Source organism: Erythrolamprus reginae, chromosome 3, assembly GCF_031021105.1.
Source record: "Erythrolamprus reginae isolate rEryReg1 chromosome 3, rEryReg1.hap1, whole genome shotgun sequence".
NCBI lineage: Eukaryota > Metazoa > Chordata > Lepidosauria > Squamata > Dipsadidae > Erythrolamprus > Erythrolamprus reginae.
In genome coordinates, this window is record NC_091952.1 from 22,329,220 (window position 1) to 22,473,398 (window position 144,179).

The 144,179-nt window shown below is 41.4% G+C and overlaps 1 protein-coding gene across 5 annotated transcripts; it reads left to right on the forward strand.

Moving 5' to 3' along the window:
- The first annotated feature begins 27,114 nt into the window (after window positions 1–27,114).
- On the forward strand, window positions 27,115–88,622 carry ZNF217 (zinc finger protein 217). Of its 5 annotated transcripts, none has more exons than XM_070744596.1 (6): window positions 27,115–27,154; window positions 72,183–73,952; window positions 80,116–80,241; window positions 81,359–82,840; window positions 84,603–84,729; window positions 85,918–88,622. In XM_070744596.1, the coding sequence occupies exons 2-5, from the start codon at window positions 72,554–72,556 to the stop codon at window positions 84,710–84,712; spliced, it is 3,117 nt and encodes a 1,038-aa protein (XP_070600697.1). In that variant the 5' UTR covers window positions 27,115–27,154; window positions 72,183–72,553; the 3' UTR covers window positions 84,713–84,729; window positions 85,918–88,622. The 5 variants fall into 5 exon arrangements, with proteins under 5 accessions (XP_070600697.1, XP_070600693.1, XP_070600698.1 ...); XM_070744592.1 differs by lacking the exon at window positions 27,115–27,154 and adding an exon at window positions 44,123–44,344; XM_070744597.1 differs by lacking the exon at window positions 27,115–27,154 and adding an exon at window positions 45,802–45,823.
- Window positions 88,623–144,179: the final 55,557 nt, after the last annotated feature.

The window sequence follows — 144,179 nt, forward strand, 5'->3', positions numbered from 1 at the left end:
CTTTGTTGTTTCCTGCTCCTCACCTTTTGTAGAGTGCAGGGATTTATTTATTCTACCATTGCACAACCACACATCTACCTTTTGAGTGAAGGCTTTCCCATTCTCTTTACCTCTATGATTATTCTTTGTTTAGTAATGCTTATTACTAAAGAGGAAACTATTTCCTCATTTTTTTTCTTATTTTCTCTAAATCTCTGAAAGGAAGTACAGTACAGTACTGCATTCCTTTAATAATGGGATATATATATATATTCACATGGTTTTTCTTGCTGATTTTGAAAATTAAGGGAGACTAGGAGAGATCTATTTCGGCTTTATTTTGGCCTCATCAGCTAGCCTTACCCACTGGGACTTGAACCTGCAACCTTTGCCTTGTAAGGCAGAGAATAGCCTAGAGGATAATTCTCTGACTTACAAGGCAAAGGTTGCAGGTTCAAGTCCCAGTGGGTAAGGCTAGCTGATGAGGCCAAAATAAGGCCGAAAAAATCTATCCTAGTCTCCCTTAATTTTCAAATTCAGCAAAAAAACATGTCACACACACACACACACACACATATATATATATATATATTCACATGGGTTTTTTTGCTGAATTTGAAAATTAAGGAAGACTAGGATAGGTCTATTTTGGCCTTATTTTGGCCTCATCAGCTAGCCATACCCACTGGGACTTGAACCTATATATATATATATATATGTATACGTATATGTATAAGTATGTGTGTATGTATATGTGTGTATATATATATATATATATATATATATATATATATATATATATATATATATATAGAGAGAGAGAGAGAGAGAGAGAGAGACAGAGACAGAGACAGAGAGAGAGAGAGAGACAGAGACAGAGACAGAGACAGAGACAGACAGACAGACAGACAGACAGACAGACAGACAGACAGAGAGGCAACATATTAAAAATTATTAAAAACTACTAAAATTAACTTAAATAATTTTAAAACGTTCCAGATATCACAATGGATGTTGCCTCGTCATTTATAATTCTGCAAGATTACAGCACTGGTAGCTGAAGCTTTTCTGCATTTGTTTTTCTTACAATTTTATAAAATTGAGATGCAAAACCCTTAACCTACAGACCCATAGTTCAAGTAATTATATGTGGATTAATCTAGGATAAAGAATGATTTCAGCGGCAAAGGTCAACTTTCTTCATGTAGAGGGATTTTTTCTTTCTACTTTTAAATTTATGAGTTATGTGTCTTGAGGAAGCTCTCAGCAACTAAGTTTCCTTCTGTTGCTTGTTCACCCAGCTGTTAAGAGAAATTTCAGTTATACTTTCAAGGTGACTCATTGGGTTTAAAGTATAAGTCACGCAATTCCCTGTGTTGTTATTTTCCCCAGTGCAAATGCAGACATCTCCTTTATCTTCAGTAATAATACCTGGCATCAAATCGTGGCGATAAAAAGGCAGAAATCATCCCAACAAGTTTGAAATTTGCAGAAGTCTGGTATTGACTTGTTTCCTGGTTCTGTTTCTTAGAACGCCAAAAACTCCCAAGACAGATTTGTAAGATAAACTTCCTTGAAATGCAAAATTTTGAGAACATAGGAAGCTACTTCCCATTTCAGAAAAAATTGGTCATTAATTTACATATAAGTTACACGTAGCAGCTGCTTCAGGTTTTAAACCTTTTTTAGGTCTTTCTCAGCCCTACCTGAAGATGCCGTCCTCAATCTGGGATGTTTAGTGTGTGGAAACCTGCTAAACTATAGCAAATTATATTGTTCTGTATTTATTTGTTTTTAATACCACTAGTCCTCCAAATAGAGCCTAGAGCAGTGTAGATAAAACTAGATGCTGTAAACCTCTTCCATTAAGAATGGAATAGAATAGAATTCTTCATTGGCCAAGTGTAATTGCACACACAAGGAATTTGTCTTTGATGCATATGCTCTCAGTTTAAATAAAAGAAGAAGATACATTTGTCAAGAATCATGAGGTACAACACTTAATGATTGTCATGGGGGTCAAATAAGCAATAAGGAAACTATCAATATTAATAGAAATCTTAAGGATACAAGCAACAAGTTATAGTCATACAGTCATAAAAACTGTTGGTGCCTCTTCTGAATTTGTTATTTTTAAATAATTTCTATACATACAATTATTTATTTTGGATATATGCTATTTAATGGTGCCTCTTCAGAACCTAACTTTGTCATCTGCCATTCATTCTCCATTTTCTTCTTTTATAATCATTCTAGTTTAATTTATGTGTGTATTCATTTTCTATCCAATCATAAAATTTCACCAGTACATTATAATATTCCATGTCTTCCTTGTCTTTAATTTTCAGTGTCAACCTATTCATCGATAATCAGAATGTAAACATCAGCTGTCTGGATAAACACAAGAGGCGTGAGGAAAACATACCAAGATATCTTCATCTTGATTCACTTCAGTATAAGAGGGGATAGACAGGCCCTGGCCTATAATGATAAAGAGGAGGTCCAAGAATTCTTGTCATATATTTTGATTTATTTATTTTATTTTATTGGCCAAGTGCGATTGGACACACAAGGAGTTTGTCTTGGCGCATATGCTCTCAGTGTACATAAAAGAAAATATAGATTTGTCAAGAATCATGTGGTATAACACTTAATGATTGTGATAGGGGTCAAATAAGCAATGAAGAAACAATATTAATAAAAATCTTAAGGATGCAAGCAATAAGTTACAGTCACACAGTCATAAGTGGGAGGAAATGGGTGATAGGAATGATGAGAAAAAAATTAGTAGTAATAGTAGTGCAGACTTAGTAGATTGACAGTGTTGAGGAGATTATTTGTTTAGTAGAGTGAGGGCATTTGTGGAAAAAAACCTGTTCTTCTGTCTAGTTGTCTTGGTGTGCAGTGCTCTATAGTGATGTTTTGAGGGTAGGAGTTGAAACAATTTATGTCCAGGATGTGAGAGGTCAGTAAATATTTTCACCGCCCTCTTTTTGACTCGTGCAGTTTACAGGTCCTCAATGGAAGGCAGGTTTATTTATTTTATTTATTTATTTTTTCCAATACACAATGAGGGTTTTAGTGGGTATATATCCATATACACAGAGTAAATACATGATGAAGGTTATAGAGGAGATAGTCATAGTAAAATATATCTAAGAAATAATAGAAAAGAAGGTATATTACGGTAATAGAAGATATCAATGATAGAAGAGATATAGGAATAGAAGAAAGGTATAGGAGATATAGGAGAGTAGTAGGACAGGGGACGGAAGGCACTCTAGTGTAATTGGACTCGCCCCTTACTGACCTCTTAGGAATCTGGATAGGTCAACCGTAGATAATCTAAGGGTAAAGTGTCGGGGGTTTGGGGATGACACTATGGAGTCCGGTAATGAGTTCCACAATTCGACAACTCGGTTACTGAAGTCATGTTTTTTACAGTCAAGTTTGGAGTGGTTAATATTAAGTTTAAATCTGTTGTGTGCTCTTGTGTTGTTGTGGTTGAAGCTGAAGTAGTCGCCGACAGGCAGGACGTTGCAGCATGTGGCATCAAGAAAATAAATAAAGAAAACTGGCCTTCTCAATATGTTGATAAACCCTCAATTCAGGTCTTTGAATTAGTTGCCCCATATGTTTTGCAGATGGTCTTTTAAAAAAAGGTGACCTCAAGGAGTTTCCTTAAAGCTCCTTTGGGTGAAGAGTTTGCAATGTTCCTGTTTTCAGGAGTCCTTGGTGCCTTCTGAACTTGGTTGCTTTCTGTGCATTAACTAGTAGTAGCAGTGGTGCAGACTTAGTAAATACAGTAGTTTGACAGTGTTGATGGATTTAAAAAAAAAACACCATAGTTTTTTTTAAAAAATCACTCGAAATAGAATACCCTATGAGACTAGACTTTCAATCCTGGGCCTAGAAAGTTTAGAACTAAGACGCCTTAAACAAGATCTAAGTATTGCCCACAAGATCCTATGCTGCAACGTCCTGCCTGTCGGCGACTACTTCAGCTTCAACCACAACAACAAAAGAGCACACAACAGATTTAAACTTAATATTAACCACTCCAAACTTGACTGTAAAAAATATGACTTCAGTAACCGAGTTGTTGAAGCGTGGAACTCATTACCGGACTCCATAGTGTCATCCCCAAACCCCCAACACTTTACCCTTAGATTATCTACAGTTGACCTATCCAGATTCCTAAGAGGTCAGTAAGGGGCGAGTACAAGTGCACTAGAGTGCCTTCCGTCCCCTGTCCTATTGCTCTCCTATATCTCCTATTCCTTTCTTCTATTCCTTTATCTCTTCTTCTATTCTTTCATTGATATGTTATATTACTATATCTTCTTTTCTATTATTTCTTAGATATATTTTACTATGAGTATCTCCTCTATAACCTTCATCATGTATTTTACTCTGTGTATATAGATATATACCCACTAAAACCCTCATTGTGTACTGGACAAAATAAATAAATAAATGAAGGAAGGAAGGAAGGAAGAAAGGAAGAAAGAAAGAAAGAAAGAAAGAAAGAAAGAAAGAAAGTAAGTAAGTAAGTAAGTTTGGTTAAAACAGTCAACCACAAAATAGTGAAGGTAATCAAACATGCAAGGCAGTACGGAATGTAAAGAATTTCATATAAAAGGCAGAGCTTACACTACAGATGCCTCAATTCCTTACAAATGAAATCAAGTTGATCTTTGAAGCAAGAGGTTGTGAGGTTTACCATTCTGTACCAAGAGAATGTCCCAGTATGGGGGCACTGCCATGGAGAAGACTTGTTTCTTGTGAAATGTTGGGACGGTGAGTGGGGCCCTCCCCAGCTAATCTCAACACAGTGACAAATTGAGAGGAAGGGTGACTGGCAGAACTCTTTCCCCCCCCCCCCAAAGTTTTGTAAGTAATTTGTAAGTCGTAATTCCATTGATGAAGTTCAAGCTTTGCCTTTCTAGGTTTCGTAGGTGTTTTTGCTTGAGCCCAGTTCTAGGAAAATAGAAAGGAGGAAGGTAATTTGCATCTTCCTGCTAAAAGCTAGGAATGTAACAAAACGTGTGCAAATGGCATGGGGGGGTGGCGACAGAATAGCTGTGCAATCATGCAGTCTTGCATATTGGGAAGTCTTTAATGGGAAAATCTCTTCTTCAACCAACCGAACCCAAATCCTAGATTTAAAAAAAGGACTAAGAGAGAAGACAACAATTTATTTATTTATTATTTGGATAAATAAATTGTTGTCTTCTCTCTTAGTCCTGGGGAATTATTATTATTATTATTATTATTATTATTATTATTATTATTATTATTATTATTATTTATTAGATTTGTATGCCGCCCCTCTCCGTAGACTCGGGGCGGCTCACAACAATAACAAAGACAATGTAAGAACAAATCTAATAATTTAAAAAACACTAAAAAACCCATTATTAAAAGCAAGCATACACACAAACATACCATGTATAAACTGTATAGGCCCGGGGGAGATGTCTCAGTTCCCCCATGCCTGACTGCAGAGATGGGTCTTAAGAACTTTACGAAAGGCAAGGAGGGTGGGGGCAGTTCTAATCTCCTTGGGGAGCTGGTTCCAGAGAGTCGGAGCCGCCACAGAGAAAGCTCTTCTCCTGGGTCCCGTCAAACGACATTGTTTAGTCAACAGGACCTGGAGAAGGCCAACTCTGTGGGACCTAACCGGTCGCTGGGATTCGTGCGGCAGAAGGCGGTCCCGGAGATATTCTGGTCCGATGCCATGAAGGGCTTTATAGGTCATAACCAACACTTTGAATTGTGACCAGAAATTGATCAGCAACCAATACAGACTGCGGAGTGTTGGTGTAACATGGGCATACCTTGGGAAGCCCACGATTGCTCTTGCGGCTGCATTCTGCACGATCTGAAGTTTCTGAACACTTTTCAAAGGTACAAATATAATAAAGACCATCAACTTAACTAAACCAGTTACTAATTATTGCTTGTGCAACAGGTCAGTTTCAGCACAATATTCAAAATTCACCAGGGAGGGAATAATTTGAGTCTCCTCTTAAATGTTAACAGGCAGGCCCTTATTACAAATGCAAACAAATTTTCTCTCTCATTATTCACTGTTTTATAGAATGTGGAGCATAAGTGAAAAATATTGAAGTTCCACACATCTTCAAGTTGTTGAGATTCAGAAACACTGGTTTAGAATCAGGCAAGGGCTCCATATGATTCAGGGCCAGATATTACAACTTACAAAAGTTTAGTTTTTAAACCACATGTCTAAAATGGTATAGAGGACAGGCAGTCATGGGCTCCTCGCTCCATGTGGGGGGACTCCGTCCGGCCAGTGGAAATGGCCCAGGAACGGCACGCCAATAGAATTTGGCCCGGGAATGGCACAACAGACAGATTCCTGGGCTGAAATTCACTTGTTTTTTGCTTCTGCGCATGCGTGGAAGCAAAAATATAGACAAAAATAGCTGAAATCTCGTGAGATTTGGCTTGCCGTGCATGCACAGAAGCCAAACCTCACGCGAGATTAGATTTAGATTAGATTAGATTTATTGGATTTATATGCCGCCCCTCTCCGCAAACTCGGGGCGGCTCACAACAATAATAAAAAACAGTACATAATAACAAATCCAGTGCCCACCAATCTAATTACAATTTAAAATTAATAAATTCATAAAAGAGTCCCAATATATATAAAAAACAGGCACACAGTCAATCAATCAAATGGCAAAACAACATGGGCAAGGGGGAGATGTTTTAGTTCCCCCATGCCTGACGGCAGAGGTGGGTCTTAAGGAGTTTACGAAAGGCAGGGAGGGTGGGGGCAATCCTAATCTCAGAGGGGAGCTGGTTCCAGAGGGTCGGGCCCCCCACAGAGAAGGCTCTTCCCCTGGGTCCCGCCATGAGACAGGCACATGCAGGTGTTGAGAGTGTGTGTGCATGCGCCAGCCACCAAGGACTGTCCGGTTAGTGTGTTAAGTAGCTGCCCAATACTGGGCACAGGTATCAAACTCGATCACATCACATGATGTTATGATGTTTTTTTGCCTTTGTGTGGAGCCAGGATGGGCATGGCCTGGACATGATGCATCCGGCCCGTAGGCCACCAGTTTCATAGGCCTAGTATAGGGACTCCTGCTTGAGCATGGGGTTGGGCTAAAAGACCTCCAAGGTTCCTTCCAGCTTTACTTTGATTATTATTAAGTGTTGAGTTTGGCATTTGGAAGCGGAGGATATATAGTTGGGATCAGGAATATTCCCTTTACCACTGCTGCCAGTGCACTGCGCGCACACCTTCGGTTCTCTTCCGTGTGCGTGCGCATCCCAGTGTCTTTTTGCTTCTGCAGAAGCAAACATGCGCTGAAATCTTGCAAGGGGATGCATGTGAGATTTTGGTGATCTTTTTGCTTCCGTGCAAAGCAAAAAAATCACCGAAATCTCTCGCGTGCGTGTGTCCCCTCATGAGATTTTGCTTCTGCGCATGCGCATGAAGCAAAAGTATGCTGGGATGCATGGGCACACACGAGAACTGAAGCTGTGCTCATAGCGCACTGTTTGTTACCAAGGTGCAGTGCACCGGTAGCAATCCACTACTGGTTGGGATCAGTGGTGGGTTCTGAATTAGTTTGCTACTAGTTCACACATATGCGCAGATGTCTCCTGGGCTGTTGGGCAGAGCCTCCCACTGCCACCCCTACCGGTTCTAAGAACTGGTCCGAACCGGAAACAACCTTCAGAACCATCTTCTGCTGCACGAATCCCAGCGACCGATAAGGTCCCACAGAGTTGGCCTTCTCCGGGTCCCATCGACTAAACAATGTCATCTGGCGGATCTCAGGGGAAGAGCCTTCTCTGTGGTGGCCCCGGCCCTCTGGAATCAACTCCCTCCAGAGATCAGAACTGCCCCCTTCCTCCTTGCCTTTCGTAAGCAATTGAAGACCCATCTATGTCGTCAGGCACGGGGAAATTAAAATACCCCTGGGCTTATATTTACATACATATAATCTACAGTGATCCCTCGATTTTCGCGATCTCGATCATCGCGAAACGCTATATCGCGAGTTTTCAACCCGGAAGTAAACTCCACCATCTGCGCATGCGTGCCCTTCCACGCATGCGTAGATGGTGGAGTTTCCCCGCCGGGCAGAGGCTTCCCTGGGTCGGCGGCGCAAGCAACGGCGTGGGCGGGCGGCACGCGCGCAGGGAAACCCCAGCTCCGCTTCCCAGCTGGGAAGCGGCCCCAGCAAAGGCGTGGGCGGGCGGGCGACGCGCGCGCACTTGGGGACACCCCAGCTTCGTTTCCCAGCTGGGAAGCGGAGGTGGGGTGTCCCCAAGCCCGCGCGCGTTGCTGGGGCAGCTTCCCAGCTGGGAAGCGGAGCTGGCAACAGCGTGGGCGGGCGGGGTGTCACTTCGCCGCTCGTGTCCTGGCTAAACCGGGCGGCAGGAGACAGACTTTGAGTTTTTGGCTGCGGGGGGAGAAGTACGTAGGACTTTCCTAACTCCCTCCCCCCGCAGCCAAAACTCAAAGCCTGTCTCTTTTTTTTCTTGCGGCGAGCCCAAGCCGTTCCTCTCTCGACCGCAGCCGAGCTTCCCTCGGCCACCTTTGGCCCCGTTGCCTCCTCCCCGCCTGCCTTTCCTCGCCAAGCGCACAAAAAAAAAGAGAGAAGGCTTCTACCAGAAGCCGGGGACGGCGGGCAGGGGCATGAAGGATCTCCCCGCCGGCCTCGGGAGCGCGTGGGAGGGTGGCGAGCCTAGGAAGACCAGGCGACACCGGCCGCCGTCGAGATAGAGGAGGAAGCGGATCGGCGCTCCGCCCCGCCAGGGTTCCTCTCCATGAGGGCGTTCGCCGAGCTGCCCGTCTTCAATTCGCCGTCTCACCCGGGCTCCCGATCCTGCTAGGCGGCGGGGAGACTCGGCGGGGAGCACGCGCGTCAGGGACCCAGAGCGCCCTTGTGGCCGCCCATTCATGCCGCTCCGTCGCTCGCCATGCCGGTTTCCCCTCAGGAGACGCGCCTGAGTGGCCTTTTTGCTGTTCCTCTCAAGAGTTCTTGCGGGGGAAAAGCCGCTAGCCGGCTTTCGGAGCTCCTCCGCCATCACCCGGCTTCTGGTAGAAGCCTTCTCTCTTTTTTTTCTACCAGAAGCCGGGTGATGGCGGAGGAGCTCCGAAAGCCGGCTAGCGGCTTTTCCCCCGCAAGAACTCTTGAGAGGAACAGCAAAAAGGCCACTCAGGCGCGTCTCCTGAGGGGAAACCGGCATGGCGAGCGACGGAGCAGCATGAATGGGCGGCCACAAGGGCGCTCTGGGTCCCTGACGCGCGCGCTCCCCGCCGAGTCTCCCCGCCGCCTAGCAGGATCGGGAGCCCGGGTGAGACGGCGAATTGAAGACGGGCAGCTCGGCGAACACCCTCATGGAGAGGAACCCTGGCGGGGCGGAGCGCCGATCCGCTTCCTCCTCTATCTCGACGGCGGCCGGTGTCGCCTCGTCTTCCTAGGCTTCCTATGCAATACAGTACTGTATGTATGTAGCACGTTCACGCGACCCCCGTGAGGCGGTGGGGAGAGGTGGTGGGTAGAACCTCTCTCTCCCTCTTCCCCCACCCACGGAAAAAATAAAGCAGCCCCAGCCAAAGACGCCCAGCGAGAAAGAGGCCTCCGAGCTGGACTTGTTGCTTCTGCCTGCCAAGAGAGCCGGGCGTGGGCAGCAGCCGAGAAAAGTCGGCGCGGAGGTCTCTTTCTCGCTGGGCGTCTTTGGCTGGGGCTGCTTTATTTTTTCCGGGGGGGGGGGAGGGAGAGAGAGCTTCTCCCCGCCACCTCTCCTCCGCCGGAGCTCTGCCGCGTGCGCCCCTTCGCAGCCCCCTCGCTCCTTGTCCTGACAGCCCCACCCCACCCCAGCACTTTGAATCATTGTTCTCCGGACCCCTCCCGCTCAGCCCGGCTGCTGGATTCAAAGTGCTGGGGTGGGGTGGGGCTGTCAGGACAAGGAGCGAGGGGGCTGCGAAGGGGCGCACGCGGCAGAGCTCCGGCGGAGGAGAGGTGGCGGGGAGAAGCTCTCTCTCCCTCCCCCCCCCGGAAAAAATAAAGCAGCCCCAGCCAAAGACGCCCAGCGAGAAAGAGACCTCCGCGCCGACTTTTCTCGGCTGCTGCCCACGCCCGGCTCTCTTGGCAGGCAGAAGCAACAAGTCCGGCTCGGAGGTCTCTTTCTCGCTGGGCGTCTTTGGCTGGGGCTGCTTTATTTTTTCCGGGGGGGGGGGGGAGGGAGAGAGAGCTTCTCCCCGCCACCTCTCCTCCGCCGGAGCTCTGCCGCGTGCGCCCCTTCGCAGCCCCCTCGCTCCTTGTCCTGACAGCCCCACCCCACCCCAGCACTTTGAATCCAGCAGCCGGGCTGAGCGGGCGGGGTCCGGAGAACAATGCCTGGCGCCGCGCTCCGATGCCCGAGCTCCTTTCGCCTGCGGCTCCTAGCCCACCGCCTCGCTGGTTGGCTTCTCCTGCTCAGCCTCGCCTCGGCCTTTGTGCACGGCTTGTCCCGAAAGCCGCCCCCACCGCAGCACTTTGAATCCCGCCGCTTCTGCTGGATACGGGCGGTGGGTGGGACCAGCGGCGCGGAAGCCAGGGCTGTGGCAGCTCGCCCCCCCATCGCCCGTATCCAGCAGAAGCGGCGGGATTCAAAGTACTGGGGTGGGGGGTGTCCCGACAGCGGCGGGTGAACGGGGCGAGCGAACGAGGCGGGCAAACGAGGCGAGCGGGGGGGGGCGAACGAGGCGGGCAAACGAGGCGAGCGGGGGGTGAACGAGGCGAGTGGCGAACGAGGCGGGCAAACGAGGCGAGCGGGGGTGTGAACGAGGCGAGTGGCGAACGAGGCGGGCAAACGAGGCGAGCGGGGGGGTGAACGAGGCGAGTGGCGAACGAGGCGGGCAAACGAGGCGAGCGGGGGGGTGAACGAGGCGAGTGGCGAACGAGGCGGGCAAACGAGGCGAGCGGGGGGTGAACGAGGCGAGTGGCGAACGAGGCGGGCAAACGAGGCGAGCGGGGGGGGTGAACGAGGCGAGTGGCGAACGAGGCGGGCAAACGAGGCGAGCGGGGGGTGAACGAGGCGAGTGGCGAACGAGGCGGGCGAACGAGGCGAGCGGGGGGGTGAACGAGGCGAGTGGCGAACGAGGCGGGTGAACGAGGCGAGCGGGGGGGTGAACGAGGCGGGCAAACGAGGCGAGCGGGGGGGGGCGAACGAGGCGGGCAAACGAGGCGAGCGGGGGGGTGAACGAGGCGAGTGGCGAACGAGGCGGGCAAACGAGGCGAGCGGGGGGGTGAACGAGGCGAGTGGCGAACGAGGCGGGCAAACGAGGCGAGCGGGGGGGGTGAACGAGGCGAGTGGCGAACGAGGCGGGCAAACGAGGCGAGCGGGGGGGTGAACGAGGCGAGTGGCGAACGAGGCGGGCGAACGAGGCGAGCGGGGGGGGTGAACGAGGCGAGTGGCGAACGAGGCGGGTGAACGAGGCGAGCGGGGGGGTGAACGAGGCGGGCGAACGAGGCGAGCGGGGGGGTGAACGAGGCGAGCGGGGGGTGAATGAGGCGGGTGAACGAGGCGAGCGGCGAACGAGGCGAGCGGCGAACGAGGCGAGCGGCAAACGGCGGGCGGGCATCAGCGAGGATCCGAGGCCACGGGGAAGACCCAGGGAAGGTTCCTTCGGCCGCCTAGCAGCTGATCTGCTCGGTAGCTCAAGGAGCCGAAGATGGGGTTTCCCCTTTGCGTGGGCGGCTGGGAAACTCCAATCTTCGGCTCCTCGCTGCTGCTGCGCTACCGAGCAGATCAGCTGCTAGGCGGCCGAAGGAACCTTCCCAGGGTCTTCCCCACCTCCCACACGCAAACCCCACCATCTGCACAGTGCGGCCATGAAAAAAAATGGCGCGCATGCGCAGATGATGTTTTTACTTCCGCGCCGCTACTTCGCGAAAAATCGATTATCGCGAGGGGTCCTGGAACGGAACCCTCGCGATAATCGAGGGACCACTGTATTTATGGTATGTTTGTGTGTATGTCTTGTTTTTAAATAAGGGTTTTTTAGATATTTTTAAATATTAGATTTGTTATTGTACATTGTTTTTATTATTGCTGTGAGCTGCCCCAAGTCTACGGAGAGGGGCGGCATACAAATCTAATAAATGAAATGAATGAAAATATTGTTTATGTATGGTATGATTGTGTTGCACGGTTTTAATAATGGGTTTTTAGAAGTCTTTAAATATATTGTGTTTGTCACATTGTTGTTTTTGTTGTGAGTCGCTCCGAGTCTCCGGAGAGGGGCGGTATACAAATCTAATTAATAATAATAATAATAATAATAATAATAATAATAATAATAATAATAACAACAACAACAACCTACCGCTGGTTGGTATAGGGAATCAAGTAAAGCAATATTGGAAGGACCACAGGTCCCCTCCCTACGCAAATTATAAGAGAAGACTGAAGCACACTATTCAGACTACTTTACAGTGTTCCCTCAATTTTCGCGGGGGATGCGTTCCGAGACCACCCGCGAAAGTCGAATTTCCGCGAAGTAGAGATGCGGAAGTAAATACACTGTTTTTGGCTATGAACAGTATCACAAGCCTTCCATTAACACTTTAAACCCCTAAATTGCAATTTTCCATTCCCTTAGCAACCATTTAGATTATTACTCACCATGTTTATTTATTAAAGTTTATTTTAAAAAATATTTATTAAAGGCAGACGAAAGTTTGGCGATGACATATGACGTCATCGGGTGGGAAAAACCGTGGTATAGGGAAAAAACCCGTGAAGTATTTTTTAATTAATATTTTTGAAAAACCGTGGTATAGACATTCCGCGAAGTTCGAAGCCGCAAAAATCGAAGGAACACTGTATTTATTTATTCTCCATGCTGCCTACCCACCAGCTTGCAGCTCATGATGGGAGAAAAAGTCAAGAAAAGGAGTTCCTTTTCGTGGAATCTTTTCTATTCTAGCCCACTGTCTGCTTCATACATATATTTTCCAAACAGTGCCCCAACAGATGGGCAAAAGATCAGAAGCTACTTGAAGATCTAACCAAGGTAGATTGTTTCAACAAATAGGACCCTGAAGAGATACTCTTAGCATAGACATTTCCGTCCCAATTAGGTCGTAAATCAAAGAATATCAGACAGTTAAAATTGTTGGATTAAAACTGGAAACTCAGATTCAAAATTTCACTCATTCAATAAACATCCTTATGAACTGAAAGAGACACTTTGGTTTAGTGGTTAAGACATCAGGCTAGAAACCAGGTGACTCGAGTTCCAGTTTTGCATGAAAGTCAGCTGGGTGATTTTGGCCCAGACTCTCAGTCACAGGATTCTTATTATAGGGGAAATAAGGAGGCAGAAGCATTAGGTATGCTGCCCTGAGTAAACCATTAATAAAGGCAGAATAAACAATAAAATCAATAATTAAACCATTGATTGCCCACCTATAGCAGTGGTTCTCAACCTTTCTAATGCTGCGACCCCATAATACAGTTCCTCATGTTGTGGTGACTCCCAACCATAAGTCTAGCACCAATTATCCCAACAGAGCTTTAAGCTGATTGGCAGGAAGGTCATAGGGATACACCCCCCCCCCAATGTAAACACCTGATTGGTCTGATTATAAAAATATGTTCCAAGGGGCCAGAATAGAAGTTTTAGTTCCTAACTCCATGAGAAATTTGTCTTTTCCCATGGCGTTAGGCAACCCCTTTGAAACAGTTGTTCGACCCCTAAAGGGGTCTTGACCTCCAGGTTGAGAACCACTGACCTATAGACACATTGACCAACTGCAGGTATTCTAATGTCGCCTATGGAAATGCTCTCTCTCTCTCTCTCTCTCTCTCTCTCTCTCTCTCTCTCTCTCTTTTGCTTCAAAACAGTAAGAATATGAGAAATATCAGTGAAATATTAAGAAAAAGTATGATTTAGTCATTCTAGAGGGATGAAAGGAGGTGAATAATATCACCTACATTATTAGTGGTATCAAATATGCAGTCCACAGGCAGGATGCATCATGTACTGGCCCTCTGTTTTAGCAAAGGGGGAAAAGTTATGATATGTCACATGATGATGTGACAATACAAATTTGACAACCCTGTGCTTTATGATACAATCAAACTGATGCAATATATAATCTGCATCAATTCCACAATGATGTCGTAGTATGCATAATGTCTTAGGTTTGTGTGTGTATGTTGAAGGGGGGGCGGAGAAGTCTTCATTAAAAAAATAATAATTTTATCTCTATTTTACAGTGTGCATTCTGCCCTAAAATTTTCAGGTTTTGGAGCAGGGGCTGACTGACTGAATAAACTTGTTAAAGTCTAATCATGTTCTTATTGTAAGAGTTTAAACTGTTTAGAATTGGTATTATCACCATATAGATTCACATGTGTTTACTGCAGAACTGGGGCAAGCCAAAACACATCTCCAATCTAGAAAGGAATTCGTAAGAAGGGGGTACGGTATAATCTTTACTTTTATAAAAGCATAAAATCCAGGTATACAAGGACAACTTAGGGGGAATATCCTATCAAGTAGAAGATTCAGAATGTATCATGTTTCTGCAATGTTATTACGTATTATTTATTTATTTATTTATTTATTTATTTAATTATTTATTAGATTTGTATGCCGCCCCTTTCAAGAGACTCGGGGCGGCTAACAGCAACAATAAAACAGTGTACAATAGTAAGTTGGTATTGATGATTAAAAATCAATTAATATAAAAACCAAACATACATACATACCATGCATAGAATTGTAAAGGCCTAGGGGGAAAGAGGATCTCAATTCCCCCATGCCTGGCGGCAGAGGTGGGTTTTAAGTTGTTTACGAAAGGCAAGGAGGGTGGGGGCAGTTCTAATCTCTGGGGGGAGTTGGTTCCAGAGGGCCGGGGCCGCCACAGAGAAGGCTCTTCCCCTGGGTCCCGCCAGGCGACATTGCTTAGTTGACGGGACCCGGATAAGATCCACTCTGTGGGACCTAACTGGTCGCTGGGATTCGTGCAGCAGAAGGCGGTCCCTGAGGTAATCTGGTCCGGTGCCATGAAGGGCTTTATAGGTCATAACCAACACTTTGAATTGTGACCGGAAACTGATTATATTTCTCAGAATGTTTTTGAGACTGGTTCATGGGTTTCTCCATACTGTATATAACCTAAGAGTAGAAATTTAACCATACAGACCTGATTCTGCAACACTCAAGATGATGTGCATATGGAAACAGGTTTCTGTAGTCCTTGGAACCACCTGAAAGTTATTTACACCTACTGCAATCTGAAGTAATTAGCTGCGATTGACATCTAATCTAATTACCACTCCTGTAATTGCTCTATCCCAGTTCCCAAAATTGACATTTTACATTCAGGAAACAAGTAGTGACTCTTAGTTCTGATGAAAAGTAAACTGCTTTTTTGAATACAGTGCATGTATTCAAAAATTGGAACACAAACAGAACAAAAACATACCCCAAACCACCCACAGAGCCCTTGTTTTCTTCCTTTCTCCCTCTTCATTTAGTTCATTTAATGTACATCAACTTTTACTTTAAGAACTAGGAAACGTGTGTGTTTATACACTGCTCTGCAACCGTTTAGTTAATCATAATGAAATGTATTTTCCTGTCACATGAGGGCTTATAGACCGGGAAGTACAAAACTGTGCTGAGGCAGAATTTGTATATTAAAAGTGTGTGGGTGCTCCTTCATTACAACACTCTCAAGGTTATTATTCACAACTCTATAATGAGCTCGTGTATAAACCCAACTACTATGGTTTGTTCAATAAACAATATTAAAACTAATTATGGACGCATGAACCAAGATTGGAGAAAATGCTTTTGAATAGTGCTTCACAAATCCACCAGTGTAAGGTAATAAAAGATGATATTATTCTTCCATCAGATAATGTTATTCTACCATGAGTCTATGATAATTTGGCATGCAAAAGTTGAAGTGTCAGACTAGAAACTGGGAGCAATGTCCTACCGGTCAATGACTACTTCAGCTTCAACCGCAATAACACAAGAGCACGCAACAGATTCAAACTTAATACGAACCGCTCCAAACCTGACTGTAAAAAATATGATTTCAACAATCGAGTTATCGAAGTGTGGAACTCATTACCGGACTCAATTGTGTCAACCCCTAACCCCCAACACTTCTCCCTTAGACTCTCCACGATTGACCTCTCCAGGTTCCTAAGAGGCCAGTAAGGGGTGTACATAAGTGCACTGGTGTGCCTTTCGTCCCCTGTCCAATTGTCTTTCCTTTCTTTCACCTATCTTATATATTCTCTTCCTTTCATATATCCTCTCCTCTAAGTTCACTTCCACCCTCTTTTATATTATCACATGTCTATCTTTCTTCCTATGTATTTGTGTATTGGACAAATGAATAAAAAAAAATAAAAAATAAAATAAAATAAAATTGTGAGCTGTAGTCTATCCTTATGCATGGAACAGGGGTTGGTTCTAATTTACCTCACTGCCTGTTAGCTTCCTCCCTGCCACACATGTGCATGCGCAGAAGCAAAAAAACAAGATGGCAGCACCCATGAACCGGCACAGACAGAATCAGCCCTGTGACTTCACCACTGATTTACTAACAGTTCTAAAGAACTGGTTAGAACTCTGAGGAAACCACCTCTGGCATGGAAGCTGGCTTAGTGACTTTGGGCCAATCTGTATTTCTCTCTTAGATCAAACCCACCTCACAGGGTTGTTGTGGGGAGAAAAAGAAGGAAAGAACATTATGTATTCTGCCTTTTGTACAAAATAAAAGCAGGATGCAAATTAAATTTATGGCAGCCAGATTGCTCTTTAAAAATACCTTTTGAAACTTTTTATAAAATCCTAAATGGCAAGGAATCATCTGCCTAGGATGCTCACAGCCCACTCTCCACACAAAATATCTTCTTGCACATGAATTTGTATGCAAATCCATCCAAGCTCATATTGCTACGATCGCCAAAAGAATTCTATGGCTGGAAAAACAAATAATGAAATTTTCAGTGAAAACACAGTTCACGTGAACTTTACCCTTGTGCCACCTAGGTGAGCAATAAAACATTATTATTCTTTGTGGTTGCTTTATAACCCTTAAGGGTTTTCACTATACACGTAGTCCTTGACTTACAACCACAATTGAGTCACAAATTCATGTTGCTAAGTGAGACAGTTGTTAAGTGAGGTTGTTGTTAAGACAGTTAAGTGAGACAGTTAAGTTGTTAACTTTTTTTGACCCATTTTACCTTTCTTGCCACAGTTGTTAATTGAATCACAGCAATTTTTAAATTAGTAAGTTATTAAGTGAATCTGGTTTCCCCATTGGCTTTGCTTATCAGAAGGTCACAAAAAGTGAGCACATAACTGCAACCATCATAACTAGGAGCAAGTTGCCAATTCTCTCTAAATTTTGATATTATGACCACAAGAATGCTGTAAATGTGAAAAATAGTCATCTCACTTTTTTTCCTAGTGATGTCGTAACTTTGAACGGCCAATAAATAAATCATTGCAAGTCGAGGACTAGCTGTCATTTTTCTTATTTTAAGGCTTTGATTGGAATTGGAACCATTCACAATATTTTGTTGCATTCTGAAATTGGCTTTCAAGGCTCTTGAGAACTGAAGATCAGGGCAGAAATGTGTTAGGTAAATAACAGAAGCATACACATAAAAGACTGCCAAATCAGACATAGTGTTGTTCCTGCTTTCACTGTAAATCTGAATTTAGTTTCTCTGTTCCAAGTAATAAGAATTGGCAGAACTACAACTATTTACTTAGGAAGAGCATATTAAGTGTCTCTCTCTCTCTCTCTCTGTATCAATATTTCTAGACTGAGACCTCCCAAATTCATTTTAAAAAAAGAAAGAAGGAAAATGATTAAGGAAGAGAAATAAGATTACACAGGCTGGAGCATAGTTCATAGTTGCACCATGAATTAAACTCCTAGCTCCAATCTTCACAATGACCCTGCTATGGCACAGTGGTAAATATTTGTGGGAAATGTGCTAGACTTCGACTCCAAAAGTACCGGAAGACTGCAACAGGAAGTATTTTTAGATGCTCATTGTTTATACAGTAAGTAGATAAAACATAGGCTGATAGCTCAAAATCGGAAAATATTCAAGATTTTTCTGTTTGACTAAACCTTGGATATGTGCAATGATTCTTGTTGTCTATAGGTTATGATAAAATTGCTCCCTATTTGTCTTGATTAATAAAAAGTATATTTTAAATTGGCCTTCCAGAAGTATAATTTCCTGATCTCTGATTCCCTGATTATCCTGGGACATATATATTCCCCTTCATTCATGAAAATATAGGTACAGTGATCCCTCGGTTAGCGCGGGGGTTACGTTCCAAGACCTCCCGCGCTAACCGATTTCCGCGTTATACTGGATGCGGAAGTAAAAACACCATCTGCGCATGCGCGCCCTTTGTTCCATGGCCGCACATGCGCAGAAGGTGGAGCGACGCAAGTTCGGAGGCTGGCAATGCAATGGTGATTTTTCCGGGCTCCTCGCCGCTACCCACAGGGCAGCGCTGGCGGCAATGGCAATGGCAACCCTCCCTCCTTCCCTTCTCTCCCTCCCTCCTTCCCTCCTTCCTTCCTCTCACCGGCTTTCTTGGGGCAGCGCTGGCGGCAATGGCAATGGCAATCAGCAATCAGTATGACGTCATCGGGCGGGAAAAACCGTGGTGTAGGAAAAAAAACGCGGACTTATTTTTTAATTAATATTTTTTGAAAAACCGCGTTGCAGCGTTTCGCGCTAATCGAGAACGCGCAAATCGAGGGATCACTGTAGTCCTAGATGTAACAGCCACTTGTTCAGTGACTGTTTGAAGTTACACTGGCACCATTCATGGGCTCCTCCCACACCATGTAGAGGGACGCCATCCGGATAGCGGAAATGGCCCAGGAACGGTATGACCAGGGATGGGCCACGAGACAGAACGGCGGGAACACCATTCCTGTGGCGGAAATGGAACACATCGCCTTGCTCAATTACCACTGGGCGTGCATGGGGTGTGTACTTGCAACCAGCGCGATTCCGGTGAAAAATACACATAAAAATAAATTGGCAATTTTTGCCCAAATCTCGCTTCCACAAGGAGGTCCACGAGAGATTTTGGCTGCTGCACATGCGCAGCAGACGAATCTCACTGTCACAACTGCAGCCTGCCTGAGTTCTGGGCACGTGGCCTGCTCTCTGCTCTCCTGTGCCACAGGCATCTCTTGGCACATGCAGGAGAGCACACAGCGGGCCATGGACGGACTTTGGCACCGCCCAGCCTGCTCCCCACGCTATGGCCTATCGACCTCCAGGAGATTCAATTCAATTCAATTTATTAGATTTGTATGCCGCCCCTCTCCGAAGACTCAGGGTGGCTCACAATAACAATAAAAACAATATTCTAGCGAAAACAAATCTAATATTAAAAAGCACATAAAAACCCTATAATATTTAAAAAGCAAACAACAGATACATATCAAAACATAAATATAAAAAGCCTGGGGGAAAGGTGTCTCAACTCCCCCATGCCTGGCAGTATAGATGGGTCTTGATTAATTTGCGAAAGGCAAGGAGGGTGGGGGCAGTTCTAATCTCCGGGGGAGTTGATTCCAGAGGGCAGGGGCACAGAAGAACAAGTTAAGGGCTGGGTGGGCCGCGGCGAATGGATGGAACTGCCACTCGCAGTGCAGTGGGCAGGCCACACATGGCGTCGCAATGAGTGGAGTGGCGACCCAGGCAAGCAGTCAGGAGCGGGCAGGCCACTTGTGGTGGCGGCACCACAAGCAGAGCGGCAACACAGGAAAGCGGACGGGAGCAGGCAGACCACTTGTGGCATCGCCGCCACAAGTGCACCTGCACAGGCGAGCGGACGGGAGTCAGAGTGTGCCTTACCTTGTTTTGTTCCATTTCCGGGCCTTTTTGCTTCTACGCATGCACAGAAGCAAAAAAAATCCCAGAAAACTGTCTCGCGCGTGTTCTTGTGTGAGATTCAGCTTCTGTACATGTGCAAAAGCTGAATTCTGTGCCAGATGCCGATTCATACTGTATTTATGATTCAGATGACGACTCATACTGTATTTATGAAGGTTGCAGTATCCTACGGACACACGATCCTATTTTCCGACATTCCAGCAAACAAAGTTGGGAAGCCAGATTCACTTAACAACCATATTACTAACTTAAAAGCTGCAATGATTCACTTAACAATTGTGGCAAGAAAGGAGCAACATGGGGCAAAGTCACTTAGCAACGATCTCGCTGAGCAGCATACATTTTGGGCTTGTTTGTGGTCATAAGCTAAGGACTATTCTATACATTGCTTTCTTATTTTTCTGTGTGAAGCTCAAGATAGGGTGCATGCCCTCTTCTTTTTTCTAAAACCCCATGAACTAAATTGGGCTAAGAGAAAGTAATTGGCCAAAATCAGACAAAGCGGATTTGATCCAGAGTTACCCACTCTTGCACCCAAGCTATTAACCCATAGCAGTAGTGGGTTCCTACCGGAACAGATAAGGACGCCGTACCAGTAGCAAAATTTGAACTGGATGCTTTGAGTGTCTTGCGTGCGCATGTCCCAGCGTGGTTTTGCTTCTGCACATGCACAGGAATCAAATTCTTGTGAGGGGATGCGCGCGTGAGAGAGATGTTGGCTTTTTTTTGCTTTCATGCATGCACGGAAGCAAAAAAAAATCACTGAAATCTCATGTGCATTCATTCATTCATTTATTCATTCATTCATTTATTAAATTTGTATGCCGCCCCTCTCCATAGACTCAGGGCGGCTCACAGCAGTGATAGAAACAATATACAATACAAATCTAATAATATGCATGTGCGTCCCCTCACGAGATTTTGCTTCCTGTGCATGTGCAGAAGCAAAACCATGCTGGGACGCGCACACACAAGACACCCGAAGCTATGCGAGCAGCAGTGGGAGGAATCCGCCCCTGCCCCGTAGTAATTACTACTACCCCATAGTAGTTCAAGTTCCTTCACGCATGACTCCAGCAGGAGAAGTAAACAGTAATAGATTCCAGTCTAGCATTCTCCTTAGTCATTGGAAAATTGGCAGCCTTGATAATATCACTTTCAATCTTTGTGTGTGCATTTCCTTCAGTTTTAAAGGACCGGTAAGCAATCTAAAAAAGGGAAAGAGGAAATAAATGGATTTCCTTCAGGATACATTTCATCTGCTTGCGTTCAATTAAGTCAGAATTTTTCTGGGTTAAAACAAAAGCAGAATTCAGTTTCTCTACATACATTCTCCCCCCCCAACTCTCCCGCGGCCCCCCCCAAAAAAAACCTCCTTGGCAGAATGCAGCTGTGATCAATGCAGCAGCGGTTGCAATATAGTACAACATTTCTTGCAAGGTATAACTTTTGCCCGTTACCTTTTGTGCCTGTAACAGCTCTTGAATAGTATTGCATGTGCATCCAGGTATACCTTTGCATTGACATCTGTCAGTCTCAAAAGACCATATATTTAATATATGTGCTCTGGATTTTTTTAAAAAATAAAAACTGTTTCTTACTCACAACACTCTTGGTAATAAAGCATGCCAACCATATTTGTACTAATAAATACAGTGTTCCCTCGATTTCCGCGGGGGATGCGTTCCGAGACCACCAGCGAAAGTCGAATTTCCGCGAAGTAGAGATGCGGAAGTAAATACACCATTTTTGGCTATGGACAGTATCACAAGCCATCCTTTAACACTTTAAACCCCTAAATTACCATTTCCCATTCCCTTAACAACCATTTACTCACCATTATTACTGGTACTCACCATTGAATAAGACACTTAGTGATCCTGATATTTATAAACATAATTATTTATTAACAATATTTTTTTTTTTGTTATTTATTTGAAAAAATTATTAGTTTGGCGATGACATATGATGTCACTGGGTGGGAAAAACCATGCTTTGGAAAAAACCCGCAAAGTATTTTTTAATTAATATTTTTTGAAAAACCGTGGTATAGGCTATTCGCGAAGTTTGAACCCGCGAAAATCAAGGGAACACTGTATTGGATTTGTACACTTGGTAATAAAGCATGCCAACCATATTTGTACTAATAATATTGGATTTGTACTCTGTATACTGTTTGTTGTGAACCGCTCCGAGTCTTTGGAGAGGGGCGGCATACAAATCTGATTAATAATAACAACAACAATAATAATAATAATAAAAATAAAAATTTGCAGAAATGATTAATATTTACTTTCAATGTATCTGGTGTGGACGATGGGTAACCCCCCAATGTCCCTTCTGTGTAGTCCCCCCTTTTTTTGCATTAATGGCAGCTATCTGTTTGCTTTTAACCTTGCAGATATTGAAAGCAACCTTTCCACCTCTTAACACTCCTGAACCACCCTCATTAAATGGAACCTGGCCCCATTCCAGGGATGGGTTCCACTTACCTTGGCTACCGGTGCGGATCGGGATGTTTCATCATGATGCGCACGTCCCTTCTGGCAATTTCACTTCTGTGCATGCTCAGAAGGTGGTTTCAGGCTGAAGCACAGCTGAGGAGCTGCTATCAACTACCTGACCATCTTTAAAGCAGTTGCATTTTTTCAAGGATTTTATGGCAGCTGTAAAGGGCAGTCCTTCTACCCAAGAAAAGACAGGCGTTTTAAATATTTGCAGAGAGGAGCTACATATAGATCCATTACTCCTACACTCCAATTATTTCTGTAGCACAGGACAGTTCTCCTAAGCACAGATGATCCTGCTTAGCTTTTTTCCATGATCAGCCCATGGTAGGTATTGTGACCAAGATTTGGTAATGTAGAACTCTTTGAAACCAATCATCAACTCTTTGAAGCTCAATCATCAAGGTCATATATCAAGAGGATCAGAACTTGCAGAATTTGGGATATTGGGGAAAAGGAGACAGAGGGAGGAAGAATAAACAAAGAACATTAAGAATGCTCAGGGACTGTCACTGAGGACTAGAAAATACAAGGCCAGAGCCTTGGGAATAGAAGAAAGTGGGTTTTCTCAACCTCAAGCAACTTTTAAGATGTGTGGACTTTAAGACACCAGGCTAGAAGCCAACTGATTAGGCGTTCTAGTTCCTCCTTTGGCATAGAAACCAGCTGGGTAGCTTTGGCATAGTCACTTTCTCTTTCTCACAAACCATCTCACAGGGTTGTTGTGGGGAAAATAGGAGAAGAAAAGAGTATTGCATGTGTTCACCATCTTGATTTGTTTATAAAAATAATAAAAGTGAGGAATTAATAAATACAAAATAAATACCGTAAATACTCCCAGGATTATCTAGTCAGCATGGGAATTGAAGTCCATTCTCCTTAAAATCACCAAGGTTCAGGAAAAGTGTAGCATTTCTTATTATTATTGATCAATACAAACAAAAGATCTAAAAATGAGAGCAAAATATTCAAGAAACCCTGGAACAGAACAGCCCGGGCTGACTAAAACGTTAAACATCAAAATTTCTTGCTGCAATCATTGCTTGCAAGTTCCCACGAGAACAAATCATTTTAAGTGCCTTCTTGTGTTTGGACTAAAGATCTTCTGCATTTATTGCACAATTTTTAAAATAAATAAATCATTCTTTATGGGGGGTTTAATTACATTCAAATATTTTGCATTATTGTATTAAATGGGGTTTATTTGCATTTCAAATAAAAATATTTTTTGAAGGAGAGTATTGATTGCTCAAAATTTGAAATACCAGCTTTTAATGCTTGCAAATTTGCTGGAATTCTCTATTAACTGTTTATTGGCTATTATATAAACACGTTTCTGTATGAAGCCATCAGTTATCAAATTTTTCTTTTGTTGTCTCTCTTTCTACGCAGCTCCTATGCAGCTTCTGCTCCGGCAATCTCACACTACTGACTAGAGCCTACAAAACCTATGCCAGACCCATTCTCGAATACAGCTCATCTGTCTGGAACCCACACCACATCTCAGACATCAACACTTTCGAAAACGTCCAAAAATATTTCACCAGAAGAGCCCTCCACTCCTCCACTCGAAACAGAATACCCTATGAAAATAGACTAACTATCCTGGGCCTTGAAAGCTTAGAACTACGACGCCTAAAACACGATCTAAGTATTGCTCACAAGATCATACGCTGCAACGTCCTTCCGGTCAACAACTACTTCAGCTTCAACAGCAACAACACAAGAGCACGCAACAGATTCAAACTTAATATTAATTGCTCCAAACTTGACTGTAAAAAATATGACTTTAACAATCGAGTTGTCGAAGCGTGGAACCCTTTACCGGACTGAATAGTGTCAACCCCCAATCCCCTACACTTCTCCCTTAAACTCTCCACGATTGACCTCTCCAGATTCCTAAGAGGCCAGTAAGGGGCGTACATAAGTGCACTGATGTGCCTATCGTCCCCTGTCCAATTGTCTTTCCTTATCCCTTTTATCATATATATTCTCTCCTTTATATATATTCTCTTCCCATCTACTTCTCTTCTTTTTTACCTCCTAGCTATATATATATTACTTAATGTCTATCCTCTTTCATATGTATTGTATATTGGACAAAGAATAAATAAAATAATAAAAAAATAATAATAAATGCAAAACGTTCTTCCATGACTATTTCTAGGTAAACATAAAGCTATTTCCTGCTTCATTAGAACACAATAGAGGAATAAAAAAGAAAAAAACCATTGTTACCACATATTTTATTCTGTAAAATGCAACATATGGAAGTTTTTATTCATTTTAAGGATTTGATGGTTCATACATAAATTTCACAATTATGGACTGAATCTAGACTTAATCACACTTCAAGTAAATGATTTTAAATTAGTATGACTAGAGATTTGTGACTCATGTAAATCTCTATAATTTGAGTGGCTTTACTCTAAGGACTAATCTTGAATTCAAGTCACTAGAGTAACTCAGAACTGTCTTAAAAAGACTTTCATTTGCCTCTATCAACCATTTTTAACAATGTATTATTGTTTCATCCAGAAGTTTTGCTTCTAGTACTGATGTAGATTCAGACCAGCTTTAAATATTTCTTAAACAATGGTTGCTTTAGTTGGTTTATTAAATAAAAGACAACTGATTCGATTTTCTCAATACATCAAACCATAAAACATACTTTACAGTTTGTATTCACGCAAATAATTCCCTTTTTGTCTTACTGTAATCTATAAATGTAATCAGTTATGTCAACTTATCCTAATCACTGCCAGTACAGTACAAGGATATTGGTGCATAATCTCATTCCTGGCTTCTTTAGCATATTGTGGATAAATTGGAAGGGTGACTGTTCCCCTTGGTTGACTATCATGAAATTAACAATAATCCTTTATGTAGAAAATACTGCATCTTCCCCAGTAGCAATTTCAAAAGATTCATTTTTTAAATTTTTCACGAACTTCCCTATAAATTAACTGGGGAAGACTGGTTTAAATCAGTGTTTGTCAATCTTAGCAACTTTAAGATGTACGGACTTTAACTCCCAGAATTAGCCAGCCATCACTGTATGTGCTCAGTTATGTAAAAATGAATGTTTTAAATGCATATGCAGGAATAATTTACAGGTAACAACTATGAGGTGTGTACTCTATTGCTTGTTATTTTCCTTGAGCAAATACAATAACAAAATACATGTTAGTTCCTTTAAAAAAAAAATCTACTAAGCAAGTGTATTGTCATTTCAGCAAAATAAATACTTGAAACATATTTATCAAAAAATTCATTGCCTACACAGGCAACCGTTTTGACAATGTGTAAAAATATACTTCTTAAAAGAGCATGATTCTTGAAATGAAGTTGCCTGATGCTGTTGTCTTTTAAAATAACATTGCAAATGAGAAATATATGAAAATACTTTGTTGAGGTTGGGATAGTTTTGAGCTTTGGGAGCAATAAAAGGGCAGGGTATTTTCAAAAGCCTTCTTTTCTCAGCCGGAGATTAGAACTGCCCCTACTCTCCTTGCCTTTCACAAGCTCCTTAAGACCCACCTGTGTCGCCAGGCATGGGGGAACTGAGACATCTCCCCCGGGCATATACAATTTATGAATGGTATGTGTGTATGTATGTGTGTTTAGAAATGGGGTTTTTAAATGTTTTTAGTAGAAATTTAGATTTGTTATAAATTGTATTTTTTGCACTTTGTTGTGAGCCGCCCCGAGTCTGCGGAGAGGGGCGGCATACAAATCTAAATAAACATAAACATAAACATAAACACTGCTCTCTCTGGCAGGAAAATGTCTTTATCACCACCTTTGCATTTAACCTTTTGTGATAAGCAAACAGCCCTTTAGTTAGCTACAAAAAGGAATAGCATCATGTGACAATCAGCTTGGAGTAAGGCTGCAGGCATACACAAACCATTTGCCCACATTAAAGCAAGTCTACACATTTTGTAAAACAATTAGCAGAAAAGTTAACTAGTCCTCTTACTACTGCCAGGGAAGGCCAAGAAGAAACTAAATGGGTTTGTTCATTGTGCAGTTGTTAGATTATCTTGGGAGTTTAAGGTAGCATAAATATTCCAATTTTTTTCTTAACAACCCTGTTGAGTAGGTACAGCCTAAATAGCCTGACTCCAACTGAGATTTACCTAAAGAGGAGATACTTAGTTTGGAATACTGTACTCCAGAAGGATTGAATCCCTATTCATCCCAGCCAGTTTGACCAGTGATGTGGGATTATGGGAGTTTTAGTCCATATTTTTGGAAGTTACCAAGCTGTTGACTCATGATTTTGCAATGGCAAAGTACTCCAACAATCTGCATCTGAAATTTACTTCCCAGTGTGTTCTAATTTAAAAGGCTGTACAAGGTAAGTAGACCGACAGACAGGATATAATTACATGAGAATGGAGAATAAGAACCTTAACAAGGCTGATATTTTATAATATAGTGACTTTTTTAAAATAATCAATTATAGTTACTTCCAAATTTGTACCTGAATATTTGAATTAACAAATGCAATTTTATTAGAGCCAGTTCAATCTAATGGTTAAGGCATCAGGCTGGAAATTGGGAAAGCATGTGTTCAAATCCTGCGTTAGCTATAAAAGTCAGCTGGGTAACTTTGGACCAGTCATTCTCAATTAGCCCTTCCCACCTCACAGGGTTGTTGTTGTGAGAAAAATAGAGAAAATAGAAGGACAAAGGAATATTAGGTATGTTTACCGTCTTGAGTTATTTATAAAAATATTGTTTTCCATCTTTTATTATTATAAGCATTCCTTTTATTGGCGCATCTTCGTTTGTTTGCTACCTGTAATTTCCTTCATAACAGTAAAACCCAGGATCTGTGAAACTCTCTGAATAATAATGAGTTTAAAGCTGTTTTTTAAAAAAATATATGTTTATCTTGCTTTTTAAAAAATATTTGTTCAAATCAAAGTGGCAAACATACCTAAAACTGCTAGCTCCTAGTTTTTCCCAGACTGGATAAAAAAATTTAAAAAACAGTCAATTTTATAGAGAAGGGAAGTTTATATACAATTATATAAATGTACTAGTTACTGAATGGAGAAAGTAAGAGTAGAAAGTAACATGCAATCATACATTTTGGTGGTTAAAGAAGACAGTTATACGAGGATTCTAGAATTCACAACTTTGCCACTTGCAATTTTGCAAATATAATCATGTCATGTGAACTCAAATCAACTACAGTACTCCATTCAGAATAGCAAACTGCCTGCTTAACAAGCACTTCCTGTAAACATAGTACTGGGTAAGTTCAGCAGGCTAAAGTTAGACAAATGAAACACACACACATCCAACAGGACTTGTTAAATTTCCTAATGCTACTTGTGGTCAAACTTACATAGAAGCTGTCTTAAATAAAATAGCTCATTTTTTCCCTGGCAGAGGAGCAAAGAAAGGGCCTTTTTGGTTGGTAGTACTGTAATTAAAACGTAAAGCAAGGCTCTATCTGAAGGAAGATCATCAGTTTGTTGGTGTGTCATCTGCTCTTACCGATAGGCATGCAAGATTAATTGCATAATTTTCTTCCTTTTTAAAAAATGGGTTCCAGTGAATTTGCTTCTTAGAACTTGCAGAGGAAGAGATGCAGTTTATATTCCCTGCTGCCTCTGAGAACCATAGTTACCCTATTTTTCTGAGAACCGTAGTTAGTTTAGCAAAAAAAAAAAGTACACCCCACTCCTAAAACTGGGGGAGGGGAACAACCTACTAAGAACTTGCAATTTGCAACTGCACAAATTGCCTGCAGTTCTCCTGGGTCTTCCCCACCCCCTCCCTCCAATGTTTGCTACTGGATGGCAATTCTTCCTGCAAGAGCTGGGGGCATGGGGGAACAAGTCTAGAGACATGGGAATAGTAACGTTAACTGTATGGATTTAATTTTAAAGTTATTATTTCTTATTCTTTATTCGACTTCTATGCCACCCAATCCATTTAAAGTTGATTAAATGCAATTTTAACTTTTGTCAAAGATGAAAACAAAGCAAGTGTGTTGCTTTTGGCTTCCTCCCCATTTTATATATCAGGATGCCACTATATAAAATATATCACATTCTGTTATACAGTATGGCAGTATGTTATGAAGGCAGTTATATTAATTTGGGTGAGGTAGAAGTGAAGTAACTGATGCATTATAATGATGGATCTTCAAATCAAATCCATAGGACAATTGGCACCTTCACCCCTAGCTTTCAAATCCCCCTTGCCCCCGTGCTTTCTAAAATAGGTCTGGAAAATTCAAACAAACATATGCTCAGATTTATGTTGCCAGTTTATTTATTTTTTCACATAAATATATATAAAAAAGTAAGTCTTGAAAGTTTTTGCAGGAAGTACTTTCAAGGATGAATGTACAGTATAGGATCTCGTGTAATGTTACTATCAAATCCTTCCATTGGGAATGGAAGCAAGTCCCATTGCACAAATTTATTTTATTTCATTTTGGCACTTTCTGGTCATTCTTCAAGAGTATTGTCCTGTTTAACATCCTATTGAAAATGACAGGATTTGATAATAACATTACATAAGATCCTATACATACGTTCTTGAAAGTACACCCTGTAAAATGCAGGTTTCAGGACTTACTTTTAAAAATATTTATATGAAAAAATAAATAAATTGGCAATACAAATCTAAACGTATGTATGTCTGAATTTTTCAGACAAAAATATAGTTGGATAAGTTGGGTTATATGTAAATATATATTTATAAATACATATACCGGTATCAGTATCTAAATGAACTTTAGGCATAGAAATGAATACACTTAACATGGCTACATGCTGAAATGTTCTTTAAAAAGATTTTTATCATGAAATGTTCTTTAAATAGTCTTATCCAAAAACAATAAAGTGTAATTCAGAGAGAGAGGGAAAAGAAGGGAGAGAGAGAGAGAGAGAGAGAGAGAGAGAGAGAGAGAGAGAGAGAGAGAGAGAGAGAGAACTGGTATTTTAAATTGATACTTTAATTATCCACTTGTGGATAGAGAAGATTATAGGTAGTCATTGATTTAACAACCATTTGTTTAGCAACTTTTTGAAGATACATTGGCATTAAAAAACAGTAACTTGAGACTTTTTTTGTCTTTGTAGTCTCTGTAACCATAACAGGCGCCCCCTAGTCACATGATCAAACTCTGGGCATTTTGCAACCAGTATATATTTATGACAATGGCAGCATCCTGTGGTCACATGATCGCCATTTGTCACCTTCCAAACTGGTTTTGTCATTGGGAGAAGTTGAATTCATTGAATAACTTCAGTGATACGTTTAAAACCAATTACAGACATGATTCACTTAACAACCACTTTGTCTAACCACAGAAATGATGATCACAAATGTGTTCCTAAATCGAGGACTACCTGTATCTTAGCCCTTCAGACGGAAGGGTCTTTACAGAATACAGCAGTGAGGTGAACCTATGGTAAACGTGCCACAGGTGGCACATGGAACCTTATCTGATGCCACGCAAGACATTGCACTAGGCCAGCTGATTTTCGACCATTTTTGCTCTTTCTAGGCTTCAGGAAAGCCTCCTGAACTTCTGGGTGGGCTGTTTTTCGCTGTCTATGGAGAAGCCTCCTGAAGCCTGGGGATGACAAAAAATGCCTCAGCCGGAGGTGTGGAATCTTTTTGAACTTCCGGTTGAATCATTGAGTCATTTTTCACCATCCGCAGGCTTCAGGAGGCTTTCCTGAACCTCAGGGAGAGTGAAACAGTCCAACAGGCCTACCGGAACTCCAAAGGTTTCAGTGGGATAAGCGTGGTGGTTGTGCACAGGCATGGGAAGAAGGGCATTGCATTATGGGTGTGAGTACGAAGGTGTGCTCCCTTTTAGCACCCAAGCCATTTCACCGTCGCTGGAATGCAGAATAACAGTTGGAATGGATCTTGAAGATCTTCAGCTCTCTGCTCAAACAGGAAACCCTGAACCAGTGGTTTCCAAACCATTTCAATCCATTGCCCCCTTCGTGCTACAAATTCATCCTCAATGCACCCACCCCAACCCCTTTAGCTTAACAACCAAAATTTGAGGCTCAATTCTGGTCAGAGGTCCTCCATCCGTCCCTCCTTCTATTCTCTAATTCATATATTCTATTCCTAAATTTTCACTTCTATTTTTTCTCTAATATATTTTACTTGAGTATAACCTCTATAAACTTCATTGTGCATTATTGTGCATTGGACAAAATAGATAGATAGATAGATAGATAGATAGATAGATAGATAGATAGATAGATAGATAGATAGATAGATTAGACAGACAGACAGACAGACAGATCGATAGATGATAGATCGATCGATAGATAATAGATAGATAGATAGATAGATAGATAGATAAAAAGTTAGCTTGTATTTTGTACCCAAATAACTACCACAATCAAACCCCAAAGCAATATATTTTCTGCTCAGAACTTGAAAAAGAAAACAGAAAGCCATGCAGAAAAAACGAAACCAAAAAAATAATAATATTTTATTCAGATTTAAATTTCAAGCAGGCATCCAGTGTGACACTGAGGTTTATTTTTTGTTTAGTTTTTCTTTTTAAGCTATGCTTTTGTTACAATGAAGGATCTCATGAACCTTTGAGGGAGGAAAAAGTTTCCAAAGTTTCAAATGGAGATTGTACAAATAAAAAATACGTAACAGAACCATATCAGTAGTATCCATAAGAACACACTAAGTGCTAACTTAATTATTCTTTCTGGATGAAAGCCTTGTGCAGAATGCCAAATAGGTTTTATTGTCTACACCAGTGTTTTTCAACCAGTGTGCCATGGCACACTAGTGTGCCGCGAGACATGGTCAGGTGTGCCGCGAAGCTCAGAGAGGGAAAGAAAACAAGAGAAAGAGAGAGAAAGAAAGAGCAAGAGAGAAAGAAAACAAGAGAGAAAGCAAGCAAGAGAGAGAAAGAAAGCAAGAGAGAAAGAGAACAAGAGAGAAAGAAAGCAAGAGAGAGAGCAAGAAAGAAAGAAAGCAAGAGAGAGAGAGAAAGAAAGCAAGAGAGAGAAAGAAAGAAAGAAAGAAAGAGAGAGAGAGAAAGCAAGAGAGACAGAGAACAAGAGAGAAAGAAAGCAAGAGAGAGAGAGAAAGAAAGAAAGAAAAAGAGAGAAAGAAAGCAAGAGACAGAGCAAGAAAGAAAGAAAGCAAGAGAGAGAGAGGGAGGGAAGGTGGGAGAGAGAAAGACATAGAGGGAGGGAGGGAGGGAGAGAGAAAGAGAGCAAAAAAGAGGAAAGAAGGAAGAGAGAAAAAAGAGGAAGGGAGAGAAAGAGGGAGAGAGAAATAGAGCGAAAGGGAGGAAGAGAGAGAATTTTTTGTCCAAGCTTTTTTTAGCCCCCCCCCCCAACTGTGCCCCATGGTTTTGTAAATGTAAAAAATGTGCCGCGGCTCAAAAAAGGTTGAAAATCACTGGTCTACACTACAGTGTATTTTTCATTAATGAATACTGATGGGAAAGTGTTATTTAATCACTCGTGTTATTATTGTATTATTTAATAATTATTGTTATATAATTTTAATATATTTTGGAAACTTGTTTTGAATGAGTCTACGGAAAGGGGCGGCATACAAATCTAATAAATAATAATAATAATAATAATAATAATAATAATAATGAAAAAGTTCATAACTAATTTATTTTTAAAATAAAACGGTGAGGGTTGTTTGAAAGCCATATTTTCCATTGATCCTTTTGCAAGTGCAGTTTCAGAACTAAATATGGTTTTCCAAAAACTGGTATGTCAGGTTTAACTTGCAGCGAACAAAATACTGCACAGTACTGGTAAAAGCAATATTCATTTACCCTAGGCTGCTCAAGTGAGCAAAATTATTCACATCTGTAAGTTTGAAATCCATATAGAAATAACAAGTATAAACAAGGTTTCCATGGTGCAATTTGTAAAGGACCCAAGCCATAACATTGACAAAGAATCACCCTGTAACTTCTAAAGTTTGTCTTAACCCATGTTTGTTGTCAAACTTGAATCACTAAAGGAAAACAAGAAAGGCTTTGTGATGTTTAGCTGCAATTAGCTACATATTGCTGATGCTTTAATAAAGCAGGAAGAAGATAAGGATCCTATAAAAATACTGCAGAGGGATCAACAAGTGTTCCTGTGCTGATCTCAAAATTTGGAATATAAAATACTGTAGTTCCCTTGTATCAAGTCACAGATGTACTTTGCGGTACAATATTCAAAAGCAAACCAGCCCAAATACGTATCTATCATTATCAGTATCCACCATTCTCTTTTGAATTATAGGTAGACCTTGACTTATCACCATTTGAAGTTACGATGGCACTGAAAAATTGACTTACTACCAGTATTTGCACAGAGTTGGCCTTCTCTGGGTCCCGTTGACTAAACAATGTCGTTTGGTGGGCCCCAGGGGAAGAGCCTTCTCTGTGACGGCCCCGGCCCTCTGGAATCAACTCCCACTGGAGATTAGAACTGCCCCCACCCTCCTTGTCTTTCGTAAGCTACTCAAGATCCACCTATACCGCCAGGCATGGGGGAACTGAGACACCTTCCCCAGGCTTTTATACTTTATGTTTGGTATGTATGTGTTGTTTGGTTTTAAATGAGAGGATTTTATATGTCTTTTTCTCTTTTAATATTAGATTTGTTCCATTGTAACATTGTTTTATTATTGTTGTGAGCCGCCCCGAGTCTTTGTAGAGGGGCGGCATACAAATCTAATAAATTATTATTATTATTATTATTATCATCATCATCATCATTATCATTATTATTATTATGACCATTGCAGCATCCTCACAGTTGCGTGATCAAAATTTGGGTGCTTGACAACCAGTATGTACTGTATTTACAATGGTTATAATAACCTTCCCAATCGGTTTCCAACAAAAGAGCCGGGGTGGCGCAGCAAGTAGAGTGCTGTACTGCAGGCCACTGAAGCTGACTGTAGATCTATAGTTCAGCGGTTCAAATCTCATCACCGGCTCAAGGTTGACTCAGCCTTCCATACTTCTGAGGTGGGTAAAATGAGGACCTGGATTGTGGAGGCAATATATGCTGGCTCTGTTAAAAACTGCTATTGCTAACATGTTGTAAGCTGCCCTGAGTCTAAGGAGAAGGGTGGCATAAAAATCTAATAAATAAATAAATAAAACAAAAGTCAATGTCAGGTCTGGACGCCATCTTTGGCATTGGGCCTTCAGGCCTGCCACAATTATTACTGTGGGAAACTGGGAGCGGGGATTGTATGGAGCATGGGTATCATTGTGGGGGTTGCCGCTACTGCTGCTACCGGTGTCCTGTGTGCGCAGCTTCAGGCCTTTGACATGCGCATATGTGTGTCCCAGCGAGATTTTGCCTTTGCGCATGTGCAGGAAGAAAAATCTTATGAGGGGATGCAGTGTTCGTGAGATTTTGGTGATTTTTTTTTTTTTGCTCCGGCACATGTGTAGAAGCAAAAGATTGACAACTTCTTGTGTGCGCGTCCCCTCGGGAGATTCTGCTTTCTGCACAGGCGCAGAAGCAAAATCTTGTTGGGACGTGTGCATGTACACACAGAGACCCAAAGCTGCGTGCACTTACTACCGGTGCGGCATCCTCATCCATACTGAAACCCAATACTGATGAGTAGGTAGTCATAATAACATTCTTTCCTCTGAGAGTCAAGGTCATCCTGGCGTCCACCTGCAGGGGAGTGGTTAGGAAATATCTCCAGTTGGGACGGTGCATTGATTGGACCATGTGATGGATTTGTGGGTGCAGGGCAGGGACTTAAACTTTCCTTTGGGTGGAGAAAACCTGGAAGCTTTCAGATTCGGGTTTTCCCAGATGTGCCAATATGACATCTCTAATAAAATTGAACTTTGAGGAAACTCATGCCTCATAGGGAGTTTTTTTGTTGGGAGTGTTACTTGGAACCCTGACAATCAATGAGGGAGACTGGATTTGCTTAATGACTGTATGGTTCACTTAACAGCAGTGCTTCGCTTAACAACCCAGGGCCAAAAAGGTCGTAAAACAAGGCACAATTCACTCAACTGTCTTGCAGTGGAAATTCCTGTCCTAATTTTGGCCTTAAGTCAAAGACTACCGTACAAAATTCTGTTTAAAGATTGCAATAAGGGCAATTCTACAGCAATATTTTATATCAGGTAAAAAGTAGGGTTCCACACTAGCTGAGTTTGAGGTCTAAACAATTAACATCTAAGCCAGTGATGGCGGACCTTTGTTTCCCCAGGTGCTGAAAGAGCATGCGTGCGCATTATTACGCATGTGTGAGTGCCCACGCCCATAATTCAATGCCTGGGGAGGGCAAAAACAGCTTTCCCTGCCCCCCAGAAGCCCAGAAATGGCCTGTTTCCCAACTTCTGGTGGGCCTAGTAGGCTTGTATTTCACTCTCCCCAGGCTCCAAAGGCTTCCCTGGAGCCTCCCGGAGGGTCTCTGGCTCCCAAAAATGCCCTCCTAGACCTCTGTGCAAGCCAAAAATCAGCTGGCCAGCACACACATGCATGTTGGAGCTGAGCTACGGCAATAGCTTATGTGCCCGCAAATATGGCTCTGCGTGCCCCCTGTGGCACCCATGCCATAGGTTCGTCATCACTGATCTAAGCCTTTGTGGTTCCACTAAAGTAACAACAATGGAAACTTCCTCTCTGAACTTTCTTTCTGCAGTGACAAAACTCTGCAGTTTGTGGACTGTCTGGATCTCTATTGGTGGAACTATTGTCCCTTTGCTTTTTCTTATAGTTGATTGACATTCTAGATCTTTTCAGAAAAATGCTGACTTGACTTAGGGTAAAAGTCTTTACACTTCTGTTTCTCCCTTTTCTTTGGAGCAGGAGGAGTAAACATGTAAAGTATAAGGATGTGGTAGTGGTTGTTTTGCCTTTGTGTAGAGCAGGAGAATATAGTGATTTTAATGACACCAATTGAAACAGAAACTAGTGATGTGGAAGTGATGGTAAGAATTTTTTTTTTGTTTAGGATAATTTCCCCTTTCTTCTACACTGCAGAGCAGTGATGGGTCACTACCAGAACAGTCAGGTGCTACGTTCCAGTAGTGATTTTTAGGATGCGTATACAGTGGTACCTCGAGATACGAGTTTAATTCGTTCCGGACCTGGGCTCTTAAGTCGAGCAGCTCTTATCTCGAACGACTTTTCCCCATAGGAATTAATGTAAATAATTTTAATTGGTTCCAGCCCTCAAAAAACTCACAAAGTTAGTCTAAATTATGCAGAAAGACATGTTTTTAATGAAGAAATGTACATGTACATATAAATGAATAATGAAGTTTCTTTCACTTAACTTGTAAACTTTCTTAAACTTTTAAATTTACATATGTTCAACTTCTCTGCCACCCAATCCTGTAGGACAGAGGTCCCCAACCCTTTTTGCACCAGGGACCGGCTTTAAGCGATCAAGAGAGGAATGGGTGAATGAATGGACGGAGGGTGGGAAGGAAGGAAAGAGGGAAGGGACAGGAACAGAGGATGGAAGCAAGGAAACTTATGAAAGGGGAGAGTAAGAGAGGAATGAGTGAAGGGAGGGAGGGAGGGAGGGAAGAAGGTGGGAAGGAGAAAGAAAAGAAGAAATAGAGGAAGGGAAGGTAAAAGAGAGAAAGAAAAAGAGCAAGAAAGAAAGCAAGAAAGAAAGAAAGAAGCGACAGGAAGGGACAGGAACAGAGGAAGGAAGCAAGGAAACTTATGAAAGGGGAGAGTAAGAGAGGAATGAGTGAAAGGAGGGAGGGAGGGAAGAAGGTGGGAAGGAGAAAGAAAAGAAGAAATAGAGGAAGGGAAGGTAAAAGAGAGAAAGAAATAGAGCAAGAAAGAAAGCTGCAAGCCCCCCCCCCGAGCCCCCCAGGCCGGCTGCAACCTTTTAAAACACGCGCGCCGCTTCGCAGCTGTCTCCTGAAGCCGAACGCGGAAGTTAGCGTTTGGCTTCAGGAGACAGCTCCTTGGCGCTTGTATCTCGAATTTGGGCTTGTAAGTAGAACAAAAATATCTCTCCCCTCCCAGCTCTTATCTCGAGTTGCTCTTAAGTAGAGCAGCTCTTATGTCGGGGTTCCACTGTACTGTATACGGAAGCAAAATTATTGGTGAAAATCACTGAAATTTTGCTTGCACAAGCGTCCTAATGCAAATTTTTGCTTTCTGCACATGCACAAATCTCACGGCGACGGGTGCCCACGCGCCCACTGGGCACACTCGCATCAGAGGATGCACCGGTAGCGATGAAGATGGCAGTCCTTTGCTGGAGCAGAGGCTAACAGTATAAATATTATACAACTTGAGCTTATAAACGTGGGTTGGATGGGTTGAGAAAAAGCACTTGGTTGCAAAATTAAGGCTCTGCTGTCAGGCCGCCCTCACACTTGACATATAGATTGCAGGAAGAATGATGGGATAGTAACCAGGCAATTTCGTAATGATTAATGATCAGGATTTGAGTGTGCAAATCAAAGAGATACGTTCTTCAAGCGTGGCATGGCAGTAGAATTTTTGTTCCTATCTTTCCCTTTGGAATGGAGGTGAGTGGATGTTTTGCTTTGCAGTTCCTGGACCAACAATATCTTAGATTGGTACATTTGATTATTTTTTTATGGGGTCAACAGGAAAGAGAGCAAAGCATGCTTCATAATCCCAGCAACCCAAAACTGACAGGGAACACATAGTACAGGTCAGGGTTAGGCAAAGTTGGCTCTTCTATGACTTGTGAACTTCAACTTCCAGAATTCCTAAGCCAATCATGATAGTTCAGGAATTCTGGGAGTTGAAGTCCACATGCCACAGAATAACCAACTCTGCCTACCTCTGGTGCAGGTAATCCTTGATTTACAAGTTTGTTTGGTCACCGTTCGCAACTGAAAAAAAGTGACTTATGACTGTTTTTCACAAATCTCTCTCACATGTGCATCCCCTCACAAGTTTTTGCTTTCTGTGCATGCATGCAAGACACTCAAAGCTGCAGGCTCAACCCACTGGTAGGAGCAATCCGCCAGATAGGAACGTAAAAGAGAGCTCCAAGAACCTATTTGTGAAAGAGAGGGAGGGAAAGAGAGGAAGGAAGGAAGAGGGAAGGGAGGGAAGGAAAGAAGGGAGACATTTCCCACAGAAAACACCAGGAGCCACAAACCCACCTCATGGCTGGAGAGGATACTATTACACTGCACACCAAGACAACTAGACACAAGAACAGTTTTCCCCCCGAACGCCATCACTCTACTAAACAAATACCGATATTTCCCTCAACATTGTCAAACTTTTTACTAAGTCTGCACTACTATTACTACTAGTTTTTTTCTCATCATTCCTATGTCCCATTTCCTTTCACTTAGGACTGTATGATTATAACCTGTTGCTTCTATTCTAATATTTTTATTAATATTGTTTCTTCATTGCTTATTTGACCCTATGACAATCATTAAGTGGTGTACAACATGATTCTTGACAAATTTATATTTTCTTTTATGTACACTGAGAGCATCTGCATCAAGACAAATTCCTTGTGTGTCCAATCACACTTGGCCAATAAAGAATTCTATTCTATTCTATTCTACTATTACTATATAATACTACACTATTTGGTTCAGGATACTTTTTTCCTTGTTCTCCTCCTAGGTGCGTCTATACAGTGGTGCGTCTTTTATACCGAAAAATACGGTAATCAAATCTGGATTGTAAAAATGTGGATGGCCACTTGATGGCAAAAGAATATCTCTTTGTTGCTATCTGAATATTGTTTTATTATTATTACCTACCATAGGTGCATAATACATTGGAAATATCCACTGTTACCTGCTAGGGTAACAAAATGATGGTTTTATCGACTAAGTTCTCCATTTCTTCATTCCCCTTCCTTTTAATACTGTAGTCAGCATGGGCTTTTGTGTTTATTCTGTTATATCCCAAGAGATACAGAACTTCTAAGTGAAGTATCTCATTCTGATCAAGTCTATCTGACTGGCAACCAGGTTTTCATTTTTTTCTGCTATTTTTCCCTTTATAACCAAACTCTGCTGTGTATGTAAAAAAAGAGTGTCCTTTATTAGTAGGAGGAAGGAATTAATGGTTAAGTTTGTGTAATACATTTAATATCAAAGTAGAAATCACATTTTAGTGTAGGATATGATGCAGGCCATTTATAGTTCACTGTCTGATGCATAGTTGACTCAATCAAATTGTGTAAACACAGACATTCTATGTGCAGAAGTGGTATTGCTCATTTTCTCAAAAATCTCACTCCCCATCATAGTATCAATACAGGTAGGCCTCAATTTACAACCATTCCCTTAACCATTCGGCGGTTCTGAAAAGTTACTTACAACCCATCATAGAAGATTGACGGCAGAAAAAGACCTCATGGCCCATCTAGTCTGCCCTACTAGTTCCTTTATTTTATCTTAGGATATATGTTTATCCCAGACATGTTTAAATTCAGTTACTGTCCTCGCATTTATAACCCTGCAGTCACACGATAAAAATTCAGGTGCCTGGCAACTGGCATGTACAGATAGTCCTTGACTTACGACCACAATTAAGCCCAAAATTTCTGGGTTTTACTCCATTTTACGACCTTTCTTGCCAGTTAAGTGAACCACTGCAGTTGATAAGTAACACAGTTGTTAAATAAATCTGGTTTCTCCATTGATTTTGCTTATTCAGGTTATAAAAGGGGGTCATATAATCTTGGGACACAAGAATGGTCATAAGTTGCCAAGCACCTAAATTTGGATCACCTGTCCATGTGGATGCTACAAAGGTCGTAAGTGTGAAAAATAGTCCTGTCACTTTTTTCAGTGCTGTTGTAACTTTGAACGGTCATTAAATGAAATGTTATGATTCAAGGACTACTGTATTTAAAATGGTTGCAGTGTCCTGGGATCACTATTGCCTTTTGCAAACCACCTCTGGGATTTTCTGACAATCAGTGTCAATGGGGAAAGACAGATTTACAAGATTTACTAGTGGGTTGCTTAAAACCTTAGCAAAAAAAAAGAAGTCATAAAACCAGAAGCAGCTCACTTAAATCCTGCATCGCTTAGCAATGAAAATTCTGGTCCCAGGTGTAGTAACTGTAAACATGATGAAGTTAGGCTGTTAGAATTAGAACTGAAAACCCTGGTTTAAAATGCCACTGCTTCAATAAATACATATTCATGATTGGGCCAATCGTAGTTTCTCTCAGCCCAATCCAGGGGTAGGCAAAGTTGGCTCTTCTATGACATGTGGACTTCAATCCCCAGAATTCATGAGCATGCTAGATCGGCTCAGGAATTCTGGGAGTTGAAGTCCACAAGTAACTTTGCCTACCCCAGGCTCAATCCATTTCACATGGTTATTGTTGAAGGGAAACAAGGAGGAGGAAGTTGTGTTGGATATGTTCTCTGTCTTGAGTTATTTGTAAAGTATAGAAATAAACAAGGCGACCCTTGCCCTATGTCACTCCCAGCATGCTGGCCAGCTAATTGTCAGCCTTCCAGAGGGCAGGGGAGGCTGTTTTCAACCTCCCCAGGCTTCAGGAAAGTCTCTGGAGTCTGTGAATAGTGAAAGACGGACCTACCAGAAGTTCAGAAACAAACTTCCGGTAGACCCATTGGGCCGTTTTTGCCCTTCCCAGGTTTCAGAAAAGTCTCGACAGTCTGTGGATGACAGAAAATGGACCCAACAAGTCTACTGGCAGTCTGGAGGCTTCAGTGAGGCTTAGGCGAATGTGTGGTGGGATAGGTTGTGCACATAAGCGCATGGGGGGCATTGCATTATGGGTGTGAGCAGGCACATGCCTGCTATCCTATGCACACCCTTTTGGCACTTGAGCAAAAAAAAAGCTTGCCATCACTGGACTAGATGACCTACAAGGTCCCTTCCATCTCTAGTAATCTAATCTAATCCTCTACTTTTGCATAGAGTTATTAAATTGTGAACAATTAGAATAATGCAAAACTTTCTGCAGGCTTAACTGTAGACCTAAATAGTAGAACAAGATTAATCTAATTGATTTGACTTTTCCTATCTCAGTTACATGAAATACTATTCACTAGTCTATTTCATATGCTGAACACTCTCTGAGGTATTAATCTTGTATACATTTATCAAGGATAAAATCAGTAGGCCCTGCTTTTGAATCTAAGTACTATAGGTCTGTTTAACTATCATATTTTAATTTTGGTTATGTATCACCAAAACTGGTTTTCACCCCTATCAACAACAGAGACTTTCTTTCAGTTTACTTTATTATTTTACTTTTTTTTAATTTTGCCATTGTTTTAATGAAAAATGAAAGCAGAAAAAGAGGGATGAGCAAAACAATTTCAATAAATGATAGCCATGTAACACTGAAATTATTCATACTTAATCTACAAATAGTACCAATTTGTTCATAAATGCAAATAGCATCAGGTCTTCTACCTAACGGTCCTATTAGCAATTTTAGGGGTTTTTAAATCCTGAATTTCCGGCACTGCACATTTGTCACCATCTTGTTTTTGCCTTTTTTGCATTAAAAAAATTCAGTGCACATGCCGGTGTACGCACAAAGCGCACACACAGCCTTGAGGCGCTGCAGTGCAGGAGGTAACGAACCAGCAATGAAGTAAGTTAGAACCCACCCGAGTTTCCTAATAATTTTATTATTTTATGATTGGGGGTCACCACAACATGAGGAACTATATTAAAGGGCCGGGGCATTAAGGAAGGTTGAGAACCACTGCTCTAAAGCGTTAACAGTAGAACTGCATTCATCCTGCAGTTTCATAGGATTGTTGCAAGGCCAATCTGCTTGCTTGCTTGCTTGCTTGCTTGCTTGCTTGCTTGCTTGCTTGCTTGCTTGCTTGCTTGCTTGCTTGCTTTATTTATTCATTCATTCATCAGTCAGTCAGTCCAAAACACAATGAGGTTACAGAGGATATACACATAGTATATCAATCAATGGAAGAATAGAGAAGATGTAGGAATAATATAGTAGAATAAGAGATAGTGATATCGTGATAGAAGAAATATATAGATATATATAGACATATATAGAGAGAAAGTTATAGAAGAGACAATAGGACAGGGGATGGGAGGCACGCTTGTGTACTTATGCACACGCCCCTTACTGACCTCTTAGGAATCTGGAGAAGTCTAGCATTGATGTTCTAACAATAACAACAACAACAACAACAAAGTTGTTTGGAACCTTGGAGGTCTTCTAGTCCAACCCCCTGCTTAGGCAGGAAACCTTCAGACAGATGGTTATCCAACATCTGCTTAAAAACTTCCAGTGTTGAGTCCTCGGAGGGGTGGCATACAAATCTAATTAATAATAATAAATAATAATAATAATAATTCAGAATTTCTGGAGACAAGCTGTTCCACTGATGAACCGTTCTGACTGTCAGGAAATCTCTCCTTATTTCTAAGTTACTTCTCTCCTTATTTAGTTTCCACCTATTGCTTCTGGTTCTACCCTCAGGTTCTGTCTTCTAATACCTGAAAATGCCCCAAAGCCGTCTCTAGCAGATTTCCTATCCATTAAGGGTACCCTTAAATAGGTTTACCATTATCTCTCCCATCCTCTTCAAAAGACAATTCCAGGGAAAACCACGAAGGAGCAACGTTGGCGACAAGCCGGATGTGTACGTGGGGAAAAGACCCATCCGTATACACGAGTAGACACCTCCCTCCCCCTTCTAATATCTCTTCAGCCGGAGTCTTTCCTCAAACTTGAAAGCCCGGATTCTTTATTTTTTTATTTTAATTTATTCTGCATGTATTATATTCCTCCTTATCCCTTTCCACCTCTTCCCTCCCCCCCTCTCCACGTGGAGCAGCAAACAAGAGGGCGAACAAGCGCCTTGACCCAGGAACGGTTCCCCTTTGTAAAGTTCCTCCTTCTCCCTCCCCCGCAAGTCGCAGCTCTCGAGGGCAACAATCCCCATTGCAAACTTCGGCACTCTTGGCGCCAGCCATTCCCCTCCCCCCTCATCCCACCTCACGGGCCATTTGAGGTGCGCAGGGATGGACGGAGCCATCCCGCGCGCCCAAAGGAGGCCGGGCCAATATCGTTCCAGTTTCCCGCCTTCTGACTACGGCTGGAGAGCAGGGAGGCGGCCGGGGAGGAGCCCGGGCGGCATGGGAGGGCGTGAGGGTACAGAAGGACAGATTGGGCGGTTTCTCCTCGGTTGGGGAGCCTCCTCGCGCCCTAACGACAGGTTCCCCTCACCAACGGCGCAGGGCTTCCTGTGTGTCTGAGCCCCTAAAGGAACCGTGTGTGTGTTGTGGGGCAAATAGAAACCCCTTCCCCATTTTGAAAAGAGGGCTACGCGGAAAGATCATGAATGTGTGTGGGGGCACCTCCCCCCCCTCCTCCATTGCAGAATAACTGGAGATTCAGTCCCTTCCCTTATAAAACAAAGGACGGGGACGCAGCAGCCTAAGCAATTCGGGGGTGGGCTTTCCAGGACCGGGGAGGGCGGCAGTAATAATTCCCCAGCGCAGGAGTAAGATGAAGCTGCTCCACGAAGGATTCAACAACCCCGGGTGGGGAACAAGTCCTGTGCATTGCACCTCCCCACGAGGAGGGGGAATTGGATTTAATTTTTTTAATTGATTTTCAAACATTTTTTTTTTAAAAAAACTAATATCAACATACAATCAGTATTTCTGCATTGCTACATTAGATATTTCATCAATACATACAATCACAAAATCCTTATTCAAATCATTTTTTTTAAAAAAATCTGCCCACGTTTCCAAGGCGGCTTAAAAAAGGCCGTGGATTCCATGCCAAGATAAACATGCCATGTATATAATAATATATAGATGTATAAATTATAATTAATATAACTATAAATAGCATATGTATAGTTTGTGTGTGTGTGTGTATAAAAAAATAGGTCCCCGCCCCAAGGCGTTTACAAGAGTATGCGTTTTAGGTTTCCTGTATATTCGGAAGATTACTTTTATAAACCACCTTGAGCAACCGCTTCACAGACAGTTTATAGCCTACAGCAGTTTCCCAACCTTGGCAACTTGAAGATATTTGGACTTCAACTCCCAGAATTCCCCAGCCAGCGAATGCTGGGAGTTGAAGTCCAAATATCTTCAAGTTACCATGGTTGGGAAACACTGGCCTACAGGATCCGTCCATTTATGTAAAACAAATGCAAGGAAACAGTCTCCCAAGTCTGCCCCCCCCAAAAAAAAATAAATGGGGGAGAGCAGAGATGGGTACAAACATACCCAAATTTAATTTTGCCAAGGATGCAAAATTATAGCATCCAGCTGGATTATAATAATAATAATAATAATAATAATAATAATAATAATAATAATAACAACAACAACAACAATAACAACAATAATAAAATTATTAGACTTGTATTAGACTCTCCCCTTATTATTTATTATTTATTTATTTACTTATTTATTTGTCATACAAATATAGTATTGTATGTTTAATATAATGTAAGTATAAAGTAGAGATAGAAAAGATTAAAAAAAGACATTAGGACAGGAACGGTATTTATTTATTTATTTATTCAATTTTTATGCCGCCCTTCTCCTTAGACTCAGGTATGGTAGTAGTAGCTCAAGATTCTCTGCGTTGTCTTCCTTTTTTTTCTTTTCCTTCTAAGCCCCCTCTTCCTCGCCCTCCCCATGGCATCTGGAGAATGAAACCAAAAGGATCAGGTGTGTATCCCGTTTGTGTGTGTGTGTTTGCGTGTCTTTGCGTGTGTCACGAACCAGCCTCAAAAACTCCCAATCGCCGCCTCCCTCTTTCCCTCCCTCCCTCCTTCCGAATCCCTCCTTCGTCTCTTCTTTCTCATTCAAACGCAGGAACTCCTGTTGTGTCAGTTTTTATCTTCCACTACTACCAGCCACTACTACAAGCCACTTGGCAGCGGGAGAATCATAAAGGTAAAGGCACTTAATATTCTAATTGCCCTTTAAAAAAAAAACACTCTCCTTATGACCCTGCGTTATTTCTTCTTCTTTTTATTTCCACCTTTCTGCAAAGCGAGGGAGGGAGGGAAGTAGAAAGATAGATGGGGGAAGACAAACGTTTAGCTCCTCCGCTTCCTTTAAACTTCTCAGTGTTTGAAATAACCATACGATTTTGCCTGGCTTACTTTTCTTGCTTTTCAATTCTCTCTCTGCCCTCTCCCAATCGACTTCCATTACATTTCTATATAGGTGTATTTTGTTTTCAATATTCAATAGGTTTAATCTCGAATGGGGGGGGGGAGGGGAAGGCAGGACCTCTTTGTGACTCAGGGATGTTCCTGGAAGCAAGATTTGTAATGTGTTTGGCACAGATGGGGTGGGGGGGGGGGGGTCGGAGGGGCGGCGGTGTGTGTGTGGGGGTCTAATGTGCTAATGAGAAGTTTATTGATCCATTTTGCCAGTTTCGTTTTCAGGGGCTTCCTGAACGGAATTGAATCTGCTCTCGAGGTGTTTATTGTTATTGTTATTATTGACGATTATAGAAATAATTGGGGGAAAAAAAATCTTCTCTCCTTACACTTTTTAAAAACAAAAACTAGTTGGCTCCTGTAACAATAGCTCCGCTGGGAGAGGAGGAAAATAACAATTCACAAAAGCCTGACGGAGTGATTTCACTTCCATATGTTAATACCTTTCCCTACCAGGGAGGGTTGCATTAATTTCTTAACTGATTGCGTCTTCACTTGGGGTGCACCTCCTTTTTTAAAATTTTATTTGACTTGCAGAAATTGGTCGCCAAAAGCTGCCTTTCGATATGCAATCCCATAAGCCACTGCTCCCTAACCCCCCCCTCCCCCCTTGTGAATCCCCTTGTGAGTATAGTATCTGTATTGAAGTTTTAACAGTTTTTGAAGTAAGGGCTATTAGGAAAATTGCCGGGACAAGCTTGTTTGCCTCTACATTTGGATTTTTCTTGTGTAGAAGCTGTGTAGTCAAAAGGAGGGGGGCGGGGGGGGGGAGGAAATTAAGTTTTTTATCCCTTTTTTTTAATGCCCTTTCTGAATTGACCTTGGAACCTTCAAAATTTACAGCATTTCCAATAGAGAAGGTGTTATTTGAGCAGGAAGAATAGAATGAAAAGCACACACACACACACAAAAAAGGAACTTAAGCCTGTAGACAAAGTGATTCTTTTTTACAGAAGAATGTGAAAAGGGAAGTTTCTATAAAGTGAGGGAGCAGAAGGAAATAACACACTTTCGAAAATGCGAAGGGGTTGGTGGGAGGGCTCCTATCATTCTTCACAGTGTTAGGCCTTGAAAAGCTGACTTGATACAATCAGGGTGGCTACGAAATAAAAGGCCTTCCAGACAACTTGCTTACCAAGCATTAACTTGCTGACCACTGTTTACATTGTTGGCAGGTGAGGGCTTGGTTCTTGCATCTGCAAAGGTAGCCTGAGCATCCCGATTACAGCAAGAGCTTGGAAATATTTTTTTCCCCTTAAATCCTGTTACACATACTTCTCAGAGGTCTTCTTGTCCCTTGGATGTTTCAAAACCCATTTCAAATAAGGGAGGATTGCTCATAATTAGATGTCCTCTTGGGCAAGAAGAAATGGCTCAGATAAGTAGGTTAAACTGCTTTCTTTGAAGGTGGGGGAGGGGGAGTGGGTGGAGTTAGATTTCCCTCTTATATTTTTATGTGAATTGTTGAGTCAGTATTCAAGATCTGCAGTTGGAATGCCAGCTTGTAATGGGTCATCAGTTACTTCTTCTTAAACGTGAACATCATTCAGCTGCAGATAATTCAGTATGGCTCCTATTAATTACTAATAATACTTATCTGCTTGGGAATGGGAAGTGAGAATTATCCTGGTTTTCTTGAAATTGGATTGGGCTGCTGAAGCTTTATTTCAAGTTATGTCAGTGAATTACAAAAACTGCTGTTAAGGATCTATTCCTATAGCCTTTTGATTGAGCTGACTAGTGTCTTTGCCAAATCCGAGTTGTTTTCAGTTTCATTGTCTGTACATGCATGTATTTATACAAGGGTTTTTGTATGTGTGTGTGTGTGTTTTGGTGGGAAATGGAAGAAGGAAAATACTGTTCTTGGCTTGTATAGAATAATTAATGTCTCCATATTGCTATTTAAGAAGAGGGGTTTTTTTTTTGTATGAGGTTGATTCAATTATGTCTTCATCTCTTTGGAACTGGTTGAATGACTTGACATGAGATTAGGTGCAACAAAAGAGAAGGCCGAGGGAACAACAGCTGCCTTCCAGTTCTGAGGCACTATTGCGCTTAGCAGGAAGGCATTTTATCTTTTAGTGTTGTGTTGTCAGGTTTAAATGTTAAATATTTATATTCCTGTGAAAGGTTGTTAGACTCCACTTATGTTTTTTTTAAAAAAAAGCAAAACAAAACACACTTGTATTTGGAGACTTTTAAAAATTTGATGGCATGCATTTCATATATGGTATATATATTAAAAAAAACCCCTCATGTTCAAATATCAAATCTTGCTAACTCTTTAAGTTTACTACTATTTCATCTGGAAAAAAAAAGCCACCACTAGTTTGTACTTGCTTGACTGCTGTATGGTAGGAACTTTTTAAGGTGTGGCTTTAATGGCAGCTGACTATTCTTGCTTAGAAACAAATCTTATTTGGGGTATATGTTTCTTTGAAAATTCTCTTGGAGCTAAATACGATATAGAATAGTCCCTTTGAAAAAATATTTTTTAATTTGAGTTCTTTTTAAAAAAATCATATGTCATTTTAAAGGAATTAAAGACATTGAATATCCCCTCCCCACCGCCCTAAATTCAATCTCTAGTATACATATAATAATGTAAGAATTCCTTCCTTCAAAGGCTTTCTGTAAACAGTTTTGTAATAACCCATAAATGCTGGAGATTGTAATTTTTTGTGGATATCTGAATGGCTTTTAAACAGTTAATTCTTCATGCTAATCCACGTTATATGGATGAAGCGTTATCTCTGGGGGGGGGGTGATGTCTATTTTAATTAACTATTATTTACAAAGTTGTGATCTAAAAGGTGAAATTTCAAAGAAGCTAGTATTCATGGGGATTTTAAGGAGATGGCTACTAGCTGCTTTAATGGAAATTGCATTAGATTCCAGATGGAGAGCTATGGATGGGTTGAAATATCTCCTTTGTTTTGGTGACGAATGGAAAGGCATGGGGGTGGGGATATATGGGCTTGAAAAAGGAGGTATACTTCATTACTTCCCTTACATTGGTTTGTTACATCTTGGGTTCTTTATCAAACTTTTCCAAACCATTTTATTCCTGACTTCAAGGTTGTTGTTAGATCCTGCATCCATCTGTAGAATGGCATTGTTTCAGGATTAATCTCTTTCTGACAACTATAAGATCAAAGTGAGAGGCATACTTTATTTCTTTTATCCTAAGAACGTTACTTGAAAGTAAATACTTTGGCTTTTGGTGTGGCATACTCTCAAATAGTATGTTCAGGAACAGTGAAAATCCAAGTTATTAATTTCCCACCCAAGGGGAGGGGAGGAATAATAGAAAAGAGGATTACAGACCTTATTTGGCTTTCAATATTATGATAACTATGTAAAACAGAGTCAATGTAAGTAAACTTTATTGGTTGAGGAAGTAGTGATATGACTTCATTTTTTAAAAATCTGGAAGAAAAGATAAATGTAAATTTATAGAAGAAAATAGGGCATGCCCAAAAATCAAAACCCATATTGCTAATTCTTGTAGGAGGGAATGGCTTCTCCCCCCTTCTCTCCCTTTTCAATCTATAGTTGAAAATGACTAGTTTTACTATCTTTAGGCAAGTTTGAAAAAGAAGCTTGACCTTTGAATTTAGTTGCTTCCACAGAGATTCAGGAAGATTAAATAACTGAAGCTGTTGGATGACCAGTTATTTATCTCATGTCATCCTTTGCAGTTTGAGCTTTTATTTAAATGTAGAAAATAGCACAGTTTTTCCCACAGCAGGGCTGTCATTATGGGCTTCAAACCTTCCTTTATTCTCTTTTTGCCTGATTAGAACATCAGGAGTCCAATACAGTTGGTCCTTCCTGTCTTCTGCTTCACATAATTACATTTGCTATGCCTTTGGCACCAAAGATAATTATTCATAATGAATACTTCTTAGCATTTTTAATGACACTTGAATCTTGTGCAAGCCTCCAGCAATTGAGAATCGGGAATAGAATAATATTTGGGGGGGGGGGGTGATGTTTCAGAGATTTGTGAATGCTGACTTGAATTGGGAAAGTAAAGCATGCTATGTTGTTTTATTTTTGTTACTATGCTTATAGAAGATTTGGATTTCAAAAATGGGATGTGCAGTCTGTTTAATTGTGTAAAAGTAGGATGACTGTTGTGAATTGAGATTTTCTTGTTCAAAGTTAGTGAGCTAGCAACACTTCTATTTTTATCTGCTTTCTAATATAAGGCCACATGTGGTTGTTCTCCAAGTTAGTACAGTATTACAGTTGATAAGCAGTTGGCAGAATTCTTGCTTTATGCTTTGTTTTCAGTAAAGTTAAAGGATCTCATTTTGTCCAAAATTTAGAGCTCCAAGAACATAAACTTTTAATTGTTCAGCTGGTGAAGGGTTCACAACAACCATATTAATAGTTTTAAATTAGCATCATCAGATGAAGCCAAAAATATTCTTGTTTGTGTTGAGGTAAATTGTAAGTTGAATTAATTATTTTCCACTATAGACTTAAATATACATGCTTATAGTATTGTTCCACCCCTTAAGAAACAATTTCAGTGTACAGTATTAGATAAATCATATCTTCCTTCACTTTAACACACAATTTTATAGCCTATTGGACTATAAAATGTCAACATTCAAAGTAAGAATCCAAATTTAAAAATAATATAATTTGTAATCAACCACTCTTCTATAGTATACTGAATATGCTGTGAGCTTGCAATAATTGTCTTTTATATGTACATGAGATGAATAACATATTTTTTTGTTCAGGAGCATAAAATGGTATACATAATATTCCTCACAACAACAATGCTGTGAAGTGGACTCAGTTGAAAAAGTGACTAGTCCCAAATCAGTCAATGATCTTACATGGTTGTGGTTGGAATATAAGGATAGGTCTCCTATGCCACATTAAAACTTTATCTAAAGCACTATATAGTGCTATTAAAGAATGCATTTTCTAGTTTTATTTTAAATACTGTACATTGTTCTAGTAGATAGTGAATAATGAGGAGTAGGCATAAAAAGCAACACTAAAAAATCAGCATGGGATTGGCATTATTTTTTAAAAATTGAATTATGTTCCAGAGATTATCATTTATACACCTAATCTTGGACAGGAGTTGGACAACAGCCAACAACTGCTTTATTACTTCTCCCTAACCCTAGATATGTAGGATTCATGAATTGTTATGTTATGCTGAACTATCGACTTTCAAATGCAAATGAGTTATTTTACAACTTTGTTCTTTTGTTGAATATGTTATGTAGGTGTCATGAAGGAAGCTAGAAAAGATTTGGAACATAATCAAAGTGGTTGCAATATGTTTTCCCATGATCCTCAAATGTAGCCTTAATCTCATTTAAGGATTATGGGCGATGAAGTCCATACCTCGAGATAACACTTTGGAAAGAACTGGGCCTACAGCAGCTATAAAAGTGAAGGAAAAACAGGGGGAATTGCCTTTTAATCTTGTTTTCAAGGGTAATTGAAAATACATGTATTGTGTTCTTGATTGTTTAATGAAGTATACTTTATATACTACTTAATCCCAGATGACTGTAATTACATACTTTAAAAGAAAATATTTGGTATTGAAATGGGGCATATAAGTATTCTGCAAGGTGGAAAAAGAAAATTAATTCAAATAGATTATTTGGTCAAAAATATGTGGTATTGCTGTGTTGTACGCTTGGGTGAACTGGAATCACTTGAAATTTCATTTAATCTACAATAATTTCATTTAATCTAAAATAATCTATTTTAGTTATATAGCTTTAGTATTTATTTAGATAATGGATCAAAATTTCATGGAACTCTTAACTCAAGCTGTACCTGCAGATATCAACACAAGCTATATTTTCATTAAGAGGAAAATTCTGTTGGGAATTTCTTTATTATTTGTGAACCTACAATGTTAGGGTTTTTTCACTTTAAACGTTGGACTACACAGGCATATATGCATAGATTTTGAATTCCTGTAGAAATTCCTACCAGCTTTTCATATAATGTATTAAAAAAATATAACTTTTGACTGGAGGATCCTGCATGAACTTTGCTCCATATTACCTGTGGCTTTTGGCTTGTCCAGTTTTAAATAAACCTCTGAGGATATTTTTTTAAACCTAGTAAAAGATTTACTAAGTTTAAAAATATCAATTAATATTTTCACTTGAACTCAAAATTATCAAGTTTTTCTTTAAAAGTCAGAATACACTTTGGCATATGACTCAGCATTCAAAATTGGAATCTGTCTTCATCCTGTTGCTTCTTTTCTTCCTTCCATTTTGTTTATCAGTACTGTATTGCCAAGTGATAAACTTGAAACAAATTTAAATGGATATTCTTCTAATCAGGCTACTAAAATCTCTTATCTTTGAAATACAGTGTGACTCTTTCATGTCTTCACAGGCAGCACATTTTATGATGCCCTGTTCTGTGGCCAACGTTGGAAAGCTAATCTATATATCTCCAAAAATGCAAATATAAAAAATGGCAAAAAAGATGCTTCTGCCTCAGGACAGGATCCCTGGGTATATTCTGGAACTTTCTCTGCTACTTAAAGTGCATTTTAGTATTTTGATCAGAGCTAGTAAGCCTTGCACCATGAAGAACTTCCAATGCTTATGTTCTCCTAACATTGGGATATATTTTATTGTAATTTTAGATTTGTTTTGAATGTTTGTTGGGGTCATAAATATATTCCAGCTGTTCAGTGGCAGATATTTGCAAGTGATTGATGTACTGTATATGAAAGATGTAGAAGGGAAAAGCAATAATATCCAGGAATACCAGTATCTCAGATTTAGTGGGATTGGGGCATTTTCTTCCCAGGTGCAGGTGCCTAAACACTTATTTCAAGCTAGTTTTGCAACAGTCATCCATTACAAATACAAATACTTCACCATATAGTGAGAAGACTGTTTGTTCTATAAGAAATATTTCTTCCTCTCTGAATATGGCAAATGCTTACTTTATTTCTGATCATAGTAGAGTATTGAAAAAAAGATCAGGCAAGGCAGTCCATAGTACCTATTTGGGTTGAATAAATTCAAATGGAGGTAATAATTGCAGTGGAAGGAATTAATTTATTTGTGGCCCTGGCATTTAGGCAAATAGGGCTACATTTGATATTGGTGGAAGAGATTATGCATGTGATTGTATTCATTTGTATGAGTCAAGTATTCAGTATGTGACTCATTTGTGACACCCCTACAAAATTAGTGCATTTGTGTTGTAAACTTTTATGAACTTGAGCACACATTGTTGGCTCAAGATTATGTCCGTATGTATGTATGTATGTATGTATGTATGTATGTATGTATGTATATGTGTGTGTGTATATGTATGTATGTACGTATGTAGATTGTTCTGAGTTCGGGTTTTGCCCCGTGTAATATTTTGAGTGTCTATGCGATGTTTCGGTGAAATCACATTCACCATCATCAGGCTGAAGTTGTAAGCTTTGTGCTGCTGTAGATATAGTTATATATATATATATATAAAATATATATATAAAATATATTTATGTATATATATATACCGTATATATATATATATATATATATATATATAAAAATATATTATTAAAATATATTTATTTATATATATATATAGATCTATCCTAGTCTCCCTTAATTTTCAAATTCAGCTTAAACATGTGACATATATATATATATATATATATATATATATATATATATATATATATATAATCTGAATGGAAATTTTCTGAATATACAAAGCAAGCTCCTATTTTTATTATTATTATTTATTGGATTTGTATGCCGCCCCTCTCCGTAGACTTTTGCAAAAAATTATCATTCACTGTAATTTGAAGTTGATTGAAAGCAAAAGGACCAGTTCCTTATTAGAAGAATCAAATTAGTAAAAGTACAAGGACAAAGTTAATCAAGAATGACAGTCGTTTCACATCCGTTTGAGAACTTGGTACAAATATTACAGACTTCTATAAACATTTTTGACATTGGCTCCTTAGGCATGGCTTCCAGAATAAGGTGAAAGAAAGTAAAAAATTGGTTGCATCCAGCTGAATTCTTGAGCATTTAGATATGTTCTTACCTTGATATTTAAAATTTGCCAATAGAGGATTGAATGTTTGTTATTGTTATTAAAATGTAGGCTAATATAATTCTGTTTAATAATATGACTATTATTCTGAAATTTATGTGTAGAATTGCCCATGCAATCTCAGGGGGCATAAAATACTTAGGTGCAAAAGAAAAAAATTGATCAGGTTCCCTAGGGATAGGTCTAGATTTTTCTGTTTAATAGTGCATGGCTTTCATATTTTTCTTAGAGAGAGCTAGTATATGTAGCAGGGCTCCCCCAAACTTGGCAACTTTAAGACTTGTGAACTTCAATTCTCAGAATTTTCCAGCCAGCTATGCTGAATGGAGAATTCTGTGAGTTGAAGTCTACAAGTCTTAAAGTTGCCAAGTTTGAAGACCTCTGGACTGAATACAGTGATCCCCCGAGTTTCGCGCTCTCGATCATTGCTAATCGCTATATCGCGATTTTTCCACCCGGAAGTAAAAACACCATCTGCGCATGCGCGCCCCTTTTTTCTATGGCCACGCATGCGTAGATGGTGGAGTTTGCGTTCCCCGGGCAGATCAGCTGCTGGGCGGCTTCCCTGGGTCTTCCCCCTCTTGCTGGCGGGGAGGGCGAGCGGCGGGCATCAGCGAGGAGCCGGGGTTTCCCCTTTGCGTGGGCGGCCAGTAAGACCCCAGCGCCGCTTCCCAGCTGAGTCCCGAAGCCAAACGCGGAAGTCCGCCTTTGCCGTCTGGCTTCAGGACTCAGCTGCTGCAAGCGAGCGGGCGGGGCGAACGGGCAAGCGGCAAGCGATCTTGGGGTTTCCCCGTTGCCCAGGCAAAGGGGAAACCCCAAGATCGCTTGCCGCTTGCCCGTTCGCACGCCCCGCCCGGCTGCTCGCTTGCAGCGCCGCAGCAGCGAGGAGCCGGGCAGGCGGGCGAACGGGCAAGCGGCAAGCGATCTTGGGGTTTCCCCATTGCCTGGGCAACGGGGAAACCCCATCTTCGGCTCCTCGCTGCTGCCGCGCTGCGGAGCAGATCAGCTGTTGGGCGGCCGAAGGGGTCTTCCCCGCCGCCCACACGCAAACTCCACCATCTGCGCATGTGCGGCCATGGAAAACAGGACGCGCATGCGCAGATGGTGTTTTTACTTCCGTGCCGCTACATCGCGAGTTTACGATTATCGCAAGGGGTCTTGGAACGGAACCCTCGCGATAATCGGGGGATCACTGTATAAAGTTTTCTCAGTAGTATGTGGTTCATAGTACTGTACTTAAAGTGATAAATTTATATTGTAGCTGCTAAGTCTAGTTTTTCCGCAAATTGTTCTGAAGCTAGAATGAGCTATGCAACTTTTGAGAAAGTAACAGCTAATAAAGATTTTAAAATTACCTCATTGGAATTCTACTTGTCCAATATTTTTGACTGATTAAATGTTAACCTTTTAAAAGATATATGGCATATTGACAGTAACATTCTCAATTTATGGAAATTGAGTAATTTCAAAATAAGCACTACAGAAAGAGTAGATTACAACTAAAAAGCAAACTGCAATTCACCCAACTAGAGCCATTTTGGTACAGGCCTAGAAATCAGTTGTTTTTTAGGATGGTTTGGACCTATTTACTCTCTCAGCCCAACTTACCCCTCAAGGAAATTCGAGGAGGAAGGATTTCATGTACACTGCCTTCAGTTACTTATAAAGTAATAAAGATGGAACAAAAATCAAAGCGGGAGAAAATATATAGAGTCTATTACAATTATTTTAACTGTATTTTGTATTAATATATTACACAGACATGGACATACATGATATCTGACACTAGATTATGAAAAATGATGTACTATATATAAAAGGAAATAATTATTTCTTTAATAATAGCTACATAGTATGATCAAATACTTTGGCAGAGAATGAGGTGGCTGATTGGAGCCACTGAAGCAGTCATTGTGAGCTTAAATGTAATCTAGGGGTTGGTAGAGGACAGTTGTCCATGGGGTCGTGATGGGTTGTACAAGACTTCGCAACTAGCAACAACATATAGAACAATTTGTTCCACATATGTTACTGAAAATAATTATTTTTAAAAAATGCAACTGAACCAGACAGCTTGGAATTTAGCATGTCAGTGGTGTTCTTTACATATTTTTTTGCAAATATTTTTAGGTAATTGTTACATACAAAAATCTAATGGGACTAATACCTTTTTAGGAGGAGGTGCCTAATTTGATAGAATCTCAGATTTGAATAGAATGCTATGGACAGAAAATCTGATGTGGTTTCTTAGTGGCTTGGTACCAGTTTTTGTAATGATCTGAAGGAAACGATTGGCCTGTTTTATGTGTAAATGATAAGCTGAGTGTTTTAAACATGGTTTGCTAAAACAGGTCATAGTGGCTTAGTCACATACCATAAACCATAATGGGTGGGTTTGCAAACCACACTAAGACATAAACAAGGAACCACATTATAATAATATATTTGGGTTAGATTTTTATAAATAATACATACCGTATTTTTCACAATATAAAATGTAAGTTTTTACTCCCCAAAAGAGGGTCCAAAACTAGGTGTGTCTTATATTCCAAATGTAGCACCCACCAGCACCTTTGGAGATTTTCGTCCGCTGCACATTACATTTTGGGGCGGTTCCAGGGGGCAGGGATCCTCACTTCCACTCACAGCCAGGAGAATGTAGGGACTTGATTAGTGAAGTGGGCGCTGCGCAGGAGGCATAAGGCAAGATGACTGGCCACCTGGCCTCGGGAGGAAAGCGTTTTCAGGTGGCAGCGCTGCAATCCCCTCCCCAAATCAAAAAGTGAAGTATGTGGAGACAAAAAAAGAGCATTTCAATGGCAGGCAGTTCTGGCCAGCGCTGCCGCCCAAAAAGTTTTTCTTCTATTCCAAAAATGGGCTGTGCAACCAGAGCTGCCCGCCTCCCGAAATGTGAGGCTCTGTTTTGATCTCTGCACGCTTCATTTTTGGAATCGGGGAGGGATCGTGGTACTTTTTCCTGAAAACACTTTCCTCCCCAATTCTAAAAACAGAGCATGTAGAGATTAAAAAAAAGAGCATTGCGTTTCGGACGGCAGGCAGCACCGGCTGCACGCCCCATTTTTGGAATTGGGGAGGAAAGTGTTTTCAGGCTGCAGCGCTGGCCGGAACCACCCACCGCCTGAAACACGATGCTCCTTTTTTGCCCCCACATGCCCCGTTTTTAGAATGGGGAGGAAAGTGATTGACATGAGCACACAAAGCCTGAAAAAGTAATCAAGATATTGGGTCTTCCGGCACAAATTGCCCAGCAATTCAGCATACATCACTACCAAAATCAATAAATAAAAATTTCCAAATCAAGGTCTCAGGAAACCCGATTTGAGATGGGAGAATCATGAATCTCTGTGGATCTTGTGTCACTTGGGAGTTGCTCTCGACAAAGGTGCAGGGAGCTTGCCCAGAAGTCTGGCAGTGTGCTTATGAGATGGCAGTGTCCAGAAGGACGGAAATGCTGCCTCTATCAGGCCTTGCTGCGAGAATGCCAGACTTTCAATGGCTAGAACTATAGGAAGGAAGATAGTGGGGGAGAGTGGTGTGTGTGTGTCTTGGTAGTGGAGCCTTCAGTGCCAAGTCCCTCTTCTGCCCCATGAAAATCATTTCCCACCCCACCCATTCCAGTTAAATGCCCAGAATTGTTTTATTCTTGCTTTACTCCCCCAAAATTAAGGTGCGTCCTATATTGCGGTGCGTCTTATACTCTGAAAAATATGGTAGTTGCTGTTAGAACTGTGTTTTGCACTTAATAGCCGGATTGAGCTTATTATCTATCAGGGTTGTCTTATTTTGGGGAGAACAGGATAGGTGTTTTTGTACGATGAAGGAGAATTGGCACATTTGCAAATATTCCATAGTACATCTTGGGGTCAAGATATACCATATTTTCCAGAGTATAAGACGAACCTTTCCCCCCCTCAAAAAAGAGGCTGAAAATTTGGGTGCACATTTTACTCAGAATGTAGCTTTTTCAACAAGGTTAACAAGGTGCTAACAATCTTCCCAGCTCTTACCTGCTTGCAGGCCTTTTTCCATTGATAATAGGTCCGAAAAATGTCTTTCCCCTATTTAATGAGGTGGTAACGATTTTCCCAGCTTGCAGGCTTTTTCATTGCTACTCCCTCAGAATAAGGTTTTTAAAGCCTTAAGATAATGTGCTGAAGCTGACCATAGTCTGGTAGGATGCTAGCTGGTAGGCAGATTTTTTTCTCCCTATTTTCCTCCCCCAAAACTAAGGTGCATCTTATACTCCGGAAAATATGGTAAGTGTAAAGATACTTTGTCAATTGTGGGTTGAAGATTAGCCATTAGTGAGGTATAGATGCTGTTCACACTTGGTTCTTCAAAAGGCCACATGATTGCAGACCTAGTGTGTGTGGCTCCTGTGTAAACCCCCCCCCCCTACTTCTAAATCTCCTTTTCTCTTTAGAACAGACAAGAATATTATTTTTGGGGAATTATTCTCTAGTGTTTATTATTGGTAGGCTGCAAAGGAAAGCTGCTAATAAATGCTAGGGCAAAATGAAGGAAGAAATTTCTTGTTTGTCTTTGAACGAAATAGTTAGTTTCAATGAGGATGTTGGTGTCTCTTCATTTTTAAATTGGATATCTAGTCAAAACCCCTTAGAATGACTCTCTGAATTCGCATCCAGAATGAGTTCTGGAGATTCTTCAGCTTTGCTTAAAAAGATATCATGAACACAGCAAAGCAGGCCTTGCATTATGTCACTTGCCTGTCGCCCCATAGATATTGCTGAATATGCACATCAATCCTAACCAGCATGGTCATGGCTGAGGAATGCTGGGAATTGTAGTACAGCAATAACTAGAGTGCCACATGTTCGCCCATATTGTTTGCAACCTAAAGCAAATATTTCTGTGTCTTGAGTTTCAGTTGGGAAGTTTGAGATATTGCAGTTCCAGGTGAAATCTTAGAAAGGGATGTAAGGTCAAAATTGCTCGATGGAAATGGAATTTGTACAGAAGACTATAAATCTTCAGAAATGAGTTTAGTTCCTTTTAAAATATTGTATATCCAGCAACTCTGAAATGAGATTATATTAAATGAAATTGTATTCTAGGTAGCTTTCCAGTGTTTTTGTAGTTGAAATTGCCAAGCTCTTCATATTTTCAAAATGTGCAAAGTAGTTTTTTGTTATCAAAACAGTTCTCATTTATAGAACTGTGAAGAATAAACCTAATTACTTTCAATCTTCAATATCCAACAGGATTCAGTTTGACAGAACTGAATTTTATAAGGCATTTTGTTTCCACACACACAGAGACACACATTTCCTCTTTCCAAAATTTTACCAAATAGATAGCAGATGAAAATATGTCATAGCAATTCAAGAAAAACAGTTTTAAGGGCCTGATGTGAATAGTTTCTAGTATGAAATTATATTGTAGCATAAAATATCATTTTAAGTAGGGAAAGGAGAGTAATAAATCTCTACTTCAAAGATTCAATGTTTTATTTGCAAGTATCTGAAATTGATATTAACTTGAAAGGGACTTGACTTTAAGATAGATTAAGAAACTGAAAAGAAATAGCAAAATCTTGTACTTTGGCCTGCTGTTTACCTAAACATTGAAACACAAAAAAACAGAAATTACTATTGCCTTGTTAGACTGATACTTTTCAGTAGTATCTTATAAAATTCCTTTTATCATAGATGATCATTGTTTTATCTGAAGTTATGCAGGATAAAAATAAAAATCCAAAGACAAACCAAATTGGTAATATATGAAACAGAGGGAACAGTCATTTAAGAAACACTGTACAGTATAAAGGAAAATCTTTAGCTTACATAAATTTATAAAGCATGTAAAAATAGAATGATTGCTCACAAATGTATTTTGGGTTGTTCACTAATAGACTAAAATGAAAAGAATTAAACTTAAGTTCTCATCCCAGCTCCATATTTATGTGATATCCCACCACTCTATTGAAATTCAGCCCCACAATTTAAAAGGCTCCATGTAATTTTGGGTTTCAGAAATGCTGGCTTTTCAGCCTGGCTTCTTCTTTGGATAAATTGTTCCATGATCTGCAATGCTTAGTAAGCATTTTACCTAAAAATAGAATGCATATGAAAAATCTAAACTGATAGGGTTCTATGTATAGCATATAACTTTTTTCCTGAGGATTTAAGCATTTAGGGTGGTGATCCCCAGTTTCCCAAAACTCATCAGCAATAAATCAACTTTAAAATATTAAGAAGAGAAAGAAGTAAATGGCAATATACAAATTTAACCTTGGGCAGTTTATTCTTAAGTATGTATGTATGTATGTATGCATGTATGTATGTATGTATGTATGTATGTATGTATGTATATGTGTACGTGTGTGTAATAATACATTTAAGTGTCATTCGGAATAAACTCCTAACCCTTATCCTTAAAATGGGTGGGTGGCTTAGAAACTAGAATTGTGCAATTTGGGGAGGCAGGAGTGATTTGTATCAAGTTCTAACAGTTCTTTATTGACAAATTGTCAATAAGATGCGGAAGGAAAATAACTATTAATCAGGATTAAGCAATCCATTCCCCTGCATATTTTTTTTGCAGTATCACTTCCACAATTGCTGTCATTATCTCTGTTGGTAGAGGCCGATAGGGGTCGAAGTCCAAAACCTCTGCAGAGAATCAGATTACCTATCTGCGATTAAGGCCGATACTTACCAAAATGCATGAACACAGCTGGAACTGAATACAGAAGAATTTCTGACATAAACACTATTTTGAAAAACCAAAAGAAACTTTTTAAACCTAAGTAAAAACACAAACTATTTGAAACGTCATTTAACATAGAGTAAACATATTTTCTTATCAGAAGAACAGTTACACAATTTTCTTTAAAAAAATAGCAGCATGTAATATAGTTTTAGAGTCATGCTATTAAAAAAATCATGGCTGCACAATTTTACATTGTCTAAAACAGTGTTTTTCAACCAGTGTGCTGTGGCACACTAGTGTGCCGTGAGACAGGGTCAGGTGTGCCGTGAAGCTCAGAGAGAAAGAAAGCAAGAGAGAGAGAAAGAAAGAGAGAAAGAAAGCAAGAGAGAGAGAAAGCAAGAGAGAAAGAAAGCAAGAGAGGGAAAAAGCAAGAGAGAGAGAAAGAAAGCAAAAGAGAGAAAGCAAGAGAGAGAAAGAACAAGAGAGAGAGAGAACAAGAGAAAGAGAGAAAGCAAGCAAGAGAGAGAAAGAGAGGGAGGGAAGGAGAGAGACAGAGAAAGACATAGAGGGAGGTAGGGAGGGAGAGATAAAGAGAGCAAAAAAGAGGAAGGAAGAAAGAAAGAAAGAAAGAAAGAAAGGGATGGAGAGACAGAGAAAGAAAGAGGAAGGAAGGGAGAGAAAGGGAGGGAGAAAGAAATAGAGCGAAGGGGAGGAAGAGAGAGAGAGAGAAATTTTTTGTCCAAACCTTTTTTTAGCGCCCCCCCCCCCCCCACTCAATGTGCCCCAGGGTTTCGTAAATGTAAAAAAGGTGCCGTGGCTCAAAAAAGGTTGAAAATCACTGGTCTAAAAGTCTAGCTCAGAAAAAAAGTGGGTTTCCCCCCATTCTTTTCCTGCTGCCTTTCACCCTGTTGCCACTGTCCATTACAAGTTTCGTATTGGAATTAAATTGATTGCCCCAGCATGTTTTTCACTTTAGAGTGATGTACATGGATATCTAAAAGGGACGCAATGGCTCAGTGGCTAAGATGCTGAGCTTGTTGATCAGAAAGATTGGCAATTTGGTGGTTTGAATCACTAGCGTCGTCCAATGAAGTAAGCTCCTATTTTTTGTCCCAGTTTTTGCTAACCTAGCAATTTAGGTTAAAAAATAGGGTCAAAAGTGGTTCCTAGAAAAATAGGGACCACTTTTGATGGGAAGGTAACAGTGTTCTGTGCATCTTTGGCATTTAATCATAGTTATAGTTACAGTGATACAATACATTACAAATCCAATAATAGAAAATTAAATCAATTTAAAAAACATTAATAACATAGTAAAATCCCTAACTATACAATCATACACATTCAACCTAATCCATTATACAGTAAGGCCGAAAGCATAATAAAAGGGGGGGGGGGAGGTGGTAATTATCCCCATGCCTGGCGACAAAGGTGGGTCTTCAGCATTTTACGGAAGGCGAGGAGGGTGGGGACTGTTCGAATCTCTGGAGGGAATTGATTCCAGAGGGCCGGGGCCGCCACAGAGAAAGCTCTTCCCCCGGGTCCCGCCAGCCAACATTGTTTGGTCGACGGGACTCGGAGAAGGCCAACTCTGTGGGACCTAATTGGCTGCTGAGATTCGTGCGGCAATAGGCGGTCTCGGCGATTTCTGGTCCGATGCCATGTAGGGCTTTATAGGTCATAACCTATTGTGACCGGAAACTGATCAGCAACCAGTGCAGGCTGCGGAGTGTTGGCAAAATGTGGGCAGATCTTGGAAGCCCCACAATGGCTCTCGCGGCTGCGTTCTGCAGGATCTGAAGTTTCCGAACACCTTTCAAAGGAAGCCCTATGTAGAGAGCGTTGCAGTAGTCGAACCTCGAGTCATGCCGTCCACCTGTCCACAGAGATGTCTTTTGACAGCGCTAGCTCTTCAACTTAGAAACGGAGATGAGCACTGCCCCCTAGAGTTGGGAACAACTAGTACATATGTGCAAGGGGAATCTTTACCTTTATATGGATAGTTCTGAAAAACATTGACCATATAATTCAGCTTCTTGAAAATCTCATCTTTTTAAAAAGAAAGCCTCCCAAAATTATTATAGCAGTGTATTTTTAAAAAGATGTGTACTGTATTTTTCAGAATATAAGACACACCTTTTTACCCCCCAAGCAGTCCTCGCAGGCCAGTTGTCAGGAGAACGATCCGTATGCTTCTCCGGCCAGGAAGCTTTGTTATGGGAAGACGCCTCCAGCTGAATAGCCTGCACTGAACAAGGAGTTGAAGCAGCCTTTGCAAAAGCGAGGTTTTTGGAATCAGGGAGGAAAATTTGGATGAGGTTGGGAGCCGGTGCGACTCTTGACTTCCAAAACCGTTTGAATTCCATTTCACTGATTGCTCTTATGGAAACTCCATAAAACTGCTGCCAAGACTGCTTGTGAGATGGAAGGGTTTGTCCAGGTACATGCGGTGCAAGGTGTGAGGTAAACCAACCACAGTGATGCTTTGCCATTGTTGCAATTCTGATTTCTGCAATCAGGATGCAGGGCACAAGACTGGGGGAAAACACCTTTTCCCAATTGGAACTTATATCACATATGATTTTTATAGCAGCCTTTCCTCCGGAGCCTCACTTGTGCTTCATTTTCCACATTTATTGATTTATTTGATTGATTTGATTTGATTTGATTTGTATGCCACCCCTCTCCATAGACACATTTGTTAAAGACATGTTACAGTACTAGCACCAGGCCAGGTGAATGTCTCCTGTTTTACCTGCTTTCAGTGATTTGGTGGGAACCACAATTTTGTGCCCTGCATCCCTATCATGCCCACACCCATAATTCAATGCCTGGGAAGGGTGAAAACAGCTTCCCCCACCTTTGGAGGCCAGAAACGGCCTGTTTCCCAACTTCTGGTGGGCCCAGTAAGCTTGTGGTTCACCCTCTCCAGGCTGCAAAGGCTTCCTTGGAGCCGGGGTAGGGTAAACACGCCCTCCCCCATCTTCCCGGAGGCTCTCTGGAAGCAAAAAATTATCTCCCAGAGCCTCTGTGTGAGCCAAAAATCAGATGGCCGGCACACACATGCACGTTGGAGCTGAGCTAGGGCAATGGCTAGCATGCCAGCAGGTATAGCTCCATGTGCCACCTGTGGCACCCATGCTATAGGTTCGCCATTACTGGTATAGGATTATCCTGCTTTGAGTAGGGGGTTGTCCTGGAAGACCTCCAAGGTCCCTTCCACTCTGTTCTGATTTTATATACAGTGGTACCTCTACTTAAGAACGCCTCTACTTGAGAACTTTTCTAGATAAGAACTGGGTGTTCAAGATTTTTTTGCCTCTACTTAAGAACCATTTCCTACTTAAGAACCTGAGCCGAGAAAAATCTCCCAGGAAATTAGAAGGCGGCACGAAGGCCCAGCCAGTTTCCTGCCATTCCCCCTTTAATCCCAGCCATCTAGGCTGCCAAAGGAGCCTTTTGGTGTCACTTAAGGAGGCTTTGGCAGTCCAGAGCGAAGGAAGCACTTTCCTTTCTCTGGGCGTTTAGACAGGGAATAACCCTCTGCCAGCATCCAGAGAAAAGAAATGCTCTCTTCGCTCTGGGCAGCCGAGGAGTCACCACAGTGAAGAAAAGGCACCGGCTACAAAGCGAGCGAGCAAGAGGAGAAGGGAGCCCTTCAGCATGGGAAACATAGAAACATAGAAACATAGAAGTCTGACGGCAGAAAAAGACCTCATGGTCCATCTAGTCTGCCCTTATACTATTTTCTGTATTTTATCTTAGGATGGATATATGTTTATCCCAGGCATGTTTAAATTCAGTTACTGTGGATTTATCTACCACATCTGCTGGAAGTTTGTTCCAAGGATCTACTACTCTTTCAGTAAAATAATATTTTCTCATGTTGCTTTTGATCTTTCCCCCAACTAACTTCAGATTGTGTCCCCTTGTTCTTGTGTTCACTTTCCTATTAAAAACACTTCCCTCCTGGACCTTATTTAACCCTTTAATATATTTAAATGTTTCGATCATGTCCCCCCTTTTCCTTCTGTCCTCCAGACTATACAGATTGAGTTCATTAAGTCTTTCCTGATACGTTTTATGCTTAAGACCTTCCACCATTCTTGTAGCCCGTCTTTGGACCCGTTCAATTTTGTCAATATCTTTTTGTAGGTGAGGTCTCCAGAACTGAACACAGTATTCCAAATGTGGTCTCACCATCATTCTATATAGTGGGATCATAATCTCCCTCTTCCTGCTTGTTATACCTCTAGCTATGCAGCCAAGCATCCTACTTGCTTTCCCTACCGCCTGACTGCACTGTTCACCCATTTTGAGACTGTCAGAAATCACTACCCCTAAATCCTTTTCTTTTGAAGTATTTGCCAACACTGAACTGCCAATACAATACTCAGATTGAGGATTCCTTTTCCCCAAGTGCATTATTTTACATTTGGAAACATTAAACTGCAGTTTCCATTGCTTAGACCATTTATCTAGTAAAGCTAAATCATTTACCATATTACAGACGCCTCCAGGAATATCAACCCTATTGCACACTTTAGAGTCATCGGCAAATAGGCAAACCTTCCCTACCAAACCTTCCCCTATGTCACTCACAAATATATTAAAAAGAATAGGACCCAGAACAGATCCTTGTGGCACACCGCTTGTAACCTGACTCTGCTCAGAATCAGGTTACAAGCGGAAGGAAGAGTCAGCAGGTAGTAGCAGCAGCAGCCAGTGTATGGGAGGCAGCCTCACGCCGGGTATATTAGAGGCGCGTGCTCCTCCTCGCCGCCTCAGAGTCCCTCTTTTTTAATGTCTTAAAGTTTTGGATTTTTTTTGAGTCGCCTAAACTCACCTTCTTCCTTTAGCAGCGACTCTCCTCCTCCTCCTCCCACCCAAATTCTGAGTTTTTATTTCTTTCCTAATGGGTTTGCATGCATTATTTGCTTTTACATTGATTCCTATGGGAAAAATTGCTTCTACTTAAGAACCTGGTCACGGAACGAATTAAGTTTTTAAGTAGAGGTACCAATGTACTGGTTTTACCTCTACATAAAAAGCTTAGCTCCTGCTTCTAAAGGATTTGTGAGAAGTATATGAGAAAAACCTGAGACTACTTATTTTTTGGACTTTACAAATACAGTCATACCTCGTCTTACGAACCTAATTGGTTCCAGGGGGAGGTTCGTAAGACAAAAGGTTTGTAAGACGAAACATTGTTTCCCATAGGAAACAATGTAAAGTCAATTAATCCGTGCAACCAACCCCCCCCCCCCCCCCCGCAAAAAAAACGCTGCCGCCCAGCTGTCACCTTTTAAAACAGCCGGGCGGCTTCCCAGCAGCCGCCGAACACCGAACGCGGAAGTTCGGGTTTGGCGTTTGGCTTCAGGAGGCTGCTGGGAAGCCGCCTGGCTGTTTTAAAAGGTCGCAGCCGGGCTGGGGGGCTTCCCAGCAGCCTCCCGAAGCCGAACGCCAAACCTGAACTTCCGCGTTCGACGTTCGGAGGCTGCTGGGAAGCCGCCCGGCTGTTTTAAAAGGTGACATCCGGGCTGGGGGGGCTTCCCAGCAGCCTCCCAAATCCCGAACCCGGAAGTTCGGCAAAGGTTCGGGGTTCGGGAGGCTGCTGGGAAGCCCCCCAGCCCGGCTGCGACCTTTTAAAACAGCCGGGCGGCTTCCCAGCAGCCTCCCGAAGCCGAATGCCAAACCCGAACTTCCGCATTCAGCGTTCGGAGGCTGCTGGGAAGCCGCCCGGCTGTTTTAAAAGGTGACAGCCGGGCTGGGGGGGCTTCCCAGCAGCCTCCCGAACCCGGAAGTTCGGCAAAAGTTCGGGGTTCGGGAGGCTGCTGGGAAGCCCCCCAGCCCGGCTGCGACCTTTTAAAACAGCCGGGCGGCTTCCCAGCAGCCTCCCGAACGCCGAACCCGGAAGTTCGGGTTTGGCGTTCGTAACTCGAAAAAAGTTCGTAAGAAGAGGCATTTTTTTCCTGAACCCCGGGTTCGTATCTCGAGTTGTTCGTAAGACAAGCGGTTCGTATCTTGAGGTACCACTGTATGCCTTTTTAATGAAATTGTCATCTGTCCCTGTTAAAATGTTTCAGCCTTAAGATTGATTTGATTTTAAGAGGCTTAACCTTACACTGATTTGAAAGAAAAAAGAACCTGATATCACACATACTTCCTGAAATTTACTTGTATTGCATTTGGAAAATCTGGGCAATTTATTTGTAAAAGGCCATATTGAAATTGTATATTAGAATGAAATGCACATTGAGTATTTTAGCTACTAATTCAGTAGTAATTAGAAGCTTTGGGTTTCAATTGACTTAGAATTTGTGGGTGTGCTTATACATTTGGAAGGATTATCTTACATTGCAGAGGAGTACAATACCCATTGATCTGTCTATCACAAAAAAATCTAATTGTGTAACACACACACACACACACACTAAGAAAATTGTGTACCTCAAAAGATAATAGATTTCCAGTATTTAACACAATGCTGTTGATAATTTATTTATTGGACTTATAATGTAGATTGTTCAAGAATTAGTCTAGTCTAGTAGTGATCAAAGGATCAGGTCTGTTTGTGTGCTACTGTATTTACATACCGTATATACTCGAGTATAAGCCGACCCGAGTATAAGCCGAGGCACCAATTTTTGCCACAAAAACTGGGAAAACGTATTGACCCGAGTATAAGCCGAGGTTAGAAAATGCAGTGGCTACTGGTAACTTATAAAAATGGAAAACAATAAAATTACATTAATTGAGACATGTTTTAGAATATTTATTTTAAAGAAAACCAGTAAACTAGCTCTGTAAATTTAAAAGAGGGTAAACAAATTAACAATATTAACAATAAATTAAAAAGTAAAAAAAGTAGCTCGATCAGGAACAAAGCTAAAACCTAAGAGTTAAAATCCTTCAAAACTGGATTCCTTCTCATCATTAATTGGATTTACATTATTGTTCTGTTTTTATATATGCTGTGAGCCACCCTGAGTCCTTGGAGAGGGATTGCATACAAATCCAATTAAATAAATAAACAAACAAACAGACAAACAAATAAGTGTATCCAAAGAAGAGCTTCAGCATTAGCTGCTGTGAGGTTATCAGCATAGAAAACCAAATAGATAGATAGATAGATAGATAGATAGATAGATAGATAGATAGATAGATAGATAGATATAGAATAGAATAGAATAGAATAGAATTTTATTGGCCAAGTGTGATTGGACACACAAGGAATTTGTCTTGGTGCATATGCTCTCAACGTACATAAAATAAAATATACATTTGTCAAGAATCATGTGGTACAACACTTAATGATTGTCATAGGGGTCAAATAAGCAATGAAGAAGCAATATTAATAAAAATCTTAGGATATACGCAACAAGTTACAGTCATACAGTCAACATGGGAGGAAATGGGTGATAGGAATGATGAGGAAAACTAGTAGAATAGAAGTGCAGATTTAGTAGAAAGTCTGACAGTGTTGAGGGAATTATTTGTTTAGTAGAGTGATGGCGTTCGGGAAAAAAACTGTTCTTGTGTCTAGTTGTCTTGGTGTGCAGTGCTCTGTAGCGACGTTTTGAGGGTAGGAGTTGAAACAATTTGTGTCCAGGATGTGAGGGGTCAGTAAATAAATATAGATAGAAAGATAGACAGACAGACAGACAGAAAAATAGATAGATAGATAGATAGATAGATAGATAGATAGATAGATAGATAGAAATAGATAGATAGATAGATAGATAGATATAGATAGAAAGATAGATAGACAGACAGACAGAAAAATAGATAGATAGATAGATAGAAATAGATAGATAGATAGATATAGATAGAAAGATAGATAGACAGACAGACAGACAGATAGAAAAATAGATAGATAGAAAGATAGATAGATAGATATAGATAGAAAGATAGATAGACAGACAGACAGACAGATAGAAAAATAGATAGATAGATAGATAGAAATAGATACAGATAGATAGATAGATAGATAGATAGATAGAAAGAAAAATAGATAGAAAGAAAAATAGTTAGATAGAAAAATAGATAGATAGAAATAGATACAGATAGATAGATAGATAGATGATAGATAGATAGATAGATAGATAGATAGACAGATAGATATAAAGATAGACAGACAGATAGAAAAATAGATAGATAGATAGATAGATAGAAAGAAATAGATACAGATAGATAGATAGATAGAAAAATAGATAGATAGAAAAATAGATAGATAGAAAGATAGACAGATAGAAAAAGAATTCCTGTCTAGCTCTGCCTCATAACACATTATTAGATCCTATCCAAGCAAGGACAGCAACTACCACAAAATACCATTTTTTAAACAGTTTAAATCCTTTCAAAGGAGGGGGAGGAGAATCTGACAGCAGGGGGCCTTTTTAATCCGACTCACCATTGCAAATGGCTGCCTTCTATGCATGAGCTAGGGAGAGGAACTACGGCGTGCCAGAGGGGACAAAAGCTGGTGCCTCCTCGCTCTGGCTCAAGCAATGGCGCCCTCGTGTGGTGACTTTGTCAATGACCCGAGTATAAGCCGAGGCTGTGTTTTTCAGCCCATTTTTGGGGCTAAAAAACTCGGCTTATACTCGAGTATATACGGTAATTGCTTTTACCATGATGGTATTGAATAAACCAGAGATGGTTAATAGATTGTACTGCCATACACAATAAACTGGTTTACAAATGATAAAAGACTGAGCTCATACACCGCTCTAATAGAATATAAATTTAAATGAATCAAATCTTATGGCTTACTGCACTCCTATGTACGGATCAAGTATAGAGAAACCAAACTACTGCATTTTTCGCTCTATAAGAGGCACTGGAGTATCAGATGCCCCAAGATTTTGAAGAGGTAAATCAGAAAAAAAAAGATTTTGCCCTTCCCAGCCCCCAGGCTTCCCAAACCCTCTGCACCTTCCATTTTTGCAAAAATTAGGCTGTTTATAGGGGGTTGCAGAGGGTTTGGGAGTGCTCCTCATGGCTGGGAAGGGCCAAAACACGATGTGTGGGTGTTTTGTGAGGCAAAAAACAGGTCTGTTTTTTGTGAAAATGGGGTTGTTTTTGCAAACATGGGTGGCACAGAGGGTTTAGAAGGCCTTCTGGGGGTTGGGGAGGGCAAAATATTCCCATTTTTGCCTCCCAAATCCCCCTTGCGTTTTTGCTGTCCCCAGCCTTCAGGGGCACTTTGCAGGTCTCCCAAACCCTCTGCGTGCCCCATTTTTGTGAAAAACAGTTCTGGTTTTGGCAGAAATGGGATGTGTGGGGCTGGATTTCGGGAGGCCAAAAGTGGCTGTATTCTGTGTGTATAAAACCCATCAATATTTCCACCCTCCTTTAGGGGAGAAAAAGTACATCTTTGTTCCAAAAAGTACAGTATCTTTAATCAAGCAATTTTGTATCAATTTGTTAGTATACACTTTCTCAATGTACTACTGTAAAAGTGAAGTAGAGGGAATATTAAATAAATCTATTCTACTTCGAGGCCCTTGGAAGAAGGGGATCAGAATCACATGGTCTGAAAGTAATAAAGGGTAAAATAAAGTTGGCTATCTCTTATGAGAAGGATTCATGGAGATTCTTAGTCATTCAGGTTGTCCCAAATAACTGGACTTTCTGATTTTTCTTTGAAGATGTTTCTCTTCTCATCCAAAAAAAGCTTCTTCAACTCTGTCTGGATGATGGGAAATGGAACAGGAGAACAATCCCACCAGCAGTCCTGCGTTTAAAAGATTAAAAGGCCACTTGTTTGAAGACAGCAAAGTCCACATTTTGGACATAGAGGACAGCTGGTTTGAAAAAGGAGTCAAAGAGGCCTTCTATGTTAAAATTGAACAGCCCCCTCTCAACAAATGGGGAGGGATACAACACCATCTCTCTGCAGTCTACAGTATAAGTCCTTTTCAATAGCTACATCCATTTGCATACACAGGTGACCCTGATAAACCTCAATTAGTCTCTAAAATAATGCAAATGACCAGCTGTTCTCAAGGAGTATAAATTCTTCCATTCCCCACCATCCAGCCAGACCTGAAGAAACTTTTTGGGTGGGAAATGAAATACTGAGAAGAAGACAATATATAAGGTATTTGTGCTATAGAAAAGGAGGGGAATATAAATGTATTTGGGGATTTTCCAAATCTTGGATTTCAGCTCCCAGAATTTCCAGCCAATATTGGGGTTACTGAGGCTTAGAGTTGAAGTTTACCTATTGGGAGCATGCCAAGATCTAGTACTAGCCTTGGTCAAGATATTGATAGCAGATATTTTCTTCTTCCACATTAGCTGGTACTGGCAATTTATTTCCGTAAATCAACCTATCTTCTCAAGATGGACTTTGGGAACTTTTTGGGAACTTTTCATAATAGTAGTTCCTGTTTGGAAACTTGCCAAAATATTGCAACTCACTTGTTAAACCATCTTCTTTTATAATAGTACATTGTAATTTGCAATATTGCAAAAGAGAATTATGATCAGCGAGTAATACATAATCGGTGTAATCTTGCTTTCTTTCAGGGATGTAAGATGACACACGTGGCATTCTGGCCTCCAATTTTTCTACAAAAGCCACTTTAATTTGTTAGGACAGTGTTTCAAAGTGTGGTTCTAGGACCTCTGGGAATACTCCAAGACCTTTTCAGGGATCGTTGAAATCAAAATCATTTGTCAGAAATTGAAGATATTTGAAAAAATATCAGAGTATCACTCTTTTAAAAAGTCTGAAAAAATGCAGGGTTTTCCATGATAATAATGAATTTAACATAGAAACATAGAAGACTGACGGCAGAAAAAGACCTTATGATCCATCTAGTCTGCCCTTATACTATTTTTTGTGTTTTAATACGTTTATTTTTACAGGATTCAATAAGTATTCCAAGAAAGCATCCATTTTAATTTTAATACAGTAAAAAACAAAGCCTGTAGAAGCAAAAGTTTTCTATTATTTTTAATTATGTGAAAGGGTCCTCCATAAGGTATACTGAGACCAACAGATATAAGAAATGTATTGTATCAAATAGGTGTCTGTAGGTTAATATTTGTTATCTACATCTCTGTATGTATTGATTGCACCAAATAAATAGGTAACATCAAATCAGAGTAGAGTATTTAATATGGTTCAGATTCATAATACTTTTCACTTGGTTGCTACTGTGAAATATGTATGTTAATGAATATTATTATGTGAATATCTGCATCTGCTTTTGAACTCCTATTTTGACTATGCCAAATGGCATGTAGATTAAAATCAAAGGAAAGATGCATATAATATTTGTAATTGAATCAGATTTATTAGCTTTTAGGAAAACATTTTTTTCCCAAAATACCATATAAGAGTATAAGACACACCTTAGTTTTGGAGGAAGAAAAGGGGTGGTGGTGGGGAATTTGCCTACCAGGTATTCATCTGGCTAGCGTCCTTAGTCTGGTCAGCTTAAGGACATTATTTATCTATTGGTTAGGGCTGGAAAAAAACATTTTTTGGGCAAGTAGCAATGAAAAAAAGCCTGCAAGCGGGAAAGATCGTTAGCACCTTTTTTGGTCTGAAACAAAAAATGCTTTGAAAAAGCTTCATGCAGATTATAAGACACATCCAATATTTCACCCTTTTTTTTGGGGTGGGGGTGGGGTTCCCCCTTATCCTCCAAAAATATGGGTAAATCTCTTTACTTAAGATGTCTGGACAGTAGGCACTAAAAAAGAGGAGAAAGTAACTTTTGAAAAATTGAACTCATGTTGATTTTTATTATATTAAATTATTATTTAGCATTATACTCTAAAGTATTTATACATTGCATATTATTTAGATCTTATCCATCCTTCCTCCGGTAAATGTGTGTTGATCTATTTATTGAGAGACAAACATCAAATATTTTTGCTGTGCTTGTTTATCTCCCACATAAGTTTCATATTTGAGTTACTATTTTTAATAGACAGCCATATTCATGTTTAGTTGTTATATAAAATCAATTGTGTTAAAGCTAAGGATTAGTTTTGAAGTACTCAAAGAGGCATAAACAAGCTTACCAAATGGCTGGCATTTGAAGTGGCCCCATGATTTCAAAATGGCTGTCCATTAGGAATCATAAGGAAATATCTTTTTTCTCTTCTATTTTAAGATAATAATATTAGATTTCTTTTAAACTTGTTAAGAACTAACACATTTTATACTTTATAAAGAAATACTTAAAGCACTTACAAATGCTTTGAGAAACAAAGCCTTGCATAAAACAACTTTTTAAATGGTTTTGTAATAGAATATTATTCCTAAAAATGGGATTTGGCAGGTTTTATTAAGGATAATAATGTGGACTTCTAGGATGCTGCAAGTGTAATGGCTGAATTATTGTCCTGTTTCTTTCACTGAGGCAATTTCTTCTTTGTGACTGAGTGCTGAAGATAATGTTCTACAGTAACTCCCTAAGGCAGTTTCCTTGCAGAGATTAGTAACTTCCTTTGATAATTGCATCATTTTAAACATAAATATTTAGTAAAATTTGAACGTGTAGCTGGATTGCACATCTTTAAACTTGGATTACACTGGAGCATTTGTTAAAAGTGTGTTGGGAAACTGTTAATCATATATTGTATATTAGTGTCAAAAGAACACAGAAATTGCCTTCTTGCTAAATTATACTGTATAAAGCATTGTGTGGAAGAAAGAATACTTGGTATCATAAAAGTATATTACTCCTTTTGTTTCAAACTATTTTATTGATTCCATTTTGATTCCTAAGTTAACATTAATTTGTTTTCAAATTCTCTTCACATAGGTGGTGACATTCTTGGTGATTCTGAACTACAGCAATTTTCTTTGAGCTTAAGAAGAAGAAGCTCTTAAGTATTAAACTCTTGGGAGATGTAAACAGACCGGTTTTGCTGAAAGCAAGTTACATAAACTGCAGAACAACACAGACAATTCCACCTCTTTCCTACAAGAGCTAGTAACAATTTTTATGAGATTATTTCTTTCTGGCAGAGGTTAGCTACATCTACCGATGAGCAGAATACCTAGCAACCCTGTCTTGAAGGAGTCATCAGGGCTCAAACATCTGCTACCAAACAGCTGGGAAATTTCCGAAGTGGCTCTGTTTCTTGCACAAAGACAACTTGGCATTTCTTGTTAAAACCGCTTAAAGGAAGCATGCCAACTCAGCCTCTTCTGGTGTACATGGATGGTCCAGAAAGTATAGCCAGTACTGTCGGTTCGCGAATGGACAATAATGATGCCACTATGCCAGTAAAAGGAACCAACACGATATCCTATAAGAACTTGCAAGACAAGTTCTTAATGCAAGGTGAAGGATGTGTGTCTTTAGACTGCATGTTTTGCGAACAGACTTTCAAGCATCCAGAAGACCTCGGCAAGCATGTCTTAATCCAGCATAGGCCGACCCTTTGTGAACCCGCAGTACTACGCGTGGAAGCAGAGTTTATTAGCCGCCTTGACAAAGGACAAGGGAGAATTGATTTGCCATCCGTGGGCGTTAATGAAAAGGATGATAGCCAAGACTTCAGCTGTGTGGTTTGCGGGCAAACATTTGATGAGGCTTTTGATGCTGAGGCCCACTTGAGGAAGCACAAGGATTCTTTCACTTACTGGTGCAGTGTGTGTGGAAGGAGATTTAAGGAGCCCTGGTTCCTCAAAAATCACATGAGGACTCACACTGGCAAACCCGGCTCTCGCAGCAAAGCCCTGCAAGGATCTGAGTGCCCAATCACGATTAATGAGGTCGTTCAGGACCAAACGGCAGAAAGCATAACATCCCCTTATAAAATCTGCATGGTGTGCGGTTTTCTGTTTCAGAATAAGGAAAGCTTAATTGAGCACTGCAAAGTACATACCAAAGATTCTCTAGCCAACAGCAACAGCTCTCCATCGGAAGGGGATGGTAAACAAAGTATGACACCCAGGGAAGAATTCCTGCAATTTCTAAACCTAAAGCCGCTTTCAAGTTTGAATACCGTCAAACAGAAAAAGCCCGCGAAATGGATTGCTGAGTTGGATCCATTCAGTACCTATCAGGCGTGGCAGCTGGTGACTAAAGGCAAAGTTGCTATCGGCCACGGACAAAAGAAAGACGTAGGCCACGAGGGAAGCACGGACAACGATGATTCTTCTTCGGACAAAGAAGAACTTGGGGAGATTTGGAGAGTGAGCAAAGCAAACCAGACTGAAAGAACAGGAAGGTCCAAGGGAAGCAGAGGTCGGTGTTACACAGGGATTGGTAGCGTGCCACAGGACAAATTTAATAAATATCCTTGCCGCGAAGTGCCTTCATTCCATATGGATTCCAAGAACAAAGACAAGCCCACCCATTGCTCAGAGTGTGGCAAAGACTTTCGAACTTACCACCAACTCGTCCTTCACTCCAGAGTCCATAATAAGAAAGAGCGGAAGAATGATCCGGAAAGCGGTTGTGGGGAAGGGAAGCCGCCAAGGGCATGCCTTCCTGACGCTGGGACCCTGGATGACAACGGAGCCGAACGAATGGAAGGAGGGTCCGAAGATGGCTCTGAAGATGGGATAATAGAGACTTTAGGTAATACAATTTAAGAACGGTTCACAATAAAAATGTATTTTGTTCATTATGCCCGTGATGGCGAACCTATGGCATGGGGGCCACACGTGGCATGCCGAGCCATACTGCTAGCACATGAGCTGTTTCCCTAACTCGGCTCCAATGTGTATGCCGGGCAGTTGATTTTTGGATCACACAGAGACTCTGGACATGCACATTGGAGCTGAGTTAGGGCAACAGCTCACGTGCCAGCAGTATGGCTCCGGATGCCACCTCTGGGAGGGTGTTTTTGGCTTTGAGAGAGCCTCCAGGGAGATGGGGAGGGTGTTTTTATCCTCCCCCAGCTCCAGGGAAGTCTTTGGAACCTGGGAGGGTGAAACATGTGCCTACTGGGCCCACCAGAAGTTGGAAAACAGGCGGTTTCCAGCCTCTAGAGAGCTTCCGGAGGGCATGGAAGTGTTTTCGCCCTCCCCAGGCATTGAATTATGGGTATGGGCACTCACATATGTGGTATAGTGCATGTGGACAGACTTTTCGGCACCCAAGGAAAAAAGGTTCTCCACCACTGATTTAGGCATAAGAGGGTGTCCGGGTTAAAGGTAATGTGGATGGAGAGATGTTTTGGTAACTGCTTTCCAAGGAATGTTACTATATATTTATTATATTATATTGTATTGTATTGTATTGTATTACAGTGATCCCTCGATTTTCGCGATCTCGATCTTCGCGAAACGCTATATCGCGATTTTTCAAAAAATATTAATTAAAAATATTTTCCCACCCGATGACGTCACTCTCTTCCTTTCTCATCTTTCTTTCTCTCTCTCTCTTTCTCTATCTTGCTTCTTGTCACACTCTCTTCCTCCCTCTCTCATCTCTTTCTTTCCTTCTCTCTCTTTCTCTATCTCTCCCCCTCTTGCTCTCGAGCGGCGGGGAAGACCCAGGGAAGGTTCCTTCGGCCGCCCAGCAGCTGATCTGCTCGGCAGCGCCGCAGCAGCGAGGAGCCAAAGATCCGGGTTTCCCCTTTGCGTGGGCGGCGGGGAAACCCGGATCTTCGGCTCCTCGCTGCTGCGGCGCTGCCGAGCAGATCAGCTGCTGGGCGGCCGAAGGAACCTTCCCTGGGTCTTCCCCGCCGCCCACGCAAAGGGGAAACCCCAATCTTCGGCTCCTCGCTGCTGCGGCGCTGCCGAGCAGATCAGCTGCTGGGTGGCGGAAGGAACCTTCCCTGGGTCTTCCCAGGTGCGGAAGTAAAAACACCATATGCGCATGCGCGGCCATGAAAAAAAAGGGTGCGCATGCGCAGATGGTGTTTTTACTTCCGCACCACTATATCGCGAAAAATCGATTATCGCGAGGGGTCTTGGAACGGAACCCTCGCGATAATCGAGGGATCACTGTATATTATATTATATTATATTATATTATATTATATTATATTATATTATATTATATTATATTATATTATATTATATTATATTATATTATATTATATTATATTATATTATATTATATTATATTATATTTCATATGTATATACAGGAGTCCCAGCCACCGAGAGTCGGCCTTCTCCAGGTCCCGTCAACTAGACCATGTCATTTGGCAGGGCCTAGAGGAAGAGCCTTCTCTGTGGGGGCTCCGGCCCTTTGGAATCAGCTCCCCACACAGATTCCCACTGCCCCCACCCTCCTTGCCTTTTGCAAGAATCTGAAGACTCATTTGTTGACATCAGGCTTGGGGCTATTAATCACAGTACTTGCTTCCCTGGCCGATGAACGGAATGTATATTCCTGAGTCCTTCGGGATTGGGCAGCACAGAAGTCAAATGAATGAATGAATGAATGAATGAATGAATGAATGTTTGCTGTGTCAAGGATTAATTGATTTCTAATAAGTTTGAGTTTTAGATTAGTTAATTTTCTAGTTAATTGGGTGTAAGATGTTTTCATTGTTTTTTTATATGTTAAGCTGCCCCTTGGAGTGTGGTGGCATATAAACCAAAGAAAGAGGGGGGGGGGAGGGAGAGAGACAGAGAGAGAGAAATAAATAAATAAATAAATTAATTAATTAATTAATTGCTGAGTAGAATTGTATAAAAAGATAGTGTAATGGAGGATTGGACAGATGGATATTTTCATTCCTTTCATTCCTTTGGGGTTTTTCCCACCACAGGTGGGACTGTACTCACCTAAAGTAATCCATAAATTCTTTGGTTATGCAATGCAGGTAATCCTCAACCTACGACCACTATTGAGCCAAAATTTTCTGTTGCATTTTTGCTCCATCTTATGACCTTTCTTGCCCTATTTAATAAGTTGGTTACAAAAAGTTGTTAAGTGAATCTGGCTTCCCCATTGACTTTGCTTGTCAGAACGTTGCAAAAAGTAATAACGTGACCCCTGGACCCTGCAACTGTTTTAAGTCCATGCCAATTGTCCAGATTTTGATCACTTGACCATGGAATGCTGCAGTGTGGAAAATGGTCATAAGTTCCGTATTCCAGTGTCATTGTAATTTCAAATGGTCACTAAATGAACTACCTGTATTCTGCACTTTGGAGAGATTGATAGGAATTTGGAGATAGCCACATATGTCCTTTTTATAATACTACCAGCATATTTCTTGCCTCTGTATAAATCACTCCTGTTAATCAAACTTCAATGCAGTTACAGCTGGAAATGAGCTCAAATGAACATAGTATGGTGCCTGCTGCCCTCTAGTGATAGACTTTGAGAGTTACATGTTAATTAAGATTCACCTTTCATAAATTCGGTAATTCTGTATTGAAATTTGGGCAGCTCACAGTATAAAAAACAAAGCACAAATACTATAAGATAAAGAAAAATGTAGTAAGTGAAGAAATAACTACTTGTCTCCAGTGTTCACTTTTGGAAATTATGTATCTGATAGGATTCTAATTTAGAAAGATTCTTCCCTAAAATTAAGTAGAATAAATTAATTCTCTTTTAAATAATGCAGGATTTACATAAGGCACTGAGATGTGAGACTGCCACTTATAAAAACTAAACAAGATATTTTCCCACGATGTTGTCTAATGAACAAAAGCATGTTTCTGTGGAATGGCTTTAAAAATAACTTTATCATTGTTATTGCTTCAGCTTGAACAATAGCTCTTGAAAGATTCATTTTCTCACTTGAAATTACAACTAAGCTACGCAAACCTACTGTATCCCTGTATCCCATCCCACTTAAAATTCTTCCTAGTACATATGTTATCTGTTGTTATCCTGATATATGCTTTGCAGATTAAATCCTGCAGAGTGTAAACTTGCAAATTAATTTCCCTGGGAGGAGCCCCTATGCACCCTGAAAAAGTAATCCAATCACTACTTAACAGTTGCATTAAAGAGCTGAGTTATTTCCGAAGTCTGCCTGCCAAATGCCACTGCATTTTATCTAAGATGTTGTGTATGTGGGCGTCCATGTGGGAAAAAGAATTTGCAAAAAAAATAATAATTCTGTCTCTTGTGCCCAGATTTTTTATTGTTTTTATGCCCCAACTCTTTTAGAAGCAATGGTATTGTGTAGGGGTAAAAAAATCTCTGGGCCTACTAATGTCTCTTTTTTTTAACCTAACAGGCATTTATAATCTAAAATGGTAGTTGTATGATCTGAATATCCAGGTCTTTAAAAATAATTCAGATGGCAATATTTTTTTTAAAAAGAAAAAAAAATATGCCATGGTAAAATTAAATTTTACTTTACAAACTTAGCTTTCTGGTTTTAATGTAGGAAAAGCAATTGATGTATTGGGGAGAATTAATAATAAGTATCGAAGAAAAAGAACTAATTGAAGGCAGGGGAATAGCCTTTCTGCTTGCTGTTGCAGTCCGTAAACTCAAAACTGAGTTTACAGAGTTTACACCCAGTTGTGTAGCAGTTAGTCCTCAACTTATGACCGCAAATGAGTCCACAATTTCTGGTGCTGAGTGAAACATTTGTTAAGTGAATTTTGACTAATTTTAGAACCAGTCTTGACACAGTTGTTAAGTGAATTAATAGACTTGATAGACAGCTGTTAAGTGAATCTGCCTCCTCCATTGACTTGGCTTGTCAAAAGGTCGTAAAAGGGATCACACGATCACTACCACTGTCATAAATATGAGTCAGTTGCCAAAAATCTGAATTTTGATCACATGACCATGGGGATGCAGCAATGTGAAAAATGGTCGTAAGTCACTTTTTTTTGGTGCCATTGTAACTTTGAATGGTCACTAACCGAACTGTTGTAAGTTGAGGATTGCCTGTACTGTGAACTTTGGTATGATGATCTTTAAGATGCAATGTATACATCTTAAGACCTTAGAATATTTTTAAACTTTGCAAGGAAGAGCCAGGAAAATATCTAAAAAGTGGATTAGAAAGATTCTTAATTGGCCTGAGAAAAAATTTGAAAGCTGCAGTTTCTAGTGCTAGAACTGACTGTGAATCTCTAAGCTTTCAGATTTGGCATATTCATAATTCTTTAAAAAAATAAATCTGTAAACAACTGTAATTGGCATATGTATTTCAAGAAAGATGTTTCATTTAATAACTTGCCTTGTAGAGGCTGTGCCATCTTATGGTCTGCAGTCCTTTGAAACTATTTGTCCATAGTTAACTAAATTCCACTATCTTAATTAAAATCTGCTCCATGGTGTAATGTTTTTGCGTGATAGCATTGAGTTGAATTGATGCAGGAAAATGGTGGATTAATCAGGGGTAACATTATTGGCTCAGGAATTCTGGGAGTTGAAGTCCACAAGTCATAAAAGAGTCAACTTTGCCTACCCCAGATTAGATGTATAAGACACTGAGCAAGTATGAGTGATGTGAATAAGACATTAATAAAAGCATGTATGTTGCAGGTGGGGGCTCCTACTTACTGCTGCTACCACCAGTGTGCTGTGCACACAGCTTTCGGTCACTAGTGTGCGTGCGCCGCCCAGCAGGATTATTGCTTCTGCGCATGTGCAGGAACCAAAATCTTGCAAGAGGACACGCGCATGAGATTTTGGCGATTTTTTTTTGTCTCCACACATGCGTAGAAGCAAAAACCTGCCGAAATCTCGGGGTGCAGGTGTCCCCGTGTGAGATTTTGCTTCCCTCCCTCTCTCCATGCCTTCCAGAAATATCAATTCCAAATTCAGTAGGCCCCCAAAGGATTAGAGTAAAATCTCTACAGAGAGCCAGGAACACTATATATTCTTGGCAGATATATTTGCAAACCAAACCAAATCCAGTTAGCATTTTTTCATTTTTTAATCTATTTATTTATTTATTTATTTATTTATTTATTATTTTATTTTATTTATTTATTGGATTTGTATGCCGCCCCTCTCCGTGGACTCAGGGCGGCTAACAACAGTGACAAAAGCAATGTAAAAATCCAATACTAAAACAGCTAAAAACCCTTGTTATAAAACCAATCCTACATACAAACATACCATGCATAAATTGTAGAAGCCTAGGGGGAAAGATTATCTTAGTTCCCCCCATGCCTGACGCCAGAGGTGGGTTTTGAGGAGCTTACGAAAGGGTATTCTAATCTCTGGGGGGAGTTGGTTCCAGAGGGCCGGGGCCGCCACAGAGAAGGCTCTTCCCCTGGGCCCCGCCAACCGACATTGTTTAGTTGATGGGACCCGGAGAAGGCCCACTCTTGGGACCTAACTGGTCGCTGGGATTTGTGCGGCAGAAGGCGGTCCCTGAGATAATCTGGCCCGGTGCCATGAAGGGCTTTATAGGTCATAACCAACACTTTGAATTGTGACCGGAAACTGATCGGCAACCAATGCAGACTGCGGAGTGTTGGTGTGACATGGGCATATTTAAGGAAGCCCATGATTGCTCTCGCAGCTGCATTCTGCACGATCTGAAGTTTTAATTTAACAGTTTTGCACATGGATGGATATGGATGGATATTCAGATATAAATAGATAGAGATACATGTTGATTTCCCCCTTTTAGGAAGTACATTAACAATAATTTGTTCACTTAACATGTTTGTCTTCTTATAAATCCATTTATTTAAAACAGAAGTATATTTTCAAAAAAAAGATACCTACGAATGAACAATTAATTACACATGTTGCCCAGTTAGTGCACAATATGTCTTTAGTTTACAATATCCATGACTGTGTTTCTTACTTTATTTTTATCTTTTCCCCGCCATTTCCCAAATCTAAAGAAAAAAATGAAGACGGGTTGGAAAGATCAAAAGAAAAAAATCTTGGAGCTACTAGAGAATGCAGCTACTGTGGAAAGTTTTTCCGTTCCAACTATTACCTCAATATTCATCTGAGAACTCATACAGGTAAAGGAAACTTGTATTATACCTTTGGTGAAAAATCAAAAGGAGAACATATTCAATATGTAAAAAACAAATGTGATTCAATTTTAGAAAAATAGTTTGTTGCATGCTGAGAAAATAGGGTAAGCTTCCCTTGGCAGTAGACATCACCAAACCAAAAGAGTGGGTGAAAAAAATCTAAATAAAACTTTCCTAGAGTTTTTGAGGAGATCAGACTACTGTCCCTATAGATTTCTGGATAATGTGACAAAAAATGTCTCCTTCCTATCCTGCTATAAACCCCGAAATAGTCAGCTCTTTAAAAATCTAGAAAGGCTCTTGTTATTGAGGAATGGTTTTTTTTAATATTAGAATTAGCTTTTTAGCAGAGATTTTAAAACAGCAATTTGCTAATCTCACTTTATAGCCCACAGTTGATCTGTAGTAGTTAGGATTTTTATTGGTGTTGGGAGGAAAGGCTTCCATTACTTCTTAATACCAAGAATGTTGACATATTTCTCAACTCTCTCCCACCCTCCTCACTCTCTCTCTCACACACACACATAGTTAATCTTTGTGGTTTGTTTCAACCAAACCTGTCTTACTAGTTGGATGATATGGGGGGAAGGGGGAGTAGAGGAAAGAGTGAGTGTTGTTCATGCCAACTTTAGCTAGCAGTAAAATAAGGCTATGAATTCAACAAATAAACGAACTACTCTGCAAATTGCTGTGATTAGCAATTGGGAGGCCTGAAGGTCTTGAAACATGCCTTGTTTCTCTCCAGGAGACCGAGCAAGGTAAATATTAAGGATTTGCAGTTCAATGTTGGAAAAAGCCTCGGGCAGGCTAACAAATGAGTCCTACATGAGTATAAAGGCAGAAGAAGAATTAAAGGCTTTAGGCACCACATGCAATATTACTTTGTCCTTACTTTTTTCTCTGTCTGCGCTAAGCAAACCATCCCTTTTGATTTCTAAAAAAACGAATACCAATTAGTGCAATTGATGAAACTATTATTCTGGCAGCATGTTTGTTGTTCTAAGATGTTTGGTAGCAGTAAAGAAAATGCACAGAATTCATTTCTGGCGAATCGAAAGAAGGAAGTGGGGTTTTTCTGACTTTTGTCTCATTATTTTTGCAGGCGAAAAACCATACAAATGTGAATTTTGTGAGTACGCAGCAGCGCAGAAAACCTCTTTGCGCTACCATTTAGAGAGACATCACAAGGATAAAAATACGGAAGCTTCAGCAGATCTGAAAAACGACAGTAAAGGGTTATTGCCTTCCCAGGAGACAGGATTCGTGTCAGCAAGCGTTGGTCATGCTCCAGAAACCAAAAATCTGAAAAGGCTCCTTGAAGACGCCAAAGATGCCATAGGAGTAGTCTCACCTGTAAAACAGCAGGAAGAACATTTTCACGGTGCGCCCCAAAATATAACTCAGGACACGAGCAAAGACTCAGATTGTGATGGCTTGAAAGCGGGCGCATCTGTTTCAGGTTTATTAAAATGTGCAGAAACCACAATGGAACATCAGGCAAACAGTCTTGATAATGGGACTGAACATAAGAATTCTGTGATAACAAAGCATGTGTCTTATGCTGGCAGAACAAAGGCAGATTTAAATGACATGACCGAAAACTCAAAATGCAGATTAACAGTTCAGGAAAAGCCCTTAAATTTATCTACCGCCTCTTCTCAGGATGCTCCAGTAATTCTTCACTCTCGGTGTTCCTTAGCAACCAGCACCTGTCCCTTTTGTAATTTCCGGACGTTATATCCAGAAGTTCTCATCATGCATCAACGGTTGATGCATAAGTCTACGAATAACCTCAATGCAATGACTAAAAATAGCATTAGATACAGGGCCGCTCTTAGAGCCAGGCGTACAGGCTGCCCGCCGTGTCTTTTGGGCAAGGATGTGCTACCGCTGCCTCTTAATTACAGGAAAATCAAATATTCCTTGCTCGCTCGTTCAAAAGCTCTGCCTGCGGAGAAGGCGAGGCAGTGTCCCGCCCAGCCGAGCACAGGACCCATTCTCTCAGGACAAAACTCCAGCAGCTGGTCCCCAAACAGCTTGAAATCATGCAAACCTCAAATGATCGGCGTTCCGGTTAATAACGGTAGACAGGAAATGCGCCAGAGCCCTGGCCGCTCTCCAGTGCAAGATAAAGCGAAATCGAGACTTTTTGCTTCTCACTTAGGAACCGGCCATAGCAACCCCAACAGCTCTTTGGAGAACCCTTTGAACAAAGCTAGTCGAGAAGTAGAGTTTTTCTATAACAGATCTGCCGGGAATCGATATGTGGGATTTGATGGCTCGCCTTCAAAAAGATTCAGGCCTAATCTCTTTGCTCTGGAACAGATTGACTCCGCTCAATATCGGACAGAGAGCGAAACTGCTAGATTACCTCTTTCGGGCAAATATTCAGGTCTGTTCCCTCAGGAATCTTCACACACCAAGCATGCCTCTCTCCTGCTTTTCAAACAAGGGCTCGTGAGCCCCGACAGAGATGCTGTAAATCCAATGACGGTTCTGAAACCATATGAAACGTACAACCCGGGACCATTGGCCAACTCCTGTGGATCAAGTGGCAGCCACGTCCCCGGCTCTTCAAAAGAAGGTATATACCCTTCCTTAGCTTTTCAGCAATTTATTTATTTATTGTATTTATTTGCCATTCACTCCAAACGGACTCTGAGTGACTATCAATAGGAACTAATAATAATAATAATAATAATAATAATAATAATAATAATAATAATAATATATTAGATTTGTATGCCGCCCCTCTCCGAAGACTCGGGGTGGCTCACAACAATGATAAAAACAATATTATAGTGGCACGAATCTAATATTAAAAGAAATAACTAAAACCCTATCATATTAAAACCAGACAACACATACATACCAAACATAAATTATAAGGAGCCTGGGGAAAGATGTCTCAATTCCCCCATGCCTGGCGGTATAGTAGTTTACGGAAGACGAGGGTGGGAGCAGTTCTAATCTCCGGGGGGAGTTGATTCCAGAGGGCCGGGGTCGCCACAGAGAAGGCTCTTCCCCTGGGGCCCGCCAGATGACATTGTTTAGTCAATGGGACCCGGAGAAGGCCAACTCTGTGGGACCTTATCGGTCGCTGGGATTCGTGCGGTAGCAGGCCGTTCCGGAGGTACTCTGGTCCAATGCCATGTAGGGCTTTAAAGGTCATAACCAACACTTTGAATTGTGACCGGAAACTGATCGGCAGCCAATGCAGACTGCGGAGTGTTGTAGATACGTGGGCGAATCTGGGAAGCCCCACAATGACTCTCGCGGCCGCGTTCAGCACGATCTGGAGTTTCCGAACACTTTTCAAAGGTAGCCCCATGTAGAGAGCGTTGCAGTAATTGAACCTTGAGGTGATGAGGGAATGAGTGACTGAGCAATGATTCCCTGTCCAAATAGGGCCACAACAACAGTAAAACAGTATAATAAAATCGAATAATAAAAGTCAGTAATAACATAAAAAACACACAAAGAGCTGGGGCCGCCACAGAGAAGGCTCTTCCCACCAACCGGCATTGTTTGGCTGACAGGACCTGGAGAAGGCCAACTCTGTGGAACCTTACTGGCCGCAGCGAGGGATGAGGGATGACGCGGTCCCGTAAATAGTCTGGCCCTGAGCCATTTAGGGCTTTAAAGGTGATAACCAACACCTTGAATTGCGTCTGGAGACTGCAATGAGTGATGGGAAAATTAAGACATTCTTTAAAACAATGGTTCTCAATTTGGGGGTCAAATGACCATTTCACAGAGGTCGCCTAAAACCATGGGAAAAGAAAAAATTCCCATGAAGTTAGGAACTAACACTTCTATTCTGGCGTCTTGGAACATATTTTTACAATCCGACCAATCAGGCCTTTACAGTGGGGGTGTCCCTCTGACCTTCCCGCCAATCAGCTTAAAGCTCTGTTGGGAGAATTGATGCTAGACTTATGGTTGGGGGGTCACTACAACACGAGGAACTGTATTAAGGCATTGCGACATTAGAAAGGTTGAGAACCACTGCTTTAAAACAGAATAGTTGCCAAATGGACTTGTAATCTTTTATAGCCATTCAGTAGCCATGGGATATAGGCAGAAGTGGGATTTAATTACCTCCCCTACTGATTCGCAAATGTGAGTGTGCTCGTTTCGCTCGCACAAACCCCTTCTGTGCACGTGATTTGCTCATGCGATTTCAAAACATGCAGAAATAGGACGGCATAGCGCCAGGGCAGGTGGGCAGGCCCACTTGCAGGTCACCACTACTGGTTCACTCAATCGGCACCTCTGAATATAAGTATCATGCACTGAATAGTCCTGCCTTAATTTGTATTCCTTTGTTCATGTGTTGTGACTAGGAAAAAGACCAATGTCATATCAACACCTATCTAACACCTTGCTGCAAAAGCGAAGTTATGAGAGCTTCATTAGCAATACCCACAACCACCTGAATGATAAGAAAACATGATTTGGCTGCAGCAGATGGTAAGGCGCATTTCATACACAAATGTATATATTTTCCTTTTTCAGTGCTATCTGAAAGAACTGTGGATCACCTATGTCTTGCTGAATTGCAGCACCCATGCTGACTGGATTCTCTGGGAGTTATAGTGCAGTAGCACTTGGAAGGTGTCAGTCCATCATGCTTTACTGTCACAGTAAACCTGGGGTCGAATGACCGTTTAACAGGGATTGCCTTAGACCAGTGTTTCCCAACCATGACAACTTGAAGATATTTGGACTTCAACTCCCAGAATTCCCCAGCCAGCGAATGCTGGCTGGGGACTTCTGGGAGCAGTGTTCCCTCTAATTTTTTTTTTTTTTGGGGGGGGGGGCGGAAAAGTATAGTGTCTGAGCAGCAGTCCCTTCGGGACTGGGCGGCACAGAAATAATAAACAAACAAACAAACAAACAAACAAACAAACAAAAAACCCACCCTGTTTTGCCTCAGAGAATTTCAAAATAAAATACTGTACTGTGTGTCTATAACAGTGAGCTCATAATAGGGCAACTCTATCAATATCAAAATGCCACTTAAATAGTTGAGCTAGTTTCAAACTAGATTTTGATTTTCTTTCTCTCTTCCTTACTCCCATTCTTTTTCTTTCTCTTTTCCTTCCTCTCTTTTTTCTATCTGTTTCTCTCTCTTCCTCTCTCTCTCCTTCCCTCTCACTCTTTCCCTCTCGGCTTCTGGGCAGGTTTGGAAAACTCTGAGTTGATGATGATTTTTAAGTGAGCGATTGCTCACTGCTCAGCTTAGAGGGAACTATGTCTGGGAATTGAAGTCCAAATATCTTCAAGTTGCCAAGGTTGGGAAACACTGCCTTAGACCATGAGAAAATACAAATTTTCCATGGTATTTGGAACTAAACCTTCTATTGGAACACATTTTTACAATCCGACCAGTCAGGTATTTATAGCGGGGGTGTCCCTCTGACCTTCCTGCCAATCAGCTTAAAGTTTTGTTGGGAGAATTGGTGCTAGACTTATGGTTGGGGGTCACCACAACATAAGGAACTGTATTAACAGGTTGCGGCATTAGAAAGGCTGAGAACTTTTATAAGGTTCTGCTTTACAATATGTAGAAATGATACCCCAAATAAATGAATAAATCTGTTTTTGTATCTTGTTGTGAGTCGTTTGAAAATAATTTTTTTTCTCCCTGTATTCCAGGTAGGAAGACACAGACTTTTGAATTCCTTTACAGTTCATCTCTTGAGAATGATCGAATGATGGAAGCTACCAAACTAAGCTGTGATTTGTACGGTGCACAGAGGAAAAACACTACAGTTGTGTAATAGAAGATTTGATCCTGTTTGGATGATGAAGCAATGTAAATGTTGTCCAAGACAGTGTTGTTTTAGGAGTGTGTATCTTTTCCCAATCTTGAATAATATTTTTTTTCCTTAGAATTACTGTAGACCAAATATTTGATTTAAATATATATATTTTGCATATGTGAGTGCTGCTGATGTGTACAGTCTTTGCATCTCAGGTAAAGCTGTACATTCTGTTTTTCCCTCGTTGAAATACTGAAGAGGATTTTTTGCCTAAATATTTTCAGGTTTTGCTTTAAAAATAATGTTTGAAATGAAACCCCCTCCACGTACTACTAATTTTCATTTTAAGCACAATTATCACCCATCAGATTATATCAGGAATATTTAACACCAAACAAGACCCTACTGTCTTTGGAGATTTCATATTTTCTGAAATTTGAATATTGTTTTATTTTTCTTTTAACATCACTTCCATCAGGGAAAGAGATTAATTGATTGCACTCTTGGGTAGTGTAGGGATCTCCAACTTGGCAACCTTAAGACTTGGGGACTTCAACTCCCAGAATTCTTGAGCGTTGAAGTCCACAAGTTACCAAAATTGGAGACCCCGATATAGGGATTAAAATTATTCAAACCTGTGACAATAATACACAATTCCTCTCTTACAATGAACACAGAATGTTTCTAACTGTATGCCTTCTGGGTATTTCAGTTCGTCCCTTTTTCTTTTCTCAAATGCCATTTCATCATGCCTACACGTTCATCATTTTGCAAAAATGTATAGATGTAAATAGATTGTGTACATATGCCTAAGAGGGAAAGTCCTCTCCAATACCAATGCCAATTATACCAACTCATACTTGACAAACTGAAGGTTCAATCTTGCCTCCCTAAACGTAGCTTCACAGATGGAAGATTTCTCAATGTGTTTTTTTCTTCTTCTCCTTGTCCCCATCTCAAAGATTGTTTGCTTTGGGTCGGGATAAATTTTAGATACATTGTGATGCACCCAGGAGTTGCCTTGAATTGGAGTCTTGTGGTCTCTTAAAGAGATTATCCAGCCACACTTCCTCCATATAAGCTACACGTACAATTTGGGTCCCACTTGAAAAATTGGAGCATTGTTTGCCAGAATCAAAATTGTGTCTGTAAAGTAAATTTGTTTTTCCACACTTTGTAAGCAGTTCAGCCCAAAGTTGAGTGATAAATTTAACGGGGAAAGGTAGCTTCTTGTTTTTGTTTGGTTTCAAACCTTAGAAGGCTTTTTCCCCCAACTGCAAAGGGCTGAAAACTGAATAGGAGAACGGTTTGAAAAAATATGAATTGTACACGTTGAAGCTGGATGTTCCAAGCATTTTGTAAAAGCCTTTATAACCACAGCTTAAATGTTATTTTCTGTTTGACATGCCCATGTTTCCAGAACAAAAATGCTTTCAGAAATACTTTTTGCACTGTTGAATGTGTTTCCTATCAGATGTAAAATATGCAGAAGCTAAGATAGACATTCTTGGAAATTTTATTCACACCCAGCAAGCAACCTTGAGAACGTTTTTTAATTTTCTGACTTCCTGTGTGTGAAAAAAAAATGCATCTCTTTAAAACTGGCAATGGAATGAAGTGCTGTGTATCAGGAAATTGTACAAAATTTACCCTTTTCCTGTTCATAAGCTGAGCCATATGTACATAAAATCTAGATTTGTTTTCCTAGTTTTGCACTTTTATAGCCTATTTTTGAAGATGAATACATTTGGAAGATGGCTGATCTATTTTTGCCTGAACCTTCAATGAGTTGTCTCTTTTTTTTTCTGTTTTGATGTAATGGAACTTAATGAAATAATAATTTAAGAAAGACCAGGGCTGTATTTAATTACAAGTTTTTAAAGCATCTCTTGCTTTTTTGTTGGTGAAGCCTTTTGGAAGCTTATAGGCATCCTTTGAAATTGGAGACAAAATTAAGAATACAGAGCTTAGTTCCCAATCAAGCTTCCTAGTCCCATTTCCCTTTCAAGCACGGGAATTACTGCAGCACAAACTTTTTCCTTTCCTACTGTAAGTCTCCATGAAAGGTCCTGGCTGACTCTTGTTTTAGTCTATATCAGAGTTAGATTAGGTTCCAGAAAGGAGTAATAGTACTTCCCTCCACACTTCTGATTGTTCTGATTGCAGCAACTTCTGCATATTGTGTGGGCTTCAACTCTTCATATACGCAGCAGGGTCTCACAGTGGTCCGGTCATTCTTTGAGCTGATCTATACATCTGGAGGATGTCCAGATAGAGGAAAGCTGTTGATGGGATATTGCAAAAGAATCCTTAAGAATAGTCCACTAAATCTTTTTGGGCAAAAATGTGGTACCAACCAGGTCAAAAGGAAAAGATGCTGCTTATTTGTAGTTATTTGTAAATTACAACATTGGTCTCCAAAATAGATTTGCCCATCAGTATTAACTATGGGATTACTACTGTGTGTTTCTTTTCTTCTTTTTGGTAATAGTGATGAGAATGCTGATACGATTGTTATATTTATTTTTCTACCATGATTTATAATTGTTCAATCCTCACATTATTGAACTGTAGACACCATAAAAATCATTTAATTTATGCTGTGTTTTCAATTGTGTGCCATTTGTTATATGTAATATAAATGCAAATATGAGGGATTGGGTTTTTGTTTTGAACCTACGTTTGTGGTCCTTTACTTTTTTTCAGTCTTCTGAATATATTTTAAAAGAACCAAATAGGGCGTGCAGTAACCCCTCGCAACTTCACGGTTCATCTTTCGCGGATTCGCTACTTCACAGGGTTTTTCAAAGGGAAAAGAATGCCGGGGCAGCGATGGTTTGTGTGTGTGTGTGTGTGTGTGTGTGTGTGCTACAGCGGCGGCTTCCTTTAGCCTGCGTGGTAGCTGAGAGAAGCTGGTCTCTCTCAGCGGTCAGCAGTGGTGGGTTGTTAACAATACAGGGAGGGTTTTAAAAGTCAAAATACTCGTTAAATACTTACAAAAATAGCATTCCTCTACTTCGCGGAAATTTGTTTTTCGCGTGTGGTCTTGGAATGCATCCCTCGCGAAAAGCGAGAGATCACTGTACATCGATTCATAGTTATGAGTTGAGAGAGATAGTGTCTTAGAAGTATTTATTATTTCACATGGTTTACAAAGATCATTTACTTCGTGTTTGTGTATAAGTATTGGGAGTGGAGAAACAATCAACAGTGGTCCATAGGGGTGTCACATTGATGAAGGCAACTTTAGAGCATCCTAAGATGCCAATTATGTCCAGAAGAGTGATACTACACTAAGGGTGATCAATTAATTTTTCAAAAGGACTACATGAAAAATTAGGACTTGTGGAGGGCTGAAGCAGTACACTGAACCTAACACCCATACATTGATGGAAGAGGGAGCTGCACTTCAGCCCAGTCACAGAAAAGTTATCTTGCTACCTGACTAAATAGCAATGGCACTTAGATTAACATACTGCTTCGCAGTGCTTTTACAGCCCTCTCTTAAGTGTCTTACGTAATTAGCCTATTGCACCCAACATTCTGGGTCCTCTTTTTACCGATCTCAGGAGGATGGAAGGCTGAGTCAATCTCGAGCTAGTGAGAATCGAATTGCTGGCAATCAGCAGAATTAACCTGCAATACTGCATTTAACCACTACGCCACCATGGCTCTAAAGGAGTGCGCTCTTAATCTCCAATCTCTAAGCTAAAGGAAGTGTTCTATCCCAGGTGACACGCAGAAACATATCTGCTGGCACATGAGCCTTTGCCCTAGCTCAGCTCCAACATACATGTGTGTGCCAGCCAGCTGATTTTTGGATCACACAGAGGCTCTGGAAGGGGTTTTTGGCTTCCAGAGAGCCTCTTGGGAGGGTGTTTTTACCCTTCCCTGGCTTCAGGAAAGCCTTTAGAGCCTGGGGAGGGCAAAACATGATCCTACTTGGCCAACCAGAAGTTGGGAAACAGGCTGTTTCCAGCCACCAGAGGGCATCTGTGGGGCAGGGGAAGTGGTTTTCATTTTCCACGGACATTGAATTTTTAAATTTAATTTAATTTATTAGATTTGTATGCCACCCCTCTCCGGAGACTCGGAGCGGCTCACATTATGGTCGTGGGCACATACCCTCAGGTGTTCTTTTGGCACATGAAAAAAAAAGGTTTGCCATCACTGGTATAGGTGATTGGCTGAATGTGAGGGGGTTTTTTTGGGGGGGGGGGGGGGTTAGTATGTTTTTAATGGTAGATTTCTATTTGTTATGTATTCACTTTTGTTGTGAGCCTTAGCATAGAAATCAAACAAACAAATAATTACATTGTTCTACAGTGGAACCTCGACACACGAGCAGCTCTACCTACGAGCTACTCGAGATAAGAGCTGGGAGGGGAGCGACATTTTTGTTCGCCTCCCGAGCTCACATTCGGGATACGAGCGCCAAGGAGCTGTCTCCTGAAGCCGAACGCTAACTTCCGCGTTCGGCTTCAGGAGACAGCTCCTTGGCGCTCGTATCCCGCGTGTTTTAAAAGGTTGCAGCCGGCCTGGGGGGCTCGGGGGGGTGCTGGCAAGCCCCCCAGGCCGGCTGCAACCTTTTAAAACGCGCGCCGCTTCGCAGCTGTCTCCTGAAGCCGAACGCTAACTTCCGCGTTCGGCTTCAGGAGACAGCTGCGAAGCGGCGCGGGTGTTTTAAAATGTCGCAGCCGGCCTGGGGGGCTCGGGGGCTTCCCCCCGAGCCCCCCAGGCCGGCTGCCACGTTTTAAAACGCGCGCCGCTTCGCAGCTGTCTCCTGAAGCCGAACGCTAACTTCCGTGTTCGGCGGCAGCGGGTTTTTTTGTTGTTGCACGGATTAATTGACTTTACATTGTTTCCTATGGGAAACAATGTTTCGTCATACGAGCGTTCCGACTTACGAGCCTCCTTCCGGAACCAATTAGTCTCGTAAGTCGGGGTTCTACTGTACATTTACTTTTCAGAATCATTTTCATCTTAGGCATTTCTGTCTGTCTCATACAGCCCACAAGGGGGCACCCCAAGGCTAGTTGACATTAATTTCCTACTAGCTTTAAAATCCTTTTTGTACAAATGCTTGCTAGTGAACACTGAAAATACACAATTTAATTTTATTCTTACAAATGCCAGCTCAAGAATGTCTGCAACTGAGTTCCATTTTAAACCATTCTTCTATTTAGATATGTATAAGCCATTGGAATTCGGAGTCCAACAATATCTGGACATTTGAAAGTTGTCCATCCCGTATCCCATTCAAGTCTGTGCAACCCAACCCTACTTCATAATCTTTTATCTATCGGAAGCAATTCATGCTTCTGCACCAATCCATCAACTGAATAGGGCTGTTACATTGATTGTGTGTTGATTCCATATAATAAGAGGGAGAGAGAGACAGTATTTGAACAGTAAACCTATCAATGAAAGCCAATGTGTGAGTCCTATAGAATCAATGTAAGGGGCCTGCTCACTTTACTTGCTTTGGAGTTTTTTCTAATTTAGGTAATTTTTTTCTAATTTAGATAAATAGATCAGCAGAAAAAGAAGGGCTTTGCTACTGTGAATTGGAGGACAGCAGCATGGAAGTGTCTAAGGCACCTTGATGTACTCTGAAAATAATACTATTCAACAAATACTTGATTCTATAAATAATACTTATGAAACGACTTTGCAATTGCACTTGATCCCAAACTGGATATAGCTCAGCAGTGTGACATGTTGAAAAAGCACAGAGATAAATTGAGGCTGCATCAATAGGAATATTTTCTGAATTACAGTGGTGCCTCTACCTACGAATGCCTCCACTTACGAACTTTTCTAGATAAGAACTGGGTGTTCAAGATTTTTTTGCCTCTTCTCAAGAACCATTTTTCACTTACAAACCTGAGCCTCTGAAACTGTAACACGGAAAAGGCAGGGAGAAGCCTCTGTGGGGCCTCTCTAGGAATCTCCTGAAGGAAACAGGGCCAGAAAAGGCGGGGAGAAGCCTCCATGGGGCCTCTCTAGGAATCTCCTAGGAGGAAACAGCCTCCACCCTCCCTGTGGTTTCCCCAATTGCATGCATTATTTGCTTTTACATTGATTCCTATTGGAAAAATTGCTGCTTCTTATAAACTTTTCCACTTAAGAACCTGGTCACGGAACAAATTAAGTTTGTAAGTAGAGGTACCACTGTACTTTCCAAATTGTAGGAAGTAAAAGTTCACTTCCTTTTTTGCATTGGTCAGTCTCCACATAAGTATTGGGCCCAGTCTCAAACTCTGGGCTTTAAAAGATTTAAGACCAAGTGAAATGGATTCCAAGAAGAAAAATGTAGATGGTCAGAGAAATGGGGATTATGTCATAAGCCTTAGGGAAACTAAGGTGGGAGCTTATCGTTCTTGTTATGTACAGAATCTGGAAGGAAATCACAGAAGATAGCATTGTTCCTCTGTTGTTCCTAGGTTAAGATTACAAGAACAATGGTTTTAACTCATAGGGAAACATTGGTTAGATGTTAAAGCATAACTGCCTAATGGTAAGACTAGTTTGGGGGAGTGTTGGATGCTCCTTCATGAGATGTCCGGAGATTCTCATCTAGGTCATGGTTGTCCCAAATATGCTTTTTCCAAGAGGCAACTGGACTTCCTTCTTCAGCTTCTGACTGGATGATGGGGAATGGAAGGATTTATATCCCTATTATATTCCTGAAGGAATATAAGGATATAAATACCTCAGTATTCAGTAAATACCTCAGTATACTGAGGTATTATATCCTCAGTATGGATAAAATACCTCAGTAATACTGAGATGATTAATGAGGATCACCTCAGTAATGCAGGCATTGCTGAGGTGACCCTGAGAACAGATAAACCTCCAAGTGGCCTCAGCAACTGAAAAAATGCAAATGACAACCTGTCTGCAAGGAATTATAAATCCTTCCATTCCCTACCATCCAGTCAGAGTTGAAGAAGCTTTTTAAATGAGAAGTGAAATGTCTTCAAAGAAAAACAAGAAAGGCCCGTTGCCTCCTGAAAAAGCACCTTTGGGACAGCCTTCATGGGATGTCGACTAAGCAGTGTCAGTTGGCAGGCCTGCGGGGAAGGGCCTTCTCTGTGACCGCCCCAGCTCTTTGGAATCAACTAACACCCCCCCCCCAAGGTCTGTACTGTCCCCACCCTACTGGCTTTCCAAAAGGCCCTGAAGACGTGGCTCTGCCAGCAGGCCTGGGGGCCGTGAGACTTGACACCTTCAATTCCGGCCTAGACATGATTCGATAGGGATGCTTGATGGTATGACTGGAGTGCTATATTTAAGGGTTTTTAATAGTATTATTAATTGTTGCATTTTAATCATATTATATATTTTTTTAAATTCTTGTTGTAAACCACCCTGAGTTCTACGGGATTGGGTGGCATATAAATATAATTAAATAAATAATTAATAAATGCCTTGCGAGGCAATTGTTATCTGGTTGCTAAGTTGTGTCTGACTCTTTGCAACTCTATGGACCACAACATCCAGTCGCTCTTGTCCTCTACTACCTCCCCAAGTCTGACCATACTCAGGTTCTTTGTATTGTTGACACTAACCATCATCCTCTGTTATCTCTTCTCCTTTTGCCTTCAGTCTATTCCAACATTAGGGTCTTTTCCAATGCAATAGAAAAATGAGAGATTTATTAGCAGAAATTTTTATTTGGATTCCTGGCTGAAGAGAGGATGGACTTTCATGTCTTTTCAAGCTTTAGCTTCTTCAAAATAGCTAGATGGGATTTAAACAGCTTTTAATTGCATTAGTTCAGTTTTCCTGTATCCCATGCCATCGTAGCTGTAATGGAATTGCAATTCCAAACCCATCTGCTTCATGTTAGGCTTATTAGATATTCCTAAAATCAGCAGCATTTAGTAAATCTTATTTTATAATAATTTGTAAATCTTGTGACCACCGGGGGACAGTGTGAACTCATAGATGGGACCTAGAATGTTCCTACATCATCCACAAATTTGGAAAGGAAAGCTAGAGGTGTTTACACAGAAGATACTTTGTAGTTGGTTTCTGCAAGCACAAATAATGGCTTCTGCCTCTCAAGATTATGCATAACATTGATAGCAATAGCACTTAGACTTATATACCACTTCACAGTCATCTAAGGGGTTTACAGAGTCAACATATTGCCCCCAACAATCTGGGTCTTCATTTTACTGACCTTGGAAGGCTTAGTCAACCTTGGACCAGAGTACCTCCGGAACCGCCTGCTACCGCACGAATCCTAGTGACCGATAAGGTCCCACAGAGTTGGCCTTCTCCGAGTCCCGTCGACCAAACAATGTCGTTTGGCGGGCCCCAGGGGAAGAGCCTTCTCTGTGGCAGCCCCGGCCCTCTGGAATCAACTCCCCCTGGAGATTAGAACTGCCCCACACTCCTTGTCTTTCGTAAATTACTCAAGACCCATCTATACCGCCAGGCACGGGGGAGTTGAGACACCTTTCCCCCAGGCTTTTTTATATTTATGTTTCGGTATATATATGTTATTTGCTTTTTAAAATATGATAGGCTTTTTAATATTAGATTTGTTTTCGCTGGAATATTGTTTTTATTATTGTTGTGAGCCACCCCGAGTCTTCGGAGAGGGGCGGCATACAAATCTAATAAATTGAATTGAATTGAATTGAATTGAGCTGGTGACAATCAAACTACTGGCAGTGAACTGAATTAGCCTGCAATACTGCATTCTAACTTTATGATGAAAAATTAATAAATCCTACATAATTTAAGTTTTAATAAATGAGTTATTGGGCAATAGACTTTATTTAAAAAATTGAATATCATTAAAATTCAAGTGATATATACCAAATAAAAACAAAGATGATAGACAACCATCCTGTTGTGAATTCTTGAATGCGGAGATGGATATAAATTATATTTCAGTATGTCTTAAGTTATAGCATAGTTAGTGCACAGCTTGTATTGATGGAAGTAGGGTTTGAAAGGATTGTGAATACAGTATGCGGTATATGGATAATTATGAATGGCATGAGAGAATAATACTCTGCCTATTTTGCTATCACACCATTTAATTTTTGATTTAGTCCTGCTCACCATTGACATGTAGTCATAGGCAGACTATCCATTACAGACCATAAATCTTTATTCTGAAAAAAAAGAAAGGTGAAGATGAACTTATTAAATAGCTGGTACCTTCAAAAACCATCTGTGCCTGATACCACTGGAAGAAAGATAAGTGATGGACTACCATATTTTTCAGAGTATAAGATACACCGGAGTATAAGACTTACTTTAGTTTTTGGGAAGAAAATTAGAGGGGGAAAAAATCTACCTACCAGGTATTCATCTGGCTAGTGTCCTTAGTCTGATCAGCTTCAGCACATTATTTTATCCCCTGGTTAGGGCTGAAAAAAAATCTTCGGGGAGAGTAGCAATGAAAACAAGCCTGCAAAGACTTAGGGCTGAAAAAAAACTTTGAAGGGAATAACAATGAAAAAATCTTGCAAGCCGGGAAAATTGTTAGCACAAAAATATAGAATGGCTGGCATTTTTTTGTTTACTGATCCTGAAAGCATACACTTGCAAATGCAAATTTCTAATGTTTAATATCCGGATGACATAAGGTGTATTCACATGAGTTCTCATAAATGTTAATGTTTAATTTGTAGGGTTCCATGTGTCCAGGGGTGGGCAGCAGGCAGAACAGGGTGGAACGCAGGACAGGGCGGAAATGAAGATGCATGCGCAGCTCCAGCTGATGGGCAGCTGTCACTTCCTGGATTACTGGTCTCGGTTCGGCTCTCCTCTTTTTCTCTGCTGCTGCATCTGCGCTCCTTGCTTTTTTCCTCTTTCCTCCTTCCTGGCCTCGGACGAGCTTCCCTCTCTCCTGCCCGGCTCCCCTCCAGCCTCACGTGGTCACCTCCCACCTGAGGTGCAAGCAGAAGGCATGGGTGGAAACGGCGCTGGCAGCACTCATGCTTCTGGCAGCACTGGTTTGCATAGCTACCCAGCCTGAGGTAGGGGGGTGACCCAGGAAGGAGAGCACGGGAAACGCAAAGCAAATTGTCACCCCAGCAAGCGACACTGGTAAGGTTGTAAGTTGAGGATTTAACAGTTTGCTTGAACGATGATCGTTCAAGCCACTCCCACCTGGTCACATGGCTGGCAAGCCATTCCTACCTGATCACATGACCATTAAGCCACACCCACAAAATAAGCCACACCCCACAGTGTGGCAGTAAAAAAATTGGCTGCCCATTACTGCATGTGTCCCATTACAATTTGTGCAGAACTCCTCTTTAGAGAAATGGATGCAAGCTAGATTCTTCCAAATGTGTTGGTTTAAATTTAACACCATCTCGGAGTCTTGGTAGATACCCACCTAAATATGAGCCAGCAATGTGCAACGACGGCTAAAAAACACAATCTTAAGCTGCATCAACATGGAGATACACTCCAAGACTAAAGAGGTACTAATACCACCCTATAATGCCCTAGTCAGACCACACCTAGAGTACTGCATTCAATTTTGGTCACCCCACTACAAAAAAGGACATTGGAACTCTAGAGAAAGTACATAAAAGAGCAACCAGAATTATTAAGGGGACTGGAAACCATGGCATACATACTGGAGCTGGGCATGGATAGTCTAGCAAAAAGGAGGGCCAGAAGGGACATGATAGCTGTATACAGATATTTGAGGGGTTGCCATAGAGAAGAGTGGATCACACTATGTTCAAGAACACCAGAGAGCCAGATCAAGAGCAACGGATGGAAACTGATCAATTCAACCTGGAAATAAGGTGAGAGCAATCAACCAGTGGAACGGTCTGCCAGCGGAGGTTGTGAACGCCCCATCGTTGGACACATTCAAGAGAAAATTGGACTGCCATCTGGCTAGAGTGGTGTAGGGTTTCCTGCTTGAGCAGGGGGGTTGGACAGGATGACCAGCAAGGTCCTTTTCAACTCAATCAGTCAGTCAATCAATCAATGGTTGCCCATCACTTCTGAGGAAAGCACATGGGCACAGTTGCTCTTAGGGCAAGGATCGGAGCAGGGTTTGGCAATCTTTGTGGCCTGCCAGATGTTGCTGGGTCAACACCCAGGAATTATAAGTGCTGGGATCACTGCTGGGATATTGATGTGGTTTCTTTGCTAGAAGAAACCTGGTTCAATAATTCCTAGAAGGCAAGTTCCCACATTTCCAGAAACCCTTGTTTTAGAAACCTAGAAACCTAGAAGACTGATGGCAGAAAAAGACCTCATGGTCCATCTAGTCTGCCCTTATACTATTTTCTGTATTTTATCTTAGGATGGATATATATTTATCCCAGGCATGTTTAAATTCAGTTACTGTGGATTTACCAACTACGTCTGTTGGAAGCTTGTTCCAAGCATCTATTACTCTTTCAGTAAAATAATATTTTCTCACGTTGCTTCCGATCTTTCCCTCAACTAACTTCAGATTGTGTCCCCTTGTTCTTGTGTTCACTTTCCTATTAAAAACACTTCTCTCCTGAACCTTATTTAACCATTATTTAAATGTTTTGACCATGTCCCCCCTTTCCCTTCTGTCCTCCAGAGTATACAATAATTTTTAATTATTTAAACTTTTAAATATGGTCAACTTGCTTAACTCACTTAAAAGAGGTTTCTGCCAAAGAGTCCACTTTATTGCAGCTATCCAAAAACTGCAACATTTTAAAAAAATGTAGACTTCATTTCATATGTGAAATATCTGCTCACCTTCCTTGCAGAATGAAGAACAATTATGGGATGGGGAGAGGGAGGGGAAGAAAGCTGGTAAAAGCTGGGGGGGCCAAGTTTCTATTAAAATCTCCTCTGCACTTAGGGCAGTAAATTAGCAATGGATTCAAAATGGGCCATAAATTGAATATTTTAGTGTAAGTGGTTCCAGTGCTCTAAAGTGACTTTATAGCATATTTCCTCTTTTGTTTCTCTTAATCATCTAGCTCTTCCAAAAAACATTTCATCTGCCCGATAACATAATGGTACTAGGAGGTAAAAGTTGCTCATTTGTGTTTTTTAAAAAGGGGGATGAGAGTGAGCTCAGCAGTAATGGTGTCTTCTGATGGTGACATGTTTTCAAATGTGTTTTGTTACGTACGGGCGAATGTAGTGATTATTTGCATAGCCACCGCTGATTGGCTAATCTAGCGGCGGAAGAATTAAACTCCTGTCAATGGCTAGCAGGTTTCAGGGAAGCCCTTAAAAATGGCTTCGCTGCAGCCTGCTGGCAGTCCATATTAGTTCTAGCTAATAGACAATAAAGGTGCTGAACTGTTCATGTGACATTTCTCTTCATTTACTGTTCTGTCTGGGTCCCTCCAGAAGCAAACACCAACCCAAAAAGAGAATCCAGACACACTGGTAAAAAGCAAAGGCAGTTTATAGAATTCAAAGCAAACACAGGTAACAGAAAATGTCCTTACAAACAGGAACACGCTGAAACTTCAAAGATGTTTCACGAAGGCCATGAAGTAAAACAGGATTCTTTCTGTCAAAAACAATGCTGGAGATAACAAACATACGCCTCCCCCAAGTCTTCCAGTCTTCTAGGCCACAAGCCAAGATCAGAGATGCCGAGAAGCAAAGCAGGGTCACAGAACTTTCAGTTGATAACGCTCCACATGGCTGAAAGGGCTTGCCTGCCTTTTAAACCCTGCTGAGGAGAACCACACCCAAACCCAGCTGTTGCCAATTCAGTGATGCCAATACCTTTCTAATTGGTCCCGTCTCTGAGCTGCACGTCGCTGTCTCATGTCAATTATAGCCTGTGCTTCCTCATCCAATGAGGCCAGGCTACTGGCTGAGGAGAGGCCGCCCCCGGGGCTCTCAGGCTGCTCCCCCTCATCCTCTTCCTGACTTTCCTCTCCCCCGTCTGCCTGGTCCTCCCCCTCCTGTTCACTGTCCTCCTCCTCCGGGCCTGGATCCAGCAGAGACGCAGCCGGTCCCTGAGGAGCCTCAGGCTGAATCACAACAATTTACATTTGACTCTAACATGTTTACTTATAGAATGGCAAACTCAAAAGGTACTATGTCTATGGAGATTCTCAGTCATCCAGCCCCAAAGTTGCTTTGTTCCAAGAGGCAAAAAACAAAGGAAGTCTGGATAAACAAGACCTTGCAGACAGCCCTCACTCCGTAAAAGACCTTGGAATATTCATATCGAATGACCTAAGTGCCAAAGCCCACTGCAACAACATTGCCAAAAAGGCTTCAACCTTGAGCCTAATGAGATTCGAATTGCCAAATTGCAAGCAGCTGGCAGTCAGCAGACATAGCCTGCAGTACTGCACTTTAACCACTGCACACCGAGGTTATTAATAAAAGAAGTTTTTTTTTATTTAACAGAATAATAGAGTTGGAAGTGACCTTGGCCGTCTTCTAATCCAACCCACTACTCAAGCAGGAATTCCTCTGTCCTTCGAGACAAGGGGTTGTCCAATCTCTTCTCACAAACTTCCAGTGTTGGAGCATTCACAACTTCTGGATGCAAGTTGTTCCGTTGATTAATTGTTCTAACTCTCCTTAATTCTAGGTAGCTTCTCTCCTTTATTAGTTTCTTTCCATTGCTTCTTGTCCTACCCTTAGGTGCTTTGGATAATAGATTGACCCTCTTCTTTCTGGCAGCCCCTGAGATATTCATTATTATATCATTTATATACATTATGTATGTTATATAGGTCAACTGGACCAGAAGACCCTTGTGCAGTTCCAGAGTCCTTCTGGAATCCAGGACCTGAAGCCAGCGGGAGGGGAGGCCAACAGCACAAAGGCTGCCTGGTCACTAAGGGATTGGTTATAAGTTGAGGACTACCCTGTAATTGTAGTATCTCAGTAATTGCAGGTAACATGCTTCTGGCTGCTGTAGCTGAACTGATAAACACAATTCCATTCAAAACTGCAAGAAACACACCTAAAATATTAATACCACTTTATAAGGCCTTGGTAAGGCCACACTTGGAATACTACATTCAGTTTTGGTCACCACTGTGCAAAAAGGATGTTGAGACTCCAGAAAGAGAGCAGAGAAGAGCAACAAAGACAATTAGGGGACTGGAGGCTAAAACATATGAAGGACGGTTGCAGGAACTGGGCATGGGTAGTGAAAAGAAGGACTAGGGGAGACATGACACCAGTTTTCCAATATCTCGAGGGTTGCCACAAAGAAGAAGGAGCCAGGCTATTCTCCAAAGCACCTGAGAGAGAACAAGAAGCAATGGATGGAAACTAATCAAGGAGAGAAGCAACTTAGAACTAAGGAGAAATTTCCTGACAGTTAGAACAATTAATCAGTGGAACAGCTTGCCTCCAGAAGTTGTGAATGCTTCAATACTGGAAGTTTTAAAGAAGGGTCCCTTCCAACGCTGTTGTTGTTGTTGTTGTTGTTGTTGTTATTATTATTATTATTATTATTATTATTATTATTATTATTTGTGGTTAGCTCTGGCCCAGCTCCTGCCCCAAGGACTGTGGATGTGGGGGAGACATCCACATGCTGCAGGCTTGTTTTGCTCGCGGTGGAATCTGCTGATGAAGGCTCCTCTGACCAAGAAGACATGAGTGACAGGGAGGAGGAGAGTGTGGCAGACAGCTCAGAAGGAGATCAATTATCTAGTTCCTCCTTGGATTCTGAACAAGAGTTAATGATACAGCCACACACGAGGAGAGTGATGCATAGGCAGCAACAACTGAGAGATTATCAAAGAAAATGAGGCCACCTGAGGTTGGGTGGGGCTGTGGTAATTAGTGAGGCTGCTATAAATAGCAGCCTGTGGGTTTGGCCATTGTGGAGGATTATCTGATCATTGTGTTTCGTGCCTGCTTTGCTGACTTTGACCTTTGTGTGCTGATTTTCCCCCGCTTTGCAACTAAACCAGAGCAAAGTGTGTTTCACTTTGTGAAAGAAGAAGGACTGTGAATTGCCTCACAGCTGCAAGCTAAGTATCACAGAACTGATAAGGGACTTGTACAAATTACCAGTTTGTTTGGATACCAGTGCTCTTTGCTATACAAAAAGAGGGCTTCCTTTATTTGCATTTTCGGTATAAAGAACATTGTTTTGAATTTTCAAACGTGTGTGTGTCTGAAATTGTATCTGTGCATTTTTGGGAGGATTCTACCAGAGAGCTTGACAGAACAATTATTATTATTATTATTATTATTATTATTATTATTATTATTATTAAATTGGTTTGGACTCACCAAGAAATGAATTCCATACTGTTCAGATCATTTGACAAATGCTGCATAAATCAATGCTGCAGAACTGAAACAACAAATGCCCAAATTCAACATCATGCCTATTCTACTGGCAAATAAATGGCTCCTGCAAAATACAAAAAAACCCTTATTGTGAAACAGCCAAGTTGCATATTATAGAAAGCATACAAAACACAGGACTGGATCCGACTTCTGTATATCACAATTACAACATGGTCTCATAATATATAATCCCAGCCTACTGGATGGAAAATGTTTGCTCTCTTTCCCTCTTTCTTTCTTTTTTAAATTCCACTCAAAATGGTCTGAAGCACGTAATTTTCATCCAATTTCTTGGAGAGGACATACATATTTGGAACAGGAATGTTAAAAAAAATTAAAACCAGCAACTGGTAGCATGAAGTTAGGTGGGTGTTGTTGTTTTTCACCTTAGTAATTTAAGGATCTTCCAGAAGGAAGTGCAGAGCCAGTTCTCTGTTGATCATAACCAGGGTCTTGCAACTGTGAGCAATTTCTGCATATCCCTGTGCCAGAGGCTTTTTATTCACAGGCAGTGCGAAAGAAGCAATATATTTCTGGCTTCTGCTTCAAAAAGTGAGCTGTGTACTCTGGAAAGGTATACTTGGCTCCCCTTCTAACTTGCATGGTTAGGTACAGGAGCCAAAAATGCAGAACTGCTAATCCAGGAGTTTTAGAATTGCTAAAATACTTGTGATTTTAATACCCAGAAACATATTCATTTGTTTTTATGAAGAAGGAATGGAGAGGGAAATGATACATTTATTTATTTTATTTATTTATCAAATTTGTATGCCGCCCCTCTCTGCAGACTCGGGGCGGCTCACAACAGCAACAGAAAACAATATATAATACAAATTCAATAATTAGAAAGCTAAAAACCCATAATTTTTAAAAAACATGCACACAACATACCTTACATAAACAGTATAGGCCTGGGGAAGATATTTCAGTTCCCCCATGCCTGACGGCAGAGGTGGGTTTTAAGGAGTTTGCGGAAGGTAAGGAGGGTGGGGGCAGTTCTAATCTCAGGGTGGAGCTGGTTCCAGAGGGTCGGGGCCGCCACAGAGAAGGCTCTTCCCCTGGGACCCGCCAAACGACATTTAGTCGACGGGACCCAGAGAAGGCCAACTCTGTGGGACCTAATCGGTTGTTGGGATTCGTGCGGCAGAATTGAGGTTTTTAAGAAGACATTACACAGCCATTTGTCTGACATGATATAAGGTCTTCTGCTTGAGCAGGGGGTTGGATCAGTGGTGAAATCCATTTTTTAAAAACTACTGGCTCTGTGGGGATGGCTTGATGGGCTTGATGGGCGTGGCAGGGGAAGGATACTGCAAAAACCCTACATGGCATGGGACCAATTACTTGCGGGACCCCCTTCTGCCGCACGAATCCCAGCATCCGGTTAGGTCCCACAGAGTTGGCCTTCTCCAGGTCCCATCGACTAAACAATGTCATTTGGCAGGACCCAGGGGAAGAGCCTTCTCTGTGGTGGCCCCGACCCTCTGGAACCAGCTCCCCCCGGAGATTAGTATTGCCCCCACCCTCCTTGCCTTTCGCAAACTCCTTAAAACCCACCTCTGCCATCAGGCATGGGGGAATTGAGACATTTCCCCCAGGTTTATATAATTTTATGTATGGTATGCTTGTGTTGTATGGTTTTAAATTAATGGGTTTTTAGATACTTTTTAAATATTAGATTTGCTCATTGTACACTGTTTTACTATTGTTGTGAGCTGCCCCAAGTCTGTGCAGAGGGGCGGCGTACAAATGTAATAAATAATAATAATAATAATAATAACAACAACAACAACAAGAGAAAGGAATCTCAACTTTGCTATCAGCCTTGATACCTTCAAAGCAGGATTAGAAAGATTCATGGATGCCAAGTGTATCGGTGGTTATTGAAACGGATGTCCATGTGCCGCTTCTATGTTGGTTGAGGCAGGCAGGATTCCCTTGAGTACCATTTGTTGGAGGTCAAAGGAGGATTTTGCCTTCTCTTTCTACTCAAGATCCCCATCTGGGCCGCTGTGTGACACAGAATGCTGGACTCGATGGGTTTTGGCCTGATTCAGCATGGCTCTTCTTATGTTCTTATGTTCTTATCCAGAGGATCGTGGTGTCCAAATCAATTTGAATTTATTCCAGAAGAGCCCAGAACAATCTCTGGTGTATTATAAGTAAATTCAGAATGATGGAGAGATGTCCAGAATAACACCTGGGTATTAAAATCACAAGTATTTTAACAATTCTAAAGTTTCTGGCTTAGCAGTTCTGCATTTTGGCTCTTGTATCTCAGTGTTTCCCAACCTTGGCAACTTGAAGACATTTGGACTTCAACTCCCAGAATTCCCCAGCCAGCGAATGCTGGCTGGGGAATTCTGGGAGTTGAAGTCTAGATATCTCTACAAGTTGCCAAGGTTGTGAAACACTGCTGTATCTAACCATGCAAGTTAGAAGGGGAGCCATGTTTCTAAGTGCAACCCTGCTTTTACTTTAGTGCTGGAATGCCCTATTTGTGAACAATGCATTAAGATAAATTAAATGTGCTTAAACTTTTAAATTTCTCCCAAGTTTCCAGATAAGTCCTGTTGGTTTTCTATGTTGTATTTGCATTTATTCGTATGGTTCTCCAGCTTTGATGATCTCCTCTGGACAATCAACAGATATTAATACCTAGAGTTAATTCAAATGAACTTAGCAACGCTTGGGGATATATTTTTTAAGGAACCATCCTGCTCCAGAGTTGAAGTGTGTGTTCAATTTCTTTTCTCTCACGCTTCCCATGATTCATTGGCTGTTCTTAGCCATCTCTCCATATCCAAATGTTTTATTTTGCCCAGGAGGGACCTTGTGAAATACACATTGTCAAAGTCCCCTAAAAATGATCACTTCAAAACTCAAGTGTCATATAAATAAAGGACCTTTCAACTGTCAGGATACGCATTTACTATTGCCTAATAGAATATTGTAGATATCTTTCTAGCCAGATTTGTTTTATTCATGTTAATGTTGAAGACAGCATCTTGATTTTTTTAAAAAAGTGTGTGGGGGGGGTAATTGGTTTTGGATGAGAGTTGGTATTCCAGAGATGGAACATATGCTTTGTACCTAGAACATAGAATATGTTCTTGTAATTCAATTTCAGTAATGGCAAACCTATGGCACACATGCCACAGGTGACACGATTTGAGTATTGCCCACAAGATCATATGCTGCAACGTACTACCGGTCAATGACTACTTCAACTTCAACCGCAACAACACAAGAGCACTCAACAGATTCAAACTTAATACGAACCGCTCCAAACTTGACTGTAAAAAATATGATTTCAACGATCGAGTTATCGAACCGTGGAACTCATTACCAGACTCAATTGTGTCAACCCCTAACCCCCAACATTTCTCCCTTAGACTCTCCACGATTGACCTCTCCAGGTTCCTAAGAGGCCAGTAAGGGGCGTACATAAGTGCACTGGTGTGCCTTTCATTCCCTGTCCAATTGTCTTTCCTTTCTTTCACCTATCTTATATATTTTCTTTCTTTCATATATCCTCTCCTCTAAGTTCACTTTACCCTTATATATATTACTACATGTCTATTTTTCTTCCTATGTATTTGTGTATTGGACAAATGAATGAATAAATAAAATGAAATAAATATTGGAAGGTATTTGCCCTGTGTCCGCTCCAGCACGCAGGATTATCAAGAGTGTCATTATTTTGTTAGCTTTGATAATGTGGATTATGTGAGAAAGGTAAGCTTATCTGAGTCATTGTTGATTACAAAGCAGAGCAGTCTTAGTAAGAGAGGGGGGAGGAAGGAAGGGAGGGTGACAGAGAGAGAGAAAGAGAGAAAGAGGAGATGACTTTTTAAACAACATACCTTGGAGGTACATTGATCCACTAGTCCTCTAATGAAATATATGCTGGAGATTGGGGTGTTTTAATAATAATAATAATAATAATAATAATAATAATAATAATAATAATAATAACAACAACAACAACAACAACAATAATAATAATAATAATAATTTATTAGATTTGTATGCTGCCCCTCTCCGTGGACTTGGAGCGGCTCACAACAAATATTTTCCCCCTTTAATATCTGAATTTTATTTTATATCCCTCGCTGCTTTCAAGCATGTAGCATGTTTCTTCCTCTCCTAGAAGGCTCCACTAGGTAATGGGCAGCCAAAATGTTTATTGCCACACTGTGGGTGGGGCTTATTTTGTGGGTGTGGCTTAAAGGTCATGTCACTGCATAGGAGTGGCTTGCTAGCCATATGATCAAGGGGGAGTGACTTGAACGATCATCATCATTCAAATGAACTGTTAAGTCCTTGACTTACAATCTTACCAGTGTCGCTCACTGGGGTGACAATTTGCTTTCTGTTTCCCGTGCTCTCCTTCCTGGGTGGCCCCCCCATCTTAGGTTGGGTAGCTAGGCGAACAGGTGCTTCCAGGAGCATAAATGCTGCTAGCATTGCTTCCACCCACACCTTCTGCTTGCACCTCAGGCAGGAGGTGGCTGCGTGAGGCTGGAGGGGACCCAGGCAGGAGAGAGGGAAGCTTGCCCGAAGCCAGGAAGGAGGAAAGAAGAAAAAAGCAAGGAGCACAGATGCAGCAGCAGCAGCAGCAGGGGAAAAAAAGGGAGCTGAGCCGAGGCCGGTAATCCAGGAAGTGACTGCTGCCAATCAGCTGGAGCTGCGCACGCAGCTTCATTTCCGCCGGTGGAATTGCATTCCACCCCATCCTGCCTGGTGCCCACCCCTGGCTCCACCTCTTATAAAGGCTCCATCTCTTTCAAGACCAAGGATTTTTAGGGTTGGGGAAATTGACTACTTTCCTAGATGTGGAGGTCCAAGGGCTGAAATATACTGGCCTGAGCTGCAAGCCTTGAGGGAAGCATTGAGGCTTAATTAGTGTAGATCATGCTTCAGAATATTTGAAACAAACCCTCCTCCAGTCAAGGTGAGGAATGAGGAGCCTGGAACCAGATGCAACCCAAACTTATAAACCAAGGCCTGATACAACCGACTGGCCCGTGTGAGAACTGGACTGCAAGTGGTTTGTAGAAATGGGTAGGAGAAGAAAAGACCAGGACGTTAACTTGGGTCATTGTGCATTCAAGCAGATGCTTAGCTTCTGTAGAAGCTGCCCTTCATCACAACAAAGGTTGCTTGTTTGTGCAATAAAGTATCCTATCTACTCAAGCCAAGCCCTTGATTTCCCACGAGAGCACTGAATTCCAGGGGAAGAATTATTGCAGGAGTCTGGAGGGGCCACCTCTGACAATGCAGGAATCGATACACGAGGGGTTGGAGTGCACACCAACATCTCCCACCTCAATCATCCATGTTTACAGCCGAAATGTCTCCAACAGGGAAGCCTGCGTACATGACAGTGGCTTCGGGGTTGGAGATGGATGAGACGGATGGAGCAAGCTTGTATTCCCCATGACAGATCATCACCCACATCCCCTCTCCATGTTAATTCAGTGGATGATCAGTCCTTCTGAAGAAGGTTAGAGTTGTATCCTACATTGTAAGATCGGCACTCTTAAAGAGCTGCAAAACTTAAGATTCGCTTGCTGGTGATATTGTCTACATGCAAGGGTGAGATATCTGTCTGTCTGTCTGTCTGTCTGTCTGTCTGTCTGTCTGTCTGTCTGTCTTTCTGTCTGTCTGTCTGTCTGTCTGTCTGTCTGTCTGTCTGTCTGTCTGTCTGTCTGTCTATCTATCTATCTATCTATCTATCTATCTATCTATCTATCTATCTATCTATCTATCTATCTATCTAGATTTTTTTTATGCTGCCCTTCTCCTTAGACTCTGGGCGGCTTAGCTACCCAGCTGGAAGTGGGAGGTGGGTGACCCAGGAAGGAGAGCAATAGCACTTTTTTAACAGAGCCAGCATATTGCCCCCACAATCCGGGTCCTCGTTTTACCCACCTCAGAAGGATGGAAAGCTGAGTCAACCTTGAGCCGGTGATGAGATTTGAACCGCTGACCTGCAGAACTAGCAGTCAGCTTTAGCGGCCTGCAGTACTGCACTCTACCTGCTGTGCCACCTCGGCTCCTGCTGCGCCACCTGGGCTCTTTGATAGCAAAGGACGGGCTAAGAGCCCCATCACAATAGGAAAATGTTAGATGGTTGGAGTTGCAAAGTGGATGGCTCTGTATGCCATTCCGGTAGGAAAAATGGAGATGCGCACACATCTCCACATCCCCTACGGAGGCACACATGTGCCCGTGTGAGATTCGGCTCCTGTGCATGAGTAAGAAGCGAAATCTCATGTGAGGACACTCACGCACATGAGATTTTGCCAGTTTTTGTCATTTTTTTGCTTCCACACATTGCGGAAGCAAAGAAATTGCCCAAAATCGACAAAATCTTCCATGCACGAGCATCCTCACATGAGATTTCACTTCTTGCACATGCACAAAGTTGAATCTCACACAGGCACATGCATGCCCACACCAGTCACCGCAGTAAAGGGCAGCCAAAAATTTTACTGCCACACTGTGGGTTTGGCTTGTTTTGTGGGTGTGGCTTAATGGTCATGTGACTGGGTAAGAGTGGCTTGCCAGCCATGTGATCAGGAGGGAGTGGCTTAAACGATCATCATCGTTCAAGTGAACTGTTAAGTCCTCGATTTACAACCTTACCAGTGTCGCTCACTGGGGCGACAATTTGCTTCGTGTTTCCTGCGCTCTCCTTCCTGGGTCGCCCCCCCCCTCAGGCTGGGTAGCTATGCAAATGCTGCCAGTGCCGCTTCCACCCATGTCTTCTGCTTGCACCTCAGGCGGGAGGTGGTCACGTGAGGCTGGAGGGGAGCCGGGCAGGAGAGAGGGAAGCTCGTCCGAGGCCAGGAAGGAGGAAAGAGGAAAAAAGCAAGGAGCACAGATGTAGCAGCAGGGAAAAAAAGGAGAGCCAAGCCAAGACCAGTAATCCAGGAAGTGACAGCCACCGATCAGCTGGAGCTGCATACACATCTTCATTTCTTTAATTTCTCCACCCCGTCCTGCCTGCTGCCCACCCCTGAATCACTGGTAAAGTACTGGTATCACTGATTGGAGGGATATACAGTAGTAGTGCAGAGGTTTCAAACTCTGGCCTGAGGGCCGTCCTGGAAAATGAAAGGTGCTGGCTAATGTTATTTCAGCCCGTTCTACCTAATGTGAAGAGGAAGCACCGGGCCGGCATGGCTTTCGCCTGGTCTACTGAGTGCCAAGAGGAAACAAGCCAGCAGCTTAGGGGGAGTGGCATCAAGCTGGCTATGACCACCCATTTGGCCACACCCACCCATTTGGCCACACCCACCCATTTGGCCACACCCACCCATTTGGCCACACCCACCCATTTGGCCACACCCACCCAGCCCCCTCCTGAAGTCAACCGCAGCCCTGATGAGGCCCTCAATGAAATTGCATTTGAAACCCCTGAAGCATTGTTGGGCTCCTATGGGTATGGTCAGGTATGCAGAACTGGTAGAAAAAAATGATTTTTTTTCTTTTTTTCCCTTCTGGGCTCTGGGTATGTTTTTCCTATTGCAGTAAATGAGGTTGAATGTGTATAATTTTAGAAGAGCTGTGTGTGCATGTGTGTGTGTGTGTACATACACTTTATATAGTAGATAATGTATATTTTTGTGTGCCTGTGTGTAATATGTACACATATGGCATATGTACATTGAATTAAATAGTATAGTTTGGATGTTCACTAATAATAATGGAAATTGTATCTCTTTGAAGTGAGGAGAGGCCAGGCACCCTAACCCTGAGTGACATCACGTTGGCCACCTTAAAGCCAGTCACATGACCTTTAAGCCACCCAGCGGTCACATGATCATCAAGCCACTCCCACCTGGTCACATGGCTGGCAAGCCACACCCACAAAATAAGCCACGCCCACAGTGTGGTAGTAAAATGTTTTGCAGCCCTTCATTACCCTGAAATAGTGAAATTCATAGCAGCAAAGGTCAAAAGCCAATTTTGATCTCTTGGTAAGGCTTTCAGTACCTACTTCAAATACAACCACCCAGATATCCTGCCTTCCCATCTGGAAATCTGTTGTTAACACAAGAATGCTTGTCCAACCTTGACTACTATAGCTTTTTATGAAGAAGAATTGGAACCCTTATCTCACCATTTTCACAGTTAAAACAAATTCAGAATTCTTAGCATTCTTTAACTTCACTTTTTGCTTTATGCCCCTGGGTTCATTCGCTAGATCTCAACTTTCCTAGTAAGAAACAAAATCGATGTTTCAGGCCTCCCATTAACATATAGGCCAACCCAAGAAAGGTATGAGTAAATGAATTAAGCCTCAAGTCTGTTGTCTGCATAGAAAAAAACTGGATTTGCATCCCAAGGCCTGGAAGTGATGTATGAAAACCATTTGTCACTTGTGTGTAATTAATATAATACATGCCATACTCCAGTGTCTAGCTGTAATTACAAATCAGGCAGACAGAACACTATGGAGATTAAACAAAGTGAAGACAAGATTCTGAAGAAACATCAATCTACTGCAAAGAATAGAATAGAATGGAATGGAATAGAATAGAATAGAATAGAATGGGCTTGAAATGGGCATGGAATGGAATGGAATAAAAATAGAATAGAGTAGAGTAGAGTAGAATAGAATAGAATAGAATAGAATAGAATGGAATGGGCTTGAAATGGACATGGAATGGAATAAAAATAGAATAGAATAGAATAGAATAGAACAACAGAGTTGGAAGGGACCTTGGAGGTCTTCTAATCCAACCGCCTGCTCAAGCAGTAAACTCCCTATCCTTCCAGATGAGTGGTTTCCAGTCTCTTCTTACAAACTTCCAATATTGGAGCATTCACAACTTCTGGTGACAAGGAAATTTCTCCTTAGTTCTAGGTTGCTTTTCTTCTTGATTAGTTTCCACCCATTGCTTCTTGTCTTGCCCTCAGGTGCTTTGGAGGATAGCTTGATTCTCTCTTCTTTGTGGCAACCCTGAGATATTGGAACACTGCTATAATGTTGCCCCTAGTCCTTTTGTTCATCAAACTAGACATATACTATTCCACAGGTGTTAGATTTGCGCCAGAATGATGAGACAAGATGTAGGAACAGTTCAGCATCTTTATTGTCTATTAGCTAGAACTAAAACGGCCTGCCGTCAGGCTGCAGGGAAGCCGCTTTTAAGGGCTTCCCTGAAGCCTGCTAGCCACTGCTAGCGGTTTATACTTCCCGCTGCTAGAGTATCCAATCAGCAGCAAGTATGCAAATCCGTACTCCGTATGTCAGTACATAACAATGGCCATAAAGAATGGATGATGGAATGGCCTCCCCATGGCTCCCCATTCTTTATTTCTGGGCTTATTCTCAGGTTTTATCGCCAGCCAACTGTTCTTTGGATGTGAGTTGAACCATTCTCTCTGAACTTAGCAGACTTGGAAAGAAGTCCTAATGGGCACAGGAAGATAAACATCCCGAGGGAGATGATATGGGTGAATAGAGCCCCATAAAGCATAGCTTGCTTCATAAAAGCCACCCTGAATCTACAGAGAAGGGAGGCATACAAATCTAAATAATAAATAAATAAAACCAGAATGTCCCACTTCTCTCTAATATTCCAGAAGGTCATGAGAATGTTTTTTTACCAGAAGATAAAGTCTATCCCATGCTGCACTGGTACGAACATCAAATGTTTATGGGGGAACTCAATGGCTACATTGGTCTGTATTACTTGATTCTGATTTTATAAAGGGTTTTGTAGTCTAATGTAGTGCTAGTTGCTTAGATCCCAAACAGTGAGGTATATAGTTGTAATAAAACAATAAACAGAACTGATACATGTTAGCATTTAGGTTAAATATCAAAATTTCTGAATATTTCTTAATTCTCATTGCTTATTTGACCCCTATGGCAATCAATAAGTGTTGTACCTCATGATTCTTGACAAATGTATCTTTTCTCTTATGTACACTGAGAGCATCTGCACCAAAGACAAATTCCTTGCGTGTCAATCATAAAGAATTCTATTTTATTCAGCCACAGGTATAACCATCACAGTAGCATGTCATCACCTGGTTGCAGTTATGTAAGTTAAACCATGTGTTGATAAGGAAGGCAGCTTCTCAGGACTTCACATTTTGTTGTACAGTGATCTCTCGATTAGCGCGGGGGTTACGTTCCAAGGCCTCCCGCGCTAATCGATTTCCGCGTTATAGTGGCGCGGAAGTAAAAAACACCATCTACGCATGTGCGCCATTTTTTTTCATGGCCGCACATGCGCAGATGGTGGAGTTTGCGTGTGGGCGGCGGGGAAGACCAAGGGAAGGTTCCTTCAGCCGCCCAACAGCTGATCTGCTCCGCAGCGCGGAAGCAGCGAGGAGCCGAAGATGGGGTAAAGGCAAAGGGGAAACCCCATCTTCGGCTCCTCGCTGCTGCCGTGCTGCGGAGCGGATCAGGTGTTGGGCGGCTGAAGGAACCTTCCCTTGGTCTTCCCGCCGCCCAGGCAAAGGGGAAACCCCAAGATCGCTTGCCGCTTGCCGCTTGCCGTATTGCAGCTTGGAGCCTTGCTTCGCCTCCTTCGCTGCAATACGGCAAGCGGCAAGCGGCAAGCGATCTTGGGGTTTCCCCTTTGCCTGGGCGGCGCTGGGGCCATGCGGAGCCGCTCATCTAGGGGGGCGTGGACCGGCAAGGTGCCCTCCGCTCTCTCTCTTTCTCTCCCTGTTACTGGTGTGGTATAAGAGAGAGAAAGAAAGAAAGAGAAAGGAGGGCGACTTGCCAGTCCACGCCCCCCTGGATGAGCGGCCCCGCATGGCCCCAGCGCCGGACTCCGCCGTTGCCTCCGCCCTTGTTCGGCTCTGCAGCTGAGAGGCCACGTCCACCCCCTCCTCGGTGTCCCCGGCACCCAGCGTCCCCACGCCGCCTCCACCTCCCGGTAATGCGCCCGACCTCTGCCTCTCTCTTTCTCTCTCATATACCACGCCGGCAACAGGGAGAGAAAGAGAGAGAGAACTAGCGCGGACTTATAGAAACATAGAAACATAGAAACATAGAAGACTGATTATTATTTTGATTATTTTATTATTAATTATTTTTTAATTAATATTTTTTGAAAAACCGCGTTGCAGCGTTTCGCGCTAATCGAGACCGTGCTAATCGAGGGATCACTGTATTCACTATGGTCATTCTACAGAGAGGTCCCAAGGAAGATTATCATATGTGAAAAAACAACATAGATATATTTTCACTTCTTCGTCCATTGCAGTTAGCCTTGATGTAAAAGATTCATTTACTCTGGGACTGTTAGTGGTGCTTTTTCAAAAACCAGCTCAGCTGATTAGCAACCTAATGAAGATAAAAGAAAAGATAGAAAAGAAGATAATCACTAGACCTATTTGATCCCTAATGGTGCAGCACAGGCTGATCTCTTTTGTCATAATTCCTTTTATTGCAACAGCCTTTTCTGGTGCCCTCCTAGTAGATCAGGCTCTGGGTTCTATGCTGGAGATGGTGGGAGATGAAATATGATGTATTTAGTGCAGGGCTGTCAAACGTGCGGCCCAAGGCCCAGATTAAAGTGACCAGATTTTTAAGTTGCTGAAGCGGGACACCATTGACAGGGGGTTTGGGGGCAAAAAAGTTCTCTTTATTTTTTTCTCTCTCTCATCCTTCCTCCCTTTCTCTCTGTGGGACGCCCTCACCGCTCTGCGATGTACAGGCAGCATCCTGCGAGCAGGGCCTCAGCGCGAGGCTTACCCTGAGAGAGACACAGGAAGTACTAGGAGACACAGGAAGTACACAGGAAGTTACCATAGAGGGAGAGAGAGAGAGAGAGAGAGAGAGAGAGACATTTCTGAAAAGGCACAGGACGTGGGACAGATTATGAAAAAGTGTGACTGTCCCATGGAAAGCGGGACATCTGGTCACCTTAGCCCAGGTGCATCACATGCTGGTCACACCCACACCCGGTTTAGCAAAGAGAGAAAAAGTTGTGAAACATCACGTGACACTGCTGTGACAACATGAGTTTGACACTCCTGATCTAGTGGAATGAGATTGAATAACAAAATAATAGAGTTGGAAGGGACCTTGGAGATCTTCTAATCCAATTCAATTCAATTCAATTTATTAGATTTGTATGCTGCCCCTCTCCGAAGACTCGGGGCGGCTCACAACAACAATAAAAACAGTATAACAATGGAACAAATCTAATAATAAAATTACATTAAAAACCCCCAACAATTTAAAAAACCATACAACACATACATACCAAACATAAAATATAAGAAAGCCTGGGGGAGATGTCTTAATTCCCCCATGCCTGGCGATATAGGTTGAGTAACTTGGGAAAGACAAGGAGGGTGGGGGCCATTCTAATCTCCGGGGGGAGTTGATTCCAGAGGGCCGGGGCCACCACAGAGAAGGCTCTTCCCCTGGGGCCCGCCAAACGACATTGTTTGGTCAACGGGACCCAGAGAAGGCCAACTCTGTGGGACTTTATCGGCCGCTGGGATTCGTGCGGGGCATCCTCTGCTCAAGCAGGAAACCCTATACTAATGATGGTGAACCATTTTTGGTTCAAGTGCCAAAAGGGTGTGTGGGTGTGCTAGCATGAGTGCACATGCCCACACCCCTGCCCTTGTTGCGAGTGGAGGAGTGAAGGGCTCTTCTGGTAAAGTATCTATGGACATTTTCTGTTGTGGTTGGCTCTGGCCCAGCTCCTGCCCCAAGGAGTGTGGAGGTGGATGTGGGGGAGACATTCACATGCCGCAGACCTGTTTTGCTCTCAGTAGAATCTGCCGATGAAGTCGCCTCTGATCAAGGAAGCGTTAGTGACAGGGAAGAGGGGAGTTTGGCAGACAGCCCAGGAGGAGATCAGTCATCTGTACCATCCCTGGATTCTGAACAAGAATTAATGACACATGCACGCATGCATAGAGTGATGCATAGGAGACAACAACTGAAGGATTATTACAAGACAAAATGAGGCCACCTGTGGTTGGGTGGGGCTGCTGTAATTAGTGCTACAGATAAAAGTGCAGCCTGGTGTTTTAGCCTCATGGCAGTTTATCTGATTCATTGTTTCATCAAGATCGTGGTTTTGCTCTTCAGGATTGTGTGTGTGGACTCTCTGGACTTTAGAATTGGACTCAATTTCCCCATTATTAGGTGAGCAATTGGACTGCATTTAACCTGTGTTGTAGGTAGCTCTGGTCCAGCTCCTGCCCCAAGGAATGTGCAGGTGGATGTGGGGGAGACATCCACATGCCGCAGGCCTGTTTTGCTCCCAATGGAATCTGCCGATGAAGCCTCCTCTGACCAAGGCAGCATGAGTGACAGGGAAGAGGGGAGTTTGGCAGACAGCCCAGGAGGAGATCAATCATCTGTATCATCTTTGGATTCTGAACAAGGATTAATGACACATCCACACATGCGTAGAATGATGCATAGAACAACTAAATGATTATTACAAGAGAAAATGAGGCCACCTGTGGTTGGGTGGGGCTCCAGTAATTAGGGCTGCTGCTATAAATAGCAGCGTGTGGGTTTGGCCGTTGTGAAAGAGTATCGGATCGCAGTTCTTCAGGAATCGTGTGTTGTTGTTTTCTGGACTTTGTTTGTTGATTTTTCATGCCTTTGAAACCAAAGCAGAGCAATGTGTGTGTGTGTGTGTCTCACTTTGTTGGAAGAAGAAGGGGTGTGAAGTTTCTTCACAGCTGCTAGCTAAGTACTTAATTGTACAGACAACCTGTGCCTTGTGTGTACCAGAAAACCCCTTTGACATTTAAAAAGAGAGCTGTTTCTGTTTTTCTGTTTATAAAAACTTTTGGGTTTTCCTTTTATCGTGTGGTGTGTGTCTTCCTGGACTAATTACCCTGTAATTACAGGCAGTTGAGACACGCCGGCAGAACATTTTCTAGGGTGTTTATATCTGAGATGCGGTCTGCATTTATCTGCAGTAAACAAAAAGGGAAGGAAAGAAAGAAAAAAGCCCTGCATTCTCCCGCTCTGACTATTGGTTTTTGCTTCTGATTTCTGTAATGTGAAGCATTGCCCTATTCACTGAGAACATTACGAGGAACAAGGAAATGATTAGGGAAATGAAGTATTAAACAGAGCCATTCATCTGAAATAGAGTAAGAGAGGGGAGAAGACTTGGTATCTCAATCACACCTGGTTTATGACCAGCAAGCCTTGAATTTGTGTGACAACAATCCAGGGCCTGACACAGATTACATCATAAATAACACAAGTTCACAATGGTCAGAGAGAATTTAAATGAAAGAGAAGAAAGAAATGAGGAAACAAAGAAGGCCGAGACGATGCTTGGAAATTTAAATACAACAAAATAAACAGCAAAGCAAATCCTTTATTGTGTATCAACAACCTAGACTGGATAAACCTTCTTAAAACATATAAAAGAATTACCTAAACACAGCTCAGTTTTGGAAATTATTATTCACAATATCTTAATGGATTCTAATTATATGTAATGTGTCATTTACGTAGTTGAGAATTGTTGGCCATTTACTATTTTACAAATAGTAAAATGTATTTTGTGGTTTTGCTCTAAATAAATCACACCTTCTATTGTAAGACTGAGGGCTTGCTTGAATAGAAGAGGGTTAAAGATATGAGAAAGGGAGATAGGAAGAGAGAAAGAGAGAAAGAAAAGAGATGAAGGAAAAGAGAAAGAGAAAGAAAGGGAGAGAGAGAGAAAGAAATAGAAAGGGAGAGAGGAACAGAGAAAGAGAGGGGGGTAAGGAGGGAGAGAGAAAGAAAGATAGAGGGAGGGAGAGAGAGAAAGAGAGAGCAAAAAAAGAGGAAGGAAGGAAGAGGGACAGAGAGAGAGAGAAAGAAAGAGGAAGGGAGGAAGAGAAAGAGGGAGGGAGAAAGAGAGAAATGGAGAGAAAGGGAAGGAGGAAGAAAGAGAGAGAGAAAGAAAGATATTTTATTTTGCTAAACTTTTTAGCAGCCCCCCACCCCCCATGGTGACCCTCTTTACCAATGTTTAAATCTGATCACTTTACCCATAGTGGCTTCTCCTTGTCTTTTCTGGCCCTGTTTCCTCCCAGGAGATTCCTAAAGAGGCCCCACGGAACAGCTCGTGTGCCAGCAGATATGGCTCCGCGTGCCACCTGTGGCACCCATGCCATAGGTTCCCCATCACTGCCATAAACCTTAGAATTGCCAAAGATGTGAAACGCTGCTCTAATGCATCTTCTGCAACTTGACATCATCTGAATATGTTAGATTAAGCTTCATACAACGGTCAAGTTGGTCAAGTTTTCATGAAGGCCAGTGAGCTGGAACAACTCTAGTTTCCAATCTAGGAGGGCACTAGGTTGGGTAAGATCTCTAGTTGATGGGCAATCACTGTGTATTCATCCACAGTCATCTGTCCATAAGATGGGACATTAAATGGGGAGGCTTATGACAAAGGCACTTAATCTGCCATCTTTATACCAAGAAAAATGGCACCTGGGTGTTTCTGACAAGGTGCAGGTCAGTCTTTGTGCGTGACCTGTCTGATGGTTGATGTCACTTCATGCGTTTAGGAAATGGAAGGGGGAAAAAAATAAAACAAGCCAGAGAATAATTTTAGGTCTGTTGGAGAAGCAGTTATAAACTCCAGACTTTCTTTCTCAGGTCAGATAATTTTATTTTTCTTCCCCCCCTAGTCTCTAATGGAAACAAATGTGGATGCACAAATGTGGAAAACACACACGCACACATACACAGAGCTAGGCACAGGAAGGAATCAATCCATCAAATGTCACTACAGATTTATTAAGCCTGATGTAGAAAGACTTTCAACATTTTCAAAAAGCATAAAAAGAAGCACTTCTGTTCAGCCTTTGAAAAATCTAAACATATTTTTTATCATATAAATAATTCTTTTCATGTTTTTAAGTGCATCTGATTTTTTTTTAATTATTATTCCTTCTTCACATTTCCATTATACAATTGGCCCAAACTGAAGTCTGTCTCGACTGAAATGAAGCTATTTGCAAAGCTAATGATGTTGTGCAGCGTGTCTATGGCAAGCCGTATCAGTGAGATTTCAGAAAGGTAGTTCAGTGAGGAATGCATTAAAATGAGGGACAGCCTCCAGCAAAATTATAATTGAACAGACACCCAAGCCCTTAATGTCTGCAGTTGGGTTGCCTGATGCAAATTATGATAACATTTAAGTTGGGAACAGTTGCTTTCCAATAACTGCTGTGAAAAACAGACAGGTCTATCTCCCTCCCACCCACCCGCTCTGCCACAAAGCAATGAATGGACATGTTTCTATTTAAAAACAAATATATATAATATGTGTGTGTACATATTTCTTTTGTTACTGTTGGAAAAGAACTTTCAGGACCATATAAGAATTATCTCTGCCTTTAGGACGCTACAATAAAAGACATCTGATTTGTTCAACGATTCCATTTTTAATTACATCTATGACACTCAGGGCAATTTTATTTTCATGTGGGAAAATGGAACAAGGTTTGAAGTATCAGTGGCAGCTGGATCCGTGGTAGGCAAAAAAAACAAAACAAAAAATCAGCATGATGCTCAACACCTCGAGAAGCTCCACCTTGTTTTACATGTTGTATAAAAGGGGTGGGGCTTCACCCCATTCCAGACATCATCTTGATATTTTTTGACACATAGGTCCTTGCAGATTATACAAGACAGCTAAATATCTTTCCCTCCAGCTTTACTAAAATTGCAAAGCTTTTTACATATGATGACCTTGTTTAACAGGAGCCATAGTCTTCTTTTTATCAAGAAAAAGTTATTCTCCAGAATAGGACACCAGAATAATTCCCTTTATTAAGAATTGGTTTTATGGAAAGACAAAACAATTGAATAAAATGATTTTAAACCCCCCCCCCTTTTTTTGGAAGGTGTGGTAGGGGAAAGGAATGTATTCAATAATTGCTGGAAAAAAATCTAACATTGTTTCTTTTCTTTTAAAAATATCCCATTTATTTATGTTATTTATTAATACTTAGAACAAAAGAGTGGAATGACAGTTCCTGAAATTTTATGTACTGAGATTTGGGAATCAATTTAAGTTTTATTCTGGAGAAAGGTGTACAGAAAGAAGTGTTCCAATTATAATGGGTCTTTTGTACTACAAATCCCATCACTGTCAGCCATTCATGATAGGAACTGTAGTCCAAAAAATCTAAAGTTTGCCAGCTTCCATAAGGCTAGTTTATAGATTGCATCAGTTTAGATTTCTTTTGTACCGAAAAGAAGAAATATATTTTCTCTGGAAAAGCTAGAGATGTGGTGGTGATTTTTTCCTTTTTAAAAAAATCACTAGGTGGTGCTATATTCCTAAATATTACATCCTCGTGGTTTAATTTTCTTCCCTTTTATTTTAACTATAAGGACCATTCATAATCATCAAACCAAGTGAAACATGGTTTTGATTAAAACAGCCTGTTGGCTCAATAATCTTAGTAATTTTAAAAACATCCTTAATGTGAAAGAACAGTACTACAATGTCAGCTGTGGCCTCAGGGCCCATTAGAATAGCAACAAAATAAATAAGAGGGAGAAATGTGAGGTCATGAAAACAAAATTAAGCTAATGTTTCAAATTTTGACAATTACAAATGGTTCTACAGAGGGGACTTTCTCCCTCCCCTGCCCTCAGTTTTCTTTAAAGAGAAAAATAAAATAAAATAAAAGCCCAGGCACTGTTAGATAAAACACAGAGAGGGTAATTGCACATGTTCCAATTGTTCAGGAGGGCTAAGCATGCCTTCAACCCAAACTTTAGAGCTTTTTTCCTCCCCTTCCTCCATTTTCATCACCACTATCTTTTCCTCTTAAAATTCATTTTAATTTCTCATTGTGGAATTAAGTGCTGGTGAGGCAAGAGAAGACAACCGCCTGGATCAGCAGACATATAGTGGGTTAGAGGAGAGGTCTCCAACCGTGGCAACTTTAAGACTTGTGGACTTCAACTCCCAGAATTCCTCTGCCGTCAAATCTGGCTGAGGAATTCTGGACATTGAAATCCATAAGCAAAGTTGGCTGACAAATTCTGGGCATTGAAGTCCAAAAGTCTTAATGTTGCCAAGGTTGGAGACCCCTGGGCTATATAGCAAAGGTGAGATTCCTTTCTCTTGTTGTTGTTATTGTTGTTGTTGTTGTTGTTATTATTATTATTATTATTATTATTATTATTACTACTACTATTATTATTATTTATTAGATTTGTATGCTGCCCCTCTCCACAGACTCGGGGCGGCTCACAACAATAATAAAACAGTGTACAATGAACAAATCTAATATTTAAAAAGTATCTAAAACCCCATTAATTTAAAACCATACAACACAAGCATACCATACATAAAATTATATAAACCTGGGGGAAATGTCTCAAATCCCCCATGCTTGATGGCAGAGGTGGGTTTTAAGGAGTTCGCGAAAGGCGAGGAGGGTGGGGGCAATCCTAATCTCTGGGGGGAGCTGGTTCCAGAGGGTCGGGGCCACCACAGAGAAGGATCTTCCCCTGGGTCCCGCCAAACAACATTGTTTAGTCGATGGGATGCGGAGAAGGCCAACTCTGTGGGACCTAGCTGGTCGCTGGGATTTGTGCGGCAGAAGGCGGTCTCGGAGATATTCTGGTCCGATGCCATGAAGGGCTTTATAGGTCATAACCAACACTTTGAATTGTGACCGGAAACTGATTGGCAACCAATGCAGGAACCAATGTTATCAAGGGTTTCTTCACATTAAGAAACAGAAACCAGCCAGCAGAAGAAAAGATCAGTGTTCATTAATATGGCAATAGAGTTCATCATTTACAAATATGTACAGTACAAAAAATGCTTCAAAGGCTTCCATCTCCATCCGATTCAAACTGCTGGGCACACAGGAACAGCTTGCTTTTCTTTAGTCCTACATCCCTCCCCTTTCACAGACCCCTTCCAAACCTTTGCCCTCCCCCTCCCCAAATATACAGGAAATATCATCTATATACAGCATGCTACCCATAAGAAGAATACTGTGGACACACCAAAGCATTCTTTTTACAGATGAATTGGCAATGATTTTCAGTTGCGGGAGAAGGAAGAAATGATTCTTGGAGGTTTCATTTGTATTGCTATTATTATTATTATTATTATTATTATTATTATTATTATTATTATTTGGGAGATCTGATCTGAATGGACATTTGATATGTATTTCTTTCTCTCTCTCTCTGTAGGTATCTGTAGGTGTGCAATAGAGAGAGGGTAGGAAATGGAAAAAAAAGTCCCAAAAAAAAGAAGTCTTCTGCCGCACGAATCCCAGTGACCAGTTAGGTCCCACAGAGTGGGCCTTCTCCGGGTCCCATCAACTAAACAATGTTGGTTGGCGGGGCCCAGGGGAAGAGCCTTCTCTGTGGCGGCCCCGACCCTCTGGAACCAACTCCTCCCAGATATTAGAATAGCCCCCACCCTCCTTGCCTTTCGTAAGCTCCTCAAAACACACCTCTGCCGTCAGGCATGGGGGAATTAAGATAATCTTTCCCCCTAGGCTTCTACAATTTATGCATGGTATGTTTGTAGGTATGATTGGTTTTATAACAAGGGTTTTTAGCTGTTGTAGTATTGGATTTTTACATTCTGTTTTTTGTCACTGTTGTTAGCCGGCCCGAGTCCACGGAGAGGGGCGGCATACAAATCCAATAAATAAAATAAATAAATAAACAAAGAGGCAGTGGACCTTTTGAGAGAACTTTCTCATTGAAGTCTAGTTTTAAGCACCACTGATATGTCATAGAAAATGTACTAAAAATCCAGGGAAGAACATCCTTTAAAAAAATATTCTAGAATATACCTTGCTGTATATTCCTATACAGCTGAAAAGACCTAGTCAATTTGTAGTAGCCTTGCCAGAAAAACTTTGTTTGTTTTAAACAAAGAACTACACTTTACAAATTGTTCCAGATAAATAGAAAAGGGGTGAAATAAAAAGAGAATTTTGTGAATGATACTATTGCCCTGCCTACACTTCCCAGAAATTAAGAACTCTGTACAGATTGACATATAAAATTTAGCATATATAGCATATAGAATAAAATCCTACACTCTGAAACATGGATGCATAACTATTTTTTCAAACAAAACCTTTTTACCACACGCCCGAAGAATATTGGATGAGGCCACAACAAAGATTAAATCAGAGTTCATTTCACGAACTCCACATTTAATTACATTTAAATGTTAGGATTATGCAAGCCAACTCAGATCCAGTTTTATTAGGAAAATCAGTCCCATTTGGATGTCTGAACTGCATCAATTTGAGCTCCTTTAATTCAAATCAATCCAAATGCTAATATCTGCCAAACACGTCCAGAATAGTCCAGGTAGAATAGCATTGATCTGGAGGGATTACATTTGATTCAATACTTCATTTGTTGCTTTGATTTGTAAATCCAATTTGAATGGGAAATCAAATCGAGACTCTTTGAACTGAATCTTCAAATGAGTCCTAATAATATGATTCCTCTCCTCTCCACTTCCATATAGTAATTTCATTTTTCTATCACAATTGAAATTATAGTCTGGAAACAACCCTTTAAGAATTCTGGGATCCACATCCAGGACTTTTGCAGACAGTCATAAATAGTCTTGGAGTTTGCATCTCTTCTCTAAAGAGATTTTTTAGATCTCAGTGTTTTAGCATCTGTGACAGTTTTCCCATTTGAGTGTTTTGCAAATTTGTTGCTTGTGAATTCCTAGAAGTTCCAATTTGAAGTGAGCACTTTCTCATCTACAATACTGAAGTAGATGTCCTAATGAAACATCTTAAAAATAGAACTATGTTATATCTACAGGGATGGACAAAAAAACAGAAACACCTTGAGAAATCATCAAAATATATTTTAATATGGTGTTGGTCCACCTACTGCAGCAAATACAGCCTCAATTCTCTGAGGTATTGATTCATACAAATAGTGAATTGTTTCCAAAGGAATTTTAGCCCATTCTTCAGTTAAAGCACCAGTTCTTTTAGAGACGATGGTGGTGGAAATCGACTTCTTACTTGAATCTCTAAAATCGACCATAAATGCTCAATAATGTTGAGGTCTGGTGATTGTGGTGACCAGATAAGATGCTGAATTTCATCAGAATATTCCTCGTGCCATTCTTTAACACTTCTTGCTCTATGGATTGGTGTATTATCATCTTGAAAGATGGCATCCCCCTCTAGAAAGAGTTCTTGAACCATAGGATGAATTTAGTCGGCCAAAATTCCTAAATAGTGATGGCTGTTAATTCTTCCATGAAGGGAAATCATTGGCCCAGCAGATTTCCAAGAAATATCACCCCAGATCATCACTGATCCCCCACCATGTTTGCCGGTTGGAAGAAGGCAGTCTGGATGAAATGATTCTTTTGGCTGTCTCGAAACGTAAACACGGCCGGAGGTCGGATAAAGCAGTGGTCCCCAACGTTTTTTCCACCAGGGACCAGTTTCAGCAAGACAATTTTTCTATGGCCCAGTGGGGGTGGAAAGGGGCGTGGTTGGGGGCGGGATTAAGCATGGGGGTGCTGGTCCTGCCCGCACCTCTTTCCCGCCATCATCCTGTGGCCGGCAGAACCTGCCTCCCAAACCCTCTTGCCCAGCGGGAGCTAAGCGCTGGAGAGAGGGGGTCAGGCTGGCCCTCCTGCCTCCCCCCAGCCAAAAACGCAAAAGCGCCCCGCGGCAGAAGCCAAAAGAGGCTTGAGCCTCTCGGTCCTTCCCGCCCCTCTGTCCCATCCATCGTCCTGTGGCCAGCAGAACCTGCCTCCCGAGGCCTCTTGCCCGGCGGGAGGCGAAGCGCTGGAGGGAGGGGGTGGCGGCATGAGGGCTGGCAGCTGCTGACTCCACGGACCGGTGCAACATGCCCCATGGCCCGGTACTGGTCCGCGGCCCGGTGGTTGGGGACCCCTGGGATAAAGGGTAAATGATGATTTGTCAGAGAAAATCACATTTTGCCACTGCTCGAGGGACCATTTCTGGTGGTTTCTACACCACTCTAAATGCTTTGAAACATTTGTCTTTGAGAGCAGAGGTATTCTAATTGCAGTTCTTCCGTGGAATCCAGATTTGTGAAGCTCCCCTTGAACAGTTTTTATGGAAACTGGGTTCTGTACATGTCTATTGAGCTCTGCAATGATTTTAGGAGCTGCGGTCTTGCGATCCGCTCTAACAATTTGCTTTAGAGTCCGGCGGTCTCTCTCAGACAACTTCGACTTTCGATCAGACCTGTGCTTATTTATTTTTTATTTGTTTGTTTGTTTTGTCCAATACACAATAATACACAATGAGGGTTTTAGAGGATATAATCAGGTAGACTGTATTAAAGGGGGAATAGAGAAGAAAATAAAGGAGTGAAATATAACTATGAGAGAATAGCAGAAAAATATATAGGTATAAAAGAGAAGATATAGGAGATATTGGATGATAAAAATTTATCTTTTAATTAGGCAATAGCATCTACTGAAATATTCCAAAAAGCTTTGTTTCAGTCTGTCATCTCTCTTTTGTACAATTAAGAATTCAAGTTGAAACAACAGGGGTTGCCACAAAGAAGAGGGAGTCAAATTATTCTCCAAAGCACCTCAAGGTAGAACAAGATGCAATGGGTAGAAATTAAAGAAGGAGAGAAGTAACGTAGAACTAAGGAAAAATTTCCTGACAGTTAGAACAATTAATCAGTGGAACAGCTTGCCTCCAGAAGTTGTGAATGCTCCAACACTGAAAGTTTTTAAGAAGATGTTAGATAACCATCTGTTTAAGTAGTGTAGGGTTTCCTACCTAAGTGGAGGGCTGGACTAGAAGACTTTCAATGTCCCTTCCAATGTCCCTTGTTATTATTATTAAACCTAAGACTAGCATGCATCTTATTTCCCCAGCTGGAAATGTGGGTTGTCTCTCTCAAAGTAAGCCTGTACGCAGCAGTGTTTTTCAATCTTAGTAACCTTAAGTTGCGTTGGACGTGGAGTAAGCACACGGACACAGAAAATGGGTTCTAAAATCGGTCAAATTTATTATAATCAAAACAGGACCTGCAGAGGTAAAACGAAAGAGGGCAGAAAAGCCAATCAACAATTTCTGAGCAACTATGGGCGAAGCCTCCTGCTGAGCAAAAGGGAGGGGTCCCCTTGAACTTGAACTTGGACTTGAACTTGACCTCCCCTCTTTGTCCCTGCCACGCCCTTGTGTGTGGGGAGGCTTACCAACCCAGGTACTCGACTCTGGGCGTGCGGTGGGTGAGTCCCAAGGGCATCTCCCCTCGCTCGCCTCCTGGAAGCTTGTCATGCCCCGCGACTGACACAGGGCATGCTGGGACCAGGGGGAGTGCCTGTCCCCCCAACTCCCCCTTGCTGTCGCCGGGATCCACCGAGGTCCTGCGGTGCTCCCAGTGCCACCGCAAATGCCGCCGGCCCGGAGGTGGCCAACGATCAGATGTGTGGCCTTGAACATCCCTTTGCTGATTGGGGAATGTAAAATCTTCACATTCTAAAGTTCCTGAGACTGAAAAACACTGACCTCTGCCTTAGGTTTCTTATTTTTAATTCTCCTGCAAGATCTGTTCATAATTTTTTTGTAAATGAGAATGACTCCCAATTTTTTGGAGATACATGCCACACAGAGGGAGATTGAAAATTTTTAGCATCCGATTCTCTGCCTGGTTACTGGGTGGATGTGGCCATGGGGGAGTGGCCTGTTCAGCCTCCTGCATCATGGGGAGGGGCATTTTTGCCCTCCCCAGCCTCCAGAGGCTTTCTTCAAGCCTCCAGGAGGATGAAAACAGCCTCCCCAGGGCTCCAGAGACCTTCCAAAGGCCAGAGAGGGCCCGGTTTCTGGACTCCTGGTATTTCCGGTATGCCTGTTTTGCCCTCCCCAGGCTCCAGAGCCTTTCCTCGAGCCTCCGAGAGGGTGAAACAGGCCTCCGAAGGCCCTCCAGAGGCCAGAAACAGACCCATTTCCATATCCCCCAAACTTCCAGTAGGCCCATTTATTACCCCCTTGGAGCTTCTGCACATGCCCTGCATTTACCTGGCATCCAAAATGGGCTACGTGGAGATTCCTAGGAAGGGCAGGGTGGGTGGTTCAATCAGTCCTTGGAACAACTGGTTCAGCGAACCAGATTAAAATGAACATCCTGTTTGCCCAAACTGGTCTGAACTGGTTGAATCCCACTTCTGATGCCATACCTTTCTCACAAGTCAAAACTTTCCAGACTATCAATGGTCAATAGACATCAGACATAGCACCCAGCCAATAAATGCCCAAGGTCTGCCCATGTTACACCAACACTCCGCAGTCTGCATTGGTTGCCGATGAATATCCGGTCACAATTCAAAGTGTTGGTTATGACCTATAAAGCCCTTCATGGCATCGGACCAGAATATCTCCGAGACCGCCTTCTGCTGCACGAATCCCAGCGACCGATTAGGTCCCACAAAGTGGGCCTTCTCGGGGTCCCGTCAACTAAACAATATCGGTTGGCGGGCCCCAGGGGAAGAGGCTTTTCTGTGGTGGCCCCGACTCTCTGGAACCAACTCCCCCCAGAGATTAGAACTGCCCTACCCTCCTTGCCTTTCGTAAACTCCTCAAAACCCACCTTTGCTGTCAGGCATGGGGGAACTGAGATATCTCCCCCGGGCCTATACAATTTATGTATGGTATGTTTGTACGTATGTCTGCTTAATAATGGGTTTTTAAAAATATTTTAAATTGTAAATTATTAGATTTGTTATGAACTGTTTTATTCTGTTGTGAGCCACCCCGAGTCTACGGAGAGGGGCGGCATACAAATCTAATAAACAAACAAATAAATAAATAAATAAATAAATAGATAGATAGATAGAAAGATAGATAGACAAACAAACAAACAAACAAACAAACAAACAAACAAACAAACAAATGATCAGCTCCATTCCGTTGCCCCAATTCCAGCAATTAAAAGGCAAGAAATGAATGAAAGAAAGGAATTTATTGAATAAAATGTGGGGTTTTTTTTTACAGTTATAGATTATAGCCGAATAACAGGACTGGGAATGAAGTACCATTATATTCTTCCATTCCTGTTTCATTTAGGGATCACATCATTTACCAATTACTTTTTTTTTTTTTTGAGGGAACCAAAAAGCAGGATTGAGTTTCATGGAGAAAGAAAGGGAGACATAACATGGCAAAAAAATGACCTATAGATTTTGATATTCTTGATTATAAAGAGAGATGGAGATGGCTTTTACATCAAGCCATTAAGTACATATACCTTTTGTTATGCAAGGCTTCACGTTATGAGCTCCAATTAAGTCAGGAAAGTAAATTCAAACACACATGCTGTTGTAAAGTAAACAGAAAAGTAGTTTATCCAAAATAAAGGTGTGCACACGCACTTTAAACTGAGCAAATTAGCTCTCACACAGACAACAGTCCTTGAAAGCTGTGAGAGACAAAAACAAACAGAGCAGATAAGAGCAGCTGTGAGGGCATCACAGCCAAACCTCTTCAAGCGAGTCCACAAGATTTACTTAGCTGTGCAATATCCCCAAAAGTCTGTGAAAGTTTCAGTTGGTTTCTGTGAGATCTCATGCAAGATAGTCAAATTGTTTGAGATATCTTTGGAAATGCTCACAAAATTTCTTCAGGTTTTTAATGAGATGTTGTATGGTCAGAATTCTTACATCATCTCTTATTAGAGTTTTTGCATGTTTACCAGCCATCGGATGAAGTTTCTCTTGAGTAATACAACAGACGTTTCCAATTTCTGATTTAGAGCCAAAATCTGCAACTCCACACTGCAATTTTCAAACAATGCAGACTTTCATCATAGCCTTGGAAGACTTCTTTAAATATAAAAAGTTGAGAATAGAGAAACATTTAAACAGTTTTGATTACAATTATAGTTGTGATGTCAGAGAAACAGAAACATAGAAACATAGAAGACTGACGGCAGAAAAAGACCTCACGGTCCATCTAGTCTGCCCTTATACTATTTCCTGTATTTTATCTTACAATGGATATATGTTTATCCCAGGCATGTTTAAATTCAGTTACTGTGGATTTACCAACCACGTCTGCTGGAAGTTTGTTCCAAGGATCTACTACTCTTTCAGTGAAATAATATTTTCTCACGTTGCTTTTCCCCCAACTAACTTCAGATTTTGTCCCCTTGTTCTTGTGTTCACTTTCCTATTAAAAACACTTCCCTCCTGTTCTGTACTGTTCTGTCTGCTATTTACTTGCTATTTCAAATACTGAAGCTTTTCAATATCTGAAATAGTAAGAGGTCAAAGAAAAAAAATTAATGGCAGGAGAAGGTTGGAATTTGAAAAAACGTTTGCTGTATTTATATACAGAAATGGACATTTTCTATAGCTTGTATCAGAATATTACACTATCCTTATGGCGATGAATCACATGTATTTTTTATACTTCTGTTCTAAAGAGATAAGTGTTAAATATGTATTTATATTTATTATGGTTCATCACACAGTCAGTCAGATGTTTTGACTGGATTTGGCATTTTTATGCTTCTGAAGACCTAGGACAGGCAGACATTGTTTGATAGTGTTAAAGATATTGTCACAGGATGTAAGCTATTCCAAGTAAAGCTGCCTTTTGCAAATTGACTGTTGCTGATTTTGTAAATGCCAGTGATGTTCAAGTGGTTCTCTAGATGTTTTGGGATTGCACCCAATATGGAACGTAATTACTATTATTACCATTATCACTTATGTGTACATTTTTCTTGTTTTCTTATTGATGGAATTTGTTTACCCATTTGTGTGGGAAGGTGAAATTTACATTTGCTGAAAAAATCTAATTCTGCTAAGTGTATTTATATCCTAGTACATATGGTGCTTTATTTATTGCTACATAATAAAAAAAGATAACTTTCTTTCATTTATATTGCTGAAAACATCCTTGACTAACAGTGTTCTCTGGTAAATGGTTATAGGGAGCGATTAATATGTAATATTGATTTTCAGAATGACTTTTAATCTTTTTACATTTCATAGAAAGGAAAATGAGTTAATGTTGAACATACTTTTCAAATAACAAAGGTACTGTCATATAATCCAGGATTTTGTATATTTTGTAATAACAACATGTATGTTTAACACTGTACAGTATAGGAAATTAAACATTCTGAGCATAGTTCCCTCTAAGCTGAGCAGTGAGCAATCGCTCACTTAAAAATCATCATCAACTCAGAGTTTTCCAAACCTGCCCAGAAGCCGAGAAGGAAAGAGTGAGAGGGAAGGAGAGAGAGAGGAAGAGAGGAAGGAAAAGAGAAAGAAAAAGAATGGGAGTAAGGAAGAGAGAAAGAAAATCAAAATCTAGTTTGAAACTAGCTCAACTATTTAAGTGGCATTTTGATATTGATAGAGTTGCCCTATTATGAGCTCACTGTTATAGACACACAGTACAGTATTTTATTTTGAAATTCTCTGAGGCAAAACAGGGTGGGTTTTTATTTGTTTGTTTGTTTGTTTGTTTATTATTTCTGTGCCGCCCAGTCCCGAAGGGACTGTCGCTCAGACACTATTTATTTATTTATTTATTTATTTATTTATTTATTTATTTATTTATTTATTTATTTATTTATTTATTTATTTATTTATTTATTTATTTATTTATTTATTTATTTATTTATTTATTTATTTATTTATTTATTTATTTATTTATTTATTTATTTATTTATTTATTTATTTATTTATTTGTGTGCCGCCCCTCTCCAGAGACTCGGGGCGGCTAACAGCGACAATAAAACAGTGTACAATAGTAATTTGGTATTGATGATTAAAAATCAATTAATATAAAAACCAAACATACATACATACATACCATGCATAGAATTGTAAAGGCCTAGGGGGAAAGAGGATCTCAATTCCCCCATGCCTGGTGGCAGAGGTGGGTTTTAAGTTGTTTACAAAAGGCAAGGAGGGTGGGGGCAGTTCTAATCTCTGGGGGGAGTTGGTTCCAGAGGGCCGGGGCCACCACAGAGAAGGCTCTTCCCCTGGGTCCCGCCAGGTGACATTGCTTAGTTGACTGGACCTGGAGAAGATCCACTCTGTGGGACCTAACTGGTCGCTGGGATTCGTGCAGCAGAATGCGGTCCCTGAGGTAATCTGGTCCGGTGCCATGAAGGGCTTTATAGGTCATAACCAACTATACTTTTCCGCCCACCCCAAAAAAAAATTAGAGGGAAAACTGATTCTGAGGCTATATACCCAGGCAACTGCAGAATCAAACGGCCTTTCAGATGATCATTTAAAATATAGCTTCATTTTAATTCTTCAGTCTACATTGCTTTAGGGGAGGTGATTTAATTACTGTTGATGGTATTGCTCTGGACTGTTGGTAGCTTTACAAGTGGGAAAGGAAAAATGTTGGGCATGGCAATATTTGGAGACAGCAGAAGAAAAGAGAAAGAATTGGAGAAGATCACAAAATACAAATTCCTGCAAATAGTGGTGCAATTCCAAAACATTTGAAGTATCATTTGAAGACCATCAGCATTGACAAAATCAGTATCAGTCAATTGCAGAAGGCAGCTTTATTTTGAACAGCTTACATCCTGCGACATTGATACCTCTATAGAATTCTTTATTCTTTATTGGCCAAGTGTGATTGACACACAAGGAATTTGTCTCTAATATTGTCTAAACAGCTGCTTGTCCCCAGGTTATTGAAAATGACTCAATTGCTGGATAAAAATGCCATACCCAGTCCAAATGTCTGACTGACTGTGCAACCAACTGTAACAATGACCAAAAGGGACAATACCCTGTGTGTTGATGAACTCTATTTCAGCCCACTAAAATGTTCTACAGAAGTTCAGCGAGAATGAAATCGTATCAATTGACTAACTTTACTAAATTATCTATGTTTTAGAAGGCTGTGCATCTGAAGTGCTATAAAAAAGTGCCTTCTGTACGATCTCTATTAGTATGTATATTCAGGGCTTTCATCTATTTAAAATTCAGTCCTCAAACCAAACAGGCAGCCTCAAACTAATGGAATAGTTTTCATGTAACTAGTCCTTGTTTTTTTTTTTTAAAAAAAGCACCATCCAGAGTCAGCATTTCTTGCATATTTGAAGCCCCAACATTTCTTCTTTCTTTCTTTTTATTTATTTATTTGCTTTTCAGAATAAAACTGCAGTGAGAATATTTGCAAATTGACTAGACTGCTTTAAAGATGTTACATCTGTCTAGGCATCAATTTATTTAACACCCCCCCCCCCTCCAAGTGATGGAAATGAAGCTAAAAAGTCATGTAGATGAGCCAATGCTGGCTACGTAGAGCAGCTGGTCATGGTATTACGGACTACAAGTTGTTGTGGTTAGCTCTGGTCCAGCTCCTGCCTCAAGGACTGTGGATGTGGGGGAGACATCCACATGCTGCAGGCCTGTTTTGCCCACGGTGGAATCTGCTGATGAAGGCTCCTCTGACCAAGAAGACATGAGTGACAGGGAGGAGGAGAGTGTGGCAGACAGCTCAGAAGGAGATCAATTATCTAGCTCCTCCTTGGATTTAGAACAAGAGTTAATGATACAGCCACGCATGCGGAGAGCGATGCATAGGCAACAACGGAGAGATTATTATCAAAGAAAATGAGGCCACCTGTGGTTGGGTGGGGCTGTGGTAATTAGTGAGGCTGCTATAAATAGCAGCCTGTGGGTTTGGCCATTGTGGAGGATTATCTGATCATTGTGTTTTGTGACTGCTTTACTGACTTTGACTTTTTGTGTGCTGATTTTCCCCCGCTTTGAAACTAAACCAGAGCAAAGTGTGTTTCACTTTGTGAAAGAAGAAGGACTGTGAATTGCCTCACAGCTGCAAGCTAAGCATCACAGAACTGATAAGGGACTTGTACAAATTACCAGTTTGTTTGGAGACCAGTGCTCTTTGCTATACCAAAAGAGGGCTTAGTTTAAGTGACTTTTCATTATAAAGAACATTGTTTTGAATTTTCAAACGTGTGTGTGTCTGAAATTTGTACCTGTGAATCAGAGAGCCTGACAGAACACAAGTAAATAGGAAATACTCCGAGATGCAAGTTATTTTCACCACCACCACCAATAGGGGCACGCAAAAAAAAAAACTGCGATGAAAGGAAAAGGCGTAATCTAAAGCTTCACTTTCCCACCTTTTTTTATTTTACACGCTGAGCAGGATAATGATTTTTTTTAAAAAAATACCTCATGTTTCTGAGTAAATCTTCCCAATCTCTAGATGCTGGTGACAAAGCTTTCTATTTCATTGCTGCATGAAAGAGTAAACAGCTTGGATATATAGTGTATCAATATGCCACTTGCTAATAAGTAGGGATGCAAATCATAAATATTCAGCTGTTTGATCACTGTTTTTTTTTTAATTAATGTTTTGAGGATCTCTGATAAGAATAAAAGTCAGGAAGATAATATTGAGCAGAGGCGTCTGAGAACAATGTAGTGATTTCCCCCTCGTATTACCTGATTTATATGACAGATAAACTATCGGTTCAACCAGGTTTGTAACAAGAAAGAATAGAAATCTGTGAGAGGGGAGTAAATATTTGAGTTTAAGCATATTGTATAATCCAAAAACCTTCCCCGATGAGAACAATGAAAGACAAATGGTTAAAGTTGAAAATTCTGTATAGTCTTGCATAAAGATTTGTGATCTGTGGCCAGCCTTAAAAAAATGCATTTTGAGAACTGGACCCTGAGACTGGAAATTGAGAGGGCAGGGGGCTTTCTTTGGTCATGTTCCTGAAGATAAATACCGTATCATTAGATAAACCTATCAAGAATTAGTCTTATGATTGGCATGGTGTTCTTTTGAAGTGAAAAGTCTGCTGCATTATTTTGGTGTATCTGTTCTGTTCAGTTCTACCCAAAATCCCCAACATCTATGGCCTGTTTTCAGACTACACTTCAAAAGAGACATAGAAACTCTGGAAAGGATAGAGAAAAGAGCAACCAAAATGATAAGGGGACTAGAAACTAAGACATATGAAGATTAACAGTTGGCTGACTGACTGCACCCAACGAGTTGTCCTCATTGGTTCCAAATCCACATGGAAGAAAGTAGGCAGCGGGGTACCACAGGGTTCTGTCCTGGATCCTGAGCTCTTCAACATTTTCATCAATGACCTGGACAAGGGAATAGAAGGGCAACTAATCAAATTCGCAGACAACACCAAGCTGGCGGGGATAGCCAACACCCTTGAAGACAGGCTCAAATTACAGAAAGACCTGGACAGACTAACACAGTGGGCCCACACCAACAAAATGATGTTTAACATCGACAAGAGCAAAGTCCTTCACCTAGGTAAAAAAAAACCTGGACACACATACAGCCTGGGAGAAACCCCTCTCAGCAGTAGCGATGGCGAAAAACATCTCGGAGTCTTGGTGGATAATCAACTAAACATGAGCCAACAATGTGCAGCAGCAGCCAAAAAAGCCAATACAAACCTAAGCTGCATCAACAGGGGGATACACTCCAAAACCAGGGAAGTCTTAATACCACTCTACTATGCCCTGGTCAGACCACACCTGGAGTACTGTGTTCAGTTCTGGTCACCACACTTTAAAAAAGACATTGAAACTCTGGAGAAGGTGCAGAAAAGAGCAACCAAAATGATCAGGGGTCTAGAAACCAAGACTTACAAAGAGAGACTGCAGGAACTGGGCATGGATAGCCTAGAAAAAAGGAGGGCCAGAGCGGACATGATAGCAGTCTACAGGTATACGAGGGGTTGCCACAGAGAGGAGGGGATCACTTTATTCTCCAGGGCACAGGAGGGCCGGACGAGGAACAATGGATGGAAGCCGACCAAGGAGAGATTCAACCTGGAAATAAGGAAGAACTTCCTGATGGTCAGAACGATCAACCAGTGGAACAACCTACCAGCGAAAGTTGTGAACTCCAACACTCTGGACATTTTTAAGAGGAAATTGGACTGCCATTTGGCTAGGATGCTATAGGGTTCCTGCTTAGGCAGGGGGTTGGACTTGATGACCCGCATGGTCCCTTCCAACTCCATCAATCAATCAATCAATCAATCAATCAACCAATCAAATAAATAAGAGAGGTTGTTGGAACTGGGCATGGATAGTCAAGTGAAAAGAAGGGGCAGGGGGGACATGATAGCAGTATACAGGTATTTAGGGGCTTGCCACAGAGAGGAGGGGGTCACACTATTTTCCAGAGCACCACAGGGCCAGACGAGGAACAACGGATGGAAGCTGACCAAGGAGAGATTCAACCTGGAAATAAGGAAGAATTTCCTGATGGTCAGAACGATCAACCAGTGGAACAGCCTGCCAGCGGAGGTTGTGAACACCCCAACTCTGGACATTTTCAAGAGGAAATTGGACTGCCATCTGACTGAGGAAGTGTAGGATTTCCTGCTTGAGCAGGGGGTTGGACTTGATGACCTGCAAGGTCCCTATAAAATTATAACAAATAATAAATAAATAAATATCTGGACCTGTTTGCTCCTCAAAAAAGGTTCACTCCATGTATAATCCACTCCATTACTACTACCCTTTATTTCCAAAGGGTAGGAAAGGGGTTTTGTAGTCAATGGTACATTACCTTTATCCCATTCAGAGAAATAAGATGGGTTTTAATTATGCCTAAACCATTAGTAGGCATTGCTCTAATACCTTCTGTAACCAGCAGATCTGGAAGCTTAATGTTTATTTAGAATAAAAACTAATGTTCTCAGCTCTGGCAATGTTGGACTGCATTAGACAGAAGCTACGTCTAATTAAAATCTTAGTGTACAACACCAAGGATGAATGTAACACATGGAAGGAACATCGTCATAGCTCACCAGCCCTAGTTGAATGGAGATCCTGACTTTCACATGGAGGCTCTAAAGCAGGGGTATCAAACTCATGTTGCCAGAGGAGCGACACATGATGTATCATTTTCCCCTTTTGCATGCACTCTCTGAGGAATTCTGGGAGTTGAAGTCCACAAGTCGTAAAGTTGCCAAGGTTGGCAATCCCTGCTCTAAAGCATCTTCTGAAATTTTCCTGTCTAACTTTCTGAGATTTTACAATGTTTATTTATTTATTAAAGTTGGAAAGGACCTTGTAGGTCATCGAATGCAACCCCCTGCTTAGGCATGAGTCCCTACACCACTTTGGACAAACGGCAGTTATCAGAAATAAACTTATTTAGGTAATATTACAATGCAAGTAAATGCTTTGTAACCATAGGACAGGCTAATGCAAGCCATAATCAGTATGTAATCATGGGATTTTATTATTATTATTATTATTATTATTATTATTATTATTATTATTATTTATTAGATTTGTATGCCGCCCCTCTCTGAAGACTCGGGGTGGCTAACAACAATAAAAATACAATGTAAACAAATGTAATATTAAAATAATCTAAAAACCCCCAATTTAAAGAACCAATCATACATACAAGCATACCATGTATAAATTCTATAAGCCTAGGGGGAAGGGAAATTTTCAATTCCCCCATGCCTGACGACAGAGGTGGATTGTAAGGAGCTTGCGAAAGGCAAGGAGGGTGGGGGGCAACTCTGATATCTGCGGGGAGCTGGTTCCAGAAGGTTGGGGCCACCACAGAGAAGGCTCTTCTCCTGGGTCCCACCAAACGACATTGTTTAGTCAACGGGATCTGGAGAAGGCCAACTCTGTGGAACCTAACCGGTCGCTGGGATTCGTGCGGCAGAAGGCGGTCCCGGAGATATTCTGGTCCGATGCCATGAAGGACTTTATTGGTCATAACCAACACTTTGAATTGTGACCGGAAGTTGATCGGCAACCAATGCAGACTGCGGAGTGTTGGTGTAACATGGGCATACCTTGGGAAGCCCATGATTGCTCTCGCAGCTGCATTCTGCACGATCTGAAATTTCTGAACACTTTTCAAAGGTAGCCCCATGTAGAGAGCATTACAGTAGTCGAACCTCGAGGTGATGAGGGCATGAGTGACTGTGAGCAGTGAGTCCCGGTCCAGATAGGGCCGCAACTGGTGCACCAGGTGAACCTGGGCAAATGCCCCCCTCGCCACAGCTGAAAGGTATTTCTCTAATGTGAGCTGTGGATCGAGGAGGATGCCCATGTTGCGGACCCTCTCTGAGGGGGTCAATAATTCCCCCCCCAGGGTTATGGACGGACAGATGGAATTATCCTTGGGAGGCAGAACCCACAGCCACTCCGGGTTTGCTAAATGTGCTGCAACCTGATTGTCTGTAACCTATATAATAGGGGTAACACCCTAGCATGGGTGTGGTTTGTTACAGTGGTTTGTTATAGAGTTTCAGACTGATTTCAGACTGATTTGTGCTGGGTGGTTTGTAGTTAGTGATTAGTGCTTAGTGGTTGCACTGCAATAACAGTTATGTAATAGCATTGTGGATAGTTCATTATAGTGGTTAAATTGTAAGAGTGATAGTTTATTTAGAGAAGTAGTTTATTAGAAGAAAAATAAAATATGTTTTATTTAAGAAAGCCTGCTGCAGTGTTTTTCATTGAAGACTTCAATTTGGTATAGTGGTTAACTGTGGCTACTTGGTGCATTACCTTCCACATGAGCAAAACTCTCCCAACAGCAGTCGCCTCCCTTTGAAAGTCTCAAGTGTTGGAGTGCTCACAACCTCCGCAGGCAAGCTGTTCTACTGGTTGATCACTCTCACTCTCAGAAAGTTCCTCTTTATTTCTAGGTTGAATCTCTCCTTGGTCCGTTTCCATCCATTATTCCTTGTTTGGCCTTCTGGGGTTTGGCCTTCTGGCCTTCAAAATAGTTTGACCCTGTTCTGTCGCGCTCTCTGGTAGACTTCTCCCAAAAATTCACAGGTACAAATTTCAGACACACACACGTTTGAAAATTCAAAACAATGTTCTTTATAATGAAAATTCACTTAAACTAAGCCCTCTTTTGGTATAGCAAAGAGCACTCATCTCCAAACAAACTGGTAATTGGTACAAGTCCCTTATCAGTTCTGAGATACTTAGCTTGCAGCTGTGAGGCAATTCACAGTCCTTCTTCTTTCACAAAGTGAAACACACTTTGCTCTGGTTTAGTTTCAAAGCGAGGAAAAATCATCACTCAAAAGGTCAAAGTCAGTAAAGCAGTCACGAAACACAACGATCAGATAATCCTCCACAATGGCCAAACCCACAGGCTGCTATTTATAGCAGCCTCACTAATTACCACAGCCCCACCCAACCACAGGTGGCCTCATTTTCTTTGATAATAATCTCTCAGTTGTTGTTGCCTATGCATCGCTCTCCGCATGCGTGGCTGTATCATTAACTCTTGTTCTGAATCCAAGGAGGAGCTAGATAATTGATCTCCTTCTGAGCTGTCTGCCACACTCTCCTTCTCCCTGTCATTCATGTCTTTTTGGTCAGAGGAGCCTTCATCAGCAGATTCCACCGGGGGGGGGGATAAGCCTGCAGCATGTGGATGTCTCCCCCACATCCACAGTCCTTGGGGCAGGAGCTGGGCCAGAGCTAACCACAACAGACCCCCTCCCCTCTGTGGCAGCCCCTCATATATTGGAACACTGCTATCATGTTTTCCCTGGTCCTTCTTTTCTAGCCATGCCCTATTCCTGCAACCCCTCTTTGTATGTTTTAGTTTCCATATCTCCCCAAGTCTGCAGAAGTTTTAAAGTTTTAAAGAACTCCAGTAGTTTGGGATAATTTTGCATTGGATAGCATTGATTTATTTCCACCTTTTAGCCAAGACAGGTGCAGACCCAATGACAGCAATAAAGGAGACCTCTAGAAGGTCAGTAGCATTCTCCATTAGTCAAACAGAAAAATAGGTGCACTTGTTGGTTTCTTTCTGAACTGTTTAAACTTTCTGTTTAAGAGGAAATGTGCAATTGTTCTCATGTTGAATTACCGTATTTTGCAGAGTACTACATGCACCTTTTTCCTCCCTAAAAGAGGCTGAAAATTTGGGTGTGTCTTATACTTCCAATGTAGCTTTTTTGAAATTCCCCCCTCCACAGCCCTAATTAGGTGCTAATGATCTTCCTGGCTTCCTATTCCCTTTGAAGGAGTTTTTTTCCAGCTCTAAGTCAGTCCTTTGCATGTTTGTTTTCATTCCTACTCCCTCTGAAAAAGACTTTTTCATCCCCAACGCAATGCTAATGATCTTCCTGACTTGGTTGAATTTATTTTTATTTCTATTCCCCTGGAAGCAGTTTTTCCTGCACTAAGTCTTTGCAGGCTTATTTTCATTCTTACTCCCTGTGAAAAAGGCTTTTTCAGCCCTGAGCAGGGGATAAAATAATGTGCTGAAGCTGAAAAGAATAAGGACACTAGCCAGATGAATACCTGGTAGGTAGATTTTGCTCCCCACCCCTATTTTCCTCTCCCAAACCTAAAGTGCGTCTTATACTCTGGTGCATCTTATACAGTAATACCTCGTCTTACGAACTTAATTGGTGCCAGGTGGATGGGAGGAGCTAAGCGGCCAGAGGAATCAATGTAAAACACCGCTCCCATCCACCCAGAAGCCGAAAGTTCTGCCTTTTGTTTACCAGCCTCCACGCGTTTCTTTCGGCTTTGGGCTGGACAGGAGGAGCTAAGCAGCACGGAGATGTTGCCAGCCCAGTGGTGTTTTACATTAATTCCTCTGGCCGCTTAGCTCCTCCCATCCATCCAGAAGCCGAAAGAAAAGATCAGAAGCTGGGGGAGTTGGGGTGTGTGGAAGAGGTCCGCGGGAGAACTGGGGGGAGCTGCGGTGCCTAGACACCAGCCTGTAGCAAAACCACCCCACGACCACCACCTTTGCCCCTAGGGGAAAGACCCCAGCCCATGCCTGCTGCTTGCTTTCCTGGGACGACGCAAAGACCAGCTGGGTCCCTTCCACGGAGCGGTAGCTGCGGTTCCCCCCAGTTCTCCCATGGACCTCTTCCACACACCCTCGCCGCCCCCAGCCTCTGCGCCGCCGCCCAACTGTCAACTTGTAAAGAAGTGAGAAGACAAGGAGGAGCTGGGTGCCGATGGCGGCGGAGGAAGGCGAATGCTGCCCAAAGGCTGGGAGGGAGGCGGAATACAGGAAGAGGAGGAGGAAGAGGAGGGAGGCAGGGAGGAAATTCCGGAAATGACAGTCACAAGGCAGGGAAATCCCTGCTGCAGTAAGAGAGCACAAGGTAGAGCGCATGCCCACACCCCCTGCTCGGGTTCATAAGGTGAAAATGGTTCTTAAGACAAGGCAAACAAATCATGAACCCCGGGTTCGTATCACGAAATGTTCGTAAGATGAGGGGTTCGTATCATGAGGTACCACTGTACTCTGAAAAATATGGTATAAAATGCACCCATAATTTTGCTGATTATTGGTGTTTCTTTCTGCAATCTTTACCTCGATTTTTGATTCTGCAAGCTTTAGCTTCCTCATAATCATTTCTGCATAAAGTTGAATAAGGAAGGGGAGAGATTGCCACTTTATCACATTCCTTTATATATCTTAGGAAGTAACTGCAGAAAGTTATCTTGCATGCAGCTCAATGATGTGAGGCTCAACTGGGGCGGCAATTGGCCAGCCTTTGTCTTGCTCTGAAGCGTAGCAGGGTAAGCATCAGTGGTGGGTCGCTGCCAGTTTGGTTTTTTTTTTGTTTTTTGTTTAAAATATAATCTTATTGATTTTTAAAAAAAATTTACAAAAGAAAAAACATAAAGCATAAAATGTGCCATCACCAAAAATTCCTGGCAGGAATTTGGCCCTGCTGGCCAAATTGGCAGTGATGGCCAGCTGCTAGTGATGGGCTGCTACGGGTACGGTCAGCTACGTAGAACTGGTAGAAAAAGTTTGGTCAGGTGTGCAGTATTAATTTAAAAAAATATTTTCTTCTTTTTTCCCCTTCTGGGCTCTGTGTATATTTTTCCTATCACAGTAGAGAGATTGAATGTGTATAATTTTAGAAGAGCTGTGTTTGTGTGTGTGCGTGCGTGAATACACATACAGTTTATATAGTAGATAATTTTTGTGTGCCTGTGTGTAATATGTATGTACACATATGACATATATACATAGAATTAAATAGAAACATAGAAGATTGACAGCAGAAAAAGATCTCACGGTCCATCTATTCTGCCCTTATACCATTTCTTGTGTTTTATCTTAGGATGGATATATGTTTATCCCAGGCATGTTTAAATTCAGTTACTGTGGATTTAGCGACCACATCTGCTGGAAGTTTGTTCCAAGCATCTACTACTCTTTCAGTAAAATAATATTTTCTCATATTACTTCTGATCTTTCCCCCAACTAACCTCAGATTGTGTCCCCTTGTTCTTGTGTTCACTTTCTTATTGAAAACACTTCCCTTCTGAACCTTATTTAACCCTTTAACATATTTAAATATTTCAATCATAGTATATTTTGTATATTTTATATCGATCATAGAATATTTTGGATGTTTAGTAAGAGTAAATAGATTGGGAAATTGTATCTCTTTGAGGGGACATGAGTGACATCAAGTTGGCCACCTTTAAGCCAGTCACATGTCCTTTAAGCCACTCCCTGGTCACATGATCATCAGGCCACTCCCACCTGGTCACATGGCCTGCAAGCCACACCGAAAAAATAAGCCACACTGACAGTGTGGTAGCAAAACTTTTCGCAGCCCTGCTGGCTGACCTTGCCCCGGAAACGGTCCTCTGGTGTCCGCTCCTCGAAAGCATCTGGCAAAAAACCCTGTGCACATGTGCAGAGGATTCTGTGCATGCGCAGAGGGGCATTTGCACGACATGACGGGGGTGTAAAACGCGCACTTCCGACGTGATGCAAACCGGTAGGAAAGGTAAGTAGAACCCACCCCTGGTAAGCATGTCTGAACTAGGATAGGAGACCACTAGTCAATCTCATGTGTATAGACATTGGATTGGGCAGGATCTACAAAACCGCATGTTAATAATAAATCATACCTAAACAGTGAGATGGTTCAGGCAATCCTCAATTTACAATAGTTCATTTAGTGACTGTTTGAAGTTACAGCAACACTGAAAAAAGTGAGTTCTGGACATTTTTCTCACGACCTTTCTTGCATCCCTTGCATCATGTGATCAGATGCTTGGTAACTAACTTATATTTATGACCGTTGTGGTGTCCCGGGGTCATGTGATCACCTTTTGCGAAGTTCTGACAAGCAAAGTCAGTGTGGAAGCTGGATTCACTTCACAATTGTGTAACTAACTTTGCAACTGCAATGGTTAACAACTGAGGCAAGAAAGAGATGTAAAATGGGGCAAAATTCACTTAACAACGGTCCCATTTAGCAACAGAAATTTTGATCTCAATCTCAAAAAAGCCGGGGTGGCGCAGCAGGTAGAGTGCTGTACTGCAGGCCACTGAAGCTGACTGTAGATCTGAAGGTCAGCGATTCAAATCTCATCACCGGCTCAAGGTTTACTCAGCCTTCCATCCTTCCGAGGTGGGTAAAATGAGGACCTGGATTGTGGGGGCAATAGCCTAGCTCTGTTAAAAAGTGCTATTGCTAACATGTTGTAAGCCGCCCTGAGTCTAAGGAGAAGGGCGGCATAAAAATCAATCAATCAATCAATCAATCAATCGATCGATCGATCGAACGAACGAACGAACGAACGAACGAACGAACGAACGAATGAACAAATGAACAAATGAACAAATGAACAAATGAACGAACAAACAAACAAACAAACAAACAAATAATTGTTGTCATAGGTTGAGGATTATCTGTATGTCGAGGTTTTGAAAGTCTTAATGTCTCATTATTTATCTGTAATTCAAAATCCAAACTGCGAGGTGAATGGTAATGATTGCTTATTATTCCTCCCATTTTTTTTTAACCTGAGGCCAAAAAATAAAATAAAGCAGATTTACCTGGGAATCACCCTGCAATCTTAAGGCAGAGGCAATATTTCACTTGGAAGAGCCTCCCATCAATGCACATAACCGCCTTCTGTGTCAATGTCATTTTCAACTCCTATCAATTACAACATTATCCACACATAAGTGCTTCCCATTAAACGAAATCTCCATTCTGCATTGCATCAAGCTATGGCAGTGGTTAGAAAGGCAATGAGCAGATTTTTTGAGGGGTGGGGGATGGACATTTTATCTCCCCCAATCCCCAAAATAACTTGCTTCCCACCTCATCCCAATACACGCAGCAAAGTAGCCGCACAATTCTGCAGAACCTCGCTGAATTATCCCCAACTTGGCCTGCTGCAACCGAACTGCATCAGAGGAAATCCACGCTAAACGCATCAGTTTGTCCGTAATAGCATCCCGCCATCCGCAGACAGTAGCCTGCTGCAGCGCGAGAATTGCTTCCATCTTAACCCATCCGAAGGCTCTGTTCGTTTCCAGTTGAGCTCCGTTCGTTTCCAGTTGAGTAGGTTAAGCAAAGACAGACCTCAGTGTTCTCAATTCACTTTACGATCCTCCTATCATAAAAAAAATAATATCAGCACCTTGCTTTCATGTCAGGACTACATTTGAGCCGCTGCTATTCCCTATGCTCATGAGTAAATCCCATAAAAGCTACTCGGTTGTATTGTCGCTGTTTTTTTTTGCCTTGTGGATGATTGATTGATGGATGAGTGCTGACACTTCAATGAAGCTATTTCGACTGCCATCTCAATCCGATGATGTGAGGGGTATATTTTCTGTCCATGCCTCATTACTTCAGAATGACATTCCTGGAACTTCATTTACCTTTTTCCCTCCTTCCCTCAAGCGCCATATTTTTTCCCCCCATCTCAGTTATACATGCCATAAAGAAAAAGCAATTTGCTATTATATGCGGCATAAGGGTAGCTCTTTCCCTAGGAGGTAAATAAGGAGGGAATTTTCCCCTCTTCACCCCTCTCCCTCCCCCCCCCACCCCGATTGTTGAATTTAGGGATCTTGTCAGAATCTCTCAGTTTTGATAGAGAAGTCTTCTTAAAAAAAACCCCTGTTCTTGAAAACTGAAGGCGACACAAAACGTGATGTGACCTATTTTGTTTACGCATGACTAGTTTTATCTTTCATTTCAGAGGTTGTCTTTTACAGTATTTATTCTTCTAATGATTCTGTCTCTCCCCCCTTCCCCAATGTATTTTCATGTGTAGGCTTTGCTTGCAAGACACAATTCACTTGTCTTTTGAAGAGCAAAAATTGCCCTTATTCGGTCTTATTTCTGCTTTGTCCTTATGCACAAGCATGTTTTCTTACAGGGGATGTCACTATTATACAGGAAATGATGACCTGGAAAAATGAAGGTTATGCCTCTATTTAACCCCCACCCCCTAAAATGTATTGGTGTTGGAGAATTTGCTCCATACAAATAAATGTCTTGGAAGGTTTTCTGAGTTGACTTAGGAACCTGATTTTAATCTGTGTAATACAGTATTCCTGTTAATAATAACACATAATTAAGACATCCGTTAAAAATCCATAACGTTAATTTAATGGAGAAAATCTAATATGGTTCTATTGGAATTTTTACGTTAAATTAACTTTAACGGGCTTTTAATGGATGTCTTAATTAGATCTCATTATTAACGTGAATATTCCACAAATTAAAATCAGGACCTCCAAAGTTTTAATGGAAAAGAAAAGTTGGGAGGGACTATTTTAAAAAACAAAACATTTCTCCCCTTTTCTAGGCAATAGAGAGAGTCTTTTGAACACAAACAGGAATTTTGAAAAGATACCAAAAGGCAATGTTTTTGATCATAGCTATCTAAAGAAGCAACAATAATGCCATGCACATCGTAATGTCAGTTGCACAATGATATCAGGAAGTGTACAACACTGTTCTCCATTCCCACCCCATCCTGGTAAATTGAGTTTTTGTCATATTACAGAAAATCTGGAAAAAAACCCCCACCAATCTGCCCCCTTTTTTTGGTACCGTATTTTTAGAATATAAGATGTACCTTTTTCCTCCCTAAAAAAGGCTGAAAATTCAGGCTTTTTTATACTCTGAATAAAGCCTTTTTTTGAAGCTTCCCCCCTCCAGCCCTAACTAGGTGCTAACGATCTTCCCAGCTCTTACCTTGCAGGTTCTTTCATTGTTACTCTTTGTGAATAATGTTTTCCAAGCCATAAGTCTTTCAAGGTTTTTTCATTGCTCTAACTTGCTCCAAATGTTTCTTTCCAGCCCTAACCATTGTTTTGTCGGGCTCTCTGGTAGACTCCTCCCAAAAATTCACAGGTACAAATTTCAGACACACACACGTTTGAAAATTCAAAACAATGTTCTTTATAATGAAAATTCACTTAAACTAAGCCCTCTTTTTGTATAGCAAAGAGCACTCATCTCCAAACAAACTGGTAATTGGTACAAGTCCCTTATCAGTTCTGTGATACTTAGCTTGTAGCTGTGAGGCAATTCACAGTCCTTCTTCTTTCATAAAGTGAAACACACTTTGCTCTGGTTTAGTTTCAAAGCGGGGAAAAATCAGCACACAAAAGGTCAAATGCAGCAAAGCAGGCACGAAACACAATGATCAGATAATCCTCCTCAATGGCCAAACCCACAGGCTGCTATTTATAGCAGCCTCACTAATTACCACAGCCCCACCCAACCACAGGTGGCCTCATTTTCTTTGATAATAATCTCTCAGTTGTTGTTGCCTATGCATCGCTCTCCACATGCATGGCTGTATCATTAACTCTTGTTCTGAATCCAAGGAGGAGCTAGATAATTGATCTCCTTCTGAGCTGTCTGCCACACTCTCCTCCTCCCTGTCACTTATGTCTTCTTGGTCAGAGGAGCCTTGATCAGCAGATTCCACCGGGGCAAAACAGGCCTGCCGCATGTGGATGTCTCCCCCATATCCACAGTCCTTGGGGCAGGAGCTGGGGCAGAGCTAACCACAACAACCATGTGCTAACAATGTTCCCAGCTTT

Bases quoted from the DNA above. Each gene is read 5' to 3' on its own strand.
- ZNF217 (XM_070744596.1), top strand. From the start codon at position 72,554: ATGCCAACTCAGCCTCTTCTGGTGTACATGGATGGTCCAGAAAGTATA. The intron at 73,953-80,115 runs GTAATACAATTT...CCAAATCTAAAG, and splicing joins TGGGATAATAGAGACTTTAG to AAAAAAATGAAGACGGGTTG. The intron at 80,242-81,358 runs GTAAAGGAAACT...TTATTTTTGCAG, and splicing joins TCATCTGAGAACTCATACAG to GCGAAAAACCATACAAATGT.